The 144,179-nt window shown below is 25.1% G+C and overlaps 5 protein-coding genes across 8 annotated transcripts; 4 read left to right on the top strand and 1 right to left on the bottom strand.

Moving 5' to 3' along the window:
- Positions 1 to 19,104: 19,104 nt before the first annotated feature.
- On the top strand, positions 19,105 to 21,665 carry LOC129614354 (N-alpha-acetyltransferase 80). Of its 2 annotated transcripts, XM_055528963.1 has the most exons (4): positions 19,106 to 19,306; positions 20,276 to 20,336; positions 20,604 to 20,694; positions 20,759 to 21,664. In XM_055528963.1, the coding sequence occupies exons 2-4, from the start codon at positions 20,301 to 20,303 to the stop codon at positions 21,169 to 21,171; spliced, it is 540 nt and encodes a 179-aa protein (XP_055384938.1). In that variant the 5' UTR covers positions 19,106 to 19,306; positions 20,276 to 20,300; the 3' UTR covers positions 21,172 to 21,664. The 2 variants fall into 2 exon arrangements, with proteins under 2 accessions (XP_055385004.1, XP_055384938.1); XM_055529029.1 differs by lacking the exon at positions 20,276 to 20,336 and having other exon boundaries at positions 19,105 to 19,306; positions 20,759 to 21,665.
- Positions 21,666 to 28,967: 7,302 nt separating this feature from the next.
- On the top strand, positions 28,968 to 34,780 carry LOC129616015 (very long-chain-fatty-acid--CoA ligase bubblegum-like). Of its 2 annotated transcripts, XM_055531551.1 has the most exons (10): positions 28,968 to 28,984; positions 32,022 to 32,296; positions 32,360 to 32,705; positions 32,819 to 32,920; positions 32,989 to 33,389; positions 33,449 to 33,558; positions 33,622 to 33,761; positions 33,823 to 34,113; positions 34,174 to 34,423; positions 34,479 to 34,780. In XM_055531551.1, exons 2-10 carry the CDS (start codon positions 32,073 to 32,075, stop codon positions 34,556 to 34,558), a joined length of 1,944 nt encoding a protein of 647 aa, XP_055387526.1. In that variant the 5' UTR covers positions 28,968 to 28,984; positions 32,022 to 32,072; the 3' UTR covers positions 34,559 to 34,780. The 2 variants fall into 2 exon arrangements, with proteins under 2 accessions (XP_055387526.1, XP_055387443.1); XM_055531468.1 differs by having other exon boundaries at positions 33,449 to 33,761.
- Positions 34,781 to 36,259: 1,479 nt separating this feature from the next.
- On the bottom strand, positions 36,260 to 37,550 carry LOC129618411 (uncharacterized). The gene is made up of 3 exons (XM_055533149.1): positions 37,177 to 37,550; positions 36,922 to 37,116; positions 36,260 to 36,801 (listed from the first exon to the last, which is right to left on the bottom strand). The coding sequence occupies exons 1-3, from the start codon at positions 37,279 to 37,281 to the stop codon at positions 36,418 to 36,420; spliced, it is 684 nt and encodes a 227-aa protein (XP_055389124.1). The 5' UTR covers positions 37,282 to 37,550; the 3' UTR covers positions 36,260 to 36,417.
- Positions 37,551 to 38,908: 1,358 nt separating this feature from the next.
- LOC129607789 (fasciculation and elongation protein zeta-2) lies at positions 38,909 to 131,498 on the top strand. 2 transcript variants are annotated; one of them, XM_055519087.1, is made up of 5 exons: positions 38,909 to 39,908; positions 128,577 to 128,968; positions 129,720 to 129,935; positions 130,023 to 130,112; positions 131,371 to 131,498. In XM_055519087.1, the coding sequence occupies exons 1-5, from the start codon at positions 39,394 to 39,396 to the stop codon at positions 131,451 to 131,453; spliced, it is 1,296 nt and encodes a 431-aa protein (XP_055375062.1). In that variant the 5' UTR covers positions 38,909 to 39,393; the 3' UTR covers positions 131,454 to 131,498. The 2 variants fall into 2 exon arrangements, with proteins under 2 accessions (XP_055375062.1, XP_055374976.1); XM_055519001.1 differs by having other exon boundaries at positions 129,720 to 129,950.
- A 5,614-nt stretch (positions 131,499 to 137,112) lies between these two features.
- On the top strand, positions 137,113 to 138,706 carry LOC129611193 (26S proteasome regulatory subunit 6B). Its single transcript, XM_055524224.1, has 3 exons — positions 137,113 to 137,262; positions 137,345 to 137,434; positions 137,502 to 138,706. Exons 1-3 carry the CDS (start codon positions 137,224 to 137,226, stop codon positions 138,621 to 138,623), a joined length of 1,251 nt encoding a protein of 416 aa, XP_055380199.1. The 5' UTR covers positions 137,113 to 137,223; the 3' UTR covers positions 138,624 to 138,706.
- The last annotated feature ends 5,473 nt before the right edge of the window (positions 138,707 to 144,179 follow it).

Below are 144,179 nucleotides of genomic sequence, written 5' to 3'. Positions count from 1 at the left end.
TACAATAGCATAAATAAGACAACGTGTTTTTTTAATTTTTAAGTAACTTAAAAAATTTTAAAGGAAATGTGCTTTTTTAAAAACAATTGATTTAATCCGAGTTAATTTCTTTTAATAAGAAGTAAGAGAAACTGTTTGTACAACACAAATATCAACAATTTAAATATACATTCATACTTAAATATATACACTTACATACATAATTTCATCTTAATAAACTTATTTGCATAAATTTTATTTTTTCATATTTCAGAGCACTATTTAAGAGATAAAAGATAACAAACATTGATATAAAAATAACGTGCTCGAGGATTATTTAATTTACGTGACCTCTTCATATTAAAGGTTAAACTTAAACTGTTAAACGTAAATTTTAATATTTATCAATCGGTGTGTTTTTCTTGTTGTCAGAGATGACGTGAATTCAAAATATGTAGATTTCTTTTTTTTTGAATATAAAAATAAATTTAAAACTTTGAATTTTTTTGTTATCTCAATTAGTTCTTATTAATAATATTTTCCCCGCAAATCCATAAAAGATGACGTAGGAGAACCAAACTTTAAGCAAAATAATTAAAAAGAGTTTTTTTAATTATTAAATATAAAAAACTATTTTATTATTATTTTTTATATTTTTCATGGTGATTTATAATTTTGTCTTGCCCACACACTTTATAAAAATAAAAAAGAATTGACTCTAATGACCTATAGAAACCGCAACTTTTAAAAATATTTGCATGGTATCTATTGTACCATAAGAAGAGTCAAATCCCAGTTGAACATTACAATCGATTTAATTGTCAAGTGCAGTATGCATATTTGCCTATCCAAATGTAGCCATATTTATGCTATATTAGTACAATATATGTATATATAATATATTTCTAGTACACATATGCATGCACACCTATTGCTTAAAATTACCGGATTTGATGCTACTGAGTAATTTCAAACACGAATTGGCGCTATCATTATGTGACATATTACACCATTTTGTCCCTTCGCCAGCATTCTATCTTGCTGCAACGGTTCGCTATAATATACTAAATTGGAAAAGTTTAATTAACTTTAATAAAAGTAAAATATATAATAGATTCAACAAAAAATGCTTCTCGTATAACAAAAGAGCTCAAGTATTAAATTTCAAATAAACAAAAAAATTAACTAAAATCCGCATTAATCTGTGCTTTGTGTATTAAATTCAGACAGAGAAAATATTAAGAGAATCTTAATAAAGAAACTCGTGGACACTGTAATTAGCATAAATTTGTTTCAACTATCATTCTACTTGTGTAGGACCCTCACGTCAAAAGAATTTGCGTGAAACAAAAAATATTTTGATCTGCAATATTTTATACCAAAAATGATGAAATAGAATTATGTTATATGGTTTCCACAATCCCCGTAAGTAGGTTATTTCAAATTTCTTTCTTAATTTCAGTTATGAATGTTACAAATTACAATACATATTATTAAATATATATCATGTACATATTAAGATGTATTTATATATATGAAATGAACATTCATGTATGCGAATAATGAAACATTTATCACTAAATAAAAACAATTTAAAAGGTTAACACAGCATAGCTTAGCAGTATTGTTAAGCGTGGGAATATTTTTATTATTAAATTTTTCAACTACTCGTACATATTTCATATTTTTCTTTCATATTGCCTTATATTTTGTCTTCTTCTTTCAAGCCCAGTCAACTGTGAAAAATTGTCTTAAATGTAAACCCCAAAAGTGATATAAAAAGGTATTGATGAATAAAACTTTATCTATATTATAGGTATGTATATAGGTAAGACCATATATTTATTTTTAATAAAATTATGTATATATGAGAATCAAATGTTCATTTATGCTGAACAGAACTCTTGTGAAAAATATATAGGATAAAGTTCACTAGCATTGAAAAATAGTAAAAAATTTTTATTATTTTGGAATACTGCCCTTAATTTTTGTTTTTATTTTGCGCCTTTTTTTGTTTTCTTTTCCTTTATTTATTTTCAACAAATTTTGCCCCAAGGATGGTTTTATACTGATGAATTTTCAAGATGAAAAACTTCAATTTATAAATTTCCCAATTTTTCAATTTCTGTCTCGATTAAAACTTTTCTAAAATAACAAAGTTTTCTTTTTCGTTATATTTGGCGTATTTTCCTTTTTCTTATTCTTATTTTCTACTCTTAAAAAGGATATAAATTTCAATAAATAAAATAAAAAGAAAAAAAAAATAGTTATAGTAAGCGTCATAGTTCAGCTTTAATATACTGAAACAGATGAATGAAAGAAAAAGTTATGAAATAAAAATATTTTTAAAGAAATTCGAATCCGAAAAGGAAAAATCATTTTAAAGAATCGTAAGCTTTCCCTTTCTTTCACACATAGAGAAATAGATTTTCTTAATATTTGATATTGATTTGAAAGTTTCTTTTACGAACAAAAGGGTAAACATAAACGGATTTATTTATGATAAATTAAATGTCAGAGAGCTGTTGAAAAACTTTTCAAGGAGTTTCTTTCTTCTTTTTTTACACGAACTCTAATATAAAAAACTTGTTCAATTTGTGTATACCTTAAACTCTAATTGAAAATAAGTGATTAGAAAGTTTCGACGCGGTAATTTTTAATATTATATTTTTATACTTTAATTTTTAATATTATACTTTAATACCTCAATTATTTAGGACAGCGGATAAAAAATTCTTCAAATTTTATTCAGTTTTTTTCCCGAATTTAGAAAATTATTCACACAATTATTCTGGAAACTTAAAATACGGCATTGTTCCGTGGTTTCTAGTTTTCTTATAGCCTTAACATTAATTATTAAAAATTAATTATAATTTTCATCAAATACTACTAATCTACCAACCTACCAATTAGATACTACTACCATGTATTTCGTGTGCTATCATGTTACAATCCTCTTATTTATCTGTTTCTCCTCTACTTATATGTATTTAAAAATATAAATTGTCGGATATATGTGATCGATTGTAATATTCAATCTCCGGGGAAACTCTTTTTGACATAGGTTTTGTTAAATAGAGAACTCTCCCACATACATAAAGAATTTATATTTTAAATAAAATTATAAGTATACCTTTTGTTTTTCTTTAATTCATTTTAATTTAAAAATAAATTCACATCAAACCAATTGTTTGTATAGAAGCACATTTCCTCTAAAGAAATGGCAAAAAGAATATTCTTCTTACATGGGTAATATCCTAGAATATTATTTGCACGCAGTTTACAAAGGTCATGAACTCCAAAGCATTCCCATTTTTGACACAATCGTATTTGGATACATTTTTGCTTTAAATTTAGCATGGATACAAAGATACTCAAATCTGCTAAAATGCTGCAACTGGATACATTTAAAAATTTTTCTGAAATACGGATACATCTCTTTCTCAAACACTAAATGAATATCACAAAACGGCCAAAGTGCTGCTAACATTAAGTCGCGAATTTACTTTATTTTCAAAAAAAATTTTTTTTTGATATGAGTTGATTTGTAAAAAATAAGACAACTTAGTAAAATATTTCTACTTTACGAGGCTGGACACTTTTTGGATACATTTTGTTCTCAAAATGGGATAAATTTTGTTTTTATCGAGTGGGAACACTGATTCCAATACTTTTTGATGTATTGGCAAGCATCATGAATTTCAGTTCTTGTAGTTAACACAATTAACTTAAATTAATTAATTGTCATAAATGACTGATTTTGATGTAAAAAACAATTAAAACAGGAAAAGAGACAAAACAATTTTTAACAGGTAAGGAGATTTTTACTTATAAATTATAAAATATCAGCCGATAGGGGTTGCTTAATTTTCATGCGGCTGTCATTTGTGTGTCATTGACATTATCGTCAGCTTGATGATCATCTGGGAAGGTATCTTACTCCAAAACTCTTTTATATAATAAAGTATTATTTTTTGCATACTTTTCGGCTGAGAAAAAAAGATAAGTCGAACGGTTATTGTTTAAATACAGAGAGGATAGAAAACATAATGCGGTAACTTGGAAATAAATAATTTTTACAATCTTTAAAAGCCTTAAACTTCTGTAACATTCTGTTCTGTCATTACAATGTTGGGCTTATGTATATGCTGTTAAGATAAATAGGAGAAGCGTAAGTTGATATTTTCCCGAGTTTACGATATTCAAAAAATGTTTTTGATTTCTATTGAATGAATTGTCAAAAACATTGTTAGAACCTTATAGAGCGACAACTTTTGAAATGATTAGATTTTGAAAAACTATCTTCTGTTTAGTCTTCAATAATTTTTCGCATAGATTTATTTTTCAAAAAAAAATCTCTGCTCTCTATCCTAAGGAATTTATAGAGAATTTGAAAACAGACAGAAACTAGGATTTTATAGAGACTTTGAACACAGACACACAGAATTGAACGAATAAGCCAATCAATTTTCTTCCAATTTGGACAAAATTTTGCTTAATATGATAAAACTTATAAATTTCAAAGTTAACCAATAAAATTCGCTTCGTTATTTTATAAATTTTTTAATAAATTTCGTGTGTTTCTTTAAGGATCTTCGAAAATTATTGGAATGACAGCAAACAAGAATCGCGATTGATTATTAAATAAAATAGCGAATTTGGTTTAGTCAACTAAACTGAATCTATACCTCGGAGAAAAACAACCCTTCGCAATATATACTTAATTCCATAAACTCGAATAAATCCAAAGTTCACAATAATTTTAAATTTAACTGTATAAAGATTAAAGTTCAAGGGGGCCGTATGGAAATAAAATTTTAAATAATTTAAATGATGAAAAAAAAATATGTAGAATTTTTATTTTATTTTTTTTTTATATTTTAATTTTTATTTTAAAATTTTCGAAATTTCTGATAAAAATTGATACTTTTGATATTATTAAAGTTATTAATAGCTAGCAGTTTTGTTTTCCCATGAGAATATGAAGGATTTTCACATTCAGTTTTATAGAATACAGTCCGAAATATTGACAAAAGGAAAAGGTGAAAAAAATGTTTAAAACTTTAAAAATATTGTTATAAATTGGAAGAATGGAGTACTCGTATAAAGCCTACTGACTAGGTACAGAGGTGTAAGGTGTTATAATATTTTTTGAAAATTTCTTTGAAGTTTAATAAATTATTGCTGATAAAAAAACGCAGTAAAGATGGAAAGAATGTATTCTATTTAATATATGTAGATACATATATATAAAACTAAATACAAACCTACACACACACATTCGTGATAAATAAATGAAGTCAAAATGCCCAACAGTCAAAATAAATTATTTTCATTTTTAACTCGTTTTGTCCTTGTTCATTTTTCAAAACCCTATACAATTTTTATTTTCTTTTCGAAATTACACTTGTCCTCCTTTCCTCCGATAAGATGTGTGTAAAAAAAAACACACACATTATTTCAAATAAAAATTATTATTATTTTTATTATTAAAGTTTTCCCAAACATATTGTTCTCATACAAACATAAACATACACTATCTTTAGTATAAAACAGGGTTATTCAACCATTAATATTTTCAGAACCGCCGTAATGTATAATTTCTCAAAAGAATTTCATATATTTAAGTTCTAAAGCAAGTTTTATTTCTACTATTTAACTTTAATACAAAATATCAGTTAGACAATGGAAAGTGAAATAGTCAATGAAAATTTATTTACGAGAAATTGAACAGTTGGGCACGTATGTAGCTTGGATAAACTTAACAGGTAATTCGCTGAAAGAATAAATTAATAATGATTTCGCCACGTCAATGGGAAGTTTTAGAGCGCTTCCTATATGTCATTGTCCAGTTTTTAGCAGAAAGTGGAAGGAAAATTTAATGATTACACATTTAAGAGACTAAATGACGTTATGAATTAAAGGCTAAGTAAATTACTTTTCTTCTGAACGTTATCATAACAAATAGTGTCGATATGAGCCCAACAAACTTCTGTACGGTGCACTTCCATTACGCTAATCTTACATAAGAAACACTTACATTTTTTCTTCTTTATAACCCTTGCGATTGGTTCTTGGTGGGTTAAAGCCCAGAGGTCTATGTTGCTAATTCGTCTGGGCCAGAATACAGGGCAGATGATCCTTAGGCTCCTATTTATGAACACCTGCATTTTATTTGTGTATTCATTTTTCACTAGCCATTTTTCGGAGCCATACAGCAGGACCATGTATGAGAACAATATGTTTGGAACAACTTCACACATGTGTTGAACATTCTCAGCTTTGTATTTCTGGATAAGTGTGAGGATTTCCATATGGTCAATAATCAATATACCAATAGACAATAGTGTACCCAAAAACAAGATATAAATTCGATCGTACTCATTACATACATTTTCATCTTTATTGAATTTTGAAGAGTGAGTATTTTTGGCAGAGCTCTACAGGAAATGCCGCACAAAATTAAGGTTGAATATCCCTGTTATCCTTATAAAACATTACGAAAACAATAATTTATTACAAATTACATTTGTGTGTTTCAAACACACATCAAAATTGTTATTTCCTACATGCTCTTGTATGTTGTATATTTTTATTTAAAAAAAAAAAAAATGTAGGGTATGAAATAAAAACGAAAAGAATTTTATCAAAAATACTTCATCTCAAATTGCCATTTATAACCTAGAACACATACAATATAACAAACACACTCTTGATATAATTTGATATTTACATACCTTGATACTAAACGTAAACGTCGGCACTATTATCACACGTGCGTAAGTATTTGTACATAAAAAACCGCATTTTAAATGAAAAGCAAAATCATAAAAAAAGAAAAAATATTAAATTGTCAAACAATGCTAAAAAAAAGTCTTTAAGAATTTTAAAAAAAAAAGGATCATAGCATAGGAAACTAAGCGTAGAGAGAAAATCGTTTACATTTTCAACTTTATGACATTTCCACTACTTACTCTTCAGCTAGAAGCCTCCTAAGACTTTTTCATTTCTTACCGTTGCGGGTTTTCATTTCGCCTTGTCTTTTTTTTTCAAACTTAACTTTATTTGTTATTTATTGTTTTCTTCTTATCAAAAAAACATTTTTAATATACAATTTTACCATATGACAAAACATACACAATATGTGTGTAAGTTTATATTACATATTTTTTGCTTAAGTGTAAAAAAAAATTTTATTTGTGAGAATAAAGTATTTCTTACACATTGTTCTAAATGTTATAGATTTCCAATGCTCAACTTGTATAAAATTCTAATATTTCTGCAAATATCTTCAAAATTTTTTAACAGTGTATAACCAATAAGAAATTCCTTAACACATATGAGATGTACATATATAGCATTTTTGTGGCAGCTCTTAACATACTTCTTACATACTGACTTTTGGCTACTTTCACCAATATTTGTTAGTTTTTTTAACAAGTTGTCTAAATTTTTACTGCTTTTTTTCCATTAACCGAAGTCTCGTATGATAACACCATGACAAAATCCATCTTAAACGAGGAAACCACCTTATCGACACTCTCATGCATTTAAAAAGAAATTAAGCTTAAACTATTGACTCAGCGTTTTCGTTTAACATTAATTGTGTTGCTAAATTCTAGTATAAAATATTGTAGATTTATTAGTTTTTTCGAAAAATAAAATCGTAATTGAAAACGGATGAATTTCTATTTATTTAATTCCTAATCCAACATGATTGTTCTATTAAATTTAACATCAGATTAGCAAATCGCATAATAATACTAAGACTTATGAGTACGAGTATAGCTTATACTATTAAGAAACCATGAAGTTACGATTATAGAAGGGTAAGTTACCCTTAAAATAACTTAAGCAAAAAAATTTAATGTGGTTAGCATATAACCGACCTCAAAGCATTGTCTAATTTACCGAAAATATCGCACACAATTTTGAAAAACACTTTAATCATATTTTAAGGACACCAGTAAGCTTTTAGTTACATACATAGAAAAACGTTAATAGAGATCTTAGTATAGAGATTGTCTTTATGTCACCCGAATGTTTCCTGAAAAGTTTGTCAGTTTATTTTAGTATAGCAAACAAAACTCAAATATTATATTTTAAGAAATTTCTTCAATTTAAGTAAATACTTAAATAAAAAATATAAGAAACAAAAAATATAAAACCTTCCCCTAGAGAAGGTTCAGTGGTCGAGCTCTGATATTCTTAAAAATTTTGCTTAGTTAAATTCTTCTCTCAGGATTCTCTACCATGAAAAGTGCACTTTCACCAAAATCTCGCGACATTTAAAATTTGTTGCTATAACATTAACTCCCTTGTTGTGTGCAATGATACGGTTGGTAAAAAATTGTGTTCATATTGTTGTGTTTCGCTTTTTTATTTTGTTATAATCAAAGTGTTATAGGTTTTGAGTTTATTGACAACCACTTTGACAACCATATTTTTTCATTCGGCAAAGATATCTATAAATGTAAATACACAGGGTGATTCATATATCATCGTGAATGTGGGTACAGAAGTTAAAAAAAAAATTTAATTTCCACTTGCTCACGTTTTTTGTTTGCTAATGTCTCTCGTTCAACAAAGGGAAAAATTTCAAATAAAGTCAATTAATTAAAACGGCCTAAACGATTATGTAACGAAGCCACTTTCAAATGAAATATAAGAATTTGAATTTTAGAAAAATATATCTTTTTCCCTTTTTAGTACTTTTCCAAAAAAATTTTGAAAAAAAACTATTTATTAATTTCACTCTGGCCGTCCGTCCGTCAGTCGAAATGTCGGTCCTTTTTCTACACTCTTGAAGATTGATTTTAAATGTCCTTTTTCTTCTAGACTCCAGGCTGCAAAAGTCTGAAATGTTAAAAGCTTTTAGACTCTATAATAGTTCACTCCGTTAGAAGAAATTTTTTTTCAATCTTAAGACCCTCTCAAGTTTTTCGCCTCTTGAAATTTGTAAAATTTGAATTTTTGGCACCCTATATTTTCAAAACCGCAAGCTTTATCAAATTTCTATAAACGCAGTAAGCTAACGGTATATTCCATGCCACTAAAAAAAATAATTAGTTTTCTTATCTCGCACAATTAACCCCTAAAAGCGAGCATTATGTTAACCCCGCTTTAAATTAATTGTTTCATATATGAATGAAAGTAATTTTAACAACGTAGCAAGTCTAGGTACTAGCAGTATTTTCACTTGTTAAATGGAAAAGTGCTACATCATGAACAATTGGTTTGCCCCTACTTTATTTCATTTAAAATAAAATATTTTTCAAATATTTTTCTGTACACAAATGCGGGGCTATACAGTTTTATAAATGAAATTTTCTTTCTTTAAGATAAGTTTCTACTCTATGGTATTCCCAACGAAATATTGCATAATTATTATCTATAAATTCACCAGTACATCTTCCATTTTTCTTAAAATATAATGAAACCCTGGGCAATATCAATATAAATACAATTTATATAAAAACAACTTTCAGGACATTCATTAATACTCGAAACAGGAAAAAGAAAATAAAAAAAGTTTATCTTTCTTTTCTGATACCCTCAAATTATTGTACATTGTGGTTGGTTTTTTTTTTTCTTCTTTTATCTCCTCCTCACTTTCAGGAAATTTGATTGGAAATTTCAGTGAACACCTGGGCATTTTCTACAATTTATACAAATACATATAAAATTTATATAATGGCATAGTTATAAAATTATTTCAGTAAGTTAAAAAGCAGTGATGGATTGCAGTATAGTTTTCGCTTTTTTTCCCAGCAAAGTTTAAATTATGCTCAAAAGACACATTTTGTTTAAGACTTTGTAAAATTAATAACAATTTGAATAATAGTTTTGTATAAAATATAATTGAGGCAGCAGTAGTTAATGCAAATGTACGGTAATGTGAATTTAATGTACAAATTAATGAAGTAATTAAATAAAATGATGTTATTTTCGTTACAGTTAATCTACAGTCTCGAGGAATAGCTCTATAAATAAAATACAAAAATAAGAAATTAACGATTTCTTGTGTAGAAACTTAAACTTATCAGAAAAATAATTAAAATTAATTTTCTTATCAAATGAGTTGAAATTCATTATTTTTCCCTCATATGTCCATTAAATTCATTAAAAGTTTGATTAACAACTTTATAGTAAGGACACGTATTGCAAGGACAATATTATTTCAAATTACAAATTAAAATAGAATTTTATCAACTACAAAATTACGATAATATTAAATTATAAATATAAGAACCTGGTAATTTGCAGTCTATTAATAAAAATTTCGTTTGACATGGAAATCTGGTGATTTCTATAAGATTTTCCTTTTTCTTATATATTTTTCTTCCCTTTTGCTTTATTATCAAAGATTTGCATAATTTAATTAAATTATGCACGTAGAGATGCCAAATTAATTCCATTTAACTTTTTATATATTGTGTGTATAGATCATGTAAATTAAACAGTCGAATCCAGTTAATATGAACTTATTTGAGAACAATGTTGTTCAAATAATTATTAAGTATTATTGCTGCTATACAAATTTACTTTTAAAATTATAAAAGAAATTTTATTTACACTTTAATGCAATTCGCATAAAAAATAACACAGAAATAAATTCTTTTATTTTTTCTCCGTTGTTTGTTTGTCGATCATCATATTGAATTAAAAGGAAATAAATTCGGATCAAATCAATGGTTTGTAAAGTAGCACTTTTCCCTAAAACAAGTAAAACTATTAATTTTTTAAACAATATAATTACTTATTGCTTAAATTATTTCCATTAATATACCAAAGTATATCAAGTTATGCCAAACATTTAATATTAGAGAAACGAACAATATTGAAAGAAGCATTAACGAAATGGCCGAATTCGACATTCGAATATGTAAATTAAAACGAAAATTATACTTTTTATGTAATAAAATGCCTCAAAAATTTATAATTTAGAAAGTCTAATTGGTGATAACTTGGGACAGGTTGGAAATGGAAAAAATATTAGTGCCTAACAATAGCTTAAATTTTAGACTTCTTCAACTTACCAAGTTTAAGGAAACGACAATACGTTTAGCGGCTAAAAGTTTAACGAAATAAGAAGAGTAATTACCCTCCCATAATTGTGTAAACGGATAACTCTTCGCAATTACCGTGTTCATTCAGTTATCCTGAATTAAAAAACTCCATGTGAGTCGTCAAAATTTTAAACACCATTTCATACTATTATTGTATAAGCATTTCCAAAAAATTTCAGAATGAAATGTTTAACGTCAATCAATCGAAAAAATCTAAGAACATAACCCCAAAGTTTAAAAGTTTGAAAATCATACGTCAAAATTTCAAAAATTCATACATAATTATTGGACAAGTGATATGACGCTTTCAGAATCGTTTCACTTGAAATCGTAAATTTTAAATTTTTCATCTACTTTCTTAAATTTGACAATAAGACGAGAATTATTTCTATAGCCATGCTGATTAAATGCCAATACAGTTCAATTTGAAACTAAAAACCAGTACCAAAAACTGGATCAAGTAATTTCTTTTAAGCTTAACTAATTAACAGCCTCTTCAATAACATTTACACCATTATACATTTTCTAAACTTTAAATTTAACTAGTTTTATTAAAGAGAATTTTACCCTTCTTAAAAGAGTTCAATAAAACTACAAGAAAATCTCTGACAATAGCCTAAGAAGGGAAACTTAAAAGAGTTTTTACTGTAAAATTTCTGTTTAATTGAACTTGTTAACGTTTCTAATAACGACAGTATTCTATTTAAATAAAAGTTTTTTTTTTTTAAAGAAACAATAACCCTTGTCAATTATATTTGAAAAGTGATTTTAATAAAAGAAGGTAATAATAAAAAATACAATGAACTTTCAATGAAAAAATAACATTCTCAACTGTTATTTACGTTAATTATACATTGACTTGTAATATAAAGGGCAATACCCTGTAAGCGTATTACAAGATTAGGTTTTAACCTTACAGGATTAAATCTTTCTTTTTTAAAAATTTTCAAAAATTAAACATTTTTATAAGATTGCATTTTGAAATGCAATAATGTCGATTACATAATTTAGAACAGATAAAAGAAAATCTGTAGATTATTGAAAGATTACAAAAACTTGTTTTCTACATCCTTTTCGTCAACATTATTCCCACAATCTGCCATTGCTTTAACATTGCTAATAAGATTAATTTTTAAATTTTAATTTATTTTAATTGTTTTATCTTTTTTAAGAAATTGATTTAAAAATTTAAGAATTATTAGGGACTGTGCTGGTATTTTTTACAAACAAGTCCTTAAGTAAATTTCATTGTCTGTCGCAACATTACAATACCGATTAATACCGTGCTGTTAATTATTCAATTCATTGAATATACATGTAATCCCACTAACATAAGTAGTACTAATTAGATGGTAATTAGATGAAACTCATAACTCAAAACAATTGTTAAAATCCCAAGGCCAGACTGCTTTAATATAAAGCCAGACTGCTTTATATTATATGAAATATTTCAATATTGTGTTTATCTCCAAAATTTTGAACCATTTGTAGAAGTGAAAGCAATAATGAATAAAAGTTCACCTAGAAAAATATAATGACATAGTTTCGTTTAACTGAATTCAATTTTGGTAACTTAGAACACACATATATGCTATATACCAAAAATAATTTTAAAAAGTCGTGTTTTTATTTTTTTAATATTTAACACTTTCCTTGTCTCAATAGAAAAACACAAAATTGACCGACAAGTCAAACAGGATTTTTGAATAATTTGTTTTTTTATAGTCATAGGATAGGACGTCCAGTGCAGAAACTGTACAGTTCCGTTACGTCAAGTCGAGTAATTTGCTTTAGAAGTTTCATATACCCTTGACGCACAAATGGCTCAGGAACGTATCAGTGCTTGTCAAGCGCACGTTTCCTGAACCATATGTGGCTCAGCGGATAGGGAACGTGTTAATATATTATACACTTTTCAATAACTTCGGAAATTAATGCAAGAGCCGTACAAAACAACCAAATTCTATAGTATCATTTCGACATCTCAAAAATGAGCAACACGGCCATATCATTTTGTTGCGCGTTAAAAACAATTGAAGAGTTAAGTGAACCAAGGGGTTAACTAACATTTTGTCGAAAATCGAGCTTTTCGGATAGAACATTCAGATAAATTTCATATATTTTCAACTCTGAGATAAAAACTTAATAGAAGACGAGATTGACAGTGCACAATGAAGTGTATAGTGACAAAATAATTAATAGTTTTACAATTTGTTAATAAAAAAATGTGTTACAATGCAAATGCAAGTTAACCCCTTTGTCCACTTACCGCTTCTTATTAAAATTGAAAGCCGTGTTTTAGCTCCCCAGAGCACAATTGGAATAGAAAATTTCTATGCATTGTTCATAACCGAAATATTTATTTATAAGAAATAAATTTTTATTTTTTATCCTGCTCGATAACTACATATTTCCTCAATTTTGAAGATAGTTCTTAATCTATTAAAAGCACTATATCTATAAGAACTACTAGCTAATAGCTATAACTTCTTTTAGCTATCGCCGAATTTGGTATGATCATTTAATATTAAAATTATGTGATTGGTTTTTGAACTGAATAAAGCTCCACATTTTAGAGACTGAACTTGTACAGAAATATTTGAAATTATGAAATATGGAATAATTAAAAATTTTAATAACATGTTATACATAATATACGATTAACAGTTTTGTCGAAACAATAGCCATTTATTTTGACTTTATTTAATGAAAAGATTTGCAAAAAAAACAATAATTTGAATTATTTTGTTAATTTTAAATAGCACTGAATTTAACATTATTTGAAAAAATATAATTAACATTAAATTTTATTTAACATTAAATTCTGTTAAATGACACATAGAAAACAACTGGCTAAAATGAATTATACAGAATAAATCTATTACCGCATTCAGAATATTTCAAAAATCTGGGAAAATTTTAAGGGTTTAATCGTGTATCTAGCACTTTTTTATTCGTCGAGTGAGAAAAAAGTGAGCGAGTATCAATTATTCGTCAAATATCATTTTCGAGTTAGAATAATTTTTTCGCATTGCATATTTTGATTTTTCTAAAATATAGATATACCAAGTTTTACCACATTTCATTCACTTAGTTTTTCAAGGTGACAAGTTTAATTGACAATTATTCACGAAAAAATGCAAAAAATCGAAAACTGTCACATTCATTCAAAAAAATTAAAATTCTGATTTGAAATCGAATAAAAAGTTAAATTGCAGAGTCCAACTATACATAAGAGAGGGGAATATTTGAAACATATACGTACGACTGACAATTAAGGCGCTTAGCGGCTTATTTTCTAAAATGGCATTGCGAGTAAATTGAATTGAATGTTAAATATTTAATTTTTAAGAAAATTTTCAAAATAGAGTGAAAAGAGGAGTAAACAAAGTATTTTAGAAAAAATAGAACAATTCTTTAGCCCATTACACCTCTATTGAACATAGTAACTCCTTTCTGGAAAAAATTTGGATCGGCCACTAATGCGCTGAGTGCCTCAATTATGCTTCTTTCATTTTGTATAAAATTATCAAAACGTCGCTTACTACAGTCTATTCATCTGGTAAGTGCGTATCAAATTTTTGAATCTATCACATGCAGAATTCATAAAATCTAGAATATTGTAGAAGATAAGCTTTTTATAGAAACTTTATTATTTATAAAATGGTCGGTAATTACGAATTTTAAATTACCATCTGTAAATCTTTAATTATCATTTCGATTTTTGATTAGAAATAAAAATGGCGTAAATTTTCATCATATTTCCGCTTATTCCGAAAAACAACAATAACTCTCCTTCAGAAATTGTGAGTCTATGATATAAAATTCCAATTCCCGAACTCTACAAAATTTCAATTTCTTGCGAGTAGCAAAATACAACCCTGTTTTTTCTTATATTTTGTAAACCCTTAAGGTGTAGACTTTATTAAAGTTCATAACATTTTCTCTCAAAATTTTCAATATTTAATGGAAGTGATCCATTTTTTGTGTTTTTCTATATACTCGTATCTAGACCCTATATATTTATTATTTATAACTTCATTTTTTTATATTTTCTGGTCTTTTATTAAATATAACACTTTAATTTGAAATTTCTTACATAGTAAGCTTCAAGTTATGGTTTTTAGACTTTCAATATTTTTTTCGTATTATTGAAATTATCGAAATATTATTGGTGTTGTTATTGGGTATTGGTGTTGGTATTAATAAATAAAATGATAAAGAATATTTTTGCAAACTAAGGTGAAAAACAAAAAAAAAAAAAATGGATGAAATGAGCAAAAAATTGACCAGACGAAAAAAAGACGTTTATAAAACTAATTCATGCTTCTTTAGGATAAATTGGATTTGTACATTATAAGAATACTTGAATTTACTTGCACGATTGAAATATTATAGGGTCTACGGACTGAAGCTAATCAATAAATGGCGACATAATAATAATCACAATTCTGGGGCGATAAGGAAAAACAAAGAATTAGTAAGTAAGAATTTGTTAGTTTTGAGCAAGATTAAAAAATTTAAAATCACTTTTGGAAAATTTTAAAGGCCTTATAATAAAGGAGGTCTCACAGAATTTAGGTTAATATTTTTCAAATCCAATTTTACTCTTTGTGTACATTAGAAATTCTTGAAGTTTTCGTTGATTCAGTTCTAGAACAGTTCTAGCTTTTAGTACGTTCGGAAATTCACGCTAAATTCACTAAAAATATAAATCGTTCGAAAATTACTGCCTGTAATAAAGTGCGTTCGGAAATTCAATTTATAATAAAGAAATATCACAAATGTAGCGCAGACCTCTAGTTTAAATTTTGCCGCTTCCTCATGAAATTTTTTTTTTTTAATTTCAAAATGGCAGATTCAGATATTGAAGGATTATTACAGTAAGTTTTCTTTAAGTTTTTAAATCTTGTTACAATTTCCCTGTTTCGCAGCGAATTGGAAGGCGAAAAGTTATGCCATTTCGGTTATTTCCAAACGGCTGATTATTTAGAAGTTTCAGAATTTATAGGCTACGTAAACAAGAAAAAGCAAAGTTAAACTTGCATACTGTTTAATAAAGTTACACTTGCATACTGTTTAACACTGCAACTTAGAAATTTTTGTTCGAATGATTAGAACTTTCACCGCAGCATGCATAAACAAAAACCCCCTCTGTTTCGCATCTTATTAACATAATTGAATTAAGTTTTATTCAATTATAGTCATGTCGATTTAGATAGGTTTCCCTTTTTAGATGGCTTGATATTCAGATATTTTGTCATCGTTAGTGTTAATATTTATCGTAAAAATTTATTGGTGAAAACACGAAAAAATTCATAAACTAATGATTTTTCTCTACAAATAGAATTTTCAAAATTTTTACGATAATTATCATTTACTAATGTTAATATTAGTAATTCGCTTTTAAGTACAAGCTCAACTGTTTTTGTGAGAAAATGCAACTCTCTCTTGAAAACTAAATTCTTTAAGATATGATTTGGGACTCATATCCCCTAAGAATGTAAGCGAATCAATAAAAACAAAAATAACAGCCATGCATATATGCGTCTTTATAAATTCTTCCCAAAGTTGGATCTTGAGAGTTTTAACATCAGATCGAATCGGAGCATACATAAATCAGAGCATATTTCAACACATTTGGAAGGGGTTTATGATTTTTCATACAAAAATATCCAAAAAGCTTTCTACGAAAAACACAAACTTATGATGTTCGAAACGAACTGCAAGTTTTCAAATATAATGCCAATAAAATATTTTCTTAAAATTTATTAACATTTGAAATTTTTTAACAAAATATCAAGACAATCATTGAAAATAAAATATAAAAAAAAATCCCAGAGGACTTTTATTTTCTTATCACATTCAAGTTATTTTGAACAGTAATTTGTATTAAGATGGAACGAACCAAGGGAAACTTAGGTAACAAACATAAAAAATGTAAAACTGTAATAATGTCAGTAGCCAGGATACTTAAAAAATTGAAAAGTAAAAAAAAAAACTCAAGTTGTTATTTTGAACTTTCATCCGTAAAAATGATTGCAATATCAAATTGAATCTTCAAAACCTTACAGCAAAAATGAGAATTAGAAAAAAAATATTGTAAAAAATTCTCTTTTGACGATAAAAAATTTTCAATTTGACGCCGGTTTAATAGTAAAAACTAATAAAATTCAATAACTGTTCAAAAAACATTTCAAAAATAAAAATATCCTGAAAATCCTGTCATTCCCAACGTCCACAAATGATAAGATCTGCTCTATTATAACAATACTTTCCAAAATATATTGAGGTGTGTTCATTTGTATTAGTCTTTTTAGAACCACCCTCAACTTTCATTTGTGTTCTTTAGGGGTCATGAAAGCATAATAATAAAAAAACATTTCATATACATGGAGTACCATTATTTCAACGCCATTCTATGGTAATTAATATTTTTTGCGACCTCTCAAATAAAAATATTGTTATACTGTTCAATGGGGTACTAGGATAGTTTTATTATACTAGCATTCGAATCCTAATATACAATAAATAAAATTTTCAATCTTATATTTCATAATGTTATTGAATTTGTATATACACATAAAATATTACAAGTGTGCAATATTGTTGTCACACTCGCATTTATTCAATTAAGAATTACTTTGTTATACACATTATAGTGAGTTTCCAAATACATAAGTATGTTAAAATTACTAGTGCTTACAAACTAGTTTCCAAAAAAATATTTTCGAGCAAAAAATGTAGAATTCAGAATGACTTGTTTTGGGTTAATTCAAATGGCCAGGTTTAAATTCTCTTTCTGCAAATTTATTTCTGATAAATATAGGTCTTCTTCGGGCCCTATAATTGCTTTATGTATATAAATTTGGAAAATTTACTAAAATTTTTCCTATATTATTCACACGGAAATTGTGATATGTAATATATGTAATATGCTGAATTATATAAAATTTCAAAAAGTGAACACCAACCGCAATTAATTAAAAAAAAAATTTTTTTCGTTTATGTTTTTTGTACACTTTAACAGAGTCATCTGTACGTCAAAAATCAAAAAAATTTCCACTTATTTATAGTAGAGACATCTGTACTTCACGTTTATTTTTAATTTTCTTAATATTTCATGTGACCGTCAGATGACGCTTATTTTAATATAAAAACATGTTGATTTTAAAAAAAGTTTTTGAATCCTAGAATCATAAACACAAACCGAAATTTATTTAGTACAAAAGTAATGTAGGAAAATAATTATGTAAACGACAAATTTGAATCGAATTATGTACACATATTTAACAAATATTTAGGAACTGGTTTGAATATACAATAATTATATTTTATTTTTTACGATAAATGTCACTACTTTCTGTCAGACTAAAGAGTTAGAGAATTTTTCAAAATTTATAAAAAATGTTTTCTCCTTCAAATTTATACTTTTAGAATTTTTTTTTATAGAAAATTTTAATTTTTTATTATTTAAATTTTTACTTATTGAAAAAAATTGAATAAAGTCTTGAATTGAAAAATTGAAGAAGTTTATTTTAGCATTATAAATAAATGCTGAAAATGACTTTATTAAAACATTGTGAAACAGCTGTGAAACAACTTTCAAAGAATTGTTTTATATTTTGTTGATTGATAACGAAAACTAGCAGAAATATTAACAGCAAATAACATAACATAATCGGAAAAAATTATATGTCTAAATACGTAGTTTTGAATTTTGCATAGCCATCTATATATACACAGATTAAAATGCAAAATTATATATATATATATATATATATAAAGTCTATTTTGAAACTACAAACAGAACAACAACATAGTCAATTGCTACCAATACCATATGTCAACTTCTCTTTATTGATTTTATTTTAATTTTTTTAACAACAATAAATTTTTACGATATTTTTGTTTCAAAACGATTTTCAATAATTACCCAATTCACATACGATATTCAAAGCATATTCTCTGACTATCCCTGCTTAAAATATTAGCGAGCATAATGTAATGTGCTACTATTTTCTATGAACTTGAATTGTCAATCTGGGGAGCTTTTATTTTATTTATAAAGTTAAATTTAGAAAATGTTTGTAAATACCATATTTTCTAAATTTGTTTTAAATTAATACATATCTTGCTCTTTTTTTAAAATTTAAAAAGTAACTAAATTAAAACCTAGAAAAATAGGAGGATTTAGTTCAATTCATTTGTTTGGCGAGACGAGTCGATTACGTAGAGAAGAACGAAAGAAAATTATGGTAATTTTGGATAAGATTCCAAATTTTTTTTTTTTTTTAAGTTTGTGCCTTTGTTTTCAATGTTAAACATTTTATTTTTAATATTTTAAAAAAATATTTCAAGTATAAAATTCAAAAAATTAAATTGTAAATAATTAAAGTGCGAAAAAATTTTCAAATTCATAGAAAGAAGATTGTGATGTAATCTTAAAAAAATATTAGTAAAAAGAACTGAAATTTTAGTGGTTAAATTGAAGTGGATTAAAGAATTTAAGAATTTTTTTTTAATTTTCAATAAGAAATTATAATTTTTTTTTTGTATTCCTGTGTAATTATTTGTTGGCATAAATTTTTCCAAACTATAACCTTAGTTTTCCCTTCATTTCCATGTTAGTGTCTACTTCAGCAATAAAAGCAGTTGAATTTGTTTTGTAGGTGATCTAAAAAATAAAGGATGTATTCAAAACACCACAAATTGTTCCACGTGAAATAATAATTATGTTTCATTATAAATACACACAATACCACATTATAACTAATTCCTGAAAAGATTTTGTCCATGTAACAAGGATCAATTGAACACTATATATAATCAGTTTTTAATAAATACCTACTTACATTTTTACCTACACGGTATTTACACTTTATTTTAAAAGATGTTCGAATTTTGTAAATATTTTTTCATAAAATTGAAACACAAATTTCTTTAATTAATTAATCTAATAATTTATTTTTCAAATTTCCAAAATGAAATATAAACTTGTTTTTTATTTCTGTTAATTTTTCTTCAGTTTCAATAATGAAATCATTAAAACAATCCCTTTAATGTATGTTTATAATCCACGAATTATTTAAAAATCCTTAAATGTAATTTGTTTCAAGAAAATTTTAAATGTTCAGTGTTAAATTTTGATAAAATTTCAACAACTTTATTTCAATATATAATTTCTATTTACATATTTTGGTTGCTGTAATTATATAACACCATAGAACTTCGTGGAGAAGAGGTTAAAAAATGAAATATAAGATTAAGCCTGAACCGTATTATGAGGTAGTTTTTATTTTTCATCAAAATAATATCATATGTTATATCTTAAACAATTTATCTTAAAATATATAATGCACATTACATTTTAGTATATACTTGACATAAGAAAGTATATATGTATGTACATATATATAAATATTAATTTCATAGTAAAATATAATTTAAATTCAAAATATCGTATATTATTCCGGACTATACGATAATTTAAAAAAACTATTAATTTTTAGTTCCTTACAGAAAATTTTTTTTAATAACAAATATTTGTTTTAGGGTCTTCCACCGTTTAATGAAACTGGTAGTCCCTTTAATGTTTCACCAATACATTATCATCCTGAATTAGTTCAAGACTGTTGTAGATTGAGTAAGATTATTGAAATATACTTATAAACATACCTATTAAAAAAGCAAATTTTTTTTTATTTTAGTTAATTCTGAATGGCCAAGATCTAATACTGCTCGACTTAGATCTTTAGAGGCATCTTGTGATACATTACCTGTTAGTTTAATATTGACAACAGATAATTTTAGACGTGTTATAGGACATTGTAAATTATCACCAATACAAAGTAAAAGAAATGCATGTTTCGTAGAATCAGTTGTTATTGACGTATCATGCCGTGGTCAAGGTTTAGGTAAATTATTAATGAAATGTACAGAAGATTATTGTCGGGCTGTCTTAGGTTTAGAAATTGTTTATTTATCTACAACTGATCAAGAAGGATTTTATGAAAGAATAGGTTATCAATATTGTCGTCCTATTTCAATGTACGGTCCAAGACATTGTGATTTACCAACTACAGAAAAATCAAAAAAAAAATATATGAAAAAAATTCTTTAGCTGAATATTAAATTTGTTTATAAAGAAATTTTAACTATAAAAAAAATGAAAAGTAATTGCGCAAAAAGAAATTGTTCAACAATATATTTAAAAATTAATAATATTTATTAAACTTAAAGGAAAAAAATTCTTGTTAAATTAACTAGTATTGTAAATACATAAAAAATTGTAGAAATGTTATAAAAAAATCGATCAAATCTCGTTGATACAAAATAAATAACAAAAATTTAAAATTTAGCTATTTATTAAGTAAATTAAAGTAAAAATAATTAATGCATAACAATAAATAGAAAATAAAGGACAAATAATGAAAATAAAGCATAATTCCATTTAACTTTTATTTTTTTTTTTGCTCCAATTTAAAAGTTACTGATTTGATAATTTTAATATGTAAATAAATTAATCATAAAACATATCTTTAAAGTAGATTAATATCGATAATCTAATATTTTAATTTAATTTCATATATATTTTACGAATTATAATAAAAACAAAAAACACTAAGTATTTTATTATGTTCATATTAATAATACTATTTAAATCAAATCTACATACATACATACATATATATGCATATAAATATTATTATATTTTTTTAAAATAACAAGCCAAATGTATTTTTATAATGTTAAAACAATTTATAGCTTATAATAAAATATATTTAAGTAAAATTAATGTTTGGTTTCTATTTTTCAATTGATTATTCAATAGTGTCATAAAGTGACAATTAATTGCACAATAAAAGATTTAATGAATAAGTTCATTTTTGGGCAGAGTATTAAATATTCTATCACAACAAACATAAGTATCTAATTCTTTGTCCAATTTGAAATGACTAATAACTTGACAGTGCAAGTTCAATATATGTAGTTTACAAAATGTTTAAACATTATTATTTAAAATTATTTGTTCTGAATGCCAAAAAAAAAATAAAATAAAATAAATAAAATTAATGAAAAATTTTCATTAATTAATTGTTACAGTTGTAAAAAGTGAAAAAAAAAATTTATTATTTGCAAGTGTATTAATTAGAAATTTTTTCTAAATCTAAATTTCTATAACAAGAGTCTCTGTATCATAGCAAGCATGTAAGTGTGTAAATATTCTTCTATGTAAGTGTAGAAGAATATTTACAACGCGATTGAAATTCAAAATGCATCAACATACATACGCGCATGCAATGTGCAAAACAAACCTCCTAATTCATTTTTAAATTTATGAAATAAATATTTCAAATCTACGGTATATCATATTTTAATATATGTATGTGCATAGGTGCATTCACATGTACATATGAGCATTGTTTAATAAACATTACATTGTACACATATTTGTACAAACTATTTTATTATTTGATGTGCCTTCTAATTGAAGAATAATTGCAAAAAAAAAAAAAAAAATCTTAAAACTGATGTTTACTTATAAATTGTAAGTTTATGCATGTAAATATTTATTTGAAAAACGACAACAAAAATGATTAACTTCATGATCAAGGTTGTCTAAGGGAGCCAAATAGGAAAAGAATGTGCCAAATAAAATAAAAAATTTGGCAACATTAACATTAAAAATACCAATACAATTTTTTCTTTTTTTTTTTAAGAATTCTTTGCATTTTACACCATAATTTTGATTTTTCACGCGATCATATTAAATTATTGCAATCTTGAAATGTGTACAATTGTTGGCAAATAATTGCGGATATTAAAAAATATAAATTATTCATTTTACAATCGGATGTACATACATATATGTAATTAATTGATCTTTTCCGCTTTATTATAGTTATATTTTCTAGACCTACATACAAACATATGTATGTACATTACATATTTGCATCATATTTACATTCATATTATGAATTATGAAAATATATTGATGTATAAACGTGCCTATTTCATTCTGTAAGAAAAAAGGTAACCATATGATCCAAAATATGCACAAATTTTATAAAAAATAAAATGAGGCAATTATTATTTATGAATCAATTTTATTAATGTTAGTGTGTTCAGCAATTTTCCACAAAAATTAGAAAAAAGGTGCTTATTAGTTTCACTTTATCCGTCCGTCCGTCCGTACGTGGCCATGTTTACAAAACTTCTGCACCCTTCAAGACAGGAAGCTGAAATTTTATATGTGCATAGATCTTTACTAGAATCTTATTTCAGTATTTTTACTTGTTTCCTTTCCTGTAAAAGTTGTAACCCTTCAAAATCCAAAAAATGTAATTTGTCGACTACTTATTGTATCGAAACCATAAACATTTTTTAAATTCTGTAAGCGGAGAAAAGTGATTGTAAGTTTTTTCTGCCGCGTCATAGCTTATTTGAAGTTTAAAAAAACAAAATTCGTTTTCAAATTTTTGATATTATTTTTCTTCTAGACATCAGGTTGTAGCCGTCTAAAATTTTAGCAGCTTTAAGACAATTTTTTTCCACCTCCAACCCCCTTCAAGTTATCGCCTCTTGCAATTTTTAAAACTTGAATTCTTATCCTCTTATATTTCCGAAACTGCAAGCTTTTCCAAATTTCTATAAATGCACTTAAATGCGAACATTATGCTAATGCTTCTTTAATTTTTTTTTTATTTTATTTCAAAGATTGCATACAACGCTCATTTTAAGTGTATGCAATGTTTAAAGTATATTTGCGTATATGAATGACAGTAATATAAACAGTGTAGTATCTATATGGATTGTTTTTAAAAGCAGTATATTCACTTGTTTTAAATGCATATCCGAACATAAAAAAATATCTCGTTTTACTAACATATTATAGACGAAATTAATTTGTAATTATAGAATATTATGATTCTATTGAAGCTACTAAGCTTTAAAAGGTTAAAAAAAGTAAATCTTTTTCCTTATTAGAGCGAGGAAAACAGTTCTTATTTTATATATGAAAAAAAGGAGAGATGGCCACCTTTATTTTTAAATAATTTTTGTCTGAAATTTAATTTTAGCATTACGTAATGAATTCTTAAAAAAAAAAAAAAAAACAATTCATTTTTCAAAAAAATTTTTTTTTAATTTTTGTTTCATAACAAAATATTTTAACAAAAAACTAAACTATACATATATACTAAAAACATATATACATGTGTATGTAAGTTTGTGTTTATTTTGTTCGCTACTTTGTTTTAGATATAAAAAAAAATTTAAAAATAAAACTGCGTAAAATTCTTTTTTTTTAAAATAAAATTTTAATCAAAACAGAAATTGGAGAATTTGTAAATTTTAAATTTTCATCTTGAAAATTCATTAATGGAACAGTAAATCCTTGGAATTTAATTTGTTGAAAGTATTGGAAATAAAGCAAAAATTTAAATATGGTATATTTTAAAAACAATTTTTCTATTTCTGTTTTTTGGATTCTATCGAACTTTATTCTACATTGTCCACACATGTTATGTATGTATGCATGTGTTTACGTATATACATACATATGAATGTATGCTGTTTTCTCTCATCAATCATTTACATGATAGTTTCAAGCAAAATTTAAGTTCTGTTTTAAATTTAATAAAAATTTTTTTTCAAGTCAGCATTTGCCCTAAAACTTTACAAATAAAAAATCACTGACCCGTACAATTATACGTGATTATGGTAATTGTCTTAATATCCTTTTAATACACCTCAAAAAGCTGGAAAACAATATTTTGTAATGTTTCCTGCGTATGGTATGAAAAACTAAATTAATGTTTCTTCAGCCACAACTGATGATGAATTCAAGTTTCCTGTAGCACTATGTGTAATAGTGTCCATTTATTTTTAGTAAAGCTTTACAATTTTTCGTGTTTGTACATATGTATGTACATTATGCATATATACAGTTCATTTTTAATCATTTATTTTATTTATAGAGTTACCCAACACGATTTGCTGAACTTAATTAAATAAAGCCATGAATGTAATAAAATGTTAATTATACATTTTTAATAACCTGGAATGGGTATGTGTATCTAAAGCACAAAAATTATGATATATTGAAGACGTATATACATACATATGTATAAGGTACACATAGTCTATTTTTAACAAAAAACAATTTTTACAAACTTGTGTTTATCAAAACATTATGTATATGTATAACATATGTCTGGAGCTGTTAAAAAAACAGCTATTTCGTAGATACATATTTTACATATATGTATACATATGTATGTATATAAATTGTACATAAAAATTAACTCCTCAAAGATAACAAAAAATCTATTGCTTTACGTAGTACTTTTTTTTTAATGTACATGAAATCCATTCCAATTCGATCACTCTCAAATTCGAGGCTGTGCCATCTGGTTTTAAAAAAAAAACTATGAATGTTCTTACTTTGTACATATTTATAGTTAGAGCACATAAAATAACACAAGTGTACTCATAAATATGTATATATAGGTACGGAAAATGTGGGGATAGTATAGTTTTGCATACATATACATAGAGAAGTACCCCGATATCGGTTAATTATATTTGGAAAATTATTAAAAAGTTCTACAAATTCTACAAATTATAAATTAAGAAAGATGAAGTGAATTTTCGGTAATTTTACTTTGTATTTAAATGCCGCAACTGCGAAACTTTTAGCTAATAAATAGGAAATCTATATTGTACGGTTATAAAGCTTCCATTATTATTAATTTTAATCCAAGAATTTTAGTTTTAGCTTCTCATTTAATGTAAAATCTGTGATATTGTGTGTAATTCCAATTTACAATTTTAATTTTTACCATCTTAAAAAATAGTGTTTTGACTTATTAACCATAGTTGGTACAAACAGCTACCCCGAAAATGTTCAAAAACCTTATTGCTTGGACTAGTTTATAGAATTCAAATGAAACTTTTTTTTGAAATTTTTTTGATTTTGGTTTGACGCCATGAATTTCTCGAAATACTGATCTCTTAGAAAATTTAAAATTTTATTTAGGTATCCCTCGTAATCCATGTCTAATCCTGGAATGAGTTTTGCATAAATTACTTATTTTACTTCAAAAAAATCTCTTATATGATCCATACAGTTTTAATAAGTTTAATGATAGCTATTTTTATGATTGATTTTCAATTAAAAATTCTAGTGCGATAAATAAACTATACACAGTTTTGGAAAATTTGCTAAAAATAAAAAAAATATTTATTAATTTAAAATATTAAAAAACAAGAATCTGCAAATAATTTTTCTTTTACAAAATTACAAACAATCATCTCTAATTAATCATTGGATTATCCCCTTTCCTCAGGCAGATTGAACGCTCAACGAAGTAGTATTGCCGCATTTCTTTTTGAAATTTCCATTTAGATACTTGAATTTAATGATTCGAGCAACTGAACAGTGACGTAAATTTAATTCTAAAAATATAAAATGTTATGTGTACATAAATACATAATTATTGTTCTAAAGCAAAACAGTAAAATTTATTATGGAAAATTCTTATACATTAACAAAAGCAACTATAATAATCATATTATACACAGGATTGCTTTGATTTTAAAAATGTATACATATGTATTTAGAGTAAAGCGTATACATATATGTATATATTTGAAAGATAAACATTAAAGTTTAAACTCAAAATGTGAAACTGAAAAACGAATAACAATTATGCTGTCTCTAATATTAGAATAGTTTGAAGGGCATAAGTGAAGTTCAAAAATATGACCTAATTATATCTATCACAAATAATTCTTCTGATATCTGTAAATCTTCTATATAAATTTACTTCAATAACAACGGCTTACACTTTGTTACGTCACAATCTATGGTTAGAAACTTTTATTCTATTAAGAAACTTTTATTCTATAACATATATGTACATATTTAATGATAAACAATTTACAAGAACTGGAAAGGACCTTTGGAAATAAAATTTTATTCAAAATTAAGATTGCTCTGTTTATTTTTCACGTTAGTTACTTATAAGACGTTCATTGCCGATGCAAATTTCTTTAGAAATAGCCGTTTTTCTGAAAAAACATAATATCTAAAAAGTTTTTTGGAAACAGTATCTAAATGTTTTTATGGTTCACTATAATTACTGTATCTTACAAAAATCACCTTACATACAAGTTGTTGCAGATGTTTGAAATTATTTTTATATTTTCTTTTTTTAAGGGAAAGTAAATATGTTTAACATTATTCACTTATTTGTTTTGTTATCATAACAATCAATCGATCAAAACATTAATCGATCTAAAAATAAAACGATTATTTACAAACGCATTATTGTACTAACCACATTTTATGTAGTATGATACACATACATATACAACGTCACCTTAAATCATAAGTATCCTAAGTCCCATTTCAAAAATTTTACAGGAGAGCAATTTTAAATATGTTAAACTTCATTTCTCTTATGGTTTTACACTTAGACAAAATCCAAGTAATAGAAGTTTATAGCTTTTGAGAGATCATTTTTTATGCATATAGATCAAATTCTTAAATCAGCTTTTTCTTAGGAAATGGCGACTTAGGATATTTTTCCATCAAAAGTTTTAAGGGGAGAAGAATCTTAAGTCCAGATAAGAGACAGGATTAATTTGTATTTACGGACTTTAAAAAAGAAAAACCACTCTAAAGAAGCCTATGTTTTCACAGCAGCAGCAAAAAGAATACTAAAATCTAATGAGTAAAAAAAAACACATTTTGTCAAAAATTGGGCTTAGGATACTTCTGATCTAAGGTGACGATATGTATGTACATAATAAATGAATATTGAATTTGATAAAAAAAAAGCTTAAAATCAAACATTGGAAAAATTTCAAATATCGTTTGAATTCATGCAACTAAGTAAAAACTCATACATAATCAAAATATAATTTATAAAGAAATTAAAAGCTTATCGAGAATCCTGAATAGGAAATAAGTTTAGTTGGATTTATAATTACATAACTTGAAATTTAAATGCAGACTTTTAAATAAAATCTTGATATTTGAATAATCTGTTTTGCGTTCTGTCGAAAGATTTAAGTTCACAATATTAAGCAAGTATGCAATATATCTTATAATTATATGTACATAATTACCTAAATATAAGCAGTTTCATTTAATTCGAGGTTTTCGATCTTTTGTCCGCGGATCCGCACTTCTGTTTACAAAGTTTCTAAACTGTTTATGATGGAAAGTTGAAATTATGAGCAAATGAATCTTGTTCACAAATTAATTTTTTTGTGAGAAAATGGTTACTTATACAATTTAAAGTTGTGACCCTTCAAAACCTCGAAAATGCAATTTTTTTGACAATTTATTTTCTTGAAATCATAAACAGTTTTTAATTTCCGCAAACGAAACTATGTAGAAAACTGCTTTTTCTATTTTAAAATATGTAGCATAGGCAAAAGTAATAATTAAGAAATGGCCGTCGAAATTAATGCCTTTTTACAAATTCTTAATATAAATTTGCTCTTAGACGGTAAGTTGAAAGAGTTTAAATTTTCTCTAACTTATAAATTTTTTTGCATCTCCTTCGCCCTTTTGTCAGACATTACATAAGCTGGAAGAAGTATTTAAAATCTGAAGTTTCGTCAAATTTTTATTTTCACTCTATAACGCATTTTTTGACGTTTTAAATACCAATAAAAATAAATACGTTTCATATACCAATGGTTTTGGTATCTAACTTCCTAACGCCACCGCAATCCAACATTTATTTATTTGTGCTTTGCTTTTTTTTGTTCTTTTTTTCCTTTTTTGACCATTATTATTGACATTTTCCTCAACATATTTTTTGAACAACATACCTTTTTTAGTTTTAATTATTTTTATTAAAATAAAATTTATCAACTTGAAATAAAACTCAGTTGGTGTTGGAATGTTAAACACGGTAGGTAAACAAATCATAATTTGTTCATCACGTTGTTGATTGTAGGTATAAATACATAAATATTAAATTATTATTTTGTAAATTTCTGAATAATAACGGAATGTGTTTAACTAATTTGAAAAAATCGCACTTTAAAATCTATTGTCAAAATTTGTGTTTAATAAAAAATTAAATAAAGTGAAATTAATAAAAGTCTACATAGTTACGCGAAATTTTTTGAAATAATTACATGGATTTGTTATATAAGACAATTGAAATATGACTACAATTTACCAAAATTAATAATTTTGTAATTAAGTTAAAAAAAAATGATTGGTCAACATTATTGGCCACCAATTATTTTATACTTTATACCAAATTTGATTACATTTAGAAATTTAATAGTGATGATATGATTAAAATTTTAATCATATTGAGTAGGGAAAATGGTAGAAAAAAAATTTTGTACTTGAAATAAATTTAAATTAAAATTTTGTAATTAAACTTAAATTTTACATAAGATATGTATGTAAGAATGTCATAATAAATGAAACATATGGTGTGATGACTGTTTATATATCAGACTAAAATTATGTGATCAGATTTTACGTTAAAATTTAATGATTTTACGTACATATACTACGAAAATTATAACAATAACAAAAGTCAGCTGATAAAAATGATTTTTAAACAATATGAAATAGAGGGATCCGTCAAAATTTATGTAGAACTATATGGAACGCGATATTCATCTTTGTAAAGTAAACACAGTGGCTACAATGTTGAAGCCAGAGTACAATTTTACTTTTGCAAAATCGAATGGAAAATCTAATGAGAATAGAGACCAAGTCTGATATCGAAACAGATTTGTATTTACGACTTTAATAAGACTTAGATCAAAATGTAAATTTTTCCATTTACTTTAAACAAATTTTTTTATAACAGAACAAAAATTTTTTTTAAAATTTAAGTTAATTTTCATATATTTATTAAATATTTATTATTTTTAATTAAAAATTTTTCTCAATACGTCAAATTTAAATTTTAATTATCGAAACCTAAAATTATTTGTTATGTAAGTTCAATGCAATTATTTATGATTTTATATATGTATTTACATGGGAATTCGGGAAGGAGTTAAAATTAGGTCTTAAAAATTGAATTAAATTAAAAATCCCGTAAAATTATATTTCCCGTATAATTATATTATATTTTATATCTACATAATGTAGACATACATATACATACATACATATATTAAATAAAAATTTTATTCAGTTTTTCATACGTATACTGATAGAATTTAATGTTCATCCGTTCAAGTGACAAATTTTTTAAATATAATGAATACGCGGCTAATATACATACATATATCATAACAGTATAATTAATTTAATAATTTATTAATTTTTTAAATTAAACATATTTATATATGTACATGTACACAGTTTTGTTATTTTAATAGAAGAAAAAAATTCCTACAGAAATAAATAAATTTAATTCTATTTGTTTTTCAAAATTTTGCAAATTTAATTAAAAAATCACAGGCGCTCTATTATTCTACTTAATATTCCTAATAAAATTTAATATGGTTTTAAGTAGGTACCTAAATATATTTGAATTTGCTTTGGTTCACTGAATAATTAAAACATATTTAATTCAAATTAATTTTATATAATTAAATTTAATTTACTTAAATATCTTAACGAATAAAACATAAACTAATTTTAGTATTAATTAGATTAATTTTATAGTACTAAACGATTATAAATATGTAAATAAATTTTTTTCGAATAAGATTACTAATATGAACGTTTTAAAGTAACGTAAAAGTATATGAGTAAAAAGCATGAAAACGTATTCAAAAGTTTATGATTTTCATAAATAAATTTTCAAGCACATTGTAATTAATTAATTAAATTAATTATGTGTGTAAGTTAAATATATAAAAGTACATTCTATAAAGTACGATTTCCACCAATTCAAAAATTAAAAGATTAACATGGCGCATAGTTTCATTATCAAGGTGAAATTATTAAAGCGAAAATTTTAACCTAATAAACTGAAATTGTACCTTAAATTCACAAAAATTGTTATAAAATTCAAAAAACTATTTGTAATGAATTTCTTTTAATTTTTTTACACAAGTCCCTTGTGGGGTAGATAATAATTGTGTAAATAAAAAAGTTATAACATATGTACACATAATATATATGTATGTATATAAGCTGTTTTCTATTCAAAAGTATACGTTTATTATCATTAATAATATGTTATTGTTATAATAATAATGACGCGTTATCATTATATAATCAGTCACACAACTGTCACACCTACCTAAAGATGCATTTACAACACTTTACATAATATATAAGCATGAGTAAGAAAAAAAATTCTTATAGTATTGAAAATATGCTCTACAATAACAGTTTGATAAAAGAAGTTTGTGGTGTTGTGTGAATGCCGATATAAAATTTTTTTAACCGCATTCAAAATTGTAAAAGTAAATGTTTTTGTGGTTTATTGAAATTTTTTAATAATTTGTAGAAAAGCCAACATTTCTAACAAATTGTCAATAACTGTACTAGATTGAGTATATATACATAACGACTTGTCTAATAGGACGGAAAATTTTCTTTTGGAACAATATTTATAAGTACGATATAAGTTTAAAAAATCATACGTTGATTTTTCGATATATATTAAGTCAACTTAGAAATTCAAGCTTTAAAAATTAAGTAACATTATGCAAAATGTTAATATTTAAAAAAAAATTGTATGTGTGTGTGTGTAATACAAGAAAATTGCAATTGTAATTGACATAGTATAAGCATGATTTAAAAGCTAAATATTTTTGCAACCAAATCAGGATATACACACATATGAACTTCGACGTACTTTGTTTTTTTTTTAATTTTTAAATCATACGTTAGTATCCGATACGTACTATTGAATTTGAAATTTCTTTAAGTTGAAAATGCTTTTTAATTTCTCTTAAAATCCCCTGTTTTTATGCAAAAAAAAAACATTTAATCAATGGTTTATAAATATTTTGTAGTTTTACAGCTTAATTGTACAATTTTGGTTTCCTTCCAACCCCTAAATCATCATGGTTATACTTTCTGAATGCAGTAAAAATAGTAAAATAAAGCCAGCTGATAGTTATTGGACCATCAATCCAGAAAAATGTGTCAAATTAAAGATTGAACGTGAACCAACGATACAACCTGTATCAATTGTTGATATTTTTGATAGAGTTGTTAAAGAATATCCGAATAATCCATCGTTAATGTATAAAAATTCACATTCCAAATGGACCCCAATTACATATAAGTAAGTTAGTTAGGAAACAGAAGTTTTTGAGCAAATTAAAAGTTAATTTTTTTGTTTTTAAAGAGATTACCAAAAAAAGGTTGAACATATTGCAAAGAGCTTTATTAAACTTGGACTTGATGAGTATTTTTCTGTTGCTGTTATAGCGTTTAATTGCCCTGAATGGTTTATATCAGCATTAGCAGCAATACATGCTCATGGAATAATTACAGGCGTTTATACAACAAATTCCACAGAGGCTACATATCACATTTTAAAAACATCACGTACTAATGTCGTTATTGTAGATGATACAAAACAAATGAACAAAATTCGTGAAATAAGACATAAATTACCATTTTTAAAAGCTGTTGTACAACTTAATGGACCATATGAGTCCTTTGTTGGAACAGAAATGGGATATTGCCGGGTAAGTAAATATGTAATAACTCTAAAAATTACATTACCTTTAATAAATTAAAAAAATAAGCAATAAATCAAAATAAATCAAATCAACAATACTAAATTTCCTCTTTGTTTTAGTGGTCAGACTTAGAAGAAATGGATGTTACAGAGTTTAATGAAGAGTACCATAGAAGAAAAAATAATGTTGTTGTTAACGAATGCTGCTCAGTGGTTTTTACGGTACTGAAGATAAAAAATTAAACAAAAATATTTGGCGAAAATTCAATTTTTTTTTTTCATATTTAAAGTCGGGTACAACAGGGCAAGCTAAAGGAGCAATGCTATCTCATGATAATATCCTATTTGCCTGCCAATCAACAATAAAATTTTTAGGAAATTCTCGTTTTGGTGAAGAAGTTTTTGTTTCATACTTACCATTAAGTCATATTGCAGCACAAGTGTTGGAGTTTTATATTTGTTTATGTTATGCAGGCTGTGCGTGGTTTGGAGATCGTGATTCCTTAAAAGGAAGTTTAGTAAATACATTACAAGCTGCACGTCCAACTCGTTTTTTTGGCGTCCCCCGAGTATATGAAAAAATTCATGAAAAAATGAAAGCTCTTGGAGCTCAAAGTAATTTTCTAAAAAAAGCTATAGCAATGTGGGGTAAAAATATTACTTTGCAGCACTATATGGCTGAAACTACTGAGTAATTCTATAAAAAGTAAATACTTTTGTGTAAAATAAAGTTTCTCTTTTGTTTCATAGTTCAAATCAAAAACCAGTTCATAGTTTTTCGTATAAACTAGTGCGCAGAATACTTATGTCAAAAATAAAAGAAGCTCTTGGTTTGGATCGTTGTGTTTCTCTTGCTAGTGGTTCAGCTCCTTTGTCTGTGGAAACTAAAAAATATTTTCTAAGTTTGGATATAAAAATTTTAGATGCTTTTGGAATGACAGAAACATCTGCACCACATTTAGTTTCACCACCAGATGGACCTTTAAATCTGGAATCCGTTGGAGTTCCAATTTCAGGTTGTGATGCAAAAATTATAAATCCAGATAAAGATGGTAATGGTGAGGTAAATTTTCGTATATATATACTTTATTTTGGTAAATTTTTAATAAAAATTCTGTTTTAAGTTATGTCTAAACGGTCGCAATATATTTATGGGGTATATTGGTTTATTAGAAAAAACTAAAGAGGCTTTAGATGATGAAGGATATTTGCATACTGGGGATATCGCGCGAATTGATAAAAATGGATATGTAACAATAACAGGACGCCTTAAGGACATAATCATAACGGCAGGTGGTGAAAATATTGCTCCAATTTACGTTGAAAACTTAGTTAAAGCTGAGTTACCTATAGTTAGTAATGCATTTTTAGTAGGCGACCGCCAAAAATTCGTGGCAATATTGTTAGCTTTAAAGGTAGAAAGTGTATACATTTTCATTGAAATTTCAATGTTCGTTTAATAGTGTTCCATTTAGACTGAAATCAATCCAGATGATATGTCTCCACTCGATGCATTGATGCCAGAAGTCATGGAATTTTTTAAAAATTTGGGATGTAATTGTAAAACTTTAAAAGAAGTAATTGAAGCTGGGCCATGCCCTATTGTTTTGAAATCAATTCAAGATGGGATTGACAGAGCTAATATTCATTCAATATCAAATGCACAGAAAATTCAAAAGTTTGCTATACTACCACATGATTTTTCAATAGTAACCGGTGAATTAGGTAATCATTTATTTTGTGCAAAGTCAGTGTAAACTTTTCATCACTTCTTTTTTAGGTCCTACAATGAAAGTTAAACGAAATTCTGTAGTTGAAAAATACAAAGAAACAATTGAAAGTTTTTATAGAGAGAATTAATGCATTACATTTGTTTTGCAGATGAAATTCAGTTTATCCAAAATAATAGTAAATAGAACGCTAGTCTTAAAAAGCTTTATAAAAATTATAAGTTTAAAATGTTTAAAGTGTTCGAGCATCCTTATTTCCTTTACCCATTATTAATAATTTAATAGTTTTCATTTATTAATCTAATTAAGTGATTAAGTTACTTAGATTTAACACAAATTCATATTACTTGCATTTAATTATCTTTATTGATTGAAAGTTAAGTTTTTCTACGTCAATAAAAATTAAAAGAAAAATTATCGTTACTTTTTGTGTTTTTTTCTTTTTAAAATTGTATAAAACTCTCAATCAAAAATATAACTACAGTAGGATTCTAATTGTTTAGTCTACTATTTAGTATGAATAGATCTCCAATTAGTCAAATTCTAAACTCCCTTAAAATTTTATTAAAAAATTTTATCTGGAACATTTTTAATAAAAACGTTCCAGAGCATCTAAAATTTTTCGCTTCTTCTGTCGTTAATAAATTATCTAATTAAAGATCTTTGGAATTTGAACCTTGTTAACATGATCTAAAGTATAACATAGCTCTAATTACAGTAAAATTGGATGACGGTTTAATATTTAGTCATGCAACGCGGTTTAAATTTATTTATTATAGAAGCTAATTAATATCACAATAAAGTATTACCTGGTCTTTCTCAGGAAGTAGGAAAACATAAATTGCGCCAAAAAGTTTCTTTAAAATGAAATTAACTGTATACTGTACTTACAAGAAGCAACGCGGGCGGAGTGAGGGCGAATATCCTCACTCTGTCTTAACGATTTCTACTCTGCCTTGGTGGAAATAAATTAAAATTTTAATGTATAAAGAAAAATACTTACATTACGAGTTTGATATTTTTATACGGCACTATTTTTTTGTCATATGAAATATATTATCACTCATTTCATTATGAAAGAGAAAAAAAAGTAAACATATCTATGAATTATGATCTTATGATATCACATTTTTTTTGCAATTTTTTTTCTTTATCTCTCTCGTTTTATTCGAATGGTATGTTCTATTAGAACCAATTGCAACAACAATTACGATTTAAAATTTTAATGAGAAGAAAGTGGGAGAAATGAGAGGATGGGAAATTGATCAAAGCAAAACAACTTTTGATAATTTTTTTGTATGAAAATGGCTTTATGTAAGAAAAAGGTCGTGAGTTTTGGAATGTTGAAAGATGTTATATTTTTCAATATTTCTTGAATGAAATGTTGATTTTCAACTATTGCTATGAAATTATGATTAAATTATGTGAAATATCGTTAATGTTCAACTAACATGTTTGGAAAAAACTTAATATTTTGCTAATATTTTAGCAAATTATTGCACCAACTTATTAAACAAAAACGGACAAAGTGTCCGTGACTCACTCCATTTATTCGAGTAATATTTTGTAAAAACAAAAGACGCAAGTTATTGTGAATTTGGTTTTTGTCAATGCTGCAGCTCATACCAATAAAGATGTTATACTATACTTAACACTAGTGTATAATGTTTTCATATTTAACCGATAGATGTCTTATTAAATACTTTAAGAAAATATTCGAATAACCTTAATAGTCACCAAATAAAGATTGACGATTAAACCCAGAAAGATTGTTGTAAATGCATCCAATATTAAAAATTTCACAAAAAATGTACATATAATTATATAATTGTCCATATAATTTAAAAATTTTATTTTTTAACCAATGGTTTTTCACATAACACTTTTGCAAGACACATTTGATAATTTTAATTACATTAAAATATGTAAGACATTCTTTGGTATTTGTTAAAACATAACAAAATATTTAAAAAAAAAAATCGTGTAGAACTAGGGTTTTGATGAGTTATTAATTGATTGATCTTCTACTTGTGCTAAAATTTTTACTATTCGTGTGGCTACGAGATTTTGGATTTCTTGAATTGTCTTGTGAGCTTCTATTTTACTAAATTTATTTAACTCTTTTAACTGCAAAGCTATCGTTTTACCAAATGAATGGAAAACTTCTTCATCTGACTGAGGTGAACTTAGAACAATATTATTATTCATAATACTAGTGGATGAAACTATTTTATCTTGTTTTTTATTACGATGAGTTACTGATCTTAATCGAAGTTCTGAAACTTTTTGAAAATTAGATGATTTTCGTTTTCGGTTTGACTTTCTCAAAAACTTTTTGTCTCTGCTTTCAATTTTCTTCTCACGTTTATGTTTCTAAAAATGAAAATCAATTATATGTAAATATTTAGGTAAAACTAGTTTTAAAAATATCGCAAGTAAATTTTTTATATTGAAATTTAGAACAACCAATACTTCAATTTGCTTTTTCCTTACTTTTTTAAAATCAACTGATGTGGAAGAGTTTGAATCCCAAGACTCATCTTCATAATTTTCCTGTTTAATGTCTATATTGCCTTCTGTTTTGAGTGCATCATTAATATTAGCTGTAACGAACTCGTTATTTGCAGAACTTTTCATTTTTTTTCCATCTTTTTTTGAGGCATACTGATTATGATGCAAGGTTTTCCACTGGAAGCAACAAAATTAATGTGAAAATAAAAGTTTATTAAAGTCATGTTTCGAAATTACTTTTAAAGTTCTATCATTATTTATATCAATATCGCAATTTTTATTGCCAGCGGTTTCATTAAAAACTGATGAGATACTCTGCAGTAAATTTTTATATTGTTCCATTGTCCTTTATTCTATTTTTAAATGTAGGTTATACCTATTTCAAGTTATCATTATTTTTTATTTTTTTAGCCATGAACCAATTAAGCTTTACAGTATTTTGAATGCATTTACTTTTACTTATAATTACTAACAAAAATTGTTAAACAATTTGAATGATTTGGATTTTTTAAATAAATTCTATTTATGTTTTGACTACAAAAACTAAAGTTTTTGAAAATTTTTTAAAACAACACTTAAATCAAAAAATTATAATTCTGATAACAAAACAAAAACGCTTCTATGAAAGAAACTAAACTTTGATAATCTTGAAACTAGAAGCAAACAAGATTTGACAGTATAAAATTGGTAGGGATACTCCTACACCACTTTAATGCAATCTATTAGAGGTACGGAGAAAACTTACAAAAAATACAACACAGTATTGTTATATTTGCCGGAACTTTGGTGTACAATATGAGTTAACTCAAATCACTTCCTACAGAAATAGTATTCAAACCATTAAAATCAAATTTATATTTTTGTGGGAAGTGATTTAAGATCACTTAAGAACACTAAGATTTTTGTGGGAAGTGACCGTCAATCACTATTGACGATAAATTAGCCCATTACTCTTAATACGCCTTTTACTTTTTTCTGCTTTTCTTATCAAAAGTAATAAAAACAGCAAACCCTTATTTTTGCAATACATTTTATCGTGATTCGTAAAGTTGGATTTGTAAATGTAAATTTAGCTCGGTCTTCTAATATTTGGGGTTTAGAATCTCCGCCGCACATTAACTTTCTGTATTGCAATAGTTTAAATTGCATATTGCTAATCTATTAGTTACATTCCATTTACGTGGTCAAACTACTCCATATGACTAGCCAAAACTGAGCATAGCTACACAACCTCGAATAAACGCATAGATGATCTGTACAGCAACAAAAAATTTTTCCGGTAGGTCAAAATAGTATTTCTAATCTATATCAGTTGTATTTTGAGTTCTCGGATTTTTTTGGCTTGCAATTTTAAAATTTGAAATGTATTTTTTTTATAAAATTGACATTTAAGACAATAAAGAAAAGAGCTACATGTAGTTATGTTTAATTCGTATACCGAAAAAGACCGTTCCATTTCCAACTGTACATTATATATTCATAAGTAGTTTAAATTTGAACACATTAATAAAACACAAAATATTGAAACGTTACACACCTGCACGGTGTATACATTAATTAAAGGTACTCGCTCTCTTACAGAAATCTAATATTTAATTTGCAGATAAATGTCAACTGTCCCATTTTCATATTTAAAAAAAAAAAAACTATATAACCAAAACTTTATTGATATTTATTTGACGTATTTGGAAAAGGAAAACAAATTACCTAGATCAATTTTTCAATTGATATGTAAATATTTAAACTTAGAGATACTAAAAGAAAATGACAACAAATAGTTTTTATTTTTTGTCTTCTAAAAGTACTCAAATATTTTATTTCGGGAAGAAACTTTGTGTAAATTGAAAATACTATATTTATATAATGAAAGCTGTCAAAAATACGTTTAAACAAACTGGCAGCACGAACAGAAAACGGAAAAGTCAAAATTTTCTCCTGAAAATTAAAGTTAGTTGGTTTTTGACTTCGGAGAGTGACATTTCTTTAAAATTAAAGAATAGGAGCGTCGCGTTAACTTACATGTAGTACCTAAACAAACAATATTTGAATTTAAAATACAATTTTTTAAAATTATTTTTTAATTTTGAATTAAATATTTACTAGTTTTTTGAAAAATATTGAAAATAAATAATATATTTTAAAGTAAAAAAGGACTAGCAGAAAAAATTCTCCAGTTTTTGATTTTGGGGAAAAATCGATAATAAAAGCAAAAAAAAAAAATAAAAACATAAAAGAAAAACTGCAAAATCTAGTGCAGTGCAGTAATTTTTTTTTTAATTTAATTTGGTTTTTTATTGAAAATATTTTAGTCTTGAAAAAATACAAAATTGTCAAAAATATTACAATTAAAAGTGAAAAAAAAAATTAACACAATATTAAAAAAAATTAAGGAAAAAAGTAGAAAAGAGTGAAACTTAAAGGAATTGTTATATTTCGCGCTTGGTAAATTTTGCAATGCGGGATCTCGGTGCAAAAATGGCCGAGTTAAAATTTGAGGCTCCATTGGCCCAATTCGAGGAAACAGATGAATGGGGTGGTAATGATTTTATTACCCAAACAGTTGGTGGTGGTGGTAATAACGTTGGTGTTACAAACGGTGGTGGAGTTGGTGCAAATAATGCAAACACTCTAAAATCATTAAGTGATACATTAAATTTAAATTTGAAAGAAACTGATAATATTTTGTTATTGGAAGAAGCTGTTCGTGACGTTCACATTAGCAAAAATGGTAGTCCAAATTGTAATTCAGGAAACACAACAACTACTAACATAAACAATGCTATAACTACAATGAATATGAAAGATACAAATGTTGATAATTTTACTGAAACTTTTAGTGGAAGTCTTGAAGATTTGGTAAATACATTTGATGAAAAAATTACAAAATGTTTTGGAAATTATGAAGAAAATGTTGAAGAATTAGCGCCAGTACAAGTTCGAAGCCAAGAGGAAATCATGAACGAATGCCAGTAAGTACCGACCTACAGAAAATATACGTATTTTGTACACTTAAAATATCAAAAAAATTTATTAAAATAGCACGTACTTAATTAGATTTAATTAAGTAAATAAATTTACTAGGTATAATTAAATTATACCTTGTTATATTTTTGACTAAATTAAATTTGTGAACTAAATAAGGTTATATTAAACAGTGGACCCCATTTAGTTTGTATGAAAATATCCTTTGAAATTCGGAAAAAATTAAATAACACACCTATAAATGACGTAGTTCTTATCTCATTCATTTTATAAGTTTTTTTTCATTTGCTTTTTATTTCAATATTGATCTACAGGTAAATGAAAATTTTCGAAAAAAGAAAAGGTTAGAAAATTCCTAAAGCTGAAGTCATGACACCTAAAAGTTTTCTTTTTTTTTATTAAAAAGAAATGAAAGAAATTTAAATGCTTAAGTTTTTTTTTGCAATTTTATGTAAAATTTTTGTTACTTAAGCCATACTAATTGAATTAAAATTGAAATAGCATTTTATTTTATTTTAAAATTTAATACAAATTAAAATTTTAAGAGAAATAATAAAAAAATATTCTCAGATTTAACTAGATTTATTTAAAAATATTATAAGTACGTACTTATTAGATAATTTCAAGTTCTGTGTAAATTCTTACTGAATTTTTTATAGGAATTATATGTATTAGGTGGGTAAAATAAATTTTCTTTCTATGAATTATACTTCAAAAAAAATAAAATTTTTTAATGACGATTAAGCTTTATGAGAAATTGTCGTAGTTTGTTATAAATAAATAAATTAAATTTAAAGACCTACTCAGTCATTAATTTTAATTATGAATTTTTACTCAAACTATTAAAAAGTAAATAAACACCTCAGATTTATACCTACTTCATTATCCTTTTTGTATAAAAAATACAATTGAATTGAACTGGTATACGAAGGCGTTATGTATACATATATAAAGTATACATACCCATCTTTCCATATTATTCCTGAAATGAAATTTTCTAAGTATTTCAAAATTAAGATTTTATATTTAATATTTTTGTAACTATATACAAGAACAGGTACATGTCTAGCTATACATACTATAAATTTAGAAAAATTGCATTTTACATTCGTTTCTCAACAATTTGGCAACAATACGCAAAAAAGACAATTTTGAAAGATTATTATTTATTTAAAGTTCAACTTCTTCATTTGGGATATAAAGACCAGGAAGTCCTTTATATATATATACATATTATAAGTTTAATAATCATAACGAAAATTTACTACATGGATAAAATAAGGACATGCGCAATAAATTATAAAAGTAAAGAAAAAAACAACAAACCTTTGGTATCGATCCAGTAGAGTAGTGTAGAAAAGTAGTGTCATCGTACTTCTGTCTTTCTTTTTATTCCCTTTTTTTTATATTATCCTGCAATATTAAATGTATACAGATTACATACTTAGGTGTATGAATGTGTGTTATTACTTTTATTATATAAGTAAAAACTTTTCTTTATTTAAGGTAAGTGTAGCTAATACTGACAGTGGCGGTAATACTGACATACATGAGGTTTTTTATAATTATTAAGAGATTTTCTCTATACAACATATATATATTTTTTTATTTCTAGATTAATTCAAATTATCGCAATACTTCCTTTTATTTAGTTTTGAAATAACTCCAAAATATTGAACATAAATCAGTTTTGTTTCTATAGACATAGCAAAAGTGGGTTGCATTGGAGAATTTCTTATACTTTTTGCTTAATTTTTCCGATTTTGTTTTTATTGTTTTTTGACTTATTTGACGGTTAAAAATATATGTATTTATATTAAATTAAATATTTTGATTATTCTTTATCTTATTTTATAAGTTATTCGGAGTAAAAACGTTAAATAAATAAGAATTTTAAAAAATAATTCCTATCAGTATTAGGAACATCTAAAATTCGACCCTGCTTCTATTACTGACATATGTGTCAGTAATACGTCAAAAATCCGTATTTTTACAAATGTCGTCATTTTTAGAATATTTAAATTTTTATTTTCGTATTTATTTAATTAAAATCGAATTTGAATTTTCTTTCTAATGTCCGAATTCTGACACTAAGAATTTACTACAGGTTCGGAGTATTTTAGCTTTAAAAACGGGTGTCGGTAATACGATCTAAAGAGGGTCAATATTATGTACAAAATTATGTCAGTATAAAGTTGTAATTTTGATATTCATTTTAATTAATAAAAATAATTTCTTTATACTTTAAAATTGTTTAAACTATTTCTGTCGAATGAAAATCGATTACGTTTGTGAAAACTTATATCTGACTGCGACCTTTTTACCTTTTTAATAGTGATATTCGTCTAACAAATTGTGTGTCAATATTGTATACAATACTGTCAATAAAACAGTACAATTCGCTTTCTAAAAAAATGCTTTGAAATTACTGTAAACGTTAACGTCATAACAAATATCACAACGGAAATGGTTCTTTTTAAATAAGAAAAGGAGTCCTTTTTAATAACCCGAAATGTTGTTCCAAAAATTAAGAATGGGTTGCTCTCGTTACGTACTTAATACATAAATAGTCTTTGTTAAAGCAAAAAGCAGCTTTAGAATAGGCTTATTAGCAGCTTTAGAATATATTGATATGATTTCTTATAATTTCGTGTGATCGGTACATCATATTTTAGGTATTATTTATAAGAATACATCTGTAGCAAATATTACTTATAATACTTTATAAAAAATTATATAATTTCGAATTAGATTTTCATACTTAAATATCTTTTAAAAATTTTTATTTATTCATTGTTGCATATTAAGACTACTAGCAAAAGTACATTCTACAGTAATAATAAATTCAAATCAGCTGAATTTCACATATTTTTACCTTTAATTCAATAAAAAATATTTTTTTTATTTTTGTTTGAATTATAATATGATAAATTTTTAATTTTTTTTTTAAATAAAATGAAATATCCGTAGAAATCCAAATTATTATTCCATTTTTATTGAATATTATCATTTTAACCATTTTAAACCATTATTCATATATAGAATATGGATTACAGCATATAAAATTACATTGTCAGTATTAGGAACACAAACTGTCAGTAATAGACACAAACATTTGCGGTTATGTCAATATTAGGAACATTTTTTCTCTTCGTCTTTAATCGAAAAATTATGAATTAAAAAATATTTTGATTAAATAATTTTATAAAAAACATTATTCCCAATTATCCAAATTATTCAAAAAATCGGAAATACGATCATTTATTGTGTCCCACATATAAAATATCTCACGCCAAAGTTGAATTTGTTGCGAAATATGTCAGTAATAGGGGCACTTACCTTATGTTAGTATACTTATATGTATATGTATAAACATACTTGATATACGTAAAAATGTGTACAGTTCTCCCCGGTTAATTGAACCGAGAAAAGTTGCACACTTTTTGTATCAATTAAGCGGGTAAATCAATTAAAAAAATCCCGTTTAATTGAACAATTGGTGCAATAAAACGAATTTTTTTAACTGAATCGTTTACGCATGAAAACGAATACTCGCTATTGAAGATCAGGCGCAAAAACGAATTTGATCCTGCTACTGCATAAAATTAATAAAAACAATAGGAAGCATATCCTATTACATATACTTATCAAAATATCCTAGGTAAAAAGCTATATTTAAAATAGGGGATACACTAATGAAATACTAAAACTCAAATTTTTTTTTATTTCAAAATTTAAAAACTTAAATTTTTCTTTATTTTAAATCCATCTAAGTAATGTAACTATGAATTCAAATTCAAAATATTTAAATCATAATATTTTTATATCACATAACATAACAAAAATTAAAAATAAATATTTCATATTACAAAGAAAACAAAATATTTCATACGTTATATCTAATTTTTCAATAAATTTACTATTGCTAGTTTAACAACAACAAATAGAATAATAAAAAATTAAACCTATTTAAAAAAATTTGTAATTTTCGTTTGGTTATGTTTGTAATGATTCTTAATAATAAAGGTTTCCATTTCATCTAAGTTTTCAATAAATTTATTTTGTGGGATAAAAAATTTCCGTACAATGTTTATGCCGTTATCAGGTCAATAAACAGGGGAATTTTTCACAGTTTTTATAAGGTAATACCAAAAAAAGAGATTCATTTAAGCGAGTTGTTCAATTAAACGGGACTCAATTAAACGATGTTATTCATGTATATTTTAATAGGGATTTAAAGTTGCCTTAGTTTTTCGTTCAATAAAAGGGGAAAATCAATTAAGCGTGGTGCATTTAACCGGGGAGAACTGTATATATATTTATTTATACTTATATGTTTTTGTTCAATTGCTTCTGCTTTTGATGTTTAACGTCTTACTTATAGAAGGAACAGATTAAAGTTTTCTTTTTTTGGTTATACTGTAATTAGGTAATGCGAAAGTAAATTTTCTTTGGGTTAGCGTACCTTTAAATATGCATACTTGCTTAGTGAATACTTAATCATATTTGAGTTAGAATTAACTTCATCTTAGTAAATTTTGGTAAATTTTCTTTAATCAATTTTCTAATAAAGAGTTAGATAAATGAAGTCATAAGAACATGAATACATAAATAAATTTAAGTAATTATTTTATTAAACAATCTAAAACAAAATTATTACGAGTTCTTATTTCTTAGTACTATTAAGAATTTTTTTATAAAGTTTTTAAAATAAAAGGAATTTTTGTACTTAAATTAAAGTAAATAAGTTTAGTTACTTATGTTAGAATTGAGTGAAATCTGCATATTTACTTACATTTGATTTTTTATTTACTTTTCCGCTGTACATTTTTATCCGGCTTATTTAATTTTGAAATAAATTATTTTATGTGCGTTACTACTTACTAAATTACTAGAACCCAAAAATTAGTAATTATAGCATTTTGATTATGTTTTGATTTATTTCCTTATTCGTATAGTTATTTTCTGTATTTTTTAATGGCTTATGCAATTTAATTAATGTGTGAGTACTTAATTCTTTTAGTGCTAATTTAGGTGTGCATGTATAAGAAGCTAAATAACTTTCTTTTCTAAATTCCGTTTCAAGTGTTCTTAGTAAAGTGTTCGAGTAAATTTTCGTATCTCAAATTTAGGTACTAATTATATTTTTATCTTGCTGCAAAAAATAATTAGTATGCCATAATAATATAAAGTTTCACATCGGTGCAAACTACATATAGAAATCTAGTGTTTCTACATTTTCAAATAATGTTACTAAATGTTCTAATAAGTAATATTTTTAACATTTTTCAAATTTTAATAGAACTAGATATATAAGAACTTACGTATACATATATGTGCATTATGTACTTATGTACTTATAAGTATAGGTGAAAGTACCACATTTAATACAAAAGTTTATTCAATAATGCTCGATTTTATTTGATTCATACTTAAAAATAAAATATCTTAACATTAGCTATTACGAGTAAAAATATTGACGACCTTGACCTTATAAAAAATTCTACTAAATCGTTTCTTTAATGCATGAAAAAATTAAAAATAAAAAGAAATATTTTTTTATTTTTCGACATATTTTATTTACTTAATGCGAAATTTAAATATTTACTGTAGTAACAAGAACATTTTTAGCTTAATAAGGGATCTTTTATTATTCAATTCTAGTGTTTGCAGTTATTTGCAATTCTAGTGTATCTATTGTAGTTTGTATAGCAATTTAAAAAGCACTTTAAATTTAAAAATCATTGAATGAACAACGACTGATTTTGAAATTACTGTGCGCAGAGAGGGAATAAAAATAAGCATCTTAACTATTCTCAAACAGTTTAAGTAATAATTCTGAATGACTTGGCCTTTTATTTGAAAATGTTACGAAATTAAATGGTAAAAATGGTAAATGGTGAAGTGAAATTGTGCATTTTTATAGATCTTAAAAAAATACTTATTGAAATATTTACTAATACTTAAAAAACTTTGCAATTTAATTGTTTGGATTGTGAACATTTTTTTTTTAGTTTTACTCTGATTTTGATTTTAACAATCAATATTTTAATTATCATTTTAATGTCCTTTTATGTAAATTGTAATAATTATGATCTACTAACCTCAAAATGTAGTTATTTACTTGTATCTACTACTTATTTACTTGTATCTAAATATTTTTATACTGTTGAAGAATTTAGATCAAATTATGAGAATATTACATTATTAATCACAAATTTATAATTGTACTTATCATGTAACAGATATATTATAAATACATACATATACTTATATATATATATATATACATAAATGCCATGCGTAATAACAACTTAAATATAAGAGGAGTAATACTTTAATTTAAATAAAAATATTCACTCATACTTTTATTTGAATTCATCTCTTGAATATAAAGAAGTTTGAGGGAACTTGATTTATATTTAAATAGTCAATTAGAATTACTATCACGTTTATTCGGTTAAAGTTCTTGTTTTTTTTTTGTTTTGAAATTAAAAAAAAATTACTTAAGTATTCGATGGATTAAAGTATAATATACTTAAGTATAAAATTTTGTTTTTTCTTAACAATATCTTAAATGATTTCATATAGATTCATCAAAGTCATGTATGTACTTACTTTTGTATTGATAAATAAGTAAAATATGAATGTATAGTTATAATTTATGTTTAAGTATTTTAATATTTACGTCAGAACAATAGGTTTTTTTTTTGTTTTCAAGACGGAAAATTTGTAAGGAAGTATGAATTTAGATGAATTAAGTAGTGTCATAAAAAGATTTAAGGATTTTATTTAAAATGGTAGGTATATATGTATAAATTACTTACTTAAATACTTATTAAATCCAAATGGTTTTGGAATGATCTCTCATATCTCTAAGACGTATTTGGGGTAATGGGATGTTCTCTGTCAGTATTGGAATTTAGAATTCATTTGATCTTACAATTTAAAATTGCGAAATTTTTTTTGTTCAGAAAATTATTGTGGATTGTGGAATTTTGTTCTGAAAATTATTGTTGATAAATTAAATAATATTGTGGAAATTTTAAGTGAGCAAATACTTGTATATACATACTTTTACCGTTTACATTATAAGTAAAAATTTTGCCTCTTTGCTGGCCCAAATGTAAGACTACGTCGAATAAAATTTCTAAATAAACGATAAAATTTAAAAGTCAGTGCCGATTTTGGAAAATCAGTTTAAGGTTAAAATACAAAACTATATAAGTAATTATTTTGTTACAATTTATGATTTAATACAAAACCATGTACTTACATATTTATAAGTACTCTTTAATTTTATTATACTTTCTAAATTCACATAATTATTCCCAAATATTCTTTGTACAGAAAATAAATGCTGCAATTTGCTTATTGTAGAAAAGAAACGTAGCAATTATGATAATAACAGCAGCCACTGTTTACTTGAATACACTGTCCTTAGAACCAATTAATTTCGTAAGTACTTAATTTATCAATTTAACTAAATGTTTCCTATATGTGTTCATGTACAAATGTAATATGTATTTAATTATCTGCAACATTCTCGGCAAAACCATTGTAATAGTTGAGTATAAAATAGGAAAATGCAAAATTTTAAATAATGCTAAAGATAATTACCTACTTATAAATATTAAATTTTTTTTTAAATAAAACCGAGTTATTTGTTCAGCTTTTTGTACTATTTGGTATTATTGAAAAACAAAAAAGGATTTGAGGTCATCGCCATGTTGATTTTGTAAGATGAATTTTATTTTGCAAAAAAGAAATACTTCAGAAAACTGTATTGTTCTATTTTTTTTGTATAAGTATTTTAAAAACGTAATTTGAAATTAAGGACATTATTCATTTGTATCCACTTTGTAGAAATTAGTGAAGTGAAAAATTACCTATTGAAAGAATTCTTATTTGAATTTTGTTATTAAAAAATAATTAGTAAGACACCTTATTGAAATCAAATACACACGCATATTACGTACTTATCTACTTATATACAATTATTTATTCAAAAAAGTTTTTATTGTACTTAATTGTTGACACGGTTTAAATTAACTCTATACCGCCATATGTTTTCCTTGAAATGAAAGAACACAATTTTTTGAATTATTTTTTTTTTATAATTAAAATTTTAAAAGGTTTCTTTTAATTAAAAATATATAAAAAAAAACATGTAAATACCCACGTATTTTATTGAATAAATTAAACAAAAGTTCTCAATATTAATTTAATCGTTGATATTTGGACAGAGTATAAATACATACATTAAATAGCCAAAAAAATTCAACCTCAATCGCAAATTAGTAATTTTTTACAAAGATTCGGCGTGACTAACGATCGCATTAAATTTGACTCGAGAAAATCAAACTAATTTTAATATCCGAGCATGATGCGTATTGTGTGTAGAAGAAATTTTAAATGAATACTTATGCATAATTTATTAATTCGTGTATTGAACATAAGGTAATTTAAAAAGGTGCTTTTGATTTTAGGATAAAGTAGCCGTTTTAAGATTTTTATTATCCTGAATATCCCAAGAGAGAATTGTTCGATATGTTTATAACTAGCTAACCTATATCCTGCGCCAGCTTACTTTATACTTACGAAATGAATATTACATTAGAAAACAAATATTTTAATAAATTCATTAAAATTTACCGAGTGCCTTAAGCAGTTAATTGAAGCGACAGCTTTTAATAACGATGACTTTGTAAAATGTTTTTTTGGATACTTATAATTAATAATATTATTATATTTATACTTATGTATACTTGAGCACATTAAAAAATATGTTTTCCATATAAGTAAGGTTTAATATCTTAAGCTGAAATTAACAATGCATGAAAAGTACTTTCAACCAATCAAAATTAAGAAATCAATTATAGTTACAAAATTTGAAGTAATATATGTATGTATGTTAAAACTTGAGATTTTATATACATGTGCATGTATATAGTTCAAAAGAGAAGTAATTAAAATTTTTGGTGCAAAAGTAAAAGAATGGAAACATATACAGCTACTACGCAAAAGCTGTTAAGCATTTCTTTCTCCTGATTTTTCTTCTTCTATAGTATATAATAGGAGATTGAAGATTAAAATTTTGTGAACTTTGAGAAAGGACTTGTCACGATATTTAATTCGTTCTTTTGTCTGTAAATTATTCTCTTTTGACATCTGCTGTCAAAATTGAAATCACAGTTGACCGCTCGGGAAAAAAATAATTTTAAAAACTTAAAAATAGTGAATAAATTGATAAGTTTATTATTTGTCGGTTGCTTAAAATTTTTCTTAAAAACTCGTCTAATAAAAGAGATGAATCATAAACTTTTCGTGCCTTTTAAATTCAAAAATTTTTTTTGGTTTGTCTATAACAAACTGTTACAAATTTAAATTTAACTTATTTTTGGAATTTTGTGGGGATAATTGGCGCAAAATAATTTCCTAAAATATATGCTTGTAAAATTTTAAATTTTAATCTTGAAAATTTTGCAACCGAACGTAGAGACGGACGGACAAAGGTACAGTCGAGTACAGGGTGTAACCTATGATCGTAATAATTCTAATATATATTTTTGTGAAAATGTGCTTCAAACTGAAATTTCAAAATTTAATTGGTTCTTTTTTCTTTAATTTTATTTTATTTTTTCTATGTCATTCTCAGGCTTGGCTGCAACTTATGCAGTAATTACATACCTATTGTTTTTCTATTATTTTTTAATTTTTCTTCGGTTTGTTTGATTCACGTCTACTGTGTTTAACAGCTCTTATTATAATTGAAAATCATCAATCAGTCATGTAATATTTTGACATATAACACTCCACTCTGCAGAGAAAATTTATTACAAGTCATGCCCTTCTTTTATATTTTATTCTATTCTATAGAAGACATGCACACTTAAGACTTATGACGAAAACAAAACATTTGTTATTTGTCTCAAATTTACTGTTTGTTTTACAATTGGAAATCATCACAAAGGTAGATAAATTTGTTTTTCTCCTCTCTGCTTTAGCTATTTATTATATTTTGCCTACCTGAAATCTTAGAATATATTCAAATAAAGAATATAATCAACATTTACAACACACATGTTTACAAACATACAAGCATACATAATTTATAAGAAATTTCATAACAATAGAGACGTGTTTACCTTTATGTGACATTAATGATTACGATAATAATCATTTTTCTTGTCACGAAATTAAAGCTGTGAGTTGTGACTGGCGGCTAAGAAGAATAAAATTTTCAATATAATAATATGTATTAATATTTTAATGTAGGTATACATATTTAGTTACGTTTTTTTCTGCTAGGTGGTTAATCTTTTATTTTTCTTTTTTGCTTCTTGATACTAATCTGTTAACTATTTTATATTTGTGTATTTTAAACTTTGTTTTTTTCTCTCTTTTTAAACATAAAAATCATATTGAGAAATGACCGCTTAAATAATAATTTAAGCGTGTTAAAGCGATTAAAAATTTAATATTCATATGTACATATGTATGTATATGAATGTATAAATGTGATTTAAATATGTTAATTTTTAATTGTTATGAATAATGTATGATTTGTATATAAATTATGTATGAAGTTTATACTCGTAATATGTACATATGTAAAGAAGATCAGTTTTAAAAGAATGTGAAAAGTTTAAATATATAGTGAAAGTAAAAGTGCATTAGGTTTTTCTTTTTAATTATGCTTTGATTATAATTATACATAGTTTTTATGTATGTACATAAATAAAGGAAAATAAATTTTAATTGCTACTGTGTTGATGACTTAAGAAATTTAAGTATCTAAGTACTAAGTTCATATAGATAACAACGAAATTTTGCTTTGTTTTCCAAATTAAAATTAGAAAATTTTATTTACATAAGTAGTTCCTAACTAAGCTGTATTTTGACTTAATTTGGCAACTTAGATACTAGAGCTACCAACAATTTTTGAATGATATTTGAAATGAATTACATAATAGAAGTGATATGCAAGAACCGATTGTTTGGAACTTGTTTGATAATTTTGGAATTTATTTTGATATATTTCGGAAATTTGAAAAATAAAATCGTGTTTTACGAGATTAGTTTAAAAAAAAATAAGAATTTCTTTAAAGACAAACCTTTTAAACAGTAATGTTGATATACTTAATGCTATTAGTATCAATATACAAAATCTTATCTCTAATTATATCATGTTTTTAGGGAACCTTTTTCATAAGTGATTCGTGTGAAATGTATTTAAGTGTAGATCTCTAATTTAATAGTTGTAAATTTCTTCATTTCTTTGCTTAATTCTTTTACTTATTTATAGTGCAAGTACTTACTTAAATACATAAAGTTTTTAAAATTAATATTCGAATAATATTGACATTTACAACGCATTCTGAATTAAATGATAGTTAATTTAAAAACGAATGATTTTTTTTAATAGGACTTAAAACATATTTGACAATATGAATATACACAATGTATCTCAAAATACACAATACGCATCTCAAAATTTATCATTAAAACAAAAGGTCTAAGTAAATTAATTAATAATGCTAACTAAAAGACTAAACAAAAATTAAAATTTAAATAGTTGAAATTTAAATTCTAAAAAATACATTGAACAAGTTCTTGCACAGAAATCTTTGGGTTTTGTATAGATCTACAGACATCATATATCACATTCATACACATACTTATATGTACATTAGCTCAGGTTAAACAGTTATTTAACTAAAGTAAATAAGTGAACTCAATAAAAATTTCCATATCAAATTCAACTCAATTTATATCAAAACCGACAAAAAGTAAAATGTATAATTCAATTTTATATTGCATAATATTTGTTTATATGTATATGTATATGTAAATACTTATTATTATTAAATATCTTAAACTGGTATAAAGCAACAACTTGGTATTTTTAAGTCTGGCAAATTACAAAGCAAATTAATGTTTAATTATGCGTGTAGCTTGATTTATTCAATTATTTTACTCAAATCAATCAAGTGTATTCTATTCGCAATATAAACTACACAGATGTAATAAAGTTATTTAAAAATATTTACATATAAATAAACTTTATGAAAAATTCAAATGAATTCATTCAGTCATCCCACTAATATTACTTTCTTGCAAATCAAATTCATCCACGCATCGCATACCATATTTGGAATCCTTTTAAGTGTATGAAATAAAGAAAAAATAGTCTTTGTGGTTTATACAATTTTAGATAAATCAGCGATTGAATGAATGACGATTCGAGAATTCGTATTTTTATATTTAAGTTTTACCCAAAAAGTAACACAAAGCAAAAAAAAAAACAAAGAAAAATGGTAAAAATTTATAAGAATTCATTTTATCCATTCTTATATACTCAGAGGTCAAAAAGTTAATTTAAATAACTGCAAAATAACCTTTATATAAAATTTATTCACATTCAAAAGAGACAGATGAAATTTTATCTTTTGATTTCAGTTTTGTTCCTCTTTACGAAATTCTATCTACACAAAATGGGCAGGTATTGTGATTGTGTCAAATTTTACATCGCGTCGAATTCTACATGGTTTTTATAGTTTCCCTGCTTATAGATTTTTTTGAAGTGCAACGTTAATATTTTCCACCTGAATGCTTGTCTGTTTGCTAATTGACTTCACTAGAGCAAGATAAATATTTTCACCACGATATTTGTTAGTAGAAGTACCAGTGATGTATGAATGTGTAATAGTTTTCAAAATTTTTGAAACTTTAAAATAAGTTTCTTATTTTTGTTCAATTGTTTTTTGTTGCACTAATTCAAGAACGTTCATTAACATAAGTATCCGCCACTTCAATAAATGCTGGAATACTGTATTCATACTTAACAATTCCACAATTTACAGCTCATAACTTGAATTTTGTGTCTTTGCAATTTTGAAGTCATAAATATTTTATATTTGTAAAAATATTGCTTGGGATTATACAATCCAATATCGGTCATGTGTTGTTCATGTCTGAGTTTTTGTATTTGTTAAAAAGTAAAAGAAAAAATTACCAGCTGCGTATAATTTTACAGGTTGCAGCATATGCAAGATGAATCAAAACTTAAAATGCCTAAGGAAATAATTTTATAACTTTTTTCCCTTTTGTTATTTTGATTTGCAAAATGTGTGTTTCGCCAAAAAGAATATTTCAAAGAAAGAAATAAAGATGAAATAATCTGAGAACTATTATTACCAGATTTTGCAATATTTTCATGCAACATGTTTGTGTGAAGTGTGTTTCTTTTGAAAAATTATGAAATCTAGCCTGTGTCTATACTTTTAAACCTTCTCATTAATAATTAAGTAGGAAGGTACATAAATATACGTATGTATATGTGTGTATGACATGTTAAAATTCACTTTAAGAATTATTGTTAATTGCCATGCTTGAGATTAATGTTTTAAGTATAAATAAATAATATAAAAGGGGCGAGCCAATCAGTAAATTAGACTGAGATCATCCTCAAGCTAAGAACTACTTAAGTATGTATTTGAAATTTTCAAAATTTTAATATTATATTCTGTAATATTTGTACGTATTTACTTACTTAAAAATAGTTATAAGTAGTATTGAATTGAAAAAAAAAAAAATGATATGTAGATTATACATTCGGTAATTAAGAATGCTTGCTAATTAATTCTAAAATATGTTCTTTATTATGACCATATTGTGCTTGGGTACATAGTAAATGACTTCCATATTGGCAATTATAATTCATTGTTTAAATTACATTATTATTTGTATAAATTTTCAGATTACTTATAAGTATATTTACAAATAAATAAATACATTCACACATACATATGTGAATATTTTGTTTTTAAAGGTCAATAATAAAAATAAATAAAATAAAGTCTTACCTACAATGTTAAACTGTTTTGTTAGAACCTGTTATTGCACATGATAGACAAATGAAAGAAAAAATAACACAACAAAAATCTCATATTCACATACTTTTATATTTGTACATATTTGTACAACAATGAATACCCAATGACGCGTGGTAAATGTGAAAATACATACACCATAATATGCAAACTATTTAAATGAAATTTTGTTAAAAGTATTTTTAAGTACAGAGAGACTGAAAATTCATTACTAATAATTAATAAAATGTAGAAAATTTAATTAAATTTTGTTCGCCTTCTTAAAAATATACAACAAAACATTTTTAACCTTATCAGTTCCAGGCGCACAATTTTCCAATTGCTGATATTTTCTGCATATTTCTTATATATTATAAATTTTTATTCATGTTTATGTTACTTACATATAAGTTTGACAAATTAAAATAATTTTTTTTGTTTTCAAATTGGAATCAGATGTTTGGGTCGCTTCTTATAATATTCAACCATGTGTTTAAGATTAAAAATTTCTATTTAATTAAATGAGAAGAACGAGTTCAATTCTTGGTATGTAAACGAAAACATGATTAACAAAGAGATACATAAACTTACATCCTTTGTAAAAAATTTTATTCAAAAAGGACTTCGTAGCATATTGTTAGCCTAGTTTTACGTGATTACATTTTTTTATATCTTTTTAGGTTGGTGTGATAATTTTCAAGATTATTATATCTATATTCAAAGTGAAATATTTTTTTATGACCTTAACATTTCGATAATAATATCGGCTTTTTTAAAAAGATATGTAAAGAATGTGATTTAAATTTAAGTTACTCTTAGCCTAGGAATATATTTTATTCTGGTACTATTTTGGTAAAGAAAAGTGATAATGTTACCAAAATCTATTTTAAGATAAGGTAAAGTTTTTTGGGCAATTGATTATGATGCCCGTCGAATGTATTATGGTAAAGTATTATGTTGGTTATTGAACGTAGTGCATCAATTGTTTGTGAACCAGTAAATATATGCAAAATTGTAACGACGTAATTAATAAAGTGTAGAAGAAAACGAGTAGGCGGAATGACGGACGGCTGACGGACAAAGTGAAACTAATAAACACTTTTTTCCAATTTTTCCAAGTATGAATGATTTGTATACCTAGCTTATAATTTGTTATAAACTAAAACCCCATAAATATTTTTATTAAAAATTTAAAAAAAAAATTTTGCATGTTCATTTTTACTACTTGCTGTAATTGAGAATATTAAAGCAATGAAAAGCAAGAATAACTTAATATTTTTTAATTATAATTATGAGTATGCCATAATATTCATCCTATAGTCAAAATAAGTACATATATGTATATACGTTGTATAATAAAAATTTCATCTTATAAATTAAATTTTTATTTCTTTAAGTTTTATGTGGGCGCTATAACTATTTAATAACGAAAAAGATTAAAGGTAATGGCATAACAAAATTAAATTACAAAAATCCAATTTTGTAAGAAAATGTTAAATTTAAGGTCGCCGACTTTATTTAATAAAAATCTAAAAAGATTTTCCTAAAATAGTAACAAGAAAATATTTAACTAAAAGTAGAAGAAAAAAAAAATTAAAGACCTAATTATTTAAATATGCTCAAATGTTTATAAGTTTGTAATTGTGTTTGTTTGTGGCTTTGTTTCTGTGTATTTTAATTTCGTCCGTGTATGCTTACCTTGTAAATTAGGTGATAAACGTGAGGTGAACAAAATTACCTATTAAATTTTTTATGATTAGTTTAATTTTTTTTATGTTTTAAAGTTTTTTTTTTTAATAATCTAAGAAAAAAATTTTGAATTAATTTGAAATATATTTTTATGAGAATATACATATATATATTGTATGTAAGTACTTACATTGTGTGTACAAACATATACATATTTCTATACTGCGGTTGAATCTTACTTAAATGAAAAAGAAATGTGAATTAGGGAAATTATTTTTGGGGTCTGTAGAATTTTTTTTTAAAATCTTCTGTAATTGTTTTAATTTTACACTCTAATTTTTTGCAACAAGCTGAAAACAATTAAATTGCATTTTTCTCTTTATTAAAAACATTTTTTTTATCGTTGTTTGAATAAATGCTATACTTACTTGTTTATAGCATTTGTAAGCCTTATCATGTATATGTGAGAAACTGTATGAGAAACTTTTATTACTATCTCAGCCTCCTTCAATTCCAAATATCTAGTTTCTACTGCATATTAATTGTCTCCTATACGACTCCCCTTACAAAAATCTTTTAAAATGTGAAGAAATTTTCCTTAAGAAATAAAAAATTATTTGAATTTGAATTAAAAATAGGTCATCAGGAATTTTATGATAAAAATTTAAATGGAAAATTTTCTAAATATGTTTTACTACTTACTTGAAAATAGAATTTTTTAAATTTTTTCATAGAATTTCACTCATCCCGCACGTACAATCAGAATTATTATCATTTTAGAAAATATTTTCACTTTATGAGTATAAAAAAAAATCTTAAATATTTATTACGTAAAGGTTACACAGAAATCTATAAATTATTAAAATACATGAACTTTTGAAAAGAGTCACTCTAGAAAAATGAGGGAAAATTGAAAATATGGATAACAAACATAAAGACTTACATAATGTGCATATACATATACGTACATATATACAATGTACATATACAAAATATGTTAATTTGATATTTGAAAATAAAAAAAATTTATGTAGAAAAAAAAGACAAAATATTACAGAATTTATATTTTATTAACATTATTCAATTATTAATAAATTGTAAAAAAGAATTATGCGGTTCTATAATAGATTCACACATGTGTTCCTAAAATTTGAAGTAGAGAAGCACATATACATATATGCATACGGTACAGGCTGACTAACTAAAAGTAAGAAACTTTAATTTTTTGTAGTTGTCCAGTTATACAGTGAGTCGAAAATCGCAAATCATTTTTAATAAATAAAATAATAACTTCCAACTGAAATAACTTTCGTCTCATAATAAAAATTTGCCCATTACTCATTATACGTTATTAAAATATTTTGCAATTGGCACAGCTTTAAAATATGGAAGAATAGAACCTTGTACTTTTCTGACTAAAATATTCTAAAACCACTAACGAATTTATCAAAACAATACAAATTAATTGTTCTACTGTGACGAGATAAAGTTTAAAGTAAAATACCAAATTAGGCAGCTGTGTGTCCAATGGTAGTTCAGATATATCTTTCAACTTTCTATATAGTAAGATTTTCAATGAGAAGGGTATAATTCAGTCAGTTAAGATCAAATTAAATGTTTTTGCTTGTTCTACTCCTCCTATTTAACAGAGAAACTTATTCTTCTTGTGGTTTCATTGAATATTGAACCATAACAAAAAAGACGTGCAAGGAAAACAAAAAGAAATGTATAAAGTCTAACTCATAACTGCTACCTTATTCTTCTTTATGTGATAAATGTTCAAAAATATGAGACTTTTAAAACTTTATGCATAGTTGATAGCTTAAAGTCAACCTCAGTAGCTTTAACCACTTTACATTATTTCATCACTTTATCAGCAAAAATCTCTGTTAACTAATAATTGTGCCTTTTTTAAGCATCAAAAAGATCTAATACTTAATAAAAATACTCGTACTTGCATATTTTTAATACTTTAATAATTTTTTGTTTTTATATGGAATATCATGGTCCACTTTCATGTGACAAAATTTTATTAAAAATTTTTTTTTTCTCAAAACAAAAATTTAATTTATTTAACATGTGTACGGTCACGAAATTCTAAAAAAAGAAAATATTCTCATGGTTAACTTTTTTATTTTGGTATTTTTGTTATCCTTTATACAGAAATTCATAAAAATTTATTCAGTACATACTCTTATGTCAATCAAATTTTATGAAAGGACTTAAATAAAATGAAAAAATTAAAATAACAATACTTGCCATGGTATGCAGTGAAAGAAACAATCAAAATATTTTTTTTACCAAATCAATTTACAGAAATGTTAAAGAAGAAAAAAGAAGAAAAAGGTGTGCACAACAAATCGCCGATGGCGTAACGTATTTTTCGAAAGATAGTCACAAATTGAACTCACTCTTTTATAACTTCTGTTATAAAGTTTGACTAAAATATTGCACAAGATTACTTCAGATTTCTACCTTATAGCATTAAACATTATTAGCATTATTTCAAATTTTCAGGACCCTGGTACGCTCGTGCTAATCAATTATCAAAAAATATAAATTTCCTAAATAAATAAGCTCTTCATTAGAAATATTAAGACTTTTTGGTCTCCAGTGTTCCTGAAAATTTAGTTAGTTAATTTCATATACTTATAGACAAACAGCCTAAGTATTAAATTACCTAAAAGTCAATTATTTCTTTTCATACGCTCTTACCTGTACAGACCGGTACAAATCATGTCAAAAAAGGTGTATTTTGCAATTCTCTATTGTGAATGCGTTACTCTTACAATCTAGATATTCGGAATTTGATATGGTGACAAGACTTTTTTTTATGCATGAAAATTGGGAGATAAATGAAAAAAACAAAACAAAATTAAAATGTAAGAGAAGGCAATGCGTTATTTTCCCGGCTATAATCATTATTATTATTATAAATATTTAAATTTATGTTTTTTTTTAGTAAAATATAAGCAATTGAAGTATAGAATGGAATTCTTTGGGAAATTGTAGCTTTTAAGTTGCTAAAACAGTCAAAAAAATGTTTTTAAAATTCGAAAGCAATTTTAAAATAATAAAAGAAACTCGTTACATTTTATAAACTCAACTTATAATTTGTATGACATAAGATTTGCTAAAATATCTCTCAAAGCATTTCAGTAAAGATACCCCCCTAGAAAATTAACAATATGTTTGACAAAGTGTACTAAGAGAATTTCAAGTTAACATAATTTTTAATAAACCCCTTGTTTATATATCGGAATATTGAATTACAAATTGGAATTAAAATAAACAAAAATAAATGATGAAATTATGTTTATTTAATCTTTATATTGGATTGTTCTTTTTTTTTGAAATCATATTTTAACCAATATGAATTTATTATGAAAACATTATTCGATTGTAGAAACAAACATATGTTTGCATTATTTATGCTATTATAATATTCATCAAATTATTCTTCCCAATTCATACACACACATACATTTTATTATAATATGAATACATACTGTACACATAATGCGAGCCCATATTATATTATAATGTTAATCTCAAAAAAAAAAAAAATTTTTTTTAAAATATTGAATTTGGTGTTATTTACGCATATGTTGACAAAATGCAGAAAAACAACAACATATGAATAAACAAAAATAAAATTTATAATGAAATTTATGTAAAATTTTAATGCAATTTTGTAAATTGAAATATGGGACTGGTGAAATGTGTTGAATTAATTAAATATATTGTTGAGATTAAACCAAGATACGGAGTTTTCTGAAATATTATTTAAACCAGGAGTTTTCTTGTACGTTCTTATTTAACTTTTTCACTTAACCTACAATTTTGTGCGTGTGTTTTTGTATTTTGTATATGGAAACATTTAGAAAAATTTTTTTATAAAATTTTTCAAAAAATATTTGGAACTAAAAATGGCACAATTTTTGAGTTGCTAACAAAATTTTTTTGATAGCGTTTGTAAGTGCTTTGTTCGTAATTTTATTTACAAATTATATGTTACGGCAGCTCAGGGTATTTTGAGTTCTGAATTAAGGGTTCCACATAAAGTTTAACCTTTTAATTTTCGTTCGTATCTTAAATTCGAAAATGTGAGCATAATATGGTGAGCATAATATGGTGATGGAGATTCATTATAGAAAAGTTATTCGATCTGAAAGTTAGTATGGCCATTTGGTTTATTTTAGAAAAGAAAACTCATTTACATTAAAATTTAAAATTAATATTCATTTTGATTAGATTATTTAATTAAATTTTAGGTTTAATGGAAATGAGTTCCTTTCAATTTTAGAATGTTTTATATCATTTTCAGGATATTTTATTCTGAAGCATTAACTGATTTGTTAAAAGTTTCTAAATAATCATTTTGTTTAATCAATGAGATAAAATTAGAATTTTATCAATTAATCAAGCTATCAAATAAAATTATAAACCCCATCCCTTAATAGTAATAAAAATTTATTCATTTTTTAATAGAAAAAGATCACAAAATGTGGTTATTAAACAAGGATATAGGCTATTCATATAATTTCTTATTTCAAAGTTTTATAATTTGTGCTAGATACACACATACATAAATTTTTATGATTTTTTGATAATAAATGTGAAAAGTAGGTAAAATATTTTGCCTACTTACATATTTTTTTGTTTGTAAAACTCATAAATTATTTAGCCTTCGAATTTTTATGCGGTAAAGAAAAATTAGTACAATTTCTTTCATACAACAATTTCAAAAATAGTTTTTATTTTTATATTAAAGATGTAGCATAAAAATATTAAATATTGAATACATAAATAGCAAATTAATTTTTTTATTATTAGAATTGTTATGGATTGCATGTACAATTACGATTTGTAAATGCAAAAATCATGCAACTGTAACTCACAAATATAACAAAAAAAAACGATATTAACAACGAATAGAAAAACAATGAAGTTTTTGCAGACTTACCTCATTTAATGTTGTTTACATTAATATTTATGCTATGTGTGGCAGAACAACATGAGGCGTTTTCCAATATTACCCAATTGCAAAAATGCATTTTGTATATTTAAAAATATTCGAAAACAAATTTTTCATTCCTCTATAGTGCAAGTAGTCATGAGAAAGCATATTTTAAATTAGTTTTTTATGTTTTTGACTAATTTCTATATGATGTTCTAACAGTTTTATAGTTTCTCAAAGAAATTATTTCTAAAATAGTTATTGAAATCATTCGTCTGTTTTGTTACATCAATAAGCAATTACAGCCCCAAATTAAAGTGAAATTACGAAAGTAAAAAAAAATGTTTTTATTTATATTTAAAGTAATTGTTTGTTTGGCAAACAGGATTTTTTAATTCTACAAAGAATATTTTAACAATCAGTTCATATTTTAATTAAGATGTAGACAAATGTCTTTAATTTCATAAAATAACTAAAGAAAACTGTTCATGAAACGATTCTATACTTTCCTTGATAAAACTAATTAATTAAGTTTTTAAAAATTTCGTGTTTATATGCAAGTAAGTTAACATAAATTTTTATTTAAAAATTGGATCGATAATTGAAGTACATTTGCAAAATTTATTACTTCTCTTTAAGTACAGGATGTGACAATATTAAGAAAAAAGCATATTTTCATTAATCGAGTTTATAGATCATATACAAACACTTAGATTTTATATTGAATACTTACTAATAATCGATTTCATGTAACGGATTGGTCAACTTTGGTTCACCTTCTGCAAATTGTGAATGAATGATTCTAAAATTTTAATAACGCGGCACATTTTTGACAAGCTTAAGATTTTCGAGTTTGATATAAAAACTGCTAAAAAAATCGCACTGTTTTCTTTAAATTTATGTAATGAATATGCATTAGAAATCGTCCACAATTCTTTGTAGATCTAGCTACCACATTTATTTCGTCTGTTTGCTTCATTTAATTCTTATGATTTTTTTTCTTATAATCTTATGATTCACAAATAAATTAAATTCAGATTATATACTTAATTAAATGGCTAAATAATTCTGAAGCAGAGGAACTAAATTACCAATCCCAAATTAGATTTTCAAATATTTAAAGAAGTATTTTAAAATTATCAAATTCAAATTAAAAGCATTTTACATTTTCAGTAACTTCTTCCTACGAGTATACTTCACGTTCCTCTAATTGCAATAAACATAATTTAGGTTTCAAATCACTCTGTATATATACATAATATTACATAGATATATTCTCATATATACATACATATGTATATGTATGTACTTAATAATGATATAAAAATAAATTACACTTTTATTAAAATAAATTATCCTTTTAAATTTAAATTTTACCTATGTATTTATGTTCGCTTTTATATACATACATACATACATACATTTATAAGTAGATAACTATAAAATTGCCGCTCCCATTCAAATGTAAATGTTTACGAAATTAATTTGAAATTTTCTTTTATTTAACATGGCTATTGCTTTTAAGACATTTTATTTTATTACTACTTTGAGGGGAAAAAAAAGGTCAATCACAGACAACGAAAAAGAGAGAAAATGTATTACTTTCGACGATAAGGGAAAATAATTCATTAGTTTTATATTTTTATGTAACTATTAATAAAGGGACTTAAATAACTAGCCCTCTGAATAAAAAAGAAGAAAAAAAAGGGATAATTTGGGTAATTTTCATAAAACAAAATTGGAAAGAAACCGAGAAAATAGGTTGAAAATTATTATCCTATATAAGCTGCTACCATTCTTAAACCATTTTACCACATATTTAAATACGATTAACTTTTTCCTTATTTCTTATATTTTGCTTGAGGTCTTCAACCATTCGTTATTCTTTACATATAGGTATACAGAATACTTTAAATTGAGAAATTATTATTTCAAGTTTTAGTCTCAATTTATTACTAAGCAAGTGAAATATAAAACCTTAATATTACAATGTTGTATTTTTACATACCCTGATATATTTAAACTAAAAGCATAAAACCTTTTTTTTAGAGAACAAAAAAAAAGCGAAGTAGAAAATAAGTTAAGTAGTCTTGTAATACACAAAACAAAATGTACAAGCAAAAACAAAATGAAAAAAAAAATTGTTCAACTTCACGCAATATTAAGTCACGAATAAACTAAAATTACCGCTATTACAGTTGCTATTCTAGCAGAGAAAAGGAATAACAAAAACACAATACTTAATTTTGCCACCGTTTCTTATTCGACAACATTTTGAATAAGTATTGCTTTTTTTCAAAAATAACTCTTTTTAAACTGAAAAGAACACGATATGCAATTGAATGTGCACTCAATTGTGATGAATTACTTAAGTAATTAATTTGAATGTAGGTACACCTTATCACGACCAAAACGGGCTAAATTTTCAATCCTTAAAACCGTATTTATTTACAAAAATCTCAATTGGTGAAAAAATAATGACACTTCAATTTTCATTATTATACCGTTTTTCCAAAACATAAGTTTTACGATAAGTTTTATGTTCCTTTCTTATGTGGGCCTCACTTTCCATTATTATTGTAGAAAGAAAAGACCAGTAGCTGATTCGCACCTATAATACCACATCACCAGTTCTAAAGATATTTTCAGTGAATGGCGAGCTCAAAGAGGAGACTGTTCGAATAAGTGTATAGAATTACAATATAATTAATAATAAAAATATATTTAGATTCAAAATATTTTTTCACATTTTATTTTCGCGCGGTTTTACAGTCTTTCCTTACAATATTGATATACGTACATAAATGCAAGTACGACGAACATTCATTTTTAAAAGTGTTGAAGAAGTTTTCCAAATTTAGAAGATATCATTTTTACCGACCGTATTGTGTAAACAATAGGTGGGTTATGTGATGGCAACAAATTTTCAATATCGAGTTTTCGGTGGGAACGTACTTCTCATTTACTGTTTTACATTTTTCACCATTTTGAAGAAAGTATTCAACCAATTTACTTGAAATTTCATATATAAGCTTTGCTCGATCATACGAAAAATTCCTAACTTTTGGAAGAAATCAGGCATCAGTAACTGGGCGTTTACTACGGGCCAAATATACATTTTTGTGTATATAAAGAGAAATAATCAACCGATTTCATTGAAATTTAATATATGAATTCACCGTATTAAAACAATGAACATGTATATTTTTCGGAAAGATCAGGCATCGGCAACTAGACGTTTACTACGGGCCAAACATACACTTTTGTGTATATAAAAAGAAATAATCAACCGATTTCATTGAAATTTAATATATGAATTCCTCATATTAAAACAATGAACATATAACTTTTTTGGAAAGATCAGGGCTCGAGAACTGATTTGATTTTAAATTTTTCACCATATCCACAGAACAAATTGATGGTATTTCTTGAAATTTGATATTTGAGTTCTGGTTGTTACCGAAACTAACTGGCGAGCATTTCAGGGAATTCAGGTAGCACAAAGCGAAACTCTACTAAGAGCCAAATTTACATTTTTCTAAGTATGTTAACTATAAGCTTACTAATGTCCTAAAAATTGGAAAAAAGTATTTAACAGACATTTTTATAATATTCTGTAACACTTTCATTTAACTAGACAATACACAATGCGGTCGGTTATGTGCTGACCACATCAGATTTTTTTTTGCTTTGAAAGCGTAAACTAAGGAATTGGTGTATTTTTTAATTTTATTTTTCAGCTAATATAAAGAATTCATAGTTAACCAGAATTGATATTACAATTTTTGTATTTGGCACGTGCTTTAATAATGTATCTATTAAGCATAAAAGATAAACTGTATTTAAAAATAATGTTTTTATAAGCAATTAATGATGTAGATAGTAACGAGATTACAGCTATAGAAAACATAGAGTTATTTATTGTACATAGTTGTAATTGTTGTAAAAGTATTTATAATTATATGGGAGCTACTGACATATTCATTTAATAATATAATTATTTTCGATCTAAATTAAATTTATGTAAAATATTTCAAAATAAAAATATTTAGGATTAACTGGGACCGTGAATTTTTATCATACAATAATTTGTAATGCGCTCAAATTTATACAAAGTATTGTCTTGTTAATATGCAAAACTTCAAAATTTTAAACTAAACTAAAGAAAAAATATTTATATTGATTAAACTAATATTAATAATTTGAAATTTAATTGTCAATTTTGCAAACCGAAACTAAAATAAAAAGTTTAATGAAATACGATTTTTATTGATTTTTAAGCAATCAATTTTTAAATTTTATTTTATTATTATTGTATACATAGTTGTATATATTATGCTGTTTCGCATAAGATAGCAAATATTTTCAGGAATGATTCTTTGATCAATTTCCAGCAAAAAATTGTATGGGTGGAGGGCGGAGATATCCCCGTTTTTGGACTACTATCTATTGAAAAAGAGGTACCGGACTTTCCCTGTATATAAATAAATGCTTATAACTACGGAACACCCTATATAATCATATTTCATTACAACGTGTTTCATATCATATTCATGCACAACGTGTTCAATATTATAGATTATGTGGTACCAAAGATGATGTACACGTATGAATTCAAATAATAAACTTATAATTAAATTGAAAGTAAATCTTCTCTGAATTTTTCAATTGATGATTTAATTTATAATTTAAAATACATACGAGTACTAAGTATTGCATTTGTGGTGATCGTCGAAATTTCATAGAAGTTTTTTGTCATAGAAGTATAATTCAGTTAAATTATAGATTGTCGGGTCAAAATGTTATCAAAAATTGCGCTACTTATTAAGTATAATTAATGCTTTAAAAAGTTTAAAATTATGCTAAGTAATATAAAAATAAATATAAATTATTCTGATTCTCTAAATTTTACTTAGTGATTATTACAGGTTGCTATCATTTTTGTTTTGTTTCTTTCGCCATAAACTTTTAAAAATCAGTACTTCTAAAAAGAATTTTTTAATATACGAGTTGGTTATTAAATTAAATTAATTTAATTTTTTTATAAATAGATAATATGTTATAAATATTCAGAAAACATTTTTAATTTTTCTGTATTGCAGTCAAAGATTTTTTTGTATTGTTGTGTCAAAAATTTCTTTAAAAATATTTCATTTTATTGATATTTAGAGCGTGAGATAAAAAACAGTATAAAATAATAACTGATGATATTATTAATATTTTTTCAATTATATAATCACTTAAATACTTTATATCATATGCAAACAACTATTTTATTTTATTTTCTGGAAGTTGCCTATTTAATCAAAAAATAAAAATATTCGGATTTGTGCAAAAAGCAAGACTACACAAACTGATTATTGTTGCATAATTTATAAATTTAATTAAATTGAAAACTTTGTTTTTTCTTTTAATTCATTTGCATGTTGTGTATCATATTCGCACTGTATAACGCTTATGTAACTTAATAGGGCGGAAAATGCAAAGAGACTTTGTTCTACCAAAAAGCATTACAATAATTATTTATGCATCAGGTATGTGATTAAATATAAGTGCATAATATTGTATTATTTTGGGTTATTTTATTCATCATAGCCATGCACTGAATTATTAAAAACTATGCTAATAAATACATTTATCTCTTATAGCAGGTATCACGTTTCGGCCATTTTATCAAAAAATTTCGGCCATGTCTTAGTGACAATTCCAAAAACAAGAACAAAAATGTCGAATAGATAAATTGATAATCCGATGAAATCATTCAAAATGAAAAATGCATTTAAAGTGAATGAAGTGAAAGTGATAGTCAGTAGTATCATTAGTAAAAACAAACAAGTGTAATATTGCAACATCCAAAATAAAATGCAATGGCTAAAAACATTTTCTATAAAATCATCGAAACATAATTTTTTTTCACCAATTATCCAGTCCATTTCAAGTTTTCAATAATATTTGTATATTAATATATTTCACTTTTCTCAATAAAATCGGTCAGTCTTTAAAATTTATAACTATAAAAAGTAATACTGATTATGTATTTTAAAAATTCTTACCGACCGCAAAGAATACAACAACGGAGAGTATGCGATGGCACCAAATTTCGAAGGTCCAGTTTTTTGCGAAAACCAATTTATTTATAAATCCCATGTAGGAAAGCGTAAGTAAGTTGTTTTTAGCGAGATCTCCCTTTGTCGGCTTTCCTTAGGTGTCAATCTTACCACCGGATCTAATTCATGGACTTTTCAAAAAGTTTAAAAGGCTTTAAGTGAACCCCTACTAAGAACCAAATTTCAACTTCTCTAATGTTGTGCAATACTTTTGCCAAACTAGGAAAAAAGTACATTTCTTATGGTCAGTTATGTGCTGATCAGATCAGTTTTTTTTTTATAGAAAAAATTTATATTTTGAATCCTTTGGTAGTAATAATAATTTTATGTAACTAAAATCGTGCTTATGAAATCAGAATTTTATTACTTCCCTTTAAAAATTTTAGTTAAGATATACATTACATATATATATGTATGTATGTATGTACATTTAAACTGAATTGTTCTGAGGTTATTTTGAATGATTCTAAGAAATTGAATAAATAATAATATGATTAAACAGATCTTACGTGAGGTACAGAATCAGATTTTGATTTTCTACTTAAGTATATGTAATTTGGATATGCATACATATATACATACGTTAAGTAAGTTCATATTGGTATATGTGCGCGTATATTATTATTTACGTTTCTGTGTCTTCATTTGACACGATTTTCTTTGGAAAAACATTTAATATTTATGAAAATTTAGAAAAAATCCTATATAATTAACTTAATGTTGTTATAATCGACAAAAATATTTTCATTTTACTCAAAAATAAACAATTTCTTATGTGTTTAATTATGCAACACATGTACATATGTATGTAATAATATGTAATAATATAACATAACGCATTAATATTTATTTAGTGCTTCCCCTATTTTCAAGGCAATGTTTACACAAAACTCAAACAAGAAAAAAACAAAAAAACATAAAAATAAAGTGGAGATTTCATTTTTCAAAATTTCAATGCCAATGCTTTTCTATTGTTTTTTTTATCATATTTTTCCATTTTTCAAATAATTGAACATTAAATCTTTAACAAAAAAGTTGTTCAAGGAGATTTCTAGTGAAATAAGAAAACAAACACTATATGGGTGTATAATGTATGTAGGTATATGTAAAAAAAATTGTTACAAATTTAATTTGTTTTTACTTTGATGTAAATTTGGAAAAATTTCGACAATAACATGGTTTTTGGTTAATTACAAGGTCTATACTTCAACGCTGCCCTAATAATATTCTTGTTCGTTGAATTTATTAAACTTATACTGCAATAGCACCGATTTATGCTATTTGTTACACATATGTACATATTGTACGTATTATTATTTTTTTGGATATCTGTACGAGATAATAAATATTTGCACATTGCATTGATTATAGTTTTAAATTTACTATTTACTCTGTTTTACTACATAAAATGGTCATACATAGAGATTTTATTGAAATGAAACAGTACTTAACTTAAATCGAAATTTTAATAAAAACAGTCAGTATGTATTTGACAACTTTCAAAAAAATTAAGTGAATTGTGACATATTCATAGTGGAATAAAATGAAATTCATATCAAGTTATAATAGATACCTAAATAATAGAAAAATATATTGTTTCATTACTTTAAAAATTTTGTCTGGTAGTTCAATTAAAAACAAAAATATTAATTAAATTCTTACTTTAAAAGAAAATATGGAGAATGGCGCGTTTAAAAGAAGAGGTGATATTGTTATTTTTTGTATATCCGTGTGGCTATTCTGAATCTGAAATACATTGGTGTAAAAATAAGCTAGTTGTTGTATTTAATTTGTAGTTAATTGGGTTTTTTATCAGGCTCGATTTTTGATTAGACACAGTCATATATAATTACTGAAATGCAAATAAATGTCTGAAAGCTATTCAAATTAAATTGAATCGTGTTGTTGTAGTAGTTGTGTAAAATTTTAAATGTAAATTGATTATATCTTATAGGAAACCTAAAATGCAGAAGAGATTTTGCTTAGAAAAGATATTGGAATTTTACTACTATTACTTTCCGAAAAAAAATGTACATATGTACTTAGTTGAAATGATAACTGTTAGACAAGTCCTTATAATAGCGGCACTGCTAACTGTTGTTAAATTTAAACAGAAACCACAAAAAGGAAATTTCTAAATCCCTACAAATGGAAATTTTTTAAACTTAAAATGCAAACTATTGTAAATTGCGTTTTAGTGTCTATTCTGTATTTAAATTCTTGGAGTTTTACATTTTAAAGAAGAAAATGTTTCATTATTTTCCATTGCATTCATTATGCAGTAAAGTAGTATGCAGCTTTAAATTTTATATTAAATATAGTTTTATATCAAACATACTTACATACATACGTATTATATGTGCGTGTATAACTATATTTAAAATTCAATATATTTAGTGTGTTTGAAAAATTTTCATCAAACACACCAATGTCATAGCATAAATCAGATATGACATTTATAAAATACAACCTTTTATATAAAATACACACCTATAGAACGTACATATCATCTCTACATGAGTTCACAAATGATATTTTACTATAACCGCATCTGTTAATGCCTTTGAAATAGGAATAATGTGTCATTATTTTTTTTATATTTTATTAGTAAATATTTTCCATTTACATACATTTTCCTGTGAAAAACTAAAATAAAACAAAATTTAAAAAAAAAAAAAATAATTTTCTTTTTTATGTTTTTTTTTGAAAATTCTTTCAAGTTTTTGTCACAAGAATTAAAATTTCAAAAGAAAAGTTTTTTATTTTTAATATTTTTCTCATAGGAAAAAAAAACACACATTAATATTAAATGCATTTTAATTTTAAATAATTTTACTCACATTTTCCGCGGAAATTGTACATACAAACATATCTACATAGATAGTTTATTTATAGATATGTAGAAATATATACATACATTCGTACATGTATAAATAAACTTTCTTGATGTAATTACTAATATATCTACATCCATATGTACTAGGTACCATATATAAAACATACATAATGTGTACATAATTATGTGTAACGTGTGTATTTTTAATTAATGTGTGATTGTGGTACTGCATAAAATATTGTACATGAATACGAACACAATGCAAAGGGTGTTCGAACTATAAATGTCAAGAGTTCTTATTTTTATAATTTTCCCATACTTTCGTTATACATACATACATTTTCTTTATATAATATGCAACACAACGCAATGTAAAATGAGTATACATATGTATTATGTTTGTATTTTGTGTACTTAAATTATTTTTAGATCTAGATAATGAAAATATGCTTTTTGCTTTTCTTCATATGTGTATAAGAAAAATGGGTTTTCAAATATAAAAATAGCTCTACATACATTCATACCTAAATACATTAAACGTATTAAATTAATTCAAAAAATACTCACATTGAACTAGATTGCAACAGGAGGAAAAGCGTTCAATATGGTATAAATAAGAAGTAGATTTTCTCTTTAATTCACATACAAATAAAAAAAAAGAAAAAAAAAAAAGCGTAGAAACCCTCAATTGTGTTAATGCCGAACCTGTGATAATACCATTGTATTTTTAAAAAATAAATGATAATGATGATGATAAAATGATTAATTTGATTTAAAACATATTTGACGAAGAATAAAAAAAAATAAAAAAAAAATGATGAAAAAATAAAATATAAAGGAAGCGAAACAATAAAATTAAAGCGTAAAATTTGAGGTATTATACAACTTACATAAGCGTGTGATATGAAATATAACACGCTTATGTGAGTTGGTCAATCCTATGTTTTTCAAAGTAGCAAATTTCTCTTTAATAAAATTAAAGTTAATAAATAATAAATTTTTCATAGTAAAAAAGATTTTTGATTGAAATAATTTGGTGTTCCGTTCTGTTATTGCATACATCTAGGCGATGAAGACAAAAATTTACTGAAGTATTGAAAATAGTGGTTGAATCAGTCGGTATAAGTCAGTTGAAAACGCAATTTACCGTTTCCGTTGTACTTTTGTAGGAGTTGGTTTTTCTAATGAAAAAAATTGGAGATTAATCACTAACGTTTCCGTGTGGAAAAATTTGTGGTTTCTATGGAACATAGGTACGTAAAAATTTCGCTTTAGAAAATTCAGAAAAAGTTTTTCGCTAATATATCTGTACATAATTTCAGTTTTCTATTAAAAAACAATGTAACAGTTTGGAAAGTAGATGTATGTATGACAGATGAACAGATAGTGAAAACAATTAGCACATTTTTTTTTGTTTTGAATTTTTTTTTTAAATTTTCTTATAATGCGGAAAATGGAAATGTACAGTGAATTGAAAAAGTTTTTTTATTTCTCTTTGAATTTTTTAAAATTTTTCAAACATTTGTTATAACTTTAGGGCATTTTATGAAAAAGCAATTTTTAGGAAGGAAAAATGTTTCTCATTTCGTGACGCAATTTCTACTTATTGCGTTTTACTTTTATATACTTATATACAACATTTTTTATTTGAATATTTTATTTTTTAATTCAAAATTGCAATGGCAGCAATCGATATTTCAAAAAACCTTAATATTCAGGAACTTTTAGGAATTTTAAATGGTACTTAGAATGAAATATTTAATGACAATATACTCTAATTCTATAAATATTTCGTAGATTTTTCCATATGATCGGAAATTTAACTACATAGTCTTCAATCATCAATATACAAAAAATCATCATTATTTTGTGGAAAATCTGCAAACAAATCTTGAGTATTATTGAATAATAATGAAGTACCTTATATATATAAGAGTTTTGTGTTAGTTCTTCGTAAATCACTGGCCTCAAAGCGGTTATTTTACTAGTTTATTTTTAATTAATAAAACAATAAAATTTTTCTAATTTAAAATTATGTGAAAACTATTAATATTTATGAACGTCTGCAATGGTCTAAGAAGAGATTGGCTCGAAAATTTTGCACTACAATAAAAATTTGGCTTTAAAACCGCTGATTTAGTTTTTTACTAGAAACTGATATATTGCAGTAATTTCTTATTAAGAAATGATCTGAAATTTTCCAATGGAGTTTTTTTGTATAGAAATCTTAAATGCATAACAGGCACACTGTTTGCTTATGAAACTGTAATATGTAAAATGCGCACAGTTGTGAGTATGTTTTAGTTACATTCATAGGTATAAGTAGATTCTGCTATATATAAGATAGAGGCATAGAAATATACTATGCAGTCATGCATTTATAATGAGATTGTGTTATGCAAATGCGGACGAATAGAACTTGAAATAAATTTTTGTATAATATTCTTATTGTTTTTTTTTTATATATGCATATGCTCCCTTTTTACGTGTTTCTCTTGGATCCCATTTTAATTTGAGCTAAACCTTTTGATATTTTTATACTTTTTTTTTTCTCTCTACAACACACATTCAATTTTGTCACGCCGCTGTTTACGTTATTATTGAATTTTTTGTTAGTTATTTTAATGACTAAAACAAATACTAAACAAATAAAAATATAAGATTAAGCACTATTTTTAGATCAATAATAAAATTTTAAATAGACTTGCAATTATCTTATCAAACATTTAATTTAATCTTTATTTTTTTATTTAAAATTTATATAATATGATTAGTGTGTTTTTTTGAATTTTCCGACATGTGCGGTTGTAGAATTGTTGTACTTACTTAATGTTTTATCTTAAAAGTATTACTTATTGTTAAATCTTTAAAAGTTTTATTTTAGATTTCGTATTTTAGAATTAGAAAATGTTAATTTGTTGATAATTTATAGGATTTTTAAGATACATATGTTAGTAGATGTTGTTAACCGTTGAATGATAGTTTCTGCTAACATGAAATTATCCTATGCAAAATTTTATAAAATAAATCTAGAATTTTGACATATTTGATTCAATTAAAGACTAGTAAATTGTAACAACTTTACCAATTTAATATCCATACAAATGTTCAAAAATTTAAATTTATCAAATCACCCATAATATCAAGGATCATGAACTTTGAATTAAAAATTGAATATGTTACTACCTTCTTTAAAATTATTTTTCAAGATTTTTCAATCGATTTAATTTTGTTTTAAACATTAGGTTCCATTTTTCTATGCAACTATCTTAAGGCTGGATCGGTAACTGAAATTATAAAATATTGTATAAGTTAAGAGGGGAAACTTTTATTTTTAAAGAACCTTTTCATCTTTTAAGAGTTTTCATCAATGCTAGGTACAAGATATAATCCTATATAGTTTCTTGTTCGATCTCATAATATGGCATCGCAAAATGTGTTTGGTTTTCTTTTGGAAATCTAAAATTCCAAACGCTATAATTCCGAAATCGCCGATATTTGTAAAATCAGGTTTTTAAGACTCATTCCTCTTGGTTCGACATATTTTGTAATGATAACCAATAATTTAACTAACATTAAAATGTAAAATCTGAAAAGTATTGATTAAAATTTTACCTCTCATATTTCCGTATACTCAATTCTATAATTCCCAGTGAAATTCTATTAGAAGAGCTTTAAATATGCGGACGTTCAACATAAGAGCTGAAAATTCCACTTTCTTTAAATACCATAGCCTATAATAAGAAAACCACTTGATATTTTACTAATATTCTTTTGCAAATTTTTTGGTTAAATTAAAAGATTAGATTCTTTTGATTATTTACAAAATTTTTACGTTTCATAAATTTTTAATTTTAACAATTAGATTTCATTCTTTTTAAACACTCGCTTTTTAAGTTTTTTTCTTTTGTATATTTTAATCTATTGTATTATTCTAAATATTATTTTCAAAGTGTAAACAAATAAATTTTAAAGTTTCTTTTATCAGCTCTTAAGATTGTTTATTTTTTTGCAAAAACAATAAGATTTTTTGTTCAGTCACTTATAAATTAGACATTTTATAAATATTTTCTGTGTGGTAAGAGCTATTGAAATTTTAAGGTCGAATTTTTTGAGAAAAATTTTGAAAAATAAAAAATACAATGTTTTTGTTTTGTTTTAAGCGGCGTTACACTTTGTTTTTAGTAATACATATTTGTTGTTTATTTACATTTTATTTTACAGTTAGCTTATTTTTGACATCATTTCTTATAATATGTTTATATATACATATGTACTTATGTTTACATATTATGTATTAAAAACAAAATAGCTGTTACGGTTTCTGATATGTTTTAATATTAATTGTTAACAAACATATGTATTGTTACTAATGTAATATTAATGCGCATGACTTATTATGCACCCACCATAACACAGTTATTATATCATTATGGAAACGATAAGTGTAGTATTATAACGGTATGGAATTGTTCAATTTAATTCAATTCAATTTCCTTCGTTTTTATTAAAAATTAGATATTTTTATGTTTTACAAAGTCCTCTACTAAGTTGAATTTAAAAATTTGTAAAAAAAAAATTTTTATTCAAGTACAAGTAATTCACCAGGTGGTGACATGTAAGACCAAATGAATAATGCCAGAGGTACCATGCAATGCATTGCCATGTATTACAATATACATAAATACGTTCTTGTGCGGTTTTCAAATGACAAGTCTTTTCACAAGCATTTTATATTTGTAACAGTTCTGCTTATTCACATTACGTCGATGTTAAATATTGGAAAATGAGTGTATTATTAACATTTTTTTGGGAAATCTACGCTTATTCCTTTGTATCAGATGTGACACCACAAAAAATGAATTTTTGTTACATTTTGTTACAATATATCATACCTTTTTGGTGCAATTTGTTACACTAAAATTAATTACATTAATTAACATAATGGGGGTATTATAGAGCCAAATAATGGGATTCAGTTCGTTCTGTTGGTATCTTCTGCGTTTCCGATTATTAAATTTTGTGCCGATTACTAAATACATAACTATGATATTTTTCGTTTACTAAATTAATGTCAAAAATTATATACTTGTACAGGTTTATCTCAAATTTGCGATTAAACTTTAATGACAAGCATTTAATACAATACGACTTTCATACTATGTGCGAAATTGAACTTTGAATTTTTCAAAATTTGAAATGATCTGGCCGATTAGGAAGAAAAAAAATTATTTAATAATTTTTTTCGGAATACCTAATACAAATATACTTAACACCTAAATATGAATTTGATGGAAATCTAGTGCGAATGGATTTCATATACGAGTATGCCGAGCACATTATAGGCGTTTTCCATAGCAGAATAAAACTGCTTAATGAATAATTTGGATTTCTTTTTTAAGAAAGAAAATATTTTCAAAAATTACTTATGATGAAAGTTTAGACAATCGCGACAGTATAAAACAGATAGATTAACACATTCAATATAAAGTTCTATACCTCTTACAAATTGCACGAACTTTCCTTGGTTTAAGAAAGTCTAACTAACGTCATCGAAATTTTTTGTTCTCAAAATGTAAATGTAAGAATTGTAATCCTTTTTAATTTTTAAAGACAAAAAAAAGGGAAAAAACATGACAAAATAATAAAACAATAAAAAGGCCATTTTTAGCTCCTTATATACAAAACAAATTTCAACTGACATTTTTCACGTAATAATTGTATCCTTAGGCGAAACAAAAAAAAAGAAACCTGAAAGAATAAAGGAAAGAATAAAATTTATGTCTGAGACCTTTTATTGTACATATGTACATATAAAAAATTTTATGAATTAAGGGAAAATTAAAATGGTTATCACAAAACTCAGACATTTTTGAATATCAAATAAATAAAATAACTTCAAGGCTGCCGCATTCACTGCAATCGCATTGATATCTAATATTTTATGTTTTTCCAAAATTTCTACTTTATTTATTTTAAGTGACCTGAATTTATATTTGATAGAAGGATTTTAATTCAAAAATTTTGGTACATTTTTCAAAAAAAAGAAAAATAAAACCAGTCACATACAATAAAAAATAAATAGAAAATTTTCATATTTTTAATTTATTTTCATGAGTTTGTTCGCCATATTGCGAATATTTAAACAAAGCTAGTACGTTTATGAATATTTTTCTTTTGATAACTTTTATTCTGTGTTTTTAACCTAATTTGTTCTAGATTGATTGTGTTTTGAATAATTTATAATATTTGTAGCTGGAAATTAAAATCCTCTCGTTTTTCCGCAATCAAAAAAAAATATTTCTAAATTTTAATTCCTTGTAAGTTTTGGTTTTCAAGTGGTACTATTAATAAAATAATTTTCATTTTAAAAATTCATTTAAATCTGAATTCAAAAATTTGTTTTGACTTCATTCCCTACAGCGAATATAAAGAAAATTTTTTCATTATTTGCATGTTTCTAAATTATTTTTGAAATTTGATGACATTTTTAAAAAAAAAAATAAATATCTAATATTCGTGATATTTGATCTGGATTTTCAAATTCAGGAATAGTTCAATATTTTTAAAGTAGTAAAGTACACATTCATTCGAATAGTATATAAAATTTCCGGTTTGATGATCTAAAGTTTACTACTATAAAGCGAGTTCAATATTAGAATTTGTAATTAATATGCAAAATTATTTAAAGGAAACTTTTCCTGTTAACAGTTCTATTTAACATCAAGATGTGATTCAAAAAATTTATACATATGTTCTATTTTGTCATCATTCACATGGGTCATATGTTCTATTTTTTAAAATTTCGCTGATCCCTCTTATATCTAAAAAAATAATAAATACTTATTTATGTACTGTACAGATTTTTTCAGAAGTTTTTTTTTGTATCAACTGGAAACACCATTTAATTTTTGAATAATTTTTTAAATTAATAAACATCGCTATATGGTAACCCTGTACAAAAAAATTGTTTGTTTTCAAATAAAAGTTTTTCCAAATCATATTTTGTAGTGAAATTTTTTTGGCTGTATAAATCAATCAACCAAGTCTACTTATATTAAAAAATTTCTATTACATCCTTAATTCTTCAAAATTCATTCCTTAAATCTACATACATATATACGTACATATATGTGTATATGTATATGTTCATTGATTGGGGGAAAGCTTTTGACAATGTGATGAGTCATAACTGTGTAGTCATAACTTTTTTGTTATTGACTACTAAGTATAGCGACACAAGAGTAAAAAGGATATTAAAATAAAATTTTCATTTGTATGTGTATATGTATGTATGTTGGCATGTTAATACATACTATAGTTATTTTATATCATCTTGCTTTCACAATCATGTATACATATGCTTAAGATATAAATAGAAGTTATAAAATTTCGGCGCTCCAAAAAAAAAAAAATAATAAAAACAGTATTTTCATTTTTACTGTTATATTCTTATTTATAGAGTAAAAATATTGCATTTCGAAAATGACTAAATTTGAAATTCAAAGTTATATGGCGCCATTTAACAAAAGGGAGAAATTTCATTAAAAGTTTTTGTTTTTATACAATCGAAGCAAATAGTATGTTTGTGTAAATATGTGAAGTATTATGTTACTTAAATATTTTGTTGCCAGGAAGCAGAAGAAGCCAAATCATATTTTATTTTATTATATAAGCATACATGCATACATACTTGATATTAAATTTTTTATATGCAATTTAATTTTATTCGATTTTATATCTTATACATACATATTTATTTTATTTTAGATTTGCAATATAACCTTGAAAATTTTATGAAAATACTTTTGCCCATACTTTTAATTTAATGAGAAATAAAATGAGATTTCTGCATTCTTAATTAATTTTTTTTTAATTTATTTAAATTTTTGTTTCTTTATGCAAACAATTATTTTAATCAATAATATGACGGCGTCTCAATAGGTTCTAGCTACAAAAATAGAAAACGGAATGGGATTTTTCTTTAAATAACATTTTAGTTGTATTTTTTGATAAAAATCCGTATTCAACCTTAGAATGAAGTGGTAAACTTTTGGATTCAGGTTCTAGACAACATCTTCGAATGTGTTCTTTTGCAGTTTAGTGTAATGATATTAGTATGAGAAGACTATTCTCAGTTGTATTGCAAACTTATCAAACCTATGATCAGCTTCTTTAAGAGTGTTATTTGAAAATATTTTGCTTTTCAATAGAAAATTTGATGTTCAATGAAATGTGCTAAATCATAAAAACTATATATTAATTCATCACAAATGAATGTGTGTTATAGTATGAGTATTGATTTTCCATCAAACACAATCTTAACTAAGTCATTTTCAAGGACTTCCATTCATCCTTGTCATATATATGCTTTATTTCCATTCATTACATTTATTAATTAATAAATCATGTATAAATCTAATAAAGCATTTATAGTTATAAAATATAATTTAAATTGAATGAAAATCATAGTATTAACTGCAATTTATAATTTTTTATTTCAATTATTTTTATTTATTCAGTCAACTGAGCAATAATAAAAACTCAAGTTTCTACTCTTCATTTTCCTTAAATAATTTTAGCAGAACAAGTAGGTACATATGTAAATAATGATGTAAATAACTATCATACATGATTCTACTGATAGTTCAATTGAATTTTATAAAAATTCTAATAATAAATTGTGTAAATATTATTTTAAGTATAAATTTCAATAAATTTGTAAATGACCTTCAATAAATTCAATAACCTCATGGTTTTATCTAAACAAAAATTTCTTTACAAATAATTATAATTTAATTTTAAATTTAATATCTCAAAACTTTGAATTGAAAATTGCAAATTTTTAACAAATTACTTTAGCTCTTCTTGTCAACAAATACTTTCTTTCAAAACTAATTAAAAAATTGCAAAATAGCAGTGGTTTTTATTAAATTATTATAACAGAACAAAAAAATAATTCCGTATTACAAGAACCATTATAATGCATATAAAAAATTCTTCAAAACAAAGTTTAACGTTGGCAACCCTGTTGCAGGCATTTTAAATTTGTAAATTCATGCTATATGTATGTATGTATTATGTAAAATCACTGTTTAAACTTTTGTTTACGATCTTAAGTGATTAAAAAGTAAATAATAAAAATACGAAAATTTTTATGAATTAAAAAACTTAGCAATACATAAAAGTAGTTTCACTTAAGGTATTTGAAAATCTTACACATAAAAAATTTTAATGCCTAAGAATTTACAGAGAATTGTATGAACGAGCCTATGACGAGTATATGTATGTATGTATGTATTCAAGGATAAAAGTTACAAATTTTGAAAGCATTATTGTTGAAGCAAAAAAAAATAAAAAACATTTTCTAGCTTAGTGAAAGCATTTTTAATAAAAGAAACTAGAATAATTCTTTTTTTATAAAAAGAGTCCTTTTTTTTGCATTCAAGAATCAAAATTTTACTAAGAAGTTGTAAAATTTGTTGTATGAATTTATATTGTATTCTTTATACAAAAAAATAAGGATAATACGTTTCTTTGAAGATGACAAACAAGAAGGCTACAAGTAAAAAATTTCAAGCTTCTTTATCAGTTCGGTTACTTAAAAACGAAATAAGTTTTAAGTGAACCAAAGATTTATACTTTACAAATGAACTGAAAATTTGGAATAATGCTTTATAAAAAACATATTTAGATATGTTCATAAATTCTATTTAAAAACTATGATGTATTCTATGTGTTCACTTTGTCAGTTTGCAATATTTTTAAATCTTTGAAAAAGAAAGCAAAAAGCTCATGCAAATAAATATTGTTTTCGGATAACTAGTTTCTTTCTAAAAGAACTTTGCTTTCATTTTCAAATGTTTTACTCAAACATTTCGTTAATCTCTTGTTCTCTGACACTATTACAGTAATTATTATATGCATCTTATTTATAACCCGTTATTCTGACACAATTTTCTTATATTTTTCTCATATTAGTATAATATCTATACTATGGCATGTCAGAATAATTCTCATAACTATTCTGACGTGCCATATAGTATAGATTTATATGCGTCATAAAAGATGATTAGATTGCCATTGGTAAACAATGCGCTACAATCTTCCGGAGCTTCATTTTGCAATAAATTACTTGAAGTTAGGTAATTCCAAAATCTTTACCAACTACATTGGTAAGGCCAAATTTTTTGCAACTATTTTAAATTAAGTTCGGAGTAGAAAAATATTTGAACATAATAATTTTAACAAATGTGAAATTTTTGAAAGGAATGCTGTAAGTAATAATAAAATATTGCCAGAAAATTGAAAATATCAGTATGTGATACGTTTTGAATATTATCTATACGTGTGGTAATTCTAATCTTCTTACATAAACAAATTAATTTGTAAGCTTTGCATGCTTGTGCTCTTTGATATATTTTAAATTTAGAAATTTTTTTCATTAGTTTTTATATAAAATATTTTCAATAAAAATGGAATTACGTTTTTAATAACGTTTCGACTCAAAGGCTTACTTTACCTTGTGCATTAAATTGTTTTTTTATTCAGACAAATTTTCTATAATATTTAAATAGAAAATAATAATTTCTATCTTTTAAAAATTGAATATGGAACTTAAGCTCGTATTTTATTTATGGATTAAAAAAACAAAGTTGTTTTTTAAAGAACATTTTTATTGATATTTACATAAACATAGTTACATATATGGAATATTTTCAGATTTTTAATCTGAGTTTTTATTGAAATGACACGAAATCAATTAATTATTCAAACAGTAAGACAGCGTTGGTAGGTACAAAAGAATTGTTCTATAATGAGGGTTGTTAATCAAGGGCTGTATTTAAATGTATGATTTTCTTTCGGTACCTTCTTCTAATAATTTCCACTAATTGTTTTGAACTTATCTTTAAATACTGTTTTATTCATGTTTGATTTTTAGATAAACGTACTGTGTATATGACCAATATATCGAAAAAAGTCAAGCTGCCGTTTAAGTTGGTTAAAATGCCTGCAAGAGGGTTGCCAACATTAAACTTGTTTTGAAGACCATACAAAAAATATAAAAATATGTGTCTACTGTATAATAAATCTTAATTGTCAAACTCATGATTCTTATAAAAAAAAACAAAATAGAAAAGTTTGAAAATGAAATATTGACACGACGATTTTAAATTCTAAATTAAGAAAACAACTTCTCTTTTTTTTCAAACCCCCATTAAAAAACATTTGAAAATCCAAAAATGGTTACCAGTTTCCATAAAATGGAAATTAATTTTATCTTGAAATTGTAATGTAATAATTAATCATAAAATTAGAAAACTTACAACTCCATATTTTTATTGTTCGTGTTAATTATGTACGTAGTCGTGTACAATAAAAGTCATGATTAGAAACGAATTCGTGTTTTTTATTCGGTTATAATTTGGCTTTTTTTTACATTTTAATTTCATGTATATATGAAGATGTCAGTAGGCTTTAGAAATAAATTTTTCTTTTTCATTGCTTCTATAAAATTTAACATTTTTATTTAAAATTTAAAATCAAAATGATTAATGTTTTGTTTAGCATAAAAAATATGAAACTGTTGGATGCACGCATATTTTGAATTATGGAAATGTTTCATTTATTTAATTATATTATTGATTATTTTGAGTTTTGAGAAGTTTAAGGAAAAAAAATGGAATTACATAAGTAATTGGTTTTTGTTTTTTAAACAAATTTAATTTAGAATTTTTCTATTAAGTCAATATGTGTGTTTATACATTTGCAAAACTAGAATTAATATAGAATTTGTTTTCATTATTAATTTAGTGTAGGACTGCGAATATACATAATATGAATGTACATATGTATATGTACATATATACGTATGTATATGTAATTCAAAAATTTGGTGACTGTGCCCCAACTATCGAATCTGCATGTTGGTATGCCATAACTCTGTTCTCTTTTCAATTATTTTAAATGAAATTATAATTTAAAAATTAAAAGATTCTTGTCTAATTTTTATTACATAGATTTAGTGTATGTTTGTAAATTTAATGTAACAAATTAAAGAAAAATTAGTTTAATTAAAATTTTTTGTGTGTGTTCATATTATACATTCCATGTAATCATTGGGGTTTGAATTACTAAAACTTTTAACAATAGAACTGCATCGCTATGTTGTTGAATTTTCTTTTCAATAGGAACACAAGTCGAAATGCTTCATCAATAGTAGACCACTTTTAAAAAAATTAAGCTTCTACGATAGAATATTCATTCATTAACCATTTATTCATTGTTTGTTATGCTCGCATGTAGTATATACAATGTGTATACGCACATATGTATATACGTGCATACATAAATGCATAGATATAAGTTGTATTCGTTAACATTTTTTTTCTAAATTAATGAATAAAAAATATTGAATAATTAAAGCATTTTACTTCTTAATAATCCCCCTAATAATCAATAAATAATCATTAAAAATTAATGAATGAAAGAGGAAAATTACACTTCCTATCATTAAAAAATCTGATGTGGTAGGCATATAACCGTCTGGTTTTTGTATATTCTCTGATTTAGCAAAAATGTTGCAAAAGTTTATGAAAATGGCTTTTAAATACCTTTTTCAAATTTTAAGGACTCCCGTCAATTTTTAGTCAACATATCCAGAAAAATATGAATTTAGGTCTTAGAAGAGTTTCATGCCATCCATTTTATGCCATCCGAGTTCCCTGAAAAATTTGTCAATTTATTCTAGAACCAAACTGAATTCAAATTTTAAATAATTTGAACAAATTCCGTTGTAAATTTACACAATGTAATTTTATAAGTTGCGGAAAAATGTAAATTTGGACCGCAGTGAACATATAGTTACTGGAACCTGATGTCTTCCAAAAGTTAGCTTGTTACTCGTACTGTACTAAATTTCAAGTTAATCCGTAGTTAAGATCCAGTTCCCAAAACCTGACATATCCCAAAAAATGAAAAAATTGTGGTGTAGCCCAATTATTCTTAGATATAAATTTAGAAATAAAAATACGGATCTGCACAGAGAGACCGACAAACACACAGACATCTTTCTAAAAATAGTTTATTAACGCTTCTGTACCTCAGAGAGGTGCATTTCCGTGGAAAACTTGACATGCGTAATGTAGTGCGATCACACGACCTCCCTTATTGCATGCATTGCAGTCGGCAATAATGAAATGCATTGAACAATTACAAGCATAATGTCATTGTACTCTGCATTCGATTGATAATCTTAAATAAAATTTTTTCTATATAATAAGAATCAATGATAAAAATTAATAATAAATCATAAATAATGGTCCATATAATTATTAGAATGAAGCGAATCAATTTGATATTAATCAAGGCAGTCTTAGGGTATATACCAGTTCTAACATAATATGTAGTTTGCTTAAATTAATGTTTAATACATATACGTTGTATGTATACATTCATATATTATAAAGAAATACTGAATTAGAAAAAGGGGCGTAGTTCTATTAACGTAAATTTATTTTTGTAATTGTCACAGATTGGTTATTTGAAATATTCCTTTCTATTTGTAATAATTTCCAATCCAATTTATAAATTTTGGGCTCCAGTTTAATTTTGAGTCGATTTATTTTGGATTTCATTGTGGGCTCTTAGTAACATGTTTACATAGTTATAAATATTGTTGTGAAATTTGTAAATATCTCAGATAAACACTTACATATATACATATGTAAAACAGAATTTGTATTTGAACGTCAAAAAATATTGCATTACAAACTGAAATTCCAAAATCTTATGTTGGTCAAAAAAGAAAACATTTTCTTGATAAGATCACAAATATTTTTTTTCAATAGGTCAAAGCTTCAAAATTCTTTTTATATCATGATGAAGCAAATATTTTTGTTTATCTTTATAAACGTCTTAATACGAACACATTTTTCATTTCAGTGTTTAATATAATTTTACATGATAATTTTTTGATAGACTATAGAGGAATGCATTTTTATTCTAAAAAGCTGGCACATCATACTTTAGCTAAGGAAGTAATTTAAATAAAATGGAATCGAATTTTTTCAAATTCAAATATGGAGAAAAGAAAATGTAAAATGAAATTGGAATTTTTTCCTTTTCACCCTAGCACAGTTTTTACCATATATTCCCGACAAACTTGAAAAAAAAATATATGGTTGTTAATTCCACTTCATACACCATTCGTCCGACTGTCGTTGCGTATATCAAAGAAATTTTTAGATAGAAGCATTCAAGATAGAAGACGAGAAGATTTGTGCACGAATATTTTTAGAAGAAAATTTTTTTTTCTAGAGTAGAATTTATATTCTATTGATAGGACCCTTTCCAAATTTATATAGTCCCATAAATACTACTTTATATAGTATCAGAAATATTATAGATAGTGGATCTGCATACGTACATATAAGGTGGCTCCGACTCCGTCATGAAATCTACTAGTAGGAAATTTCTACGAAGAATATGGATGCAGTAAATGTACGTAGTACTTATATTTGATCTGATGTCACAAGTCGTATAGGTTTCAAATTTTTTTCAATTTTTGTTTTAGGCATATACAAAATTGGCGACCGGTTGAAATAAAATGTGCTATTTTGCAAACCTTTGCCTTAATATAAATTTATTTCTATATCTCTTGTAGGTACACATTGAGAATAAAATCTTCGACGATTATGATTACACAATAATCAAAACAGAAAAATTGTAGGTTCTTTTAACTTTATATAGACAATAAATATGAACTTATGTATGTATGTATGTATGTTAAAAAACAAATTTATTCAATTGCATCGCGGAAAGAAAATCATTTTAAATTGTTATTGACATGATTGTTTAGTAGTCACTGAAATATATGTGTGTATGTGTGCATTCATGCAGTGTTTCAGTTATTGTTATTTTTCATATTTAGATTCTAATTTCAAAACGTATTTTATTAATTTCAAAAATATGCTATAGTGCATGATATAATAGGGTATGTGCAATAACCATAGGAGATTTAAGAACAAAAACAAAATATACTTAGTTATGTACATATGTGTATTAAGTAGGAAAGAGGAGATGAAATTGTTATTGATGATTAAATAAAATATAAACTTAAATACCAAATATATATAAATATGAGTTTATTTTGTTTTCTTCATAATGGAATGCAATTGAATGTAATTTATATGATTATATTGTAGTTCTGACTTTACTTCTATATCTATGAATATTAGGAGGGACAAAATCAAAAATTAAACTGACAGAATATGCAACAAAAATAATAAATGATAAATTTTCGGAAAAAAGTTTTTTTATTGAAAAATTATTGTTTTAATTTTTTGGTTACAACTCAAGTTCAACCGAAACTTAATAGTTCAAGTTTATATCCGTTCAATTCAAAACTAAATTCATCGCAAAATATGATGAAATTATAAGCCAAATTTAATTACAGACCTTTACAAAGATTTTTATTTAAAAACAAAAAAAAAAGAATTTTTATTCTAACGATCCACCCTAATCTACAAAATGTAGTAACCGAAATAATAAATGACTTTTAAAGTTGATAATTGAAATTACTATGAAATATGCACACACTTACAATAAAAATCTAATAATCCTTGTAATTGAGTACTCACTTCAAATCAATTAAAGCGGAAAAAATTATAATTTATTATTGTTAGAATTAGATTTGTCTTTAACCAAATTTATATAAATGAGATATTTGTGTATATTTTGATTAGAATGCTTATGATTTTTGATATTTCTCATTTTTCTAAATGAATTTTTTATTTACATTATTTAATCTTTTTATAAATTTAAGATGAGAATTAGAAATAGAGAACATAAATTTCTTATTTGTCACTAAGGCAGATGTTGTCGCACCCGCCCGTACTCAATATGGGGGTTAAAATGTTCAAAAAGTAAATTAATAAAATTAAAAATATATTTTTTATTTTAGATAGAAGAAGTAAAGATTGCGTTGCGTTTTTATAAAGCGATCGCTCATACATATTTAATTAATTCATTATTTTTTCTATGGTTCTTTTTCCTTATCTAACTTGCAAGAGGTCCCTTACTAAAGAACATTTGAACAGGATAAGAATTGGTTAATATTTTTATCACTTTTCCAATAAATTTTAAAAAACGTACTCTCCGTTCATCCATTCGTGCGTCAGTTTACAGAACTTCTACATTCTTTAAGGTAGGAAAGTGAAAAGATGATCATTATAAAAATGCATGCAATTTTTATTTCTTTACTAATTTCTTGACTCACTTTTATGATTATCTAAGTATTGTATTGCTTAAATCTTATACCTCGTCTATGATGGCAATCTGATATTCGCTCTAATGCACGCAAATGATGATGTTTTTTTATCAATAAACAGTTTTTCTTTGAATTTTTGATTTGGCTAAACAACTCTATGCATTTTAAAGTGATACCTGTCCGATAAACTGATTAATTATAGATCATTAATTGTAGATTTATTATTTAGTATTTAAATCAAGAGTGATTATGTAACAAAAAAATAAACCTTTAAAAGGTTAAAATAAAATTTGAATATTCCGAAATAGTTTATTTAATAAAAATTTAAATAAGCTGCTAAATAGTAACAAACATAACACGTTAACAATACAACATGTTATCAGTTTATATAAATTTATATATTTACATATACATATACATTTACACAAACATTTACGCAAATTAATTTATTTAAATGAGATATTGAAAAAATACAAGCCCAAAATTGAATTTTTATTTGGAAATTTAAATTCAATAATCGTTTTTCTAACATTTTGTTGCCCTTATGACGTCTCGAAAGCAGATTAACCTTTATAATATTTATTGTTCCTTAATAAGCCCAATAGTAAAAACCATGAAAAGTTCAGAAAAATTTTTGTGAACAAAGTAAGTAAGTTTAAAAAACAGAAAACACAAATTTAATTTTTTTGGATAGTATTCACATTTTTTTTAAATAATTGTCAATAAAATTAAAATTTCTGTAGCTTAAGTATAATAAAATTTAAATACAGACCTAATATAAATTTTTTAAATCGTTTGCGTTACAATGTTAAATTAGTTAAATACAAATTTATGAGGAATTTATTGGTATCACATAAAGCTACATACATATATGTAAATATTTATGGATAAAAGAAGACTTGATGCAATTTTTAAAAAAAAATAAAAGATGAAAAATTTTCCGGGGTCTGATTAAAGTTTCGTAAGAAGATTTCGATTCATATTAAGTTATTCTGGTAAGAAGTAATGATATATTTGTAATGTTTTTGCTATTTCTATTCTAACCAAAATTCTTATTTGTAAACGTTCTTAGCCGATTCTTACTAAATGTTCTTAGTCATATTTTTTCTTAGTCTTCTAGATTGCACATGGTTTCACATAAAATTTTAATTGTCTTTTTTCAAATCCGTGATTTTATTAGAAGCTGAAAAATAAGTAACTAAAATTCAGAATATGTTATCAGTTTAATTACAAAATTAATTTTGAACCAAAATTTTGCAAAAACATGAAACATTTTCGGATTACAAAATTTATAAAAATAAAATTACATACATAAGTATATGAAAATTTATAAAGGAAGGTGAAATTACAGCCGAATTCGCTTTTGTGCAAAAGCTGTTTTTGTTTCACACGACTTTTACTGTTTTTATATACGGGTTTTCTTATGACACTGTTCACTTATAAACACTTCTGTGAGTCTTCTATACTTGTGAATATACTTGTAGATTGGCCATTGGCATATTATTAATTCATAATTGAAAAACAGGCTCAGTTTTTTATGTCATTTTATATACGGGAAATATACAGGCTATATATGGCTCCGATTATTATGGATTAAGTAATTTTTAATTACATCTATATACTTACATAAAATAAATTTGATTATATTGATTACACAAGCACTTGTCACGAAATTATGTTAGAGGCCAATTAAGCTAATGACATAAATTCAGAATAAAATTATGTTGTAAATATAATTAGAGACCAAGTATGTGAATTACAAGTAGGGGTATGCAGGGAATGAAATTTTAATTGGGAATGTGAACGTGACATGAAATTCAATTCGAAAACAAAATTTAAATAAAATTTAAAATAATATTTAAGAAATTTGTGCTTAAGTAGGCCAATACATGTACATATTTTAATTATAAAGACGACAAAATATCAATTTCTTTATTGAAGTTTAAAATTTTTCAAAATAAATTCTATACGGCATGATGTAGATAATTTAAAAACTTTTGTGTGATAAATTTTTGTACTCATATGATTTTTTTTCTCTTTTCAGGTAAGTGAAACAAATTTAAATTTTTTGCTGGATTTTTTAAGAAAAATATCAAATGATGGTAAGAATTATACATTAATAGTAAAAATTTGTGTGACAAATAACGAGAAAACACTGAAGGCCGTACAGGTTTTAGAACTTAAATATTTGTAAATTTTATTGAGGTAAAAAAAGTTTAATTTAATTGAATTGTTTATAATTGAGTTGAAAATTTTGTGATGCAAACTCTATACATACATAATTATGTATGTATATGTAAATCGTTTAATATTTTCATTAAGAGACTGAATTCGGTAACTTCCAAGATTCAGCAAAAGTTAATCAATGCAGAAAAACTTAAAAAATTACTTTGGTGCAAAATGCAGGCGGTTTCTATGCCTTACGGATCATATTTACTATGACAATGGGATTATACATATATTAAATATTGAGGTCACAAATGTAATATTTGATAACATTTGATGACATATTTTAACTTTTATACAAAAAGCAACAAAAATATTTTTGTCTTTTCTTTCTGGTTTCCTTCCTGTAATAACTATTCATGTAATGCATTTTGGAACATGCTGCATTGTAGAATTTTTTTTTTTAGTACTACCTTTTGGATTATATTAGTAAATTGCAATTATAATTAAATACCGCATTTAAGATTAAAAAATACTTGCTGAATTATGTATATACTTGCATACTTTTGTATATAATAATTATTTATTTGGATAATAATTATTTAGTATTATTACTTCATATATATTGTTTGTTCACGTTGTATGTACAGTACACGTTTGAGTTTTCGCTATGGTAACTACTCGTAATAGTCATTCTTAGAATTATAGAGTCGTCATAAATATTTTAATCTATTTCACAAGTATTAAATAATCATACTTTTTTGAAGAAGAAATACACGTCAAATACTTGGACACACTTGTTTTAGTTTTACAATTTACAATTTTGCCTTTTATTATACATTCGAATTATTCATAGTTTAATCGTATTTTACTTGAAATTTTCTTGATTTACCAAATTTTTTTTTTAAACATTATTTAAAAAATATGAAAACCAACAGTTTCTTACTGAATCAAACTGTGCATTTTTCTTTATTAAAAGAAATCTGTAGACACTTCCGTGAATTAATTTATACGGGGCACTTTTGTTCATTATACAAAGCGGTTAAGTGAAAAATGGAACACAATTTGCGGTTAAACAATGTTTTGGAAAGCTATTCAACTACCTCCGATTAAATTTTAAATAATTTCGTATCGGTGTTCAAGTATGAGTCTATTCATGACAATTGACCAAAAAAAACTGATCATGAATTGTATATGACACTGATCACATAAATAACGATATGTTTGTGAGTTAATTCCTAATTTCAATTTATAACATATTTGTCTTGATTGATAACATTAATTTTGATTCGCTATTAGTCACTTGGTTGAATTCTATATTATCAATATGTCAACTTTAATTTAAATTTTCTAGTCATAAAATTGTCATTACTCATTGATTATATTCATAATTTTCTTATGTTTATGAATGCATATGTTCTCTTAATAAACCCATCCATTTTTCTCTCTAACTAAAAACTTCCTGCTAGTTTTTCACAATTTCTAAATTGTTCTTAGAAATTTTTATGATTCATAAGACAATATTTAATGCTGTTACAGCAAACCATGAATAATTTATGCCATTATGCTTGCCTTAATTTTGAAAATTAAAGTGAAATTGGAACAGTACTCGTAGATAAAAAAGAAAAACTACTCCTACCGTGGAATATATCTATCAGGCCGCCACAAAGCTGAAATTTTCTTTATTCCTGGTTGGACTACCTTAATTTTTCGTCAAATCCTATTGATTTTATCAATTCCCTTCGCACGACAAATTTCCAATTGTGGAATTTATTTTTAATTTACTCTATGAGGTTGGGTGGCTTGATATTTTGATTTAGAAATTCTGTTACATATTTTTCATAGAATATCAAAGAATCTAAGCAAATGTTTGCAACTTTAAATATAGAGAAGAACTACAATTTCACTACAGTATCAGCAATGCAATGGATTAAGCTCATAATAGCCCGGATCCGTATTGCTCGGTGCTTCAAGTTGAAATACATGCAATAGGAATATGACTTAAAGTGAACTTCAAAAGGGGATATAAAAACTCAGATAGCCGGACGGCGTTGCTAGCGCTCCAATCGGCTCAGGTCACATCCAAGTCGGTTAAGCGCTATGTGCTCACATTGGTGTAGCCAGCTTCAACCAACAGAGTGGCGCTCATTTGTGTCCGGAAAACAGCGGGCACAGGGGCTACTAGATCGCTGACGAGTTGACGTGGAGGGGATCTGAGGTCCCTTTAATTCGGGCCGTCTCCTTTTGTGGACTGTCAATGTTTGCCGTTAAGTCACATTTCTTTCTTTCAATCCTGCTCAAGGAAGTTCTCCTGATAGTTGCTTGGGATGAATCCAAACCGGGTTCGTGCTACTGGTATCTTTCCTGGGCATTGTCCGGTGAAATGTCACTTCCAAAATAACTGGGCAAATATGACTCCCTTTTGTGTAGGTTCTGCGGAGGTGATGAGAAGACAGCCATGTATATTCCGTGTGACCGTCTTGCTCTAGCCAGGAGGTTCAGATAGTTTAAGCGAGCCTTTCTCGGTAGGGCTCGCGTCCAAGTCTCTGAGGGATTACTTCGGGTATTTGTTTGTGACCGGAGTAGGAGAAGTGCGATATGGGAGGGCTGCAATGAGCTATGACTGGCTGCTGTGGTCGGAGTGAGCAAATTTTTTTGCCCATATCTCCCGTAAATAAAAATGCGCAAATATTTTGAATATGGGCTTAAAATTCAAGTGTTTCAAATTTTCAGACAATAATTCAGTGGCTTAGTGCTTAATATAAACTGATTTATAATGTCTTGCCTGTAAAAAACTGCTTACGTCACCTAGTTTTTTATTACTTTTAATTCTAACAATTTTGCAAAAATGTTATTATAGACACAAACTAGTTGCTAAAAAGTAGATTAAGTTTTAGAAATATTTGTGCAAAGCGAAAAATTGTTTTATGCACTGCTGACTACAAAATTTTTTTATTTTTATTCTGTTTTTTTGTGGTTATCTCATGGTTTTAAAATGTGTCGCTATTACTGCATAGAAATCTTTAATTAGAATATTTTAGAAAAAAAGAGAAGAAACCAGCAACAATAACCAACTATTTGATGATATTTGATGCAGTTTGTTGAATCTTATTGTTCAACGGTATTTTTGCTTTTCTCTTGGAAAATTACTTAAGTGTAAAAGAAAATTTTTTTAATGGCTTATAATACGCGGTTTTGCAATATAGTGCATAAAAATTTTCATTTGATTATTAACGATTAATTTAAATAGAATATTAAGCTCTACTTCATAACCGTAAATATGAAAACTATTAATAAAATAAATTACATACTCTATATGATGATTAACTCAAATTATAACTTAGTGGAAATAAAGAAATTATAGCGAGCTTAACTAACACGTATGTAGATAATAATTGTGTGAATAAGGTGTTCATGTTTTAAAACAAGCTTACCATAGTATATTCATATTGTGTTAAAAATATAACACTCTAGGCTAATAAGAACTTAAAAAAAATAACTTTTACATTTTTAATTTACACTGGGTTAAATCAATACGAACAATATTCTAAGCTTTCTAATAATTTGAAATACTTTTGCTTCCAACCAACATTAATCGCGGAATAAAAATCAGTAAATAGGGTTCCAAAATAAAATACAATGTGCAATTTAGAGTTAAGTCTAAATTTATGACAAACTAACGGTTCACATCTGTAAATCTGTGTTTCGATCTTGTGTTGATTGAATAAAATTGTATTAAATTTTTTAAAGATTATTTGGAACAAAATTATTCGGAAAAATTATTCAAACTTATTGTGCCTCAATTAAAAATCTTTACTTAATTATAAAAATTATTTTTTTGTAAATTTATTAAGGAAACTTTTTTTTGTAAATTTATTAGGGAAACAACTTTCTTAAATTTTCTCGTACTCATTTGAGCTTAAAAGAAAAATAATTGTTTTTTTAGACCGGCGCAAATGGTAATGACCCTCTTTTCTTTTGTTTGTTTTTAGAATTTCAAATTAAAAAAAAAATTTTAAATTGTTTGAAATTAAAAAGACGTTCACTTTTACCTAAAATGTAAAAGTGACCATAAAATATTTTTTTTTTCAAATATTTGGCATATCAAATTTTATACTAGTTTTTCTCGTTTTATTTTTACACTTTCGTCTATGGGAAATAAAATTTGGTTTTCATTTTAATACTTTTAATAGTTCGCGGTATTTTAATTGAAACTTCCGTAGAAAAACCATCACTTTTATTTTTCTTTTGTCTTATTTTTTATTTTTTGTTTAACAAATTTAATGTTAAGTTTTGCAATTCAAATGATTTAAATAATAAAATATTTCCATCTATTAAAACCATATGATATCTTAATATCATTGTTTTTTACCATTTTTTATTTAAAAATATTTTGCATAGAAAATGCTGCCTAATTTTGTTAATACACTATTAGATATTACGTTTTTTTAATTTCCCGTTTGCAATGCTTTTAAAAATTGGTTTGCAACGCTCACTATGAAAAGCGGTTTAGAATACAGACATAGATTTGCTTTTAGCTTCGATTTCTGGTAAAAGATTACTTTTGTGTTCGTTAATTCATCTTCTCTTTAGTGATCACTTAGAAATAAAAAGAGAGAGAAACCTGAAGCAACTAGCTGGTATAAAACTTGAAAAATAATTCATTAATTAAATAGAATTTTGAATTTTAAATATGTGCGTTTAGTATAATAGATTAACTATTTTCATTCTTAATGATTTACTTCCATATAACTTTATTAGCAGTTTAATTGTATCTCAAAATCCATTGCAGGTAAAAACACCTAAACTTAAGACGAACAGTTTTCTTTACAAGTGGGTTAACAAAAATATAAATATCTACATGCATAATATCTACATATAGATTTTTGTATTTCTCATGATATATACATAGTTGACATGGACAACTCTATTCTATTCCAATTTTATTGTATTGTTTTATAATATAAAACAAAGTAGGTGTTATTTAAAATAGAATTCATCATTTTAGACAGGTATAAATTCCATTCAATTAAATTGAAAAGAAAATTTGAAATAATGGCGATATTTTATGGATGAACATTTTTATTGTAGGCTTACGATGAGCACACACTTGTGCTATTTAATGTTATTCTTTGTTAAACATAAAAACAATGAATTGTTTCAATAAGAATAAGTTGTAGACATACAAACATTCATAATAAGTAAATACAAATTATTTAAGTATACTTTTCAAGCACTACTTTAGTTTTTTTAAAGTTTTCTAGGTTAGATTTCTTTCTTTATTTTTTGAAAAGTGGCGAAAAGAAATTGTTTTAATTGTTCTTTTAATTTTACCTTTAATTCTATTGTGTTCACTAGACTAAAATACAAAAGATTTATTATTTTTATTTAAACAACTTGATTTAGATTAGATAATAAAAAGTGTTTAGTCAGTCATTTCCAAAGTGCAGTCCAATTCTTATTGTGAGTGTGTAGTCCTATTATTTTACAATATTTTTTTGTATAAATTTGATATAAGCCATCATCATGATCACAATTTTATTTAATTTTTTTAAAAAAGCGTATACAGTAGTCGACCAATTTAAGTGTACATACTATTCTTTTGACTTAAAACTTCTTCGATCAAAAATAAAAGTAAGGGTTGTTTATCAACATTTTTGTTTTCCAAATTTACCATTGGTTTTCAAATCAATTGAAACAATTAATCTGTTTTATAAATTATAGCAACAAATTTATTGCTTTATCAAAAAAAATCTTCCTTAGAATATTCGTAAAAAGTTAAGAAAGAATAGAAATTTATGATTCGTAAATGTAGCTGTTTATCTGATCATTGGTGCAGTGGTTATGGCACCGGCCCTTTAACCGAAGGGTCTGGGGTTCAAACCCCGGTCAGGTCACTATAAAAAATTATATTCAATATTATATAACTTAATATGCAATACTAATAAATATTAAAAAACAAGTAATTTTCAAATATTCATAATATTCGATACTAAAAACTAAGAAAAATAAACAGTAAATATTAATAACCTCAAATAATTAATATAAATAAAACTACGGCAGGCTAGTCACCTACCTAGCTAACTCTCTATGACTATAAGAAACTAGGGCATGATAGATATCATGCACTAGCCCTATACTCCTCCTAGGAGTAAAGAAGGAAAAAAAAAAATGTAGCTGTTAAGTAATTTAACTTAGATTAAGATTAATCGGTTTATCCGTGTACATATCTTAGTAATGTTGTACATATTTTATATTTGCAGTTACGTACAAATATCTAAATCTAAAATGCGAATTTAAAAACATATATACATATATGTATGTACATATGTGTGTGACAGGAGATAAAAAAATTTTACTTTCATTTAATAAACTAAACGGGAAAAACACAGACAATAGATATCCGTTGAAAAAACAAAATAAAAACATGGATTTTTTTGTTCTCACCGTTCACCTGTATAAAAATAAAAATAAAAAATAATCAATTGGCACATATTTAAACTTTTTAATAAGTAAAACACTTTAATATAGTTTTTTCTTACTTAAAACTTTCAATAAATTTTTGTAATAATCAAGGAAAAAATTAAAGCATAAATGAAATTTAATCAATTTATAAAATATAGGAAAGCTCAAGAAATTATTTTACGATCATTGCGATTTTGGGGTAGGTAAAAAAAAAATATACGTCAACACGTTTTAGGGTTTTGTATGTGGAAAAGTCATTGCTATTTTAATGAAATTTAAATAACAAGTTTTGGAAATGCATTGAAGGTATCTACGGTATTAAGAAAGTTGTTGCTCTTGCGCGGAGAGGAGACGCGACTACATTTATTAGGGCGGTGTCGTGCTTTTGATGGCAACGACGATGGTCCACCGTGTCCTAAATCGAAGCTCATGTAACTCTAAAGAATAGGGGCAGAAGTTGGCCACGTTGGGCCATCTGGGTTTGAGGTTATTGGCAAGTGTACCTACTGGAAACTGTTTCTCGATGGTCCATATACATATATAGGATGGACAAATAGGTGAAGCAATTACGAATAAATAATAAAAATAATGAGTTTCAGCAATTACGAATTTTAAGATTATTTTCTTGCATTCGCAAATTAAGATATTTTCTGGAAAACTTAAAATAAAAGCTATAAAATTAAGCTACTTCTTTTCAAAGATATTTAGATTAAAACTGAGAATATTGTGCTAATCAAATTTATATATACATATAGAAACTTACTAAGTAATAACTTCGACATTAAACACCGAACATTCTAAAATGTTGATACGTTGAGAAATTTGATTAATGATTTTATTAAATGCTTAAATCTTTCCACCTTTCATCGAATTCAAATAGAATTCTAAATTAATAGATTACATTATTTATCAAAAATTTGATTATTTAAACTTTTAAGATTTAATTATAGAAAAAATCGAGTTTCTATTTTTTTTAATTTGTTTATCCTAAAGAAATATGTACATTTTCAATGTACATATTCATCATTAGAATGGTACATACACATTATTTCTTTAGTACAGTTAAATAATAAAGTAAAGGTCCACTTCTTAAATTGAAATGGGTAATGGAAAATCTATGTAAATAACGAAAATATTGATCAACTGTTAAACAATTTCAAATAAATGCTTCACATTATGTGCAAATCAACACTACATCAATAATTTGATTTTAATATTTTTCTCTATATGTCAATGACAAGTAATAAAATTGAAAATTGCGAAACACAAAATTTTGTAGAGAAGTTAGAAAATTAATTTAAAAAATTAAATATTAAAATTAATTTAAAAAATATAAAGTTTCGACTGTCCAACTCAGTGTTCAATATTTAAATTCTGATTTTTGGTCAGATTTTTTTGGTTTAGACATGGTTACTTGTTAATTCTTTGTTTCGAAAATTTTTAAAACCAAAAACCCTCTATCCAACATAAGAAGAATGTTTTTCACCATAAGCTCTTGATAAAGTAAAAATTTTTATTGTGAAAATTTGTTTTAGAATTTATTAAAATGAACGAAATTGAGAATTATTTTTAGGCTTATAATTAATTTTATAAATTTAATACAACAAATATTTAATAATTGAATTAATGAAAATCTTAAACTTTTTCAAAATTTTTTTAATTAATAATTTTCCATTTTTCATTAAATGAATCTAAGCTTTTTAATTTGCAGCAATAATATCTGTGCACGGGAAAATTTTTATTTTTGTAATTTTATGTGAGTTTCAAGGAGAAATTCACATTAATTTTTATTTTTTGTTTTTAATGTTTATTACGAAGTTTACATTAATTTCAAACAAAAATGAAATCAAAAAAAAAAAATTTGCAAATTTTAAAATTCTTATTTCCTTTGACGTCATATAAATAATTTGTATAAATAATTAATGCCGACATATTGTACATGAATAAATTTGAATTTTAAAAAATTTACACAAAAATTTCACATACACACATACATATTACATGTTAAATTAACTCGTGTGTTGTACCACAAACATCTTTATATTATAGGAATTTATGGTTGTACATACACAGATAATTATATATCATGTGTATGTAAGTATTAAGTGGTTTATAAGTATTAATTTTGTTCTAAATTAATAAGGTTGATTTTCATCTGCTTTGTAATTATTTATAAATTTTATAATTAAAAATTATAAATTGCAGTGTCAAAGAGTATTCGATTCAAATATGTAATTATAAAGCGATTATTCCTTCTAATAGCAAAGCCAACAACAAATCAACTTTTAATAAAATTGAAAAATATTATTAGCATATACATACATATGTAGGTACAATGGGACAAAACAAGAAAAAAAATTTTTCATAGAAGATTCCACTTTTTCATTATTAAGCAATAATAAAAATAATATTTTTTTATATTTTAGAATAATTACTTTGATCACAAAAAATTGGCTAAAAAATCTTGATTTGAATTCCTTGTGTAATACAGGATTGTAGTCAAATACATATAAGTACACATTCATGTGTGTATATACATATTTTCTAAGTTGTACTTTCATTATACGCACGATCTGTCAAGAACTTTGAGCACCTCCTTAACACATTTTTCTCTCTAAATGTTATTTCGATTTGTAATGATGCTAAGTGCTACATGAAAAGACCAAAACAATTAGCAATAATAGTTTAACAACAAGTTTGTTAGACAACAAGAAATTTAATTTACAAACTTTAAATATCAAGAATGTATTATTTTATATTCCTAATATATTGAACCCATCAATGGAAGTGAAAGTTTTCGAGAATTTCTCTTAACCCTTTTTTGAATTAGCATATTTATTTATATAATTATTCTGCTTAAATTGAACACAACAATTATGTATATATTTTAATTATAGATAAACGAAATGTTAAATGCCTTTTTATAAACACAAATTACGAGATACTTATGTTTATAAACCAATATTGCTAATCTATTTCGTTTATAAACAATGTTGAATCATCATCAATGTAATAAAATTGTTATGAGTAGCACGGTTAAATCATCTGCAATTATTACTTTATTTTTATGCAACGGTCAAAGATGTTACGTATGTATCCCCTTCTTGTTTTGCAGTACCTTTTTGGGAACGCCGCAATCAATCGGTAATCGATGTATCATTTGTCATTCTGAAATTTTGAAAAAGATAATTTTGACGATTTGTCATATTTGGAAATCATCTAACACTGCCTTTTGCATCATAATATTATTTGATTAACGCATTGTGTTAAAAAGAAAACCGACAAAATCTGTCACAATTCAAATTAACTATTACTTTTGCAATTTTCAACGAAATCAAGTAAACTTTTTTTTAAATTGACATTTCCGACGAAGCCGAAACCTTTCAAACAAATTTGTTGATTAGTTCAACATTTTTGTGAAAACTTCGCGAGACTACGTTCGTACTCGTAATTATAACGTCAAATATTAATTCAATCAACATAAAAATTATTAAATTAGCACTAGCAAACTATTGAATAATAAATGTTGCGTTAACTATTGTATAAACAATCATTCAGCTCTTAACTTTTTAGCTCTGTAACTTTTGTTAAAAAAAAGTAATAGTGTTCGTTTGTCAAACTTTTAATTGTGAAAATGATGTCGTAATTATAATAATTTTAAATTTATAAATGTAACAACTCTTATTTATATAAAGTATATAGCAAATATCTATTTTTTGATATTTTATCCATTATTTTAAAATTAAAACCACATGAAACCTATGATTTCTTTATAAAAACCCCTAACAAATTTCATATTTTACAAAATAAAAAATATACGTAATATGGCCTATTGAAATTATTAATTAATATTTCAAAATAGATATGAACATGTATAATAAGTGTGAAAAAGAAATCTAAACCAAAATCTATTATACGTAACAACTTGAATGTACCATGTAAATACAAATTGCATGGAAATATTATGGTAATAATATTTGAAGTGATTCATTTAATGTGGTAAATGTACTTACCACCAACTTTCTATTTATGGACGTAACAAGCTATGAACATACACAATATAATATGTGCTTATTGTTTGAACCTGCTATGGCATATATTACTTTCATGTGTTATATACTTACTTATGTATGTTCTTATATTAGCTAAGCAGAATTCACTTGTAATAGACAATAAATTCAATTCAATTTTGATTTGATTTAAATTAATAGGCTCCGAACATGTTATAGAAATATGATTTTTATATGGTTGTATTCTAAAATTATTGAAATGGCCTTGTAAAACTTTTAGTAAATGAAAATGTTATATAAATTAATGCATTTGTGTAATAATTTTTATTGTAATTTAAATAAAGTTTACTGTTATTACATATGTATGTATGTATATATACACAGATAAAAAGGAAAACAAAAATTTGATGTGGTCGTAATATACTTGACTAGATATTGCTAGTTTTTCAAATAATGCTTACAAAATAGAACAAGAAATCTGTAGGTAATATATATTTAAGGATCTCTATAAGGAAGTGGTAATGTTTTATGCAAATTTGTTTGAAGTTTCAAAATTGATAGCGTATTTTCAAATATACTTCTAAAAATATAGAATTTACAAAAGTAAAATTCATTTACCTCCTAAGAAGGCCTTTTTGGAAACTTTTTCTCCAAAATGTTAAATAGACCCCCAGTAAAGGTTTGATCCGTGACTATGAATATAATCTAAAAATGAAATTAGCTTAAGTTGAATGCGACTTCCAATGAAGGAATGCATTTTTGTGTTGAAAACTCGAAATTTGGTAAATGAATTAATTTTAGTGCGATCATTATGCCTCTCTTATTATGCAGTGCGAACGAAAATATATTTTAATTGAAAATCTTTTACAAATTAGATTTTATTTTTATACTATAAGTAGTAGTTACAATTTTAACAACTTTTAATTTTAAAACATTAAAAATTATTATGAATATAAAAAATTTCTTGTTTAAATACTTTACTTAAATTGGTTTGATTTTAATTTGCTATAGTTTCTTCTTATAATTTTAAGATTTAATAAAAGTTTTAGAAAACAAATTTAAGCTCCATCTTTTGAAAAACGAGTCATTTATATTTTGATCAAAATTTGAATTTTGCTAGTTAAAATCATTATCAAATTTGGGGGAAATTTAAATTCACTAATTAGATTTGATTTTAGCACAATAAATAACAGCTGAACTCGAATTAGACTGTTGTTACTGTTCAAAAAAAATTTTTTTTTTTCTCAATGGTTGATAATTTTTCCGAAATATAATTTTTTATTATTGGTGTGAAAAGAAAACTTCCTTTTATTCGGAATAAAATACTTTTATTTTTCGCTAATATATTTCGTGCGCTACATACGCACTTTATCAAGAAGAAAATCAGCTTTGATAAAGTGCGTATGTAGCGCACGGAATATATTAGCGAAAAATAAAAGTATTTTATTCCGAATAAAATGTTGTTACTGTTTTGTGATAACAATATTAAATACGTCTACATTTTTACGTGTAATTGTGTAAATCGTTCGGGCAATGACATGACGGTTCAAAAAAATGTCAAGTACAAAAGTATAATTTTTAGTTTAGTAAAGTAAAAGCAAGTAATTATTGCATTTGCTAATGTTATTTAATCAAAGTTTTAATGTTTTCAAAGGTTTTCGTCAAATTGTATTTGAAAAATGTTATTGATAATTTTTATGACATCATAATTTTTGACCTGCGTTCTAAGGTTACTATAAAAATTATTTTTTCGAATTCACAATATTTTTGAGATGATAAGAAATGAAAATTTTTTCTATTATAACTCTGTATATAAAAAGAATATTTCACTTATTCAAAATAATATTATTTTTGACTAAATTCTTATGTTTAGGAAATAAGATAATTGAAATGTGGACAAAATATTGCCCAATAATTCTTGCGATTTATTGAGTTTTCGCGATTTATCCAAAATTTCAACATGTACAATATTTTGTTAGTAACCTTACATTACGGTGATGTGAACTGACTCGTTATTTAGCTATTAGAAATTTTTTAGCAACAATTTAACAACTTAAGTAAATAAATGAACTAAATGAATAACTGCGATAAAGACAAACTTCTAGTGAATTTCATATTTTTTATATTTGAACTAGGCTCTTGCGAAATTAAATAGTAGCCCTTGGCTGACGGTTTACTTATTTTTTTTTAAGTATAAAATTGGATATCTCTTTATATTTGTTTTAGAAAGTTGTCTAGAATTGTAATTTTTGGCAAATATTAAAATTAATCGAGGAAAATCTATTTTTATTTGATTACGTTTATTTTATAAAATTTCAACAAATATTTTACGTATTATGTCCGTATGTAATATTAAATATTTGTTATTATATTAAGCAGATATGCATATGTTTGTTTCTATATATTTTACAGCAGGGGTTCGCAACCTTCATCGGACGGTGGGACAGTTTCAAAAAATTTTTTATACGTATCATACTAATTTGCTGCATTTCGTGGTGACGCAAACTAAATTCTTCAAATACACTTATAGATTCTTGGCAAATAAAGCATAATAGTGCTTTTGTGTAATCATTAATAAACAAATAATTTTAAGTCAACTTTTCGTTAAATTTAAATTTGATTTTCGTCAATAATTTTTCTTTTCTTTGGATTTTATTATTTATTCCTGCAATAAAACTTGTTGTTTATTTTATTGTTAATTATTTTAACAATAAATTAAAAATAACATGTACTTATCATTATCTAATTGTAGCAAAACGATCAAATGAACATACAGCAGTAAACAAATGAAATGAAAAAATGCTACACTTTTTGGTGGGGAGTGGAGAAAGCTTTATCTAAAATAGGTTTTTCACTGTGCTTTTCTTGAACCGAATTTTTGTCGTCAACCACATTTTAGTCACTTTAATGCTCGTTTAGTGATTTTTTCTGAAAATAATTTGGTCGTTTAGCGGGCCGCACAAAAATTCCTAAAGGAGAGCAAGTTGCCGAACCCTGCTCTATATATTTCGTATATATCCGTGCGCGCAAGTGCGATTCTAATATTTTTAAAAATATTTTCAATATTTCTAGCGATCCCATCAATTTTCCAATGCTTATCTAATAATTGAACTGGAAAAATTCTGTTTTTCTTTTTTCACTATTAATTTAAATTTCTTATTATATGAGTAATCCAAAAAAATGTGTCATCCAATTAAATTCAATTTGAGATCAAGTCATGGTATTATTTTACTTTGTGTCTTTTATTTATCGTAAAAAAAATTTTTTTGCGCATATTTCTAATTAAATTTTTTTTTGTATGTAAGTATATTAAGATACAGAACACATGCTCATACTGTCTAATGAAAAAGTTGTTAAAATATCCATGGGATCGGTTTATTTGCTTGCAAAATGCTCATCGTTGGTTGTTTTTTCAAAGTACGCGCAATTCACAATAAGTGCTTAGAAATTTTTTGAAAAAAACTTATGATCAAGTTTATTTACAATAGAATATTGAACAAGGTAATCAATCATAAGCTAATTAATTATGTATATATTTAGTTTTACTTATGTCAATAAAATTTTGAAAATGTTAATCGAATTTTAGGAATGAAATTTGCATTATTTAGTATTATTTAGTATTATTTGCAAATTGTATTAACTAGCGGCAAATATTAAAATTATTTTGAAATCACGCAATTTTGTAGTATAATGGAAAATTGTATCGCTTCAGACCTTGGGGTATTATCTTTAATAAAGCACACATGTACATGTATATATGTACGTATATATAAATATATGTATATAAGTATGTATAAATAAGTAAAATAAGAATTTAGAATAAGTAAGAAAATAAGAAAAGAAATTTGTCCTAAACAGAATTCTCAAAAACAAGATGAAAGATTCAAAAATTAGAGCTAAGAATTGAGAATCGGAACGAATTTCTTATACATAATAATTTTGATACACATAAATTTATAAATAATAATATTAGTGATAACAATGATAATCCGGTAAAGTAGATACCCAAATCTTTCCGAATTTTCGATCTGCTTGAATTATTGGAATATAATCGAAAATATCGCCAGAATAACTTACAGATCAATAATTCAAATCTATTCAAATTTTCTAATCATTTATCAAACACAAAAAATTGTATAAAAAATGTTTACAATTAACTCAAATATTTTGAAATATTGTAATACGCAATAGTTGAGAATAATGAAATTTATATACATTGTTGAAATGAAATTTAAATCCAACAGATCCAAAACATAAACAATGTTTAATAAATCAAGTTCAAGGTTGAATGAAGAACATAAATTTTAAACTTGTAGATAACATAAGTAGATAACACTTGATACGAGTAGTGTTGTAATGATAAATAAATAATGTTGTATATGATGTGATTATATTATTATAATAATTGTGTTAAGGCTGGAAAAGAACGAAATTTGTTCTTTTACTCAAATCTATTTACTCTTGTCCACTCGCAATATTTAGAAGAAACTGGTCTTCAATATAATATCGTTGATACAAGTTTTTGTATGGTATTAAACGTTAAAATTGAACGGTTATAATTGCTCGTATTTTGATTATAAAATACTTAAATTTTTTAGAGGTTTTACAAATCCGAAATAATTAGAATTTCCAAACATAGAGACTGCGACATTCATGTGATTTTAAAATAAGGTCAATAAACTGTTTAGATAAAAATAACTTCAGCTTTTAAAGTTCGAAAAACTGTCAATCATAATTATTAAATGTCATACTGTTTTAAAACACAATTGTGTTAAAAAATGTCCTCAAAAAATTGTGTTTAGTTAGTTACAAATGGAAAAAAAAAATCCTTCCTTAAAAATTGTAAAAATAATATTCGATTCCAAGTTTTATTTGCCATTGAAGTAAAAACAAAATTTATTTTTGTTTAAAGAATTTAAACGAATTGATTACTCAATTGGTCGGATGAAATATAAAATTCATGTTTAATTTTATAATAAAATTTCATTAAGAAGAGCCCAATTTAAGAATCTTTTTAATTAAAAACACAAAATATATTTGGTATCCATAGATAAACTAAAATAAGAAACATAAGCAATGCTAGGCGTTGGTGACCTTGAAATAAGTTCTAGTAAATCATCAATTTTGAAAATAATAAATTAAAATTGTTATCAAGAGATAATTAAAATTAAGAATGAAATTTCTCACTATAAAAAATGTTGAAAAACATACAACATCCACAGCGCAATAGACATCATTAAAAGCGTAATCATCCGATGAGTACTTTAATATCTCATGAAAATTTATTTAAGTACTTACAATCGCTTCGAATTCCATTTGTATATATACCGCAGTAAGTGTACAAAATTTCATTTTCGATCATGACATTCAAAATTTATAATCTAAATAACTATGGTAATTATGATATGTGATATACTCCCAGCCCTCTTTATTCGTTTAATGTTACAAATTTACATTCTTACTTAAGTAGATTTTATATTTTTTAATTTTTCATAATTTTATTTTTTACTTTTCCTGCTTTATTTCAATTTATTTTCCCTCTAATTTAACATAAAATTCTCATCTGGTTTTTATTAAGAGCCCGCATAAAATATAAAAAAAAAAATACTAGAAAATTTTTCGCCGCCATATGAATATTATGTATGTATGTCGTATGCATGCTATGTTTAGGTATGGTTTGTTTTTTTTTATAAATTCAAATATGTTTTGTATCTTTTTGAACGCTATAAAATAATAAAAAAATCTGATGTGGTCAGCACATAACCGACCGCAATGTGTATTGTCTAGTTAAGTGAAAGTGTTACAGAATATTATAAAAATGTCTGTTAAATACTTCTTTCCAATTTTTAGAACATTAGTAAGCTTATAGTTAACATACCTAGAAAAATGTAAATTTGGCTCTTAGTAGAGTTTCGCTTTGTGCTACCCGAATTCCCTAAAATGCTCGCCAGTTAGTTTCGGTAACAACCAGAACTCAAATATCAAATTTCAAGAAACTCCATCAATTCGTTCCGTAGATATGGTGAAAAATGAAAAATCGGCCCGCAGATCAGTTTTCGAGCCCTGATCTTTCCAAAAAATTTACATGTTCATTATTTTAATACAAGGAATTCAAATATTAAATTTCAATGAAATCGGTTGATTATTTCTCTTTATATACACAAAAGTGTATGTTTGGCCCGTAGTAAACGTCTAGTTGCCGATGCCTGATCTTTCCAAAAAATTTACATGTTCATTTTTTTAATACGAGGAACTCAAATATTAAATTTCAATGAAATCAGTTGATTATTTCTCTTTATATACACAAAAATGTATATTTGGCCCGTAGTAAACGCCCAGTTGCTGATGCCTGATTTCTTCCAAAAGTTAGGAATTTTTGCGTATGATCGAGCAGAGCTCATATATGAAATTTCAAGTAAATCGGTTGAATATTTTCTTCAAAATGGTGAAAAATGTAAAATCGGCCCGCAAATCAGTTTTCGAGCCCTGATCTTTCCAAAAAATTTATATGTTCATAGTTTTGATACGAGGAATTTATATATTAAATTTCAATGAAATCGGTTGATTATTTCTCTTTATATACACAAAAATGTATATTTGGCCCGTAGTAAACGTCCAGTTGCTGACGCCTGATTTCTTCCAAAAGTTAGGAGGTTTCATCGCCGGTAGAGCAAAACTTATATATGAAATTTCAAGTAAATCGGTTGAATATGTTCTTCAATATGCTCAAAAATGTAAAACAGGCCCGCTAAAAAGTGCAGTTCCCGAGGCCTGATATATACCAAAAGTTGATCGATCCGTGCCATGGTGGAAATAAACTTACATATAAAATTTCATCAAAATCGGTTCAGCCGAACTTGAGATACACGCGTGCACACACAGACCGACAGACGGACAGACCGACAGACCGACAGACCGACAGACCGACAGACCGACAGACCGACAGACCGACAGGTTGCTAAAAATAGTTTATTTACACTTCCCTACTATGGAGAAGTACGTTCCCACCGAAAACTCGATATGCAAAATTTGTTGCCATCACATAACCTACCTATTGTTTACACAATACGGTCGGTAAAAACGTACATTTGAGATCATTTTTTATTGAAGGCAAAAGAATAAAAAAACACAAATATTATTTTCTTATTTATGCTGTGTTTTGAAATTTCGCCATAAAAAATTTAATATTTGAATAACATTTGCGGAATCAAATACATTCGTGATTGTACAAAGGATTAGTAAAAGTATTTCAATGGTAATCATAAAAAATTAAAGAGTTAAATGAATGAAATTTTCCAATTTTGATAAAATTCACCTGCAGATTTATGTGGCAATTTGAAATAAAAAACAAAACAAGGACTTAGATTTGAACAACTTCTATGCTTTTATTTATTTTATTTGTGTATTCTACCTTAATTTGTTTGAAAGCCTTTAAATTCCTGCGAAATGTTATAGACACTAACAATTTTTGTTGCGTTTTTAGTATACAAGTATATTTTGTATAAGTATTTAGTAATCTTGTTGATTACTATTATTATATAAATTTTCGGAAATAAGCCCTACATACTTAAGAAAAATTTTTAAGAAAAATTTTCTATAGAATACTAAAAATTACTTACTAAATTTAATTTAATATATTTAATTTTATCTTAGAGAAATAAACTTTAATATACACAAAAAAAACAATATATTTTAGAATTTCGGCTAAGGAATGTAAATGTTATAGCACGCTTCAAACGTCGGGATGGAATCTTAAAATTTGAAATGATCTTCACTTTTGGAATATTTAAATTATGCCTTTTTTAAATATAAATACTTAAATTTTGACAATTTCTAGTGAATAAGATTACTAGAAATTCATTAAGAAACCCACAATTTTTATTCTGGCACTGCTAATAAACTTAAACTGTAAATTTTATTTGAAATAATTTAATACTAATTTTTAAGCCAAAATACTATATTTAAAAGAGCTCATTTTAAAAATATGTGATGACTGTGAATTTACATTCTACAAATGTATGCTATTATAACAAATATAGCATAGCATTTGTGTGCATACTATACAGGGTGGCCTGGAACTGATGTTAAGGCTATGGAGAGGTTTTACAGGAAAAGAACTGTTCGTGTGGGGGGAGAGGACAACCCAGATTTCTACAAATAGTTTTGGAGAATTAGAGAAAATTCATAACTGAATTTTTGTATGTACATATGTATGTATAAGAGTAATATGTTTTTATATAAGAAAATGTGTTGTCCTCAACTTTTTTTCTCAATAATTATTAGACTCCATAACAGTAATGCTATATGGTTGATTTGAGAAACAAAATTTAAAATTTTTCAACAAACTTAAATTATATCAAAAACGTTCGCCATTTTTTAGTTTTTCGATGCGCTACGTCATCCTACATATATATTGGTCATACATAGTTTTAAAATTACAATTTTTAATTGGAGCAGATTTTTCTTAAAAATTCCTGGAAATTAAGAAAAAGCTTTAATACCAATTTAGAAACACCTTGTACACACAAAAATTTACTAAACTATAATTTCAAAGTATCTAATAAAATTTAAAATAAGTGCAATAATCGCCTACTAATTCTTTAGCCATTAAGAAAACAAAAATGTGTAAACATTTTTCTGATTTTTAAGAATTTTTTTTAAATTCTCCGTTATTAAATTAACACACAAACACATTTAAATTTTATGAAATGAAATACAAAAAAGTTTGTGTAAATAATTTAAAAGTATCCAAATGCATAAACGCACTTTTTATTACTGACACTTCACTATAAACATTTTTATAAAATATTTGAATTTAAAATTTTTAAATTATAAATGGTGAAAAGAAAATTTTGTTTCTTTTTTTTTTTATAATTTTTGAAGTGAAAAAACGAAAATGACCTCAATTTTCCTAGTATTTTATTGTCGCACTTAGTCATTTGGTTTATGTCATTTCTTATAATAAGAATTTTCAAGGTGTATATTAATGTTAAAATTACGTTTAAAACGCTTTAAAAACCAGTACTATGCAGTAAATTTTTGACAATTGATATAAATTTGCAGAGTAATAAGTTGATTTTCATTCATTTGAAATTTTCTTAAACTCAACAGATTGTCAGTTCTTGACAGATTTTCGAAAACATATTTTTCAATTTATTGACAATTGACGTTTATTAGCGACCAATATTTTTTGATATAACGAAATTTTTTTTAGACATAACAGGCATAAAACCGCAAACTTTCATTGTCAAAAATTAGCTATTTTATTTTTTCTCGCCTTCAAATTTTTTTTAATTATTTACTAAGTCAAATTATAGTGATATTTATAATTTGAAACAAAAAGTCAGATATAATTTGTTAAATTTGCAAAAATTATCAGTTTTTCTAATATACAATGAAGAAAAAAGAATGAATGTCAAAAATTTTGAAAGTATTTTTGATTCAAGATAATAGTAATTTTCATGTAAAGTAAAATTAAACATTAATTTTCATATAATTTTTAAGTATAATTAAAAAAAAAATTCTGCTACAATTGAGTTTGTTTCCGAAATTTTAAAAATTCTTTGTTTAAACAACAAAGGGCTTCTTCCAAATTTTTTAAACTCACACTTAATAGGCACACGTAAAGAAATGAAAAGCACAATAATAATTTTTTCAGTTATTGACTTTTTTTTTTATGTTCCCACCTCACACCGCAAAATTTTAATTTTAAAATGATTTTCAATCTTAGAATTGAATGTAGTAGCTTCGTATTTCGGTTGTTTCATAAAATGTTTTCAAAAATAAAATTGAAAAGGGGTCACTATTACTACCAATTTTCTGTGTTTTCATGTTTGTTTGTGCTTTTTTTTTTTCGTTTTGTTTTTGTCTCAAATTTTTTAATATTATTTGTTTTGTTTGTTGAACAAGTGAGTGACCACAGAAATATGAGAATAGATAATTCGCTACTAGTATAATTTTAGCCTAGCCATTGTCAGTGTCATGCGATTTTTATGATTATTATTACTTACAGTTTTGTTTTTCGTTGTTTTTGGTTTTTTGTATAATGTGAACAATAAAAGTGAAATATGTAGCTATTTTCGAAACAGTTTTTCAATGGAAAAATTGTTCGTTTATAAAGGAAATAAAGAAAATAACATAAAATTTATTTATTTTATTTTCCTATAGGTTCATCTCTATGTATTTTTGTATGTTTTGTATGTTTATTTTTTTAAATTACTTCACTTTATACCTTCATACATTCTTGAAATCTGATTAAATCTGTAGTACATTTTCAAAAATCTCAAATACTTCAACGTTAGTTGAACTTTCTAATGATTAGTTAATTAAGAAACGATTTCTAATTATATAGATACATATTATGTACTAGTATTTAGACTAAAATGTAATTTCCTCAAAAATAAATAAATAAATTTCTTAACCTTTAGTGTTGCACACCAATATTTTAAGTGAGAGTTTGAAAGCAAATTAGTTTTTAATTTGAAAAAATTTGAGGTTTTCCTCACAATATTACAATATTACACTATATTACAATATAAGGACTTACAACATACATCGTTGATAGTTGATATAAGTTGAGTTGCTCATTGAAACGTAGTTTCAGTTTTTTGGGATATTTTTTGTAGGTAATCAGTAAATTATTATTATTGTGATATTTGCATTCATATTGAGTACATACATATTTTTTAAAATAATCGAAATCTCAATAGCCAAATGTAGAATTTTATGTTTGCAGAGCAAATTATGATTACATTGTAATGCGCTCTGCATAATAATAATCAAATGGCATAAGTAATATAATTATTACATTAAAATGGGCATAACAGTACGAACTACAGTTTGTATTACAACAGATATTCATTAAAATTTTTACATTATGTATGTAAAGTATTAAAAATGCATACATGTACATTTGTATGCATACATGCATATTTAACAACGTCATAATTTTTAATTGAAAATGTTAAAATATTTGTTTTGTTTTAATATATTCTAATATTATGAATTTAAATAAACTTCTGGATAAATAAACTAGTGTCATATTGAGTATGATTTTCATTTTTGTAATGTTCCGAAGAAACTTTCATTAATTTCGTATATTAATGAGAGTATGTTTATGAATGTTCCGAAGAAACTCTCATTAATTTCGTATCTACATATGTTTGTACGCAATATACTGAGATTTTGATGAGTTCACTAAGTAATACATATTAACATTTACAATGTTATCGTAAAATTCAACAATTTATTATTGAAAAAGTGTTGGAGAGGTGGAGTATTCATTAACAGGATAGTTTAATGATGAGTGAAATATTACTTGATATAATATGTACGCATACGCAAAAAACGTACTTGGTACGCATGGCAACACCATGTTTCTTAAATGTTTTTATTGCAAAAACAATAAATTCGTTGAATAAAACAGATGTTTGTGTGGGAGGAAAATTTAAGTTTTCTTTTATTTTTATAATTTTTTTTTTACTAATCTTTTTATTATTTATGCTCTTTTTGACTAAATTTATTAATATAAAATTTATTTTTTGTTTTAACTCAATTATGTTTAAAATAATTGTTTTCATTTAACTGAAAACTAAATTTAACGTCTACGTTAGAAATTCAAAGAAAGGAGAATAGTTTTAAGTCCAACAGAAATAATAAAGCAATAATTAAGTAGTTCAACTTTATTTCTACTGGAACTGAAAATCTTCGTTTTGTTGAATGAATGCATTTCATACGAGTAATTGTTTTGCAATAAAAATTCATAAAAATCACCTTTTTTTGCATCTTCATGGCTTCACTGGAATTCAAATTATTCGTTTAGTAGAGAAGAAAAGTAACGGCTAGGAAAGTCAGCAAAACCAAAACAAAAACGATGATTTACTAATGAAAATTTTTATTCATCAGTCTTTTAGACTAAAAATCATTAAGTGTAAATAGATTTGAAATTTTGATCGGCTTCATTATGAGTCGGTATGGGTTGAAGTTGTGCTACTTATTGTTTTCTCTTTATTTTTTTTGTTCATTTTTCCTTTAATAGACATTTGAACTGTTCAATTTTCTTAATTTAATTAGTCCTTTTAGAATTCATCAAAAACTTTAAAACAAAAAAATTTCCAATAATTAATAATTAATAATTTTTAATTTTTTTTCCCACTATCATATCCTACACAACATCATAAATTTAGAGATTGTTCAAAATATCTTTAATCTTACATTACTTTTATTTACATATGGAATCAGTCATTACTTTTCACATTGAAATTGTAGTGTTTATATGCTATTTTAACATCATAGGTATATAAATTAAATATAATATGACAATATTTTACGTATATGTGTAGGTACATGTATATGTACATATGTATGTACTCGTATATGTATTTTGTGTGAATTCATATGAAATTATGTCATTTTTTTCAATGTCAAAGCAATTCTATTTATTTATGTAGTAAAATAAAAACCCTAAATAAGATTTAAAATTTTATGTATCTGCTTATATCAACGTTAAATTTTTATTTTTGGCAAATTCATTTTGCATTTAATAAAATTAATATTTAAATTATATTATGTATGCATGTATAAATATATTAATTCATATGTAAAAACATATAAATATAATGTAATATTTGCGCCAAATTTTCCACTTAATTCTATTATAAATCTTCTTTAAATGTCAATGTTACATTAACAATAACCAAAATATAGATATACGTGAACAAATTGTACACATGCTACTCATATAAAATTTCAAATGTGCAATATACAAAATGAACAAAAAAAATATAATTTGTTTTCAGTCCACACCACAATTACGTACAAAAGTGTTGCCACTAATCACATAATATACTTACATGTAGATCTATGACTTTCTATATGCATATGTAGATGCTTGCAATATAAATCCATTGAATATAATATGAGCATATTTTGCTTTCATTGAGCTTTTCTAAGATAAAACGAATAAAGTGACATACAAAGATATTTCGATTTTCTCGAGTAGCGATTTTCTTTTTCTTGTTTTAAATTCATAAAAAATTATCGCCATCCGCCTTTATAACTCCTACACAATTCAGATTTTATATTTGTCTCATTACTTGATATACTTATATACAAACATAAACAAATTATTAATAATCTTTCATATTAAATAAAAAAAAATATTAAAAATTATTATTTTTCCTATATTTTTTTATTTATTTATTTTAAAAAAAAAAAAATTTATGTCATGTTCCCTTTAAAAATTGTTGTTTTATGATGATAAAAATGTGACCATCCGATATACTTTTTTTTATTTTTTTTTTTGTTTGTTTGCCTGTTCTTAAACTGGCTGGGTTAAAAACACAAAAAATATTTTTCATTTTAATTTTTTTTAATTTATTTGTAAAGCCTCGTATTTCTCTTCTACAAAAAAAATTTATTAATTTGTGGTATAATAGAAATTTTGATTGTACAAACGTACGTGTAATGCTTTTTACCCATCAAATCGGTATACAATAATTGAGGTATTGTGATGGTAAGAAATTTTACATGTCAAGCTTTTGATGTATAATTTCAATTTCTATTTGCAGCGATTTTAAGGAAATCTTAAACAAAATCTGACTTAACTTTGATTATGTAATGGATTAATTAATTTTTTGGCAGTATATCACGTCAACAACTGCATTTGTACAGGAAATCAATTTTACATTTTATATTTTTTAAGAAAATATTTAACAGGTTCTTTGAAACTACTTCTAAACAACAACTTAACATTTAGATTTAGAATAATAAACTACTGAATTTTTGAATTTAGAACAATAAAATATCAGAATTTTGAAACTAAATTTTCATTAAGCGCCATTTTTGCATAAGGAAATAATTAACAGAATTTTTTCAAATATAATACTTATTTGAATTCTGTTTTGGCGTAATTCTATTGTAATTTGTAATTGAACAAACTTTTCAGAAAAATCAGATCGTACAATGTAAATCTCTTTACTAAGAGTCAAAATTTCAATTTTAAGAATAAAAAATAAGCCACACAAAGAATAAGAACAAGTGGAATAAAAATTATCATCTTATGTCAGTAGTTTGTCTTATTTAAATTTACAATACCTTTTGGTACAAAAAAATTACATGTGAAAAGTTTTTCACTACCTTCAAGTTATTCTCCCTGTAGACGAATGAAAGAAAAAAGGTTTTTTTAAAGAGGTTTTATGAATGTTAAACACTCACGTTTAGAAAATTTAATAAATTATTAATTATTAGCAATTTACCCTATAATCACTTTATAATAAGAATTAGCTTACTAATTGTCTTTAAACTTCAAATAAATTTTCAAGGAGGATTTTTATACTATTGTTCAAAACTCTTTCCTTACTATAATAGAAACAGCTTCACTGGAATTGCGGCCGCTTATATATTCTGTCCACATAAATTTTTTTTCATATTTTAATGAAAAAGAAAAGTTTTTGTTTGTAAATTTAATTTCAAATTCTATTTTGCCGGTAAAATTACCTTGAGCCGCTTTTACAAAAATTTAGTACAATTTATTTCTAAGCAGTTTTTCTTTCTTTTTTTTAGTTCTTTTTTTATACCGTTAATTAAAGTATACGTACATATATACATATAGGTAACTATACCCATTTCATATAAAAGAATTACCCGAATAAAAAGGAAAATTTTTAAAATTTATAATTAAATAAAAGTGAAATTGATAAAAATAAAATAATTTTTTTGTTTTTCTTAGTAAAAAGTTTTTTGACTTCAACTAAAAATTTAATATAAAAAACATTTTTATTATGAAAAAAAAAACTGCAAGAAAGGCCATTATGCAAAACGTATTTTTTTAAATTTAATAATAAAATTCATAAAAACTTTTATACAGTTTCTTAATAAAAATTTTTCTAATTTCAAATTGAAATAATGAATGAATATAAAAGATTATTAAAATGATTGAAAAGCGAAAAGAGAAATTTTAATTTAATTAGAAAAATTTTCAATAAATTTACGTGGTAAAAATAGTCAAGAAAAACAAAATTGAAAAATGTTAAAAAGATTGTCATGCAATCGCTTTGCAATTGTGATTTCAATTTAATGTTTTAAAGAAAAAAATTGCCACAATCGTCGGGTCATTAAGGGTAAAAAAGCATGCATTTATTAAAAATTTATTTGCTTTTGCGAAATTTGAATACAATAGCTTCAATAGTTTCTACGATATATAGCAAATAACTTTTAAAGTTGTATGGCACGTATCCGAAACTCGATCACATTCAATTTAAATATAGCTCCGACTGTTATAAATAATTTGTTAGAAATTGCTGAACTTAATTCACTTACACAGTTTTGCATAAAATTTTATGTATAATAATACAAACCTATGATCAGGTGTGTTCTTAATAAATTAATAGTTTTGCTTCGAGTTCATGTTAAAATCATGCGTGTGTGAAAATCTGAAATACATAAGTACTTAACTTTTTCTACGAAATATCTTAATAGCCCATCAGTAATTATTGTTCTAAATAAATACCTAGCTACATATATATATACATATTTTATGTTATTTACGAATATCTAAGTATGTGTATTAACAATTACCTATTTATCTTCATAAACATGGCTGGAATTCAAATAAATTTTCCCCAATTGCAATTACAAAATGAAATAAATTTTCCATGTTTTTTTATGTTTTGTATTTTCCAAATATATTTATAGTTTAATTTATATTCTAATCTAAAATTCGTTAATATATTTTGTACGTATTTATGACCAAAGAATATATATATATACATACATAAATATATTTTATCTTAATTTATTGATAGAATCTGTTAAGAAATAGCTTAAGAAATATTTCGAGAAAAGGAGCATTATTCACCTAATTGCTATAGGAAAAAACAAATTTTAATTTTAAATATGCATTCGAATTAAAGAAATTACTAGGAAATGGAAAAATTTGTAACTAAAGATTTTGATTTCGGTCAAATACTTTAGCTTCAATTTGTTTAACATTTAGTTAATTAATAAATTTGCAATTTGTTAAACATTGATGCAACAAACAAATTTCCATAAAAATATTTGAGTTTAACCCTTTAAATGCCATTGTCTCTAAATGAAAATTAGAAATATCAAAAATACTTCTGAAAAATCATAGTAAATGTGGCGCAATTTTTTAAATTTAATTGGGAAATGATAATTTTTTGCAATGTGCAATATTGCTTCCAAAATCATTTCAAGAAGCAATTTTTCAATGTAACTATAATATGTTAAGGTTAATATTAGTACGTTCGAGAAAAAAATGGAAATTCATTTTGTTATAAGTAGTTTTAATTTCTTTCGTTGCAATCTTTTATTAACAATTTAAATGTTGTACTTAAGTATTTAATTGTTGTTAATTGTAACATAGGTACTTATGATTTATAAGTAAAACTAATTCACACACTTATTTGTGTATGCATAAGATTTTAAAAAATTTAAAATTACTTTTGTGTTTTCTTTCCCACCTTGTCTTTCAATATTTGCAGATCAAAAAGAAAACAAACACGAAAAACGAATTCATAATTCACCTTCGTTGCCACACTATCAGTAGGTTGAATTGAAAGCAAATTGCCAAGAACTTGTATGCTTATTTATTGATTGCGTATAACGAAATCACATAATAATAAGTACATATCTATAGGCACCAGTCAAGTGCTTACACCTGAAGATCATTTAAGAGGTTATTTATTTACAATAGAAAAAATCAACAAACAATATGAAAATTTTACAATTCTCACAATAAGTGTTTACTGGTCTTTATTATGAAGTTGTTAAAAATGCATTTTATCGATTAACGTACATCGTTAAAAGCGGTATTTAATATTAATTTAATGTAAATGTACATAAGCAAGCGCTCAAATTATGTATACATATATGTATGTAGTTTTATTTCCTATCGTTGCTAGAAATGTGAAGAAAAAAATTGCGTAATCATTTAATATTATTCAACATTCAATTTAAATATTTTTATTTGAACAAATTGTTAAAAGGTGCAAATTTTTCCTATCTATACTGCTAACGTATGAGCTATATATGGATTTATACATACATATATGTATTTATTATATACAAAGAGAAATGCTGGAGTTATTTAAATTTTGAGAGAATACTTGAGAGGTGATTTTAAGAAGTAGTTTAAATGTATTATAATAATACCCAATTGATAATTAAAGAAATATATTTAAAATTTTCAGTACTTACTTCAATAATTTTTAAATTTTAAACAGAGAAACCAAAGTTCAAATATACGGGGTATTTCTCATAAGGTAACATATAATCTCAAAGGTGATTTTTTGATCAATTTTCAGTAAAAAATGGCATGGGTGGATGGGGGATTGCAGATATATTCGTTTTCGAGCTACAACCTGTTCAAAAAAATCAGGCCCAGATTTTTCCTTCATATAAATAAATGCTAATAATTTCAAAGTCGTGCGACATAGAGTAACCATAAGGCTCTATACCCTTTGAAAAAAACCTTTAATTTTTTTTTTAAAACACGAACTTTCTCAGAGATTTTTGTTGTTATCTCTTATGTTCAATGCGCTACAATTGGAGCTAAAAGAACCTCTATAAAATTTTTCTTCAGTCTCTAATAGTTTTGCCAGTAACACGTCTTATTCCTAATTCACGTAATAGTCCTAACAGAGATGTACTCTAGCGTAATATTCCTAACAGAGATGTACGAAGTTTATAACACTAAAACATAAATAAGTATGAAATATAAAAATCTGTTGATATTTTTATGTTTAGTATTACGACTTTTGAATCTTTTCAGTTATTTTTTCTTTAGCTAGGTTTTTAAGTAATGTCAGTTATGTTTACATAAGTATATGTACATAATAACATTTTACTCGTATATTTACATACATAGTTTATATTGTTATACAGAGGACAATTTTTGTGAATTCACTGCAAGCTACTATTATGAGGAGCGCTAGTGAGAATTAATTTTTTTAATTTAAAATAGCGCCACTCAAAAAAAGTAGTTCTATTTTGTAATTAGAAAAATTGTCTTCTTTATATCACTATAAATTGTATACACAATGATAGTAGTAAACTCCATTTAATTGCCTACACAAGACGTAATTTTGTCATGTGTTTGGTGTTATTCAGACTTCATTAGTTCAATTTTATATAAGGTTTCTAGTAATGATTTTTTATTAAAAATTACGTAATTACTTTCATACGACTCTATAAAATCGTTAAATCTTACCCATGTGCCACAGAATTGTTACAATGGACTTTGATTAATTATAAGAAAATTTTTAAAATTTTTTTGGTTTTTTAATGTATAGGAATTGAAACCGCGATCTCCGTTTTGTAAGACCGGAAGTAATTGCAGTATGCTTTTTCTGCTAAGGCTTAAACACTAAGAAAGTAAAATTGTATTTTATAATCAAAGCGAAATTTAATCCTTCATAAATTTTTTTTTCTTTTCTTTTTTTTCATTTTTATTACACATATTAAAAATCTATAACGGAAATTAATGACACAAAAATTAAAGAAGTTTACTTGTTGGTCTTAAAGAGAATATCTCGTTTTATATCGCATTCAGTACAAGTATTTTAGATGAATTGTGCAGATCAATAACATTGGAGATTTGAACTCAAACGGAGTTACCATTTTCGGAAATTTTTTTTTTTTTTTGCAAATTCTATATACTACATTTATACAAGCATACTTAATATTTTAATATTTCCCCCAAAAACCAATTACACATATGTATGTATGTCGAAATTTTTTTGTTTTTTATACACACATAAATATTGCGTGAGAAAATCTTAGTTTGTTTAAGTATGTATATACAATCTTCATACATATATTGCACATACATATGTATGTATGTATGCGCTTCGATATTATTCTTAATATCATATTTAAAAAATTTTATTTCAATACCAACTTCACTCACCTACATTTATTTAATTTATGCATTTCATATTTATAAATTGCAACTCCAAGTTAATGCCGCATACACCGGCACACACATGTTTACAATGTTAATATTAGTTTGAGAGAAAGCATAAACATTTGTTTGTTTTTTTTTTAATGTAAAATAATACAATTGTATTTATTTACAATTTTTAATAATTTCATTAGTTTGGTAAATTTTCTGGTCTATTTAAATCGCGTTTCTATGTTATACTTACTAACAAAAATATAACTTAATCCGAGAAAATTTATGTCAAATAAAAATTTTCTCATAGAAATTCTTGAAATATTTTTTTCATTAAAAAGACTTGGAAAGAGTGGGTTCAGATTTCATGATTTCTTAATATGAAAAGAAAATTCACATTCCTATTATAACAACATGTGGCTGTGGTTTTTATAAATATACACATACAGTCGAATACTGTTATAGGTGCATCCTTTCTTGCAGTTTGTGCATATTGTGCAGTTATTGATTTGCTATTTTCAACATTAAATTTTTTGTCACCTTTGTAATAGGAATGACAATGGGAATAGATTATAGATATGTTATTATTATATTAAAAATAAAAATATTAATTGCAATATTTCGCGACAGATGGTTTACCAAGTTGCCACCAAGTATACTTGTCAAGCGAAAAATTTTGTGCTTATAAACAAAACAAAAATTTGTGTTTACGTGTAGAAACTCTCTGCATGAAACACTGACAAAATTAAAAAAAATATTTGTGCTTATAAATTCTTTTCTGTCATTAAGCAAGTGGCAGCTAAGCGTAACAAAATTGTATGAAAGATAAGAAAAATTTAGCTGTAAGTTGGTGGACGAATTTAGCTGTAAGCATGTTGAAAATAAACGCCGTTCGACTGTACATATATATGTGCTATAAGCATGAGTTTCTATATTGTAAATGATATAACTTCATTATTTTGCTTTATGACATAAAAAAGCATGAAAGCATAACAATGATAATTAAACATAAATATTACGAAAATAAGCATTTTTATTGTTATAAAAAAAATAAATATGCAATTCAATTTATTTATTTCTGTTTGATTTTTTTCTTTTTTAAAATAGTGGGTATCGCATTTTAACACATTTTATGCTTTCATCGTCACTTTCTATAGTCGCCGGTGACTTTAAACTTGAGTGATTCGCTAAATATATTAATTTTTTTTTCTTACATTTTATATTGTTAACGTCGGCTATAAGTGTATAATTCGAGTTTGAAATTCAATGTAGGTAAAAAATTTCATATATTATGTACGTATGTATGTTATGCAGGTACATTTGAATTATCAGTTTTTTTTTGTTGCTGAAAGTGTTGGCGGTATTTATTTATTATGAATTTTATCATGTTTTATATACTATATAGATAAGTATATTTAGTTTGGGCAGGTGATTAGTATAATAAGAAGGAAAATAAACAAAGGAATGTTGTAAAAAGTCTGCCAATGAATTTATAAAATATCACACATGATTAACATGACATGACAGGTACGAGTAACTAGTGTAGAAAGTGTTGAAAAGAAATGTCAAACTAGTGCATCAAAAATGCGAAAAATTTTTATTTTTTTTTGTAATCATCAAACTGCGACTGCTTTGCGACATTAGGAATTTTAAGAAAATCTTGTAGTGCTTTTACTAGCTTTAATTATCCGATTTAAGAATGATATGGGTTTTAAACAAATTTTTTTTTTAAAAAGCTCATTCAGGATTTTTCACTTCAGACATGAGGTAATTTCTTACACTTTGTAGGTACCTTCCGAATGACAAGCATTAAAAATTTTAGAAAATTTCATTAAAGATTATTGAGATAAAGAAAAAAAAATCTTTTTTTAAATAACCCGAAAAATGTTTAGTTACAAAAATTAGGAGATTGGAACTTTTAAACTTTTTCAAGAACAAAAAATAAGATTTTGTTCCTGTAAATTTAATTTTAAAACGCAAGTTTATATATGGTTACTAAGATTACATACTAAAATTTAATATGCCAACCTGGGTTTTACTGAAGTGGTTATAGTCATACTGTGTACAATTCACAAATGTCTGTAGGACCGAAAAGAATTTATTTATATTTAGTTTACTGTACATAATTAAACTTTGTTCAAAAAACAACGATATATTCAAACGAATACAATAAAAACATTAATTTAAATTAATTAATTTTGTTAGTGAGTCTAAATACGAGTACGTTTATCTAGGGAAGATATCGCTATTAGCGGTTTTATTATTAAATTATCATTACCAAAGGTTCAAAGTTTTCAATTTAAAAATTAACACTTTAATTATAAATTCATTATGTATCGTGTATATAAGTAGGTACGTATAACATAGAAGTAGTGTAAATAAAAGTATACATTTTTGACTTGCCATCCATTTCATTTTCTTGTAAACGCTGAGAATTTTTCACATACATAAATCTCATTTGATTTTGAATGCAATGTGTTAATGAGTTTTAAAGATGTGCAAATTAACATAATAAATTTTTCAATTAAGTAGTTCAATATTTTAGCAATGTTACATAAAAAAAAATATTATTTGGTTGTTATTATAGACAGTGCAGTGTGTAATAATTTACAAGAACAAAATTATTATTGAAACAAAAAGTGAATTTAAAACTTTTTATTTTAAAAGAGTTACCCCTCAAATCAAGAGTGTATAATTGTTGCACTAAATATGCCTTTGGTATAGCAAAGTATGGGCATAATTTTGAAGAAGATCAAGTGTGCGCTTAAATTGAGGGTTGGACAGCTATTTGAAGTCAAGGAGAAATTATGAAATACAGAAATTTAAAGTTTCTACAACAGGCGATCTTTTGTACTGTGTAAAATCTTACCATACTAAAGAGAAATGGAATTTAATCAGAGCACTGTCATATTAGTGATAGGAGAATGAAAAATATTGGTGCTGCAAAAAGAACCTATTAAATTTGAATTAAATTAAATTTTTAATTCATGCTTCACTACAAATCTTAAATCTGAAATTGCATACTTTTGGATTTCTCAATTTTTTTTTAAATTTCGCTGAATTTCTTTTAAATTCAAATTTTTTTATAACTTTACAGATGAATTTTTATTAAAGAATACATCTTGCGATCAATATTTCAGAGAAATCACGGCAAATAAAAATTTGTAATTTTATATTATAAATTTATAAAATATTTCTAAAGGTTCATGACGACAAGATATAATGTTTATGACATTATGATAGCATTTTTTATATATTACATGCACATATACATATTTATACACAATTACGTAAAAATTAAAATCACTTACAAGCAAAAATTATTTTTTCTTTTTTTTCTTATAAACAAAGTACGTTGAATATTTGCACGGAAGTTGCATCCAGAGGTTGTCTATTTTCATTAAATCAATTTTTCTTTTAAATTTTTCCCCCTATATGGCATCAAAAAATGTACATATGTATGTACAAGATGTTACGTTCTAGGGTGCAAAATTTTAAACACTTTTGCTCTTCCATGTTTATGAAAACTTGATTGGTCAATTTGAGAGTTAATTTTATTGAAATTCAATATAAAACTGGCATTGTTTTGTTTACAAACTATCAGTTCAAAAAATAGTCACATCAGTTCTACTGCAAAAGTAAGTCGGAATTTCATAAATATAAAAACTTAGGATAATTATAAATGGAAAATATAGGTTGAAAAAAAGAAATTTATTTACTTTTTGAGGAACGTGGCTTGATTTAATACACTGATAGATTTCCAAAATTTATTCTTGAAATATTGCTATACATAGTCATAATCAAAATAGTATTTGGAAAATATCACCTGCATATTTGGGAAAATTCGACTCCCTTTGTGTACGTACTCCCTGTATGTTCTGCTGGTACGATGACTAGATGTCCATACATATTCTGTATGGACATCACATCTCAGGGTATTTACTTATTAAGGCCAGGATAGTGTAAGTTGGATATGGGGGGCTACAATAAGCCATAGCTAACGGCGTTGGTTGGAGGCGAGAAGTTCCTTTGCCCAAATCTCTCTTTAGTAATCTACAATTTAAAATTGATAAAATTAAAAAAAAAATCCTTATTGTAGCCCTAATAGAAGAATATCAATTAGATTCCAGTTAATTAAAGATATTTAAATGTTGTAAAAATCAAGTTTCATTTATTACACTTGTTTCTTACATAACTCAAATAAATTTGACTTTTGACTTATCGCATAATTAGTTTAGTGAATTTAAACTTTAAGTTTAAACTTTAACTTATACAATATCATACATATATTTTAACCACAATTATTCACAAATACAATATGTCAGCAATAAAACGTATTGGAAAAATTTTTATTCTCAAACCTTTAGAAAACCTGTGGTTTACAAGTTAAACTTGTATATGTAATTACAGAACACACTGTATTGGTATATGCACAAGGATTTTGTGTGTGGGTATATGTGTAATGCAAAAAACCACCTCGTTATATAAAATTGCGCTTGTTGTTTACTGAAAATCCAAAAAGTAATTTCAACATAAAGAATGCATAAAGTTTGTTTGTAGTTGAGTTATTCTTAGCGCTGTGTTAATATCGTATAATAAAATGGGGTTCCATAAAAGGTTTAATCTGATGATAAAGCACATATACTGATCATAATATGAGATAAATTTATAAAATTTTACATTTCTATACATAGATATAGTGCATTGCGTTGCATTCCACAAGAATCCACCTAAATTTTTATACACTTTTTTTTTGTGCTCTTATTATAAGTATGTAAAAAAGAAACTCTTGAAAATAAGAACAAGAATATAAAAGATGTGTAAGTGTTTTAAGTTCAAGTTGAGACACAAGAATTTTAACAAGAGGATAAAATAATTATAATTGGTTTGAATTTTTTCGGTTGGAGTTAAGAAAAATATGTTTTATTTAGAAATGAAGTTAACGTTCGAAAATTACTTTCGTGCTTTAAAACTCTCAGGGAATAATCGAAATTTTTTATTCGGTTTCGGAATTAAATGAAAATTGGAAATAATTTAAAATTTATATTAAATTAAGGTAAAGATAAAGAGCTTCAACTTAAACTAATTTTCATAAATTATTTGAAATAGTTCTGCAAAAAAATTAAATGCAATGTCCATACAATGCCGAAAAAATTTTTATTTTTACCAAAGAATGGTGTTGGTGTTTACCAGAAATTTTTAGTATTAATTAACGAACGAAGTATAAATTTTTAATTTTTAAATTAATTTCAAATTCATGTTTGGAATAATTAATTCTATGCTTAATTAATGTGTTTAAACAACATTTACACAAATAATCAAATTTATGATTAAAACAAAATCAAGATTTGCAATACAGAAGGTCAGAAAACGAGAAAAGATGGTTTTAAACTCATGAAATTTATTAATGAAAAGCTACTAATATGGGTTTCTGGATTTTTATTTCTTTATGATTTTCAAATACTTGTAGTAGAATATCCATAATTCAAATTACTTCAAATATTAAAAACAAATTTGAAACAGAGTAAATATTCATGAAATATTTAAGATCAATATGAGAAATACAATCAAATTGTTTGAGAAGAATATGAAGGAAATGTAGAGAACACAGAGTATTACATTACAGAGAGAATGTTCAAAATTTCATGTTGCATTAATATATGTGATTAACTCTGCTAAGTCTAGTATTTTTATTTATTTAATTTTAATAAAATGACAAATTTTGAACTGTTATGGATGAAAAGTATAGTTAAAGTCTTTTTTATTCTATTCCAGTTCCATAAAAACCCCATTTTTTCAAATATTTTCCATACTTACTTAAATAGGCAGATATTTTGTTCTTGATCTAGAATAAATTAAGTTTTATATGTTTGAAATTATGTGGACTGAGATTTTGAAGATCAAATAGATTTATGTTAATATTATCATATAAGGTAAGTGTAGCTAATACTGACAGTGGCGGTAATACTGACATATATGAGGTTTTTTATAATTATTAAGAGATTTTCTCTATACAACATATATATATCTATTTATTTCTAGATTAATTCAAATTATCGCAATACTTCCTTTTATTTAGTTTTGAAATAACTCCAAAATATTGAACATAAATCAGTTTTGTTTCCATAGACATAGCAATGGTGGGTTGAATTGGAGAATTTCTTATACTTTTTGCTTAATTTTTCCGATTTTGTTTTTATTGCTTTTTGACTTATTTGAGGGTTAAAAATATATGTATTTATATTAAATTAAATATTTTGATTATTTTTTATCTTATTTTATAAGTAATTCGGAGTAAAAACATTAAATAAATAAGAATTTTAACAAATAATTTCTGTCAGTATTAGAAACATCTAAAATTCGACCATGCTTCTATTACTGACATATGTGTCAGTAATACGTCAAAAATCCGTATTTTTATAAATTACGTCATTTTTAAAATATTTAAATTTTTATTTTCGTATTTATTTAATTAAAATCGAATTTGAATTTTCTTTCTAATGTCCGAATTCTGACACTAAGAATTTACTACAGGTTCGGAGTATTTTACCTTTAAAAACTGGTGTCAGTAATACGATCTAAAGAGGGTCAATATTATGTACAAAATTATGTCAGTATAAAGTTTTAATTTTGATATTCATTTTAATTAATTAAAATAATTTCTTTATACTTTAAAATTGTTTAAACTATTTCAGTCAAATGAAAATCGATTACATTTGTGAAAACCTATATCTGACTACGACCTTTTTACCTTTTTTATAGTGATATTCGTCTAACAAATTGTGTGTCAATATTGTATACAATACTGTCAATAAAACAGTACAATTCGGTTTCTAAAAAGATGCTTTAAAATTACTGTAAACGTTAACGTCATAACAAATATCACAATGGTTCTCTTTAAATAAGAAAAGTAGTCCTTTTTAATAACCCAAAATGTTGTTCTAAAAATTGAGAATGGGTTGCTTTCGTTACGTACTTAATACATAAATAGTCTTTGTTAAAGCAAGAAGCAGCTTTAGAATAGGCTTATTAGCAGCTTTAGAATATATTGATATGATTTCTTATAATTTCGTGTAATATGGTACATCATATTTTAGGTATTATTTATAAGAATACATTTGTAGCAAATATTACTTATAATACTTTATAAAACATTATGTAATTTCGAATTAGATTTTCATAAATATCTTTTAAAAATTTTTATTTATTCATTGTTGCATATTAAGACTACTAGCAAAAGTACATTCTACAGTAATAATAAATTGAAATCAGCTGAATTTCACATATTTTTACTTTTAATTCAATAAAAAATATGTTTTGTTTGAATTATATTTTATTCATTTTTAATTTTTTTTTAAATAAGATGAAATATCCGTAGAAATCTAAATTATTATTCCATTTTTATTTAATATTATCATTTTAATCGTTTTAACCATTATTCATATATAGAATATAGATTACAGCATATGAAATTACATTGTCAGTATTAGGAACACAAACTGTCAGTAATAGACACAAACATTTGCGGTTATGTCAATATTAGGAACATTTTTGCTTTTCATTTTTAATCGAAAAATTATGAATTAAAAAATATTTTGATTAAATAATTTTATAAAAAACATTATTCTCAATTATCCAGATTATTCAAAAAATCGGAAACACGATCATTTATTGTGTCCCACATATAAAATATCTCACGCCAAAGTTGAATTTGTTGCGAAGTATGTCAGTAATAGGGACACTTACCTTATGCATTTCAAACGATTTATAGTTGAATAATGCACTTAAAAATGCTCGAAATTAATATTAGATTTTAGGAAATCACTGTAAATTAAAAAGAAAAGCAAAACTTAGAAATATTATTGAGGCAAATTTTGAATAATAATTTTAATAATAAATAAAATTTCTGTAAATAAAGCTAAAGAAGTTCCTGAATTTTGGAATTTGAAGAAATTACAATATTTTCTTTTTTTTTTGTTGAAAAGTTGATGGAAACGAGCCTTATAATAATTATGTACGTATTTAATATAATAACATATGATTGTATAACAAAAGTACTTATTATGTACTTAAAAATATTTGTATATGTGAATGTAACTCACAACTTTTTTCATATAAAAACATGTGTGTACGTATGCTTGTACATAATGTGTACATTTATTTTTTTCCTTTATAAACAGCTAAAGAATTTATGTATGAATGGAATTGTATAATAATTAAGTAGAATTCTTAACGTTTCATAAATTTTATTAATTGCTCTTACATTAACAAACACAAAATTTTTAGTAAGTATAATGGTATAAAACTTATGTACCATATAACAAATTCTTCTACATTTTCAGAATGAAAAAGAAAGACTTAATTAAGTCTAAATAAAATAAATTTTTTTTTTTATTTTTCTAAATTATTTAAAAGCAAAAAATTAAATAGAATATAATTTATTAATTTAAATTTTTATTTTAATAGGATAATTAAGAGTTGAAAATTTTAATAACAAAGCAATTAAAAAAGAATTTTTATACAACAAATTCTCTTATAATATAATTGTACTTTGTACTTTTAAGTTTAATTTAAATTTTAATAATATAAATTTTATTAATTCATGTAATTTCCATGTACACATGTATGAATATAGAAATGTACAATTTTATAGATACTAGTATAGAAAATATGTTTTTGGCATATAAATTCAAAAATAGATTTTTCTGAAACTATTCAAATATTTGATTGATTTAATTTATTCTAAGTTTGTTCCGTTTCCTTCATTGTTCTCTGAGTTTGGTTAAACGCAAAATGGAGCAAGGGATCAAAAGATGGTTTTGATGATATGTAAGGGCCTATTTTTATTTACTTTGAAATCAATTAAGAATTTTAGATTTTGGCCATATAGAGAAGCATGCTTGAGACTTAAGTCTCAAATTGTTAAAAAATACGCCATTTATCATACGTTATGTTTTGCCAATTTTCCATGTCATAATAATTAATGACTGCTTTGTTTTTCACAATTCATAATTGTTTAATAACAACAACTTTTGTTAATTTTTTGAACTCAGAACTGGCAACAATAATAAACATTAAATAAATTTAAATTCTTAAATATCAGAAATGAAATTCAATATCAAAATGGAAGTCCTGAACCTTTAATATTTTGATATTTTGTTTACTTCAAATATTAATGTTATTGCTGTATTAAAAATATTAAATAGTCCTGTTACAATTTCTTTGTATTATTGTTTAGATTTTTTCTGAAATTTCTATTTCATTAATTATTAAATTATTGATTATTGAATGTTTTTCTTCTTTCTCTAACACAATAAATCATACTTTGTCTAAAGCAATTACAACGAAAATAATTAAAAACGAGAAAAAAATAGAGTTGACCTTGTCAACTCTGTGATACCCGTACGAATTTATTATCCTATGTGCGAATAAAGATGCCGTAACCGACTATGGAACAGACTTTAAGTTGACGTATTACCATATTAATGAATGCAAAATTTCAGTACTATGTTTTTCAAAATACTATGTGTGCCAAACTACTATTGAAGTTGTATGGCAGCTACCAGAAAGAGCCAAGAAATTATAACGAATTTTATCAAGCACATCGGCCCTACTAATATATTTGCTTGCGTGAAATTTCAATACCACAGCGTTTATAGTTTTTGAGATATAACCAAATAACTTTTGAAGTTGTATGGCAGCTACCAGAAAAAGCCAAGAAATTATAACATATTTTATCAAGCAGATCGGCCCTACCAATATATTTGCTTGCGTGAAATTTCAATACCACAGCTTTTATAGTTTCTGAGATATAGCCAAATAACTTTTGAAGTTGTACGACAGCTACCAGAAGGAACTGAGCAATTTCAACGGCTTTTATCAAACACATTGGTCCTACTAATATATTTGCTTGTGTGAAATTTCAATGCCATAGGTTTTATAGTTTCTGAGATATAGCCAAATAACTTTTGAAGTTGTATGATAGGTACCAGAAAGAACCAAGTAATGCCAACGACTTTCATCAGACACATCAGTCCTACTAATATATTCGTTCTTGTGAAATTTCAATACCATAGCATTTATAGTTTCTGAGTTATAGCAAACAAATTTTGAAGTTGTATGGCAGCTACCCGAACCGGTGTCCCGATCATATCCAATTTAAATAGGGTTTTGGCACTTACTATAATAAATCATTTGTGAAAATTTGGTGAACTTAGCTCAATTAGTTTTTGAGTTATCGTTGGGACGGACGGACGGACGGACGACTGACAGACGGAAAGACAAAGCTAAATCAACTCAGGATTTGACGCTGATCAAAAACATACACTTGAGTCTATATCTAACACCGTTATTGCTTAGCGTTACAAACGGTAAGGCAAATTTAGTATACCCTTCGAACATACGTTCGTACGGGTATAATAAAGTGGAAAAAATTACACTTGTCCCATACAATATTTTTCTTTCTTTTTGCAAATTAAAAGAAAAAAAAATTACAAAAATGAATTTTACGTCAGTAATGTTTTCACAAACAGAATCTATTAAATTTTTTTTTTAATTTGGTCAGTTTACGCACCATATAATTTTTATTTGGTTTCACTTCATTTATTCACGCATTGACAATGAATATAATGTACATATGTAGATACCACACACACATAACAAAAATATGTTTGAAAAAAATATCGCACCGGAAATTAAATTCAACAATAGTTTTATTTACAGAATGTAACGGTAAAAATGTAATATTTTATTTTATTTTTTATAACTTGTTCAATTCAATTACATTTATGGCTAACGACTTAAAAAAACTATAATATTGTCTTAGAACATATCAGTTTTACTACATACATATGTATGTAATTGTACTTATGCACATACATTTATGTATACGCAAAGTGTGGGTGAAGAACCAGATCGTCGCATCTGGACTTAAAAAATCTTTATCTGGAGTCTGTTTTTCTAAAAGGAAGAGATCACATCAATAATAGAGATAAATTGAAAATAATTTGTTTTGGTTTAACTAGCTTATATCCTTTTTGTGTGTTAAAAATTAGTTTAAGAACGCTAGAAAACTTAAATGCGATCCTTTGAATTTTACTATGTCATTACAAGAATCAAAGCTATGTTTAAGTTTTCTTATTTAGAATGTGATACTTACATATGTATGTGCCAATCTTGATCTTGGTAAAGGGTAGTCCTTGGAAACTGTTACGTTAAATATATAATAATATTTTAAACCTAGTAATTTTTGCGAAGTTGAACATTGAAAATCAACCCTAAAAAAGAAAGAATAATTATTTTTTATATTATTTTTTAATTCAAAATTTTTATTAATTTACATTCTACTTTTTATGTTTATTTTTAGAATGTGGTGGACTATAACTGGTAATTTTGGCAATATTTTACCAATTGATTGGTCTAAATCATATGCAAGACAAATGCATATGCCAACATTGAATTTACAACAGAAAAAGATTAGTCAAAAAGTTGATGGTGATAGTTCACAAGCTCAAACACCAGATGAATTAAATGATTTATCAAGTGAAGATGAAGCTGTTGCGAATGATCTCGATATGCATGCTTTAATATTAAATGGTCTTAATCCAGACAATGATGAACCAATAAAAACAGCTGAAGAAGTTATTAAAGAAATCGATGATATTATGGATGAATCAACGCCATCTGAAGATGAAGTCATGGAATCAGAAGTTATGGAAAAAGCTAAAGAAGTTTTGGGTTCACCTTTATATGAAGAAAGTGAGTATATTATACAAAAGTATATTATACATTATATATCATAATGAGCATGTTATTTAATAACTTAAGAGTATATTAAACATTCTGTGCATCAGTATTCAGTACAATCCAGTAAAAAAATTGTTTACTAAAATGTTCACTCTACGATTAATTTTTTCCAGGTTTATAAAATTTATATTTTAGTTTAGTAACGTTTTGAGAAGTATATGAGTTATTATATCAGATGACAAAAAAAAAAGAATATAACCTTTTCAAAATTACTGGGCAATACTGGGCTTTATTCAATAGAAAATTCAAAAAACCGATTATTTCGTATGATATGACTAATGCTATTATTTTTGATAACAACGAATAATTTTAACCAAAATAGAAAAATATTTAAATAAATTTTTACAATAACTATTTGTGAAGGAAGGGCAATGATTGATAACACTTTCTATCGAGATAGAATGTCAATAACACAATTGACAAGATGTTCTTTACTTCTTATCTCTTGTCATGCATTTTTCGACATTTTAATCTTTTATGACTGGAAAATTCATTTAAAAGAACTCTAAAATTCTTGTAAAACGCATGTTTAGGGTTCTTACCAATGATAATAAAAATTTATCATTAAAATACTGGAATTTTTTTTTTTAATTTTCACAATTTTTTATCTAAAAATAAAATAAATATATTTTATCTGTTCAATTTACTGAAACTATCAATGTATTTGAACAAAAAATTTTAAATTATATATTTTATCTTTTAGAATTACAATCTTTAACAATATCACAATTAAATGAATTGTATATGGAAATGGAAGTTTTAATTCGTGAATTTAGTGAAACGTTGATTAATGAATTAGCATTACGTGACGAACTTGAATATGAAAAGGAATTGAAGAACACATTTATTTCATTACTGCTGGCAGTACAAAACAAAAGAAGACAATATCATGTTGAAAAGAAAAGAGGGAAAACACAAGGTAAACAATTGTCAGGTAAACCTATTTTTTTTTTTAAATTTAAATATAACTATTTTAAAATAACCTTTTTTTCGTATATAATTTTAGGTTTAGATCCAAAATATTTGACAACTGTAATTCCATACAATTTAGAATCAGGATCACCAGATAATCAAGCTTTGCAAGTTTTAATAAAAAGTAGGTCATAATGGATAAAATCCATGTATATTTTAAGAATAAAACAAAAATAAAATGTAACCACAAACTTCGCAGTTTTACTGATTAAAACTATCAGACAAATCAAATACTATTTAATTTTGTAATCTAATGTAACGAGATTTCATTTAGAATTTTAAAAATTTTTAAAGTTTTTATACATATATTTACGGAAGTATAAACAAAATTTGTAGCACTATAAAGTTCTGCATTGATTGACCTATATCTGTTCCGCAATACTTGAAAGAGCTAAAATTTTGCAAATTTGAAATGTGAATTTCGTCTCAAAATCTATTTAGGCTGAAATAGTGTATTTTTGATAAAGCAATATGCGTTCACATTTCTAACTTAGAATTTTAATGACATAGAAAGAGTGCAACTGCAAAAATTACAAAATTTACAATAGCGCAAAACAAGGGTTTTTTTTTAGCTGTGAAGTTCTAAGATTGCCATATATTTTTTAAAGTTTCTTTCTATCCCAGCGTATGTTTCATTTTCCAGTTCCCTGAAATATAAATTTAAATTTTTTATTAAAGTAATAAAAAAATTTAAAAGAAACTTACTCGAATAAACCCTCTTAATTGAACATTATTTTATTTTAGGTACAAAATAATTTCCGCAGCAGTAAAATCAAAACTGAGTTGTTGCGAGTATATCTTAAAAATCTTAAATTGCAGTTGTAATTATAATTGTTATTAAACTAAGCAAATTTTCCCCACATTACCAAACATATTTCTTTGGCAGCACGTAAAGTATTTCATTGCCAAACATATTAAAAATTTAATACAGAATTATCAAAAACCCAGATACGTAATAAATTTTTAAGCACAAATCAGTTTTATTAAACTTCTTAATTTTAAAATAGTCAAATTGCACTTGATCTTATGATCTACTGAAATACCATATAACTTTAAAACTAATTAAATATTTGGAAAAATATTCAAGCAACATGTGAACTAGAAATAATATAATAATCAAAAACATTTTGCAATCGATTAATCGAAGACAAGCAAAAAATATATTATTTCTCAAATATGGAATTACACAACTCTTTTATTTCTAAAACAACTATAATGTCAGTTGAACCAGTTAACCGAATTTTGCTTATTTTAAGCCCAAGCAGAGTAATATATCATTTTTTTTTAAAATGCACTTAGGTTAAAATAAATCATCAAAATATATTTGTAACTATTTACATTTCATTTAAATAGCATTAAAATATTTTTTTTTTATTTTTTAGTTTTGAAAGCGATCAATGAGGACAGCCCAACAGTACCCACATTATTAACCGATTACATTCTAAAAGTTTTATGCCCGACATAAATTATTTATTAAGTTAATTAAAATTTCATTTTTGTAAAAAAAAAATTAATATAAAAAATGAAAAAAAAAAAAATTTAACACAAAAGAATATTTTTAATTTTATTTTTAATTTAAAAAGCAAAAACTGTTTAAGAAATTATAAAATTTACGCTTTTAAATCGTTTTCATAATGACAGTAAAACTCACTTTAGGTTAATAATAGTAGAAAAAAGAAAAAACAAGAAAAATTAAAAAAAAAGAATAAAATGGCGCAATTTCAATTTAATTTATTATGAATGTATCATAAATATTGTATTTTTTAATATTTAAATTTTTAAGAAAAACAAAAAATGAACAAACATTTAATTTCAAAATTTATTTTAATTATGTCATTTTATAAAAAAATTTGAACAAGAAATAAATAAATTTGAAAGTATTTATTTAAAATTTAGGAAATTAAGAACAAAAACCAAAACTGTATATGTATAAATGCATATATGCATATATATCTACACTATATATACATATATATCCCTGTGCTATATAAAAATTAAACACAAAGAAGAAAAATAATCGTGCGCTTTCGATTTATATAAAAATTTAAATAGAAATTAATTAGAATTTTCTTTGTTTTAAGTAAAAATACGTACCAAAATTATAATTAAAGAATAATTATAAAAAAAAAATAAATATGAAAAAAAAATTACTGCCCTCTTTTGGAAAAACAAAGCAATTTGCATTATAATTACTTTAAAAAATATTAATGAAAGAAATACAAAAACAAAACAAAATGTTTTAAATTCTAAAATCTGAATTACAAGTATATAATTTTTTATACAATTCTTAGAAATAAATTAGAACTATTGTAATTAAAAAAGCAAAAAACAAAAAAAAAAAAAAAACAATTTTTTCGCTTCGTTGTTCATTCATTTTTTTCCCAAAAATTTTTGCACTTTAAAGCATTATATAAATTTAAAAAAAAAAAGGAAATCTAGAAAAAATATCAAAATAGTTTAATAATTGTTCTTCTAACATTACAGTAAAAATTTACAATACTTTAATAGTAGATTTTTACAATATTTTTAAAAATAAGTCCTTTTTTTATTCCTTAAGTAACAATTTTTATTGGTGCTTTTTTTCTTGTTTATATTTGTAAATCTATAGGGTTTCTATAGGTTTAATTTCATATACATTGACGGTCTTTTATTTTAGAAGCATTGAACATTTAAAATATAACCTTAATTAATTGCACGAATTTCAAAAACAAAACTATTAACTAAAAAAATACTTGTATCACACCATGTTTGCTAGATTATTATAAATGAAAAAAAATTTTTAATGCACATCTCAAAACTTTATCGTTTTTCTACTTCACCTTAAATAACATGAATAAAAAGCAAGAAATTAAAAAATACCTTTAACCGTCCTCTCACAGTATATAGAGTTTTTTCAAATACTTAAAAGAAAGATCAAACGTTATTCAATAAGAAATAATATTATAAACATCCAAATAAATTTTCATAAACAGAACAAAATATTATGCAATTATAATAATCGAAACACAAAAATAATTCTATTTCCAATTAATACAGAAAAAGTTTTTTTTTTTTATTTAATAAAGAGATTTGTTTTTAAATTTAATATAAAATTTAAAATAAACATTGTTATTTCTTTTTATTATTATTATTCAATAAGTCTCCTAAATGCTTAAAATTTGAACATAGAGACTTAAAATTTAAAATTTCAAACAAAAATGCACTTTAATATATACAATAACATTTAAGAAATTTTCGAATTCAAATTATAATTGAACAAATTTATGTTTATTTTATTTTTAAATTAAAAATTTTAGAATTTGAGACAAAAATTAATTTGATATTACTGTGTGATATAATTTAAAGGAAACAAAAAATAGTAAAAACTTCAAATATTCTTATATTATTCGTATTTTTAATTAAATTGTAGTATACAATAGATTTTCTTAGAAGAATAAAAATATTCTAGTATAAACGTAAGCTAAAAACTAAAATATACATAAATAGAAAACAAAAAAAAAATGAAAAATAAATTCAAATAAATAATTAATTAAAATGCAAAAAGGTTTTGAAGCGCTTCTAAATATTTGATATGTAATTATTATTATTTCTATATTAAGTTGTTATTTTTGTTTATCTTAATTTTAAATTAAATCTAAAAGTTTTTCATTTCATTAAATTTATTTACTTGATTCATTTTGGTAAAGCATTAAAAATTTAAAATTTCTTAATGGGAATGTGTAATTCAATTTGGAAATTTTTAAAATGTAGAATAATAAAATTTTGCAATTTTACAACTCATTAAAAAATGTAAAAAATAAAATTTTTGCAATTTTACAACTCATTAATTTTCATCTTACTGATCTTATCTAGTATCTTTTATCGAAAAAATACAACAATTTTTGAAATAAATTTCAATTAAATAAATTTCTTAAACATATTCTTATTTTTTTTTAAATATTGTATAATAATTTGTTTCATAGTTATATAAAAAAAAAATGTGGCCATTTATATTTTGTTATTTATAAAATAATTTTAATTATTAAGTAATAATATTATTAATTATTATAATTACATTTTAGTTTAGTTTCGATTTTCTGTGTTATATTTTAGAAATTCATTAATTCATTAATTTAAAAATAACATTTTTAATTCAATTTACAATTTACTTTTAATGTGTATAATAAAAGTTAATAAATAAAAAGAATTGTAAAATATACTTTCGGTTTCAATTCAAATACATACTACAAAGTTATAAAAATAAATTTTATTGGAAATATTATTACAAAATATAATATTGTTGTTCTAATATTATACTGAACTTATATAATTAATATACAGAATAAAATATACAAAAAATTATATAATTTTGATATAAATCAAATTTTTTTTTATTTTAATAATTTCTACTAAAGTAATTAGCAGAAAAGTTATTTAATAAAATAGATATCATTTAAAAAGATAAAGATTGGTACAATAACTATACAATTTCAAAACTAAATTTTTTATTTAATGTAGAAGAAAAATTAAAGGGCATTTAAGAAAAAGACAAATTTGACATCGACTTGAATTATTCAGCAATAAAACTTTAACTGCAAAATAAATAAAATTTTTTTAAGCCCAAAGTAAAAATTATGTTTGTTAATAATTTTTTTTTTTTAATTTACTACTTTATTTTACTTTTATTTTATTTTAATCTCAAATATAATATAAAATTTAAAATTAAATAAAATATGAAAATCAAAAATTTTCTTATATTTCTCTTTTCTTTTCAATACAATTTAAAAATTTGTTTGTAGAAAGTAAAATTTTGATAAGAAAGGATCGTGTTTATAAAAATTTGAGAAAAAAATTAAAAAAAAATTTAAAAAAAATATATATATTAATCATATATATATATAAATTAGTTAAATTAATCGTAATATATATGCATAATAATATATATTTATTAATAAAATTGTTGTTGTGGAAAAAATGAACCATAAAATTCCCTTTTAAAAAGTTGTAGTCAGTATAAGAAAATATAAAAAATATTTAAAAAAATAAACCGTACTTGAAGCAACTTTAAATAAAAACAAATTAAACATGCGTATTAACTTTATTGTAAAAAAAAAGGCAAAAAAAAATCATCACAAATAAAAATGCTTGAAATATTTTATGCTATTTGTTTTATTTTTCACTGAAAAGTATTTAAGATGCCCTTATGACAATAGAACAATATCGAAAGAACAAAATGATTAAATAATGAAATAAAGAACACTAAAATTGTTCCTCAAATCATTCTTATTAATTTAGATTTACTACTTATAATAAGGGTAGATTTATTATGATCGGCGAAGAGATCATAATAAGATCGGTGAATGACAGATTTAACAGCTAATTTGCTTAAAATTTAATTATTTTTAATTTTTATTGTAAAAAATCTTTTAAATTTCTGAAAAATCACTGTTTTAGAAATAATTTACTTTATATTGTTCTTACTTTTAAATAACTGTAATATTTCAAATTACAATTATTTATAAGTTATTGCCATTAATTTCATCAATTATCAAAAACTACTTAACTTCTTTTACAAAATAAGAAAATCTTTTAATATCTACTTTAGTCAAGAAAAATTTTCATTTATTAAATTGTTTGTTTGCATTTTGTCAGCACAATTCTTCCACTGAAAATCTATAAAACTGAAAAAAAAAACAGTGCTGAGAACAAAATATCTTCGCTGCAACAGTTGGTTTCTAATATGTCATGTACATATCCTCACATATCCTCACATATCCTTATATCCTAGTTCCAGACATGACGTTGAAAATTTATAAATTTACAAATTTTTTAAAGGTTTTAATTATAGTTTGTTAGGTTTTTCCTTTCTTAACGAATTAAAATTTTTCAGAAATTTTTAAGTGGTCTTATATTTAAAATTCGGTTGTTTTTTTTTATTAATGGCAGCACAAATTTAATGCAGTAAATAATACTGAAGCTCGTTTACGGTCTTAAATTCAAAAGCGCGCTGCATTTATACAACTTCGTAATATCTGCAAACTTAAACTCAATCATGCGCTGTTTACATTTCTACGAGATTGCGAAACTGAGAGTCGTACGAGATGTCGTTGTCGCGATTAAGTTTATATTGACAGAGACAGAAATTTAATTAAATATAAGTAGTCTAAAAAAATCTAGTTAATTTAACAATCTAAACGAGCTAAAATTTTTTGCATTGTTTTTTTCTTCATTTTTTTTAATTTTTCTTTAGAAATTATCTAAAGAATTATCCAAATTAAAAATGACGTTTGTCATTTAATTGTTATTGCATTTTGCAACGACAAAAATTCAATTTCCCGAATACCTGTTACTGTCGGTGTCGCAGGTATATAGGGCAAGGTATTTATTATCGGTGGATTGAATAATATTTTAATATTATTACCTGACTATTGCGACCTTTCATCTGTTTAAATCTGTTTAGAACTGTTTGAACGGCTTAGTTTTTATTTAGTGAGTTTATTAGTGATTTCTTTGTAATTTATTCAAAAAAAACATTGCACGATTTTATCTTCATTCAAGTTAATATATTTGAGTAAAATGGAGCTGAAGCTTGTTCACTCATTTCGAGAAAAATTATGTTCTTAAGTAAACTTAACTAATCCATTTCGAAAAATTGCCAGGAAAGTTAAATGGTGTAGAAGGTACATATGCTCACTTAAATAATTGTTGTCAAAGATACAAATCGTCAAAATATTTAGAACTAAAATTTGTACTAAAAATAATTTTCATAATGTTGAAAAATAGTTTTTGGATATTATCACAATAATATTATTTCGTGTAATATCATGAATATCATGTATTTATGATGTTTTTTGCAAACAAATTCTTTGTGAAGACTATTACAAAAGTTACTATTTTTTGGAATACATTGTAAATATTATTATGATTTCTAGCTTACCATGAACGTAAATTACGAAATGTAGGTAAAACTTTTCCAGTTGTTACCACCAGATGCAGTTGAAATAATTTTTTTTTTTATATCGTAAAATTTATTTTGTATTAATACACTGTCACTAGTTTAATATTTATGTCGTAAGAGGTCACTTCTATAAATTTATTATTTAAAATGTCAGAATTTTGATACACCCCTGGTTTTTCAATTAAGAATGTCAAATTCGGTTTCTTTTGACACATAAATTTTCATATGCAAGTGCAAGTCATTTACAAAAAACGAAATTTTTAAAAGTAAACTAAAATTGAAAGAATAAAATTTTTTAATGGCTATAACAGAAGTGGATGTAATTATTCCCGAAAAGGTAAACCTTGTAGAACTTTATTCTCAAAACAATATATAAAATAAAAGTAATATTGGATCATAAAAAAACATGCTTTTAATAGGAAGAAATTTTCGATTTAAAAACGCAGAAAGATGCTGCTCATAGTTCGCTCGAAGATTTAGATATTGAAGATTTGTACGTTCGCTATAAGGTATGTGTACCCTATTTACTATAATCAGTAAAAAGTTATATATTTGACGTCAATGTTAAAATTTTAGAAACTGCAAAAAACATTAGAATTTTTAGAGGTGCAAGAAGAATACATAAAAGATGAGCAAAGAAATCTAAAGAAGGAATATTTACACGCCCAGGAAGAAGTAAAGCGTATTCAATCTGTTCCATTAGTAATAGGACAATTTCTAGAAGCTGTTGATCAAAATACAGGAATAGTGGGATCAACTACAGGGTCAAATTACTATGTAAGGATACTTTCAACGATCGACCGAGAGCTGTTAAAACCTTCGGCGTCAGTAGCACTACATAAACACAGCAACGCATTAGTCGACGTTTTACCACCAGAAGCTGATAGCTCTATATCAATGTTGCAACCTGATGAAAAACCAGATGTTGGGTATGCTGATATTGGTGGAATGGATATGCAAAAACAAGAAATAAGGGAAGCCGTTGAACTTCCCTTAACACACTTTGAACTTTATAAACAGATAGGTATAGATCCACCACGGGGAGTTTTAATGTATGGCCCACCTGGATGCGGAAAAACTATGCTTGCAAAAGCAGTTGCGCATCATACTACAGCATCCTTTATTCGCGTTGTTGGTTCAGAATTTGTTCAGAAATATTTAGGTGAAGGACCCCGTATGGTACGTGACGTATTTCGATTGGCAAAAGAAAACGCTCCAGCGATCATATTCATTGATGAAATTGACGCTATCGCAACTAAACGGTTTGATGCTCAAACAGGAGCTGACAGAGAAGTTCAACGTATTTTATTAGAGCTTTTGAATCAAATGGATGGATTCGATCAAACGACCAATGTGAAAGTCATTATGGCTACAAATCGTGCAGATACTTTAGATCCTGCTTTATTACGTCCTGGACGTTTGGATAGAAAAATTGAATTCCCCTTACCAGACAGAAGACAAAAACGTTTGATTTTCTCAACAATTACATCAAAAATGAATTTAAGTGAAGATGTAGACTTAGAAGACTTCGTTGCTCGTCCCGATAAAATTTCAGGAGCCGATATTAATGCTATTTGTCAAGAAGCTGGTATGCATGCGGTTAGAGAAAACCGGTATATTGTTTTAGCTAAAGACTTTGAAAAAGGTTATAAAAATAATATAAAGAAAGATGAACAAGAACACGAGTTCTATAAATAAATATTTAAATTTCGTATTATGAGTTGATTTTTATATCCATGAGTGTAACAAATTTTGAAGTTAAATACAATATACTTAATATACATATAGCATTAATTATTGATGTGTTTAATAATAATTTTATAAAAATTAATTACTAAAAATTTTGTGAAATTCTCAAGGGCATATCATTTTTGTTGTATGATTAAATAGTAGAATTTGCATCAAAATATGCTTTCATGTAATAATTACATATATTAACATGATGAAAATTTAGAAAATCTTCGCTTGATTCTGCAATTTGGACTATTTGCTTGCTTTAAAGTCTTAGACTTTTTCAAATAAGGATCGTAATATTGTATCAAAATAAGCCGGTGATACTTATCCCTTCAAAACTTTTACCCACTTATAAATGGACACTAAAAGTCATTACAAATGTAATATTTTTAACAGAAATGGACAGTACGGACTTGAATTACAATTTATCAATTATATAACAATTGAATGTAAAATTTGGGCCCAATCCGTAATAATTGCATTAGTTATACATTTTTATTCTTAGACTGAATCTTGTAAATCAAATGCTTTGTCCAAGTAGTTAGTTTACATATGTATGTATTCTAGAATTCTGATTTCGAAGTTAATGAAAAGGTGAAATAGAAAGTCGAGTACAACAGGACCCTAATTTCGAAATTCCTCCCAAAAGTATGCAAAAAGCAATTTTTAGTAAACTGATGATTTTCACTTTGGTATGGAGTTTGTAATCACTTGAAGCAGTCGTCTCCAGTATCGACATACATATATGTATATATTCTTGCTCAGCGTAACATTCTACGTTGATTTAGCCATGTCCGTCTGTTCGATCGCGCGATAACTCAAAAACGAATAACGAAATTGGCACCAAACTTTCATAAGTTGTTTCTTTTGTACAAACGACGGCTGCTTTTATAATTGGACCAATTCGGACAACGGGTTCTGGTAGCTGTCATACAACTAATTTTAAATATTCGGAAAAATAATAAAGCCTGATTTATGAAACTTGGCAGTGATATGTCCAATTGTAGGTCGTATATGTACATTCTTGAAGTTTTGGTGGAATGGCTTGACAGGTTCGGGTGGTTGCCATGCTAGTCAAAGTGGTTTTTTTAAATATTTCAAAAACTAATAAAGATATTAATATCAAAATTTGCAACCTATCGATCTATATACGGTTTTTATACACTTCTTCAAATTCAATATATGTATTTTCAGCCAGTTTACTAAGTGCATTATGAAAGTTGTATACATATATTTCTGCAACTTTCATAGTTCTTTCACTTCTACAACTATATTGAATTTATATTGAATTTGTTTATAACTGTACTGAATTTATATTGAATTCGAAGAAGTGTATACAAACCATCGTGTATTCCTAAGTGATTTTATTCTCCAACAAAGTTAAAAAGTTTCCTCAAAGTCAACTCTCAAACTTTCAATTTAAACTTTAATTTAAATTTTTAAAGTTACAATTTGTTTTTGCTGTATAAAATAGTTTCATTTTGCGGTTTACATTTTACGTACATATGTACATATTATTATGTGAACATGCATATCTATGTAAGTATAAACAAAGTAGGTTTTAAATTTGACAAACCTTTAGAAAAAAAAATTTAATTGAATACTGAAATTTGATTTTCAATTTTTCTTTTTAATTTAATTTAAAAAAAGTTAAGATTGATATAAATCTTAGATCTTACGTCCATTCGGCAAAGGACCTATTATTTAGTTACCAAAGAAGATCAACTCAACTGAGTACGATAATGGGAGAAGCATCATAATGTACATATTAATGTGTAACATACATATGCACCACACATGTCATTCAAAGTCTTCGAAATAATTATTCAGAACCGTTTAAGGAGAAAAATAGAAGACACAATTTGTGAATAACAGATTTGTTTTAGAGTCAGTAGCGTCGATCAAGCAAATGCACTTCAAATCAAAATACATACATACATATGTATTTTGATTTGTATATGTATGTATGTATATACATACATATGTAATATCTCTTCACAAAGAGCAAAAAGAAGCTTAAAGAGAAAAAGGAACACCGAAAGTATAGTTAGATTAATCCAAGAAAAAATCTCCACTATATGACCTCGCAGCAATAGCGAAAATGAGTACGATATTCTTCACCCTCCAAAAGGAAGTCAAAAAGGCTTCTTTGCTATTCTTTACTATCATGCTGGACGATATATCCATACAAATCTGGTACTCACACAACATCTGAAAAATTCATAAATTAGCGTAATTACAGCCATATAAGGTGAATATAAATTAAAATATGTATATGAAAACAACAAAATTTATTTGACGCTATAGTTTTGAATTTCAGTCTTCAGCTCCACCAATGTGTATCATTGAAGTAAACCGTATGGCGTAAGTTTTATGTCAAAATATTTATTAATAATGAAGTAATTAACATTGGATTCGTTTTTAAAATATCAGCATATGTTCAATATGTACGAAGGTAAATAAAATATTTGATTAGATCAATTTAAAAAACAGAAAATAAATAAAAAAATAATAATTTATTCACGAGAATTAAAAAACAATTTATTATCCAAATTTTTTATTTATTTTCTATTATTTTTTTTATTGTTTAGCTCTTTAAATATTATTTATTTCTCATCACCCACTTTTACTTTTGATTTTTCTTTTTCTATTAAAATATTAACATTCACAATACAAAATGGGTGTTACTAAAAGTAGTGTCCATTTTTTTTTATTCGTTTGTTGTTTGTTTTTTGGAAAATTATAGTGACTTATTATTGACTTTGGTTTATCTTTATTAATATATATGTTATTATTTATTATACATATGTGTGTGTGTTCAAATATGTAAGATATTCATATGTATGTATGTATTTATATGAGAAAAAATTATTGAAATTCGTTCTACTTTTTTTTTAACCAAAAATTTTATCGGATAAGAGAAGAGGTCAAAGATTTTTAAATGTAATCATACTGACTGCTATATGTACATACAGGTATACGTGTATGTTCGTAAAATAAATTCAGTTTAGTTAGTTAATGTTTATTTATTTCAATAATTATGTTTTTCTACAGTATGTTACCACTACATTGTGCCACTTTATATACTTACACTACTACTAATGAACATTGTTATTAACAAACTTTAAGATTGATTTTTAATTAATCTTCAATTTTTCTATAAATTTCTTATTAATTTCTAATATAAACGTGTGTTTGTATTATTTATTTCTTTGAAGAGTTCATTGGTTTGCCTTGCCTTGCGCTTATAGTGATATTATTTATATATTATTTACTTTAAATTTTCTTGTATATTATGTTTTGTGTGTAGGTTGGTACTTTTTTTCTTATGATTATTCTTTTTTTTAAATTAATAAATGATAAGAAATTGAAAAAAAAATTGATTACTTGCGAGAAAGAAAAAAGTAATTTTTTTTTCTCATTTTTACCATTATTTTTCAATATTGGTAACTGTTGTGTATTTCACTAATTATTTTTCGATTAAACAAGTTAAAAAAAAAATTCGTTGGGGGAAAATTTAAAAAAAAAATTATAATTTTATATAATTAGTAATTTTTGAAGAGTTGATTATAGAAATTTTTTCAATGTTTCCTACTGTGTTTAACCAAAGATATTTTTTTTAGTGTTATTTATGTACATTCATGTATACAAGTATTATATTTACCTATATATGTCTGTATATACGATATTTATAGGAATAATTTATTTTTTTATAAAATTATCGTAAATTTCTATACGCAAAATATTGTTAGTTTATTTGGTTTTTTCTGTCTTAGATTCTGGAAAATCAAACGAAGTTGGATAAAATAATTACACATATGTATATATAGCAAAATATTTTATTAACATTTTTTTGATATTGTTTTAAAATTAATAATATAAAATTCTTTTATCAAGTTAGGATTGATTAATTTTCAATTCAAAAATTAATTAATTTTTCAAGAAGACCGAATTGCATATATGCAACCATTCGAGTTAGATTAATGTTTTTTTGAAGAAAACCAGAATTTCTTGGTATAGTAACTTAGATTAAAAAAATTTTAGTTTAATTATCAAAAAAAAATCTATACTTATTATGCTATTAATTCGATCACCTTCATTTTGGAAAGTTTGTTATGAAAACCTCCGCGAAGGTTTCTAAAAAAAAACTAATGTTTAAAAGTTACTGCTAAAAAATATATTTTTTCAGGTCTCGGCGAGATTGTACATAAATTTTGTTTCTGTAGTTTTTTGGAAATCAGTATTGTAAATCTCAGACAAAGATATTCAGAAAAAATATTTTTATTAGGAAGAAGCTCCAGTCTTGATAATGAAAACTAAAATTCTCCCCCTTCTAAGACTATAAAATTTGTTGAACATTTACAGGAAATTTGCAAATTTTGGTCTTTTTTACCGACCGTATTGTGTATACAATTGGTAGGTCATGTGATGGCGACAAATTTAGCATATCGAGTTTTCGGTGGGAATGCACTTTTCCATAGTAGGGAAGTGTAAATAAACTATTTTTAGCAACCTGCCGGTCTGTCAATCTGTCGGTATGTCGGTCTGTCGGTCTGTGTGTGCACGCGTGTATCTCAAGTTCGGCTGAACCCATTTTCATGAAATTGTATATGTAAGTTTATTTCGACCATGGCACGGATTGAGCAGCTTTTGGGATATATCAGGGCTCGAAAACTGATCTGCGGGCCGATTTTACATTTTTCACCATATCTACGGAACGAATTGGTGGAATTTCTTGAAATTTGGTATTTGAGATCTGGTTACCCAAACTAACAGGCAAGTATTTCAGAGAATTCGGGTAGCACAGAGCGAAACTCTACTATGAGCCAAATTTACATTTTTCTAGGTATGTTAACTATAAGCTTACAATTGTCCTAAAAATTGGTATTTAACAGACATTTTTTTAATATTCTGTAACAATTTCACTTAACTAGACAATACACATTGCGGTCGATTATGTGCTGACCACTATATGTGCAGGATATGTAGATATACTAGAAAATTGTTACTTGTGAAAGAAATTGTGAGGGCGAAAAATAGTAGAAAATAAAAAATGGGGAATATTGAAATCTTTGTAAAGTTTGAATGCATGAATTTCTAAAAGTACATGAATAAGCATATAAAATGGTATATAGACAACAATATTATATAGGTATATAAATAAATGTTGGTTTGAAACTTTTATATTTTTTGGAACGGAAGTGATAAGCAAAAAAACTTAGGCATTTGAAAATTTTTTGAGATTTTCTTAATATTCTAATATCTCGAGAACTATTGGGATTCGGTGGCCACTCCGAAAAAAAAGGTTTACTCATTTTTGATTCTTCAATCAATGATATATATTGTTGCAATTTCTTGCCGTACTCCACTTGGCTGCTTCCACTTGACTTTTTCGATTTCAACTTTCAATTTCAGAAGTAATTGAGTTAAATATGCGATGACCAGCTTGTCGTATAGTTTTTTCTATATATTAAATTTTAAAGGTTATTGATATTTGCTCTTTATTTTTACATGTTATTC

This window comes from Condylostylus longicornis, unplaced genomic scaffold (genome assembly GCF_029603195.1).
Source record: "Condylostylus longicornis isolate FDR11 unplaced genomic scaffold, ASM2960319v2 ptg000001l, whole genome shotgun sequence".
Classification (NCBI taxonomy): domain Eukaryota; kingdom Metazoa; phylum Arthropoda; class Insecta; order Diptera; family Dolichopodidae; genus Condylostylus; species Condylostylus longicornis.
Note: the sequence above shows the minus strand (reverse complement) of the source record. Positions and strands in the feature narration are given on the sequence as shown.

Coding starts and splice junctions, on each gene's coding strand:
- LOC129614354 (XM_055528963.1), top strand. CDS start 20,301: ATGAAATATAAGATTAAGCCTGAACCGTATTATGAG. Junction 20,337..20,603: donor AGCCTGAACCGTATTATGAG/GTAGTTTTTATT, acceptor TATTTGTTTTAG/GGTCTTCCACCGTTTAATGA. Junction 20,695..20,758: donor TCAAGACTGTTGTAGATTGA/GTAAGATTATTG, acceptor TTTTTATTTTAG/TTAATTCTGAATGGCCAAGA.
- LOC129616015 (XM_055531468.1), top strand. CDS start 32,073: ATGGTTATACTTTCTGAATGCAGTAAAAATAGTAAAATAAAGCCAGCT. Junction 33,762..33,822: donor ATAAAGATGGTAATGGTGAG/GTAAATTTTCGT, acceptor TTCTGTTTTAAG/TTATGTCTAAACGGTCGCAA. Junction 34,114..34,173: donor CAATATTGTTAGCTTTAAAG/GTAGAAAGTGTA, acceptor TGTTCCATTTAG/ACTGAAATCAATCCAGATGA.
- LOC129618411 (XM_055533149.1), bottom strand. CDS start 37,281: ATGGAACAATATAAAAATTTACTGCAGAGTATCTCATCAGTTTTTAAT. Junction 37,117..37,176: donor ATAATGATAGAACTTTAAAA/GTAATTTCGAAA, acceptor TGTTGCTTCCAG/TGGAAAACCTTGCATCATAA. Junction 36,802..36,921: donor CATCAGTTGATTTTAAAAAA/GTAAGGAAAAAG, acceptor TTTCATTTTTAG/AAACATAAACGTGAGAAGAA.
- LOC129607789 (XM_055519001.1), top strand. CDS start 39,394: ATGCGGGATCTCGGTGCAAAAATGGCCGAGTTAAAATTTGAGGCTCCA. Junction 39,909..128,576: donor GAAATCATGAACGAATGCCA/GTAAGTACCGAC, acceptor GTTTATTTTTAG/AATGTGGTGGACTATAACTG. Junction 130,113..131,370: donor TTTGCAAGTTTTAATAAAAA/GTAGGTCATAAT, acceptor TTTATTTTTTAG/TTTTGAAAGCGATCAATGAG.
- LOC129611193 (XM_055524224.1), top strand. CDS start 137,224: ATGGCTATAACAGAAGTGGATGTAATTATTCCCGAAAAG. Junction 137,263..137,344: donor ATGTAATTATTCCCGAAAAG/GTAAACCTTGTA, acceptor TGCTTTTAATAG/GAAGAAATTTTCGATTTAAA. Junction 137,435..137,501: donor ATTTGTACGTTCGCTATAAG/GTATGTGTACCC, acceptor TTAAAATTTTAG/AAACTGCAAAAAACATTAGA.